Source organism: Pelmatolapia mariae, linkage group LG3_W (assembly GCF_036321145.2).
Source record: "Pelmatolapia mariae isolate MD_Pm_ZW linkage group LG3_W, Pm_UMD_F_2, whole genome shotgun sequence".
Lineage (NCBI taxonomy): Eukaryota > Metazoa > Chordata > Actinopteri > Cichliformes > Cichlidae > Pelmatolapia > Pelmatolapia mariae.
The window spans coordinates 5,077,269-5,199,164 of NC_086229.1; the positions used below are offsets into that span (position 1 = coordinate 5,077,269).

General features: G+C 42.1%; 4 protein-coding genes and 1 long non-coding RNA gene across 8 annotated transcripts; 2 read left to right on the top strand and 3 right to left on the bottom strand.

Moving 5' to 3' along the window:
• Positions 1-3,596: 3,596 nt before the first annotated feature.
• Positions 3,597-33,447, top strand: LOC134620228 (alpha-2-macroglobulin-like). The gene is made up of 36 exons (XM_063466276.1): positions 3,597-3,676; positions 3,756-3,936; positions 4,035-4,188; positions 5,859-5,911; positions 6,015-6,035; positions 6,714-6,879; positions 6,955-7,039; positions 7,138-7,288; positions 11,249-11,366; positions 11,453-11,562; positions 11,659-11,826; positions 12,065-12,292; positions 14,894-14,957; positions 15,052-15,197; positions 16,640-16,789; positions 17,674-17,817; positions 17,923-18,034; positions 18,116-18,263; positions 18,582-18,807; positions 19,252-19,378; positions 21,141-21,262; positions 21,360-21,411; positions 21,669-21,752; positions 23,371-23,547; positions 23,798-23,873; positions 24,778-24,934; positions 25,887-25,961; positions 30,081-30,243; positions 30,318-30,505; positions 31,713-31,925; positions 32,421-32,545; positions 32,656-32,746; positions 32,834-32,902; positions 32,983-33,088; positions 33,229-33,273; positions 33,386-33,447. The coding sequence occupies exons 1-35, from the start codon at positions 3,597-3,599 to the stop codon at positions 33,264-33,266; spliced, it is 4,368 nt and encodes a 1,455-aa protein (XP_063322346.1). The 3' UTR covers positions 33,267-33,273; positions 33,386-33,447.
• A 19,371-nt stretch (positions 33,448-52,818) lies between these two features.
• On the bottom strand, positions 52,819-62,354 carry LOC134624168 (sodium/potassium-transporting ATPase subunit beta-2-like). 2 transcript variants are annotated; one of them, XM_063469149.2, is made up of 10 exons: positions 62,124-62,354; positions 55,946-56,074; positions 55,741-55,845; positions 55,564-55,643; positions 55,333-55,458; positions 55,125-55,184; positions 54,996-55,022; positions 54,744-54,839; positions 54,214-54,649; positions 52,819-54,023 (listed from the first exon to the last, which is right to left on the bottom strand). In XM_063469149.2, exons 1-9 carry the CDS (start codon positions 62,227-62,229, stop codon positions 54,485-54,487), a joined length of 894 nt encoding a protein of 297 aa, XP_063325219.1. In that variant the 5' UTR covers positions 62,230-62,354; the 3' UTR covers positions 52,819-54,023; positions 54,214-54,484. The 2 variants fall into 2 exon arrangements, with proteins under 2 accessions (XP_063325219.1, XP_063325220.1); XM_063469150.1 differs by lacking the exon at positions 54,996-55,022.
• A 2,141-nt stretch (positions 62,355-64,495) lies between these two features.
• Positions 64,496-74,679, bottom strand: LOC134620239 (uncharacterized). Its single transcript, XM_063466288.1, has 10 exons — positions 74,647-74,679; positions 74,338-74,536; positions 73,197-73,431; positions 71,659-72,124; positions 69,263-69,479; positions 69,003-69,163; positions 68,524-68,917; positions 68,284-68,358; positions 68,104-68,178; positions 64,496-68,024 (listed from the first exon to the last, which is right to left on the bottom strand). The coding sequence occupies exons 1-10, from the start codon at positions 74,677-74,679 to the stop codon at positions 67,114-67,116; spliced, it is 2,766 nt and encodes a 921-aa protein (XP_063322358.1). The 3' UTR covers positions 64,496-67,113.
• A 10,828-nt stretch (positions 74,680-85,507) lies between these two features.
• LOC134624170 (uncharacterized) lies at positions 85,508-92,772 on the bottom strand. The gene is made up of 6 exons (XM_063469151.1): positions 92,600-92,772; positions 89,627-89,956; positions 88,964-89,077; positions 88,047-88,418; positions 87,656-87,743; positions 85,508-86,482 (listed from the first exon to the last, which is right to left on the bottom strand). The coding sequence occupies exons 1-6, from the start codon at positions 92,649-92,651 to the stop codon at positions 86,434-86,436; spliced, it is 1,005 nt and encodes a 334-aa protein (XP_063325221.1). The 5' UTR covers positions 92,652-92,772; the 3' UTR covers positions 85,508-86,433.
• Positions 92,773-93,307: 535 nt separating this feature from the next.
• LOC134615836 (uncharacterized) lies at positions 93,308-101,065 on the top strand. Of its 3 annotated transcripts, XR_010091359.1 has the most exons (4): positions 93,308-93,997; positions 94,261-94,349; positions 100,670-100,817; positions 100,933-101,065. It is a non-coding gene; the product is annotated as an uncharacterized LOC134615836 (long non-coding RNA). The 3 variants fall into 3 exon arrangements; XR_010091358.1 differs by lacking the exon at positions 100,670-100,817; XR_010091360.1 differs by lacking the exons at positions 100,670-100,817; positions 100,933-101,065 and adding an exon at positions 95,740-99,082.
• Positions 101,066-121,896: the final 20,831 nt, after the last annotated feature.

Sequence of the window (121,896 nt, forward strand, 5' to 3'; positions counted from 1 at the left end):
AACCAAGGACTAGTCTTAGATTTACATTTTCTTAGTCTCAAAGGGGCAACAACATCAAGCACAGATTTACAAGCAAAGTCAAAATATAAAAGTAGGTCATCTGCAGTTGGCAACTCAGGGGCATAAGACATTAATTTGTCAAACAGTATAGAAAACCGTTCGGCAGAATCAGAGCAAAAGGCAAGATAACATCGAACAGGTGCAGCCTGATTTGCAAGAGCGTTAGAAGGAGCAATATCAAATAAGATAGGCATATGATCAGAGAATACTGCATCTTCAACACAAACATTTCTAAACAGATAAACCATGAGATAAAACTAAGTCCAGTGTGTGACCATGTTCTTGAGTGGCACCACTAACAGATTGGACAAAATTAAAAGAGTTCACTAAAGCAAGGAAGTCCTTGGCCAGGGGCTTCCCCGGACAGCAAACGTGTACGTTAAAATCACCAAGCAGGAGGATCTGGTCATACCGTGATGCACAATCAGCAAGAAACTCTGAGAACTCTGATAAGAACACCTTGTTATATTTCGGTGGGCGATAAACAATCGCACATAACAACGAAGGCGAGTGGCCCAGTTTACATAAACAGAGTTCAAAACTGGTGTAGCGAGACGAAGGGAAAAGCTGCTTCAAGTCCAAGTGTGCCTTAAAAACAGCAGCAAGCCCTCCTCCGCGACCCAAAGCTTTAGGAACATTAAAAAAGGTACAGTCAGCGGGTACTAGTTCAATGAAAGCGCTTAACTCACCGGGAGAAATCCAGGTTTCAGTCAGGAAGAGAAAATCCAGAACATGAGAAAGAAAAAAATCCTTCAATATGAAGGTCTTGTTTGCCACTGACCTGGTATTTATTAGACCCAGCCTGAGAGAAACTGGGTCCAAAACTTCCGAGGCATTAGCAACCAGATCCACAGGTCGAAGATTTTTCTTGTCAACTCCGCGCCAGCGCATATGTCGTAGAGGAGAGAGTTTTGCAGGACCATTTTCGAAAGACCCAACAACAGAAACCAGTCAGGAGTCCACCGGATCCAAGGCACGCAATGGCACCAAGAGTCGTGGACAAAAACGGCGGATGCAGCAGAGCTCATGGGGAAAATTAGAAATCCAGGATTTCAGCTTCACAAGACGACCTCCACGGTTACCCCGTCTCCTGTGTCGCTTCCGCAGATCCGGTGACAGCGGTAGGGAACGCCAGTACGGTGGTATTGGTTCCAGATAGGGAGGAAAAAAGCCTTGGTTGTCATATTCAGGCCGGTCAGACATCCGGATGGATAAACCTATCTCCAATAATGTCTGGCGATCATAGGAAAAAGTACAACACAAATGTAACGCAAAGTTAACTAAAAACAATAAAACAAAACAAATAAAGGAGAGCGATAGACGGCGTGCCGAACACACAGGCGCCATCTTGAATGGTCTAAGTTTAAGAATTCAAAAGATTCAAATACAAAAAAACTTGTTGTATTAGTTTTAATCTTTTGACTTTATGCACACTGCATCAAGCAAAAATTAAAGTATATGCAGCTGTCTTTGACTACTACACTCACTCGTTCAAATGGATGCATTAATTAATGTGCTTAAATGTATTTTCACCTGTTTAGCAGGAGTGGGGCCAGTGGAGGTTTGCCCAGTGTTGCAGTCATGTCAGTGGGAGGATCCAGGGGTTTCTCTGTGAATGTCACATTCCTCTGGCAGCATGCTCCGTGCTTGCTCAAATTGAAATTTACTTTTTCGCTGTAGAAAGAAGTTTTCTTGAGTGTACAGTGGACTCCAATGTTTTGTCACTTTTTATAGAATCAAACTCAAAGTAATGTGAGTACTTACAATCTCTAAATGCTGCATGGTCGTACTCTCTCCCACTTGATATATTATCCGTTGTTGATCTGCACATGTCTGTTACCATGGATGTCACACTTGTACGTCATTGTCATGAGACACTCTCACAAACAAACAGGGTTTAGTAACGCAATATCGTAGCGTGCTTATGGGAAAGTAACAGTAATCTAATTGCTTTTTTGTAATAGCGATCCCTTACATTACTCGTTACTTGAAAAAAGTAATCGGATTACTTGTAACACGTTACTGCCTATCTCTGCACCTAAGTATGTCATTGTTTTAATCCAGAGTTACTCATATAAGGTTATGCATTTGTGCCTAAGAGATGCTCCAGCTCCTCATATAAGTGAGGTAATACAGGTGGATGTCAGTAATGTGGGTGCTGGAGCTGCTCTTCTACCTAGCAACACCCTTTGTGTTTTCATTAACTAACATGCACAAAATAAAACTTGGTATTTACTGTTTTAAAATTGATTTCAAAAAAGTATTTGACTGAATTTGGCGCAAAGGACTTCATTACAGAATTCTTTAGTGTAGTAAAATTTATAAGAGAACATTGTTGAGCTGTTAGAATTGGAGACAATCCAACTGAATGCTTCACCCAGATGTATGAAGATGAAGTTTGTCACGATTGAAATGAGCTGTTTAGGGTCCTTGGCCACATGTTCCAGCGCTTTAACCATGAGTGAGCTCATATCATAAATAAATGTATCATAATAAATATCTAATAATATCATAACAGCAGCAGATATTCAGTATATCAGTACAGACTTCAGTCTTTCATGGGTTCAGTGCTGTTAACTGTTTTTGAACAAACTTTATTTTCTGCATTTGTTAACAAGTATTAACAAACTGTATTAACATTTATAGATTAACACATCTGTATGTGTGTAAAGCATGCCCCACCACAGCCCCTTAGTGAGACAGAACAAACAAAAAACCTTTTCCCGTAAAGGCAAATCAAACAAGGCAAACAGAATCACATGGGGTAACACTGCTGGGTCCAGAGGGTCAGAGATAATGACTCATTCTCAGCAATGTTACAGTTTAAAAACCAGACCAGATATCCATCCACCCTCAGCAGTGTGACTGTCACTGCAGTTATTTCAGTGGCTGAAGTTTGATCTGTGTTGTTTACCAAAGTGCAACAAAAGCTGTTTAACATGATTCATTTTGAATTCTTACAGAAACATTGTGATTTTTGTCTTTAAAGTGTGTACAGCAGTCTGTGACATCACTGATGAATCCACCAGTTCTTTTTGAGCCTGTTATCACTACACAAACATTTGTTTAGTCTTTCCTGAGAAATAAGGTCAAAAACATGGCACAGTCAGACATCCCACGCTGGGTAAAAGGAGTTACACCTACTGTAGCTCCCAGTGATTTTAGAAAATATCAGTAGTTACAGACTACAGCGGTGTATCCCAGCACTGATGTTAAGTCAAACATGGGAACATTCAGAACAGAAATAACTTTTTGTAACAGCCGCATTAAACTTGGAGCTGATTTAGAAACATCACCTGGGAGCACTGTATGTTACTGTAATGTTTTACACTGAACGACAAACTTTACTGTTGTCTATAGTTTAGTGTTCAGTGCTGAAAGCAGGATTGGGATTTTGTAAATGTGTAAGTGATTGACTTTGTGGAGCTCAGAGTACATGAGTGCGTTTCAAACACGTGGTTGTTACAGTGTATGTGGGTGGGGACGATCAGCCAATATTTAGCAGAAGCTGACACTGAGGATTGTCACAACCAGTCATGGACCGTCTCTGGATCCTGAGCTGCACTCTGTGTGTCCTCCTGAGCTGGATACATGTGGATCAAGCGGTGGCTGAACCGTGAGTTTGTCTTCAGCGTGTTTTTGTCTGTGTGAGTTGTTCACTGCAGTAACTGCTGTATGTGCGATGCTGTATGCAGCCAGTACCTGGTGGCCATTCCTGCAGTTATTGAAGCTGGAGCTGAGGCCAAATTCTGTGCAACTCTCCGACAGCCCAGTGGGACTCTGGTCATGACTGTCACTTTGAAGTCCCGAGAGAAGAACACGACCTTATTCACACATACGTCAAATGAGCCCTTTCAAACCTGTGTTCAGTTTAAGGTTGGCAACCAGCACTTCCACGCACAAAATGCATTTGTTAGTTGTTATCGTAAGCATTATTGGCTTTAACGACTATCCACAATATCCCACTGTCTCAGGCTCCTTTGGTACAAAAGGAGGTGCAACATTTTAAGGTGGAGGTACGAGGAGACACATTTTACTCCAAACAAGTCAGAAAAGTGATGATCCGAATGTCTGATCCCTTCACATTCATCCAAACAGATAAACCCATCTACCTCCCTGGACAAAAAGGTAACAATGTGTTGTTTTGTTATATATGACATGTAGTTCATTCAAATTTCATCATCATGAGCCAACTGCTCCACCATCTCCAATTTGTGTAACAAGTTTTATGGTCCAAAATTTGGACACACATACAGTGATTGATGTGAAAGTTGTGCTTCATTTAGCAAACGCTTTTCAAGATATTTAATACGGTCCATCGACCGAGATGTTTGTTCGCACTTTGAAATCTGAGTCCATCTTTGAATATAACTATTTTAAAAATTCACAGTAATGCAAAATAAAACATGCAGAATACTCAGAGTGCACAACTCCCCCCAAAGGACAAAGGCCATATTATATTACTCAGACATGATTGATTTTTTTGTACCATCTGTCCCTGATAACAGTCAAATTCATTTTATGTTAAAGTTTAATGGTTTTATCTTATAATAGTTTTATTGTTCACAATTAAATTATGTTCAAACATGGAATTCAAAGCATCAAAAATCATGAGGGAAGGAAACACATTATTAAATGTCTTGTTAATTAAAATATAAATTAGTGATATCAATTAAATTTAAATAAATGTTATATATATATGTGTGTGTGTGTGTGTGTGTGTGTGTGTGTGTGTGTGTGTGTGTGTGTACAATACACATTAATTAAATATCAGTGATTTCATTTAAAAAATTTAACAAATTATTTGAATCTGAAAAAGTTTCTGTTCATCTGGATGTTTTCAGTGGGGAAACTATGAACCAGTGACTTTGTTTTGTCCCAGCCAGGGTATGATACCAGAGCTCTGCTTTGCACTTCTTCCATGTAGTGAACGGCACATTGTTCCTTCAGTGGGCTGGTTTCAGTCATTATGCAAATGTACTGTTTATAAGATTGGGGAAACCTGCAGTGAGCTGAGACTGAAGAAGTCACCTGGATCAGTGACACAACATTTATCCACTGAAAACGTCCAGATGAACAGAATCAACTTTTGGAGATTTACTTACCTGGATGATTGAGTGTGCACCAACACATATTTAGGTTTTTATTTCTGATTTCCAGTTTCCAAAACATATTTAATGACCTTGTTATATATTCAATTCATTATTTCTCATTTTGATTATTTACAAGGATATTTAGTTATTTCACTGTCCAATTATTGGTTATTAATTTAATTAATTATTTTGTGATTCCTCTTCTTCAGTGTTCATTAATCAGTTTTATCTGTGACCCATTAAACTCAGGGATAATGACAATTTAGACAAAGTCCAAAGTATTGCTTTGGCCTGGTGTCTGTTTATTTAGTGTGCCCTGCTTAATGCACACAGCCTGTAGTGCAACCTTCAAGCATTTGGTCGGTCTGTCCACATAACCACCAATTCATATCAGTCCATTATCTGAGATCTGCATTGACTTGCTGTGTAGGGTAAAAATCCGATGTTGTGTTTGTTGATAAGCTGCAGTGACAGATCACGATGCGCTGCAGCACAGCAACCATGAAATATTTAATTAAAAATTGAAAAACATACATAATAATAAAATTGTTTAGATATTTAATTAATTATTTTAATTTTAATTAGTTATGTAATTATGTGTTTATTTAGTTAATTTTAGCAATCATGGCCCAACCCTAATGCACCTTTGTTTTAAAGTATAAGGAGAGAAACAGAGAGATAATCTCTTTAAAATTTTTCTCACAGTGAATTTCAGAGTCGTTGCCATGGATAATAACATGCGACCGGCCAATCAGCTGGTGAGTTTTTGAACAGTGTTACTAATGATGCTGTTTAGAATTGACATGCAGTGATTTACACAACAACGTCTTAACTCCACCTGTCTTTGGTTCTTTCTTTCAGTATGATGTCATTGAACTTCAGGTAAGAGAATATCTCCAGAAAAGGTTTTTACTTCTTCTGTAAATGTATCAACACAATGCTGAACACATGGAGTTGGACTTGATTGTTTCCTGCTTATATACACACTGCTTCTGCAGTATTACTCCAAGTCACTGACAGTTTAAAACCTGAACAAATTGGGTTGCATATATACAAAGGTGGGTCAAGTATCCAAAAATGTTGTTGAAAAAGAAAAGAATCTAGTTGGTACAGTATTTACACACTGTGTATTTGACAAAATGGACACATAGTCAGAATGCTGTTTATTGACTTCAGCTCAGCATTTAATACAGTCATTCCCCAGGAGCTGGTGAAGAAGTTGGACTCACTAGAAATAAACAAGAAATAAACACCTCCCTCTGCAATTGGATCTTGGACTTCCTGATAGGCCCAGTCTGTGTTCATAGGAAATAAAACCTCCAAAGTCATCAGACTGAGCACAGGATTGCCGCAGGGCTGTGTGCTTAGCCCACTGCTGTTCACCCTGCTAACACATGACTGTACTGAGCAATACCAGCTCAAACCACATCATCAAGTTTGCAGATGACACAACAGTGATGGGTCTCATCACCACTGTATACTGTGTATACTACTGTATTTACAATAAAGCTCTTGAATCTGGAATGTTGAATTAGCTGTCACTGTCATTTGATTTAACAGGATGCTCACAGTAACAGGATTGGACAGTGGCTAAATGAAACATCCAATAGCAGAATACTGCAGCTTTCTTACTCCTTGGACACTGAGGCCTGTGAGGGACCGTACCAGATCATTGTGTCAATGGGTGAAAGGAAAATATCTCACAACTTCAAAGTGGAGAAGTATGGTAAGTCAGTCTTATTTATTTTTTAATTCTTTGTTGTTATGGAGTGAAAATGCTGACATTCAAATTTTCCCCCAGTTTTACCCAAATTTGATGTGACAGTAAATATATCTGAAGAAGTGAGTATTGGGCAGGAAGACATTGAAGCTGAAGTGTGTGCAAAGTAAGAAAAAGTTCTTCCAGGACAAATTATGTGTTGTTGAAAATCTGGAGTTTGGAGAGCAAATGACTCATAATGTTTATGTATTTTTCTTTAAACAGGTACACGTATGGACAGCCTGTACCAGGACGTGTTACAGTTAATGTGTGCAGACCTATTAATAAGTATAGCGGTTTAGCTATAGAGAAGCACGATAAGGATTCTTTGGCCCTATATCAAATGGGTGGCTCCTGCCACACAGAGACAAAGCAGGTACAGTTATGGCTTTATTTCTCTCTAACCTTTTTTCCCTGATACTTTGGGTACATTCAGGCCACTGCATTAGCTAAACTGGCGCCGTATGTTCTCTTCACTTTTTTTCCCTACATTTCATCATCTCGTACTTGTCTCATCCACGGATTTGAATTTTTAGTGATATCTCATCTTTCTTGGATGCATGTGTCAGCTCCAAAGGAGTGAAGTGGTTATTGTTGTGCCTAAAAGGCTGCATAGGTTGTGTTGGTGTTTCTAATATCTGCTAGATGATTAGCATTACTGGTAGGGCTAAGGCAAGTGGTGTGTCTCATTATGTCTGTCACACAAAAGAATTCAACTTCTGTGAGAAATCTAAGAACTTCAAAATACTCTGATCAGACTGCGACACCTAAACAAGCTGAATGAATATACACATATCCAATGTTCCCTCTAATTTTTCATGTGTCTAACTGAACACACAAACTCCCTGAGCGATCCCTTGGATCAGTGTGGTCAAGCCAGCATTGAATCCATCCAAGTTACATGGCCTATTAAGATAATCAAGTTACAGCATTTACATTCATGTTAGACTAATTTTAATTAACTGCTTTAGCCCACTTACAATGAAGATTTAGAAAAAAAATGTAGTCATTGACCTGTGTAGTATGTTAACAATATTGGAAGTAAAAATAACTTGAAATCCAATTTTGAAAACATAACTTTCTTTTTTTTCTTTTTTTTCTTTTTCTTTTTTTTTTTTTATAAAGCTCTGACTTGTATTATGAGTCTTTGTTCTGGGAGAGAGTCCTGCAACTGTCTGTCTGCAAAATATAGTATATAATGACCAATGCTGGGCAATTAATTATATAGTTACTTCTTCAAAAAAGTTACTGAGTGTTGCAAACACTCAGTAACTTGCAGCCAAGGCATTTTTAAATAAACATCTCAAACTATTTACAGAACAATCAGCTGTTCTGCATCAAATCTGCTAAAACTTCCCTCCGTTTCTTAACAACTTGCCATATCATTTTTTGATTGGTCGACATGGTACATTTTTCCACCAATAGGAAAGGGTCGGAGGGGTTTGGTTTTGTCTTTGCTCACAAGCGGAGAGTGCTTTCGATCGTTTTCCTTATAAAACGCCATTTTTACATTTTTTTCCCGCAGTAAATATAAACAACGATAGTATTCAGGAAGAAAACCAAACATTGCAGATATTTTTATCATAACTCTGGTTTTACATGGCCTATCAACACAATTTAAAAACTGGTATAAAGTCCACACTTTTTCCGTCAGTTGTTCCGTCTGTCCTGCTCACATCTCCAATGGTTGTACACGTTGTCATTAATGTGGCTTCACTCCACATCAGCCACGCCGCTTTGCTAGCTAAAACACCGGCACATAAGGACGCTGTCATAGCCTGTCAATGACGTTGATTAGCTGCGTATATATGAATGTAAATCGCATCATTGGCTGGACTATAGGATAAGGTGGCATCGTTCTAAACCCATACAGGAACAGCCAGTCACTTACTGACTAACACTGCAAAACAGAATTGTTAAAGTTTTAATTTGAATTTCAATTCAGGTTAGATGTTTTCTTTGTGCGCAACACAGATTTTCTGTGCGCAGAGACCGTGCGCACTGCTGGCAACTTAGAGGGAACATTGCACATATCCAAAGATTCAGCTTCTGTTAAAAGTTTTAACAATTTTGACTGATTTACTAAGTTTCTGGTACATACAGCTATATATACAGTATTTTAGTAGTTGGCAAGCCACATTATGGCATCATAATGCGGTACAGTTAAAAAATATTGAGCCACTCCTCATTTGTTTATATGTTGCATGTGCATGGAACATAGCTACAGTGGTTTAATGAAACATGCGAACACAAATGGAAATGCAGCCTGAACTCTCTCAGGCTGCATTTCATGAGTTGTTGTTGTTGGTGTTTGTTTTAGATTCAAAGGAGAAAATGGGAATAAGGGATGTGTTTTAGCTACAGGTTAACAATGTGCCCAGTGTTGGGAAGGTTACTTTTAAAATGTATTCCACTACAGATTACACAATACATGCCTCAAAATGTATTTTGTAACGTATTCCGTTACGTTACTCAATGAGAGTAACGTAACGGAATACTTTGGATTACTTAATATATTATCCTGCTTTTTACAACTACACGAATGTACTATTGCTGTGTGATTACTGAAGGCTACTCGTCATACCAATACAAACTAGATTTTTAAATCTTAATATAAAATGAGTAACAGTAGGTGGACATTAGGTAAGGCTGCACTTTTTGCAGCGATCTCGTATACAAAAACTATTCTGTGCGTATATAAAACAGGTCAGCGGCTCCGAACAGTAGTAAAGTGACCTCTGGATAATACGTCGGGCTAGTGTCGGGCTGGTAGCTGAAAACTAGCTTTATTTTGCTGTCTGGGTCAACTTTGCTAGCGAGAGACAGAGAGAGGTGTTGAAAGGCTGCTCCAACGGAGCTCATTGTTTCAGAGGAAAACACGAACACGGTGTTCAGTCGAGTCTTAATAGCTTACTTACAACTGGGCTCGTCAGGCACTCTTCTTGGCTGCAGTGGTTATTATTATATTTACATGTTTCCGTCTCTCATTTCTGCTCGCTGACAACTCGTACTTTTCCACAGACACAGGTACGGTAGTCCTTTCTCCCTGCGGCACGGACTACACTGCCCATGAGGCTACATTCTTTAGGGCGATGCCTGTAACACTCTGCCTGTTAACTTCATATTAAATTATCTTTTGAATAATAATTATTTTAAAAAATTTCTTCACGTCATTATGTGGGCCACAAATAGGGGTGACATGCGTTGTGAGATTGAGACCCAGCCATTAGACCCTCGTAATGCGTGTTTGTTTGGGTTTCCACCGGCGTGGAAGTAGGGTGGTTATGGCCTTTGAGAGGAAACTGTTTTTGAGTCTGTGGGTTTTTGTGCTGACGCACCTGTAGAACTTCCCTGAGGGAAACAGGCTGAACATGTTGAAACCAGGGTGGGAACTGTCCTTGGTGATGTTTGCTGCTCTGCTGAAGCAGTGGGAGGAATAAATGTCCATCAGGGAGGGGAGAGGGCTGTGCTGCCTTGACTACACTCTAAAGTCTCGCTCTGTCCAGGAGATGTCAGCAGAGATGAGGACACCAAGGAACCAGAAGATGTGGTCAGACTGGCCGAGGTTGGGGAGGGGTATATCTCTATATGCATGCTTGATGTTTGAGTAAACATGATCTAGAGCAGGGGTCGGCAACCTGTGGCTCCGGGGCCGCATGCAGCTCTCTAGTCCTTATAGTGCGGCTCCGCCTGGTTTGGGAAAATAAATTAGAAGTATTTAGTTGGAGTGTATTTTATTTATGTTAGTTCTTTTTTAACTTGTACTTCTATATTGGAAGACTATTGTGATATTGAAATATATATAAAAAAATTATATTCTATTATTTTATAAATAATTTTTTTTTATGAATAAAGTTACGTTGAAACCAAGCACACATTGTTTTTCTTGTGACATTACCAATAAGTTTGATGTGTCACATGGCCCTCTTCCTATTGAAAAAAAAAAAGTTGTATCCAAGATGGCCGACTTCTAAATGGCCACCATGGTCACCACCCATCTTGAGGAGTTTGCCCCCTCACATATACTAATGTGCCACAAACAGGACTTTAATATCACCAACCGTTCCCATGTTATTATGGTGTATCCATATAAACGGCCCACCCTGTAAAGCATTCTCTCCTATGGTCCTGTTGTTGCACCAGCTTTCATGCACGTAGAATTCATCAAATTCAAAATGAGCTCAAGTTTTTCATGACTCTATAAAATATCATAGTTTGAACATTTGATATATTTTATAGATTCGATTGTGAATGAGATTTGATTCTAATTTTGGTTTATTCTAGTAAGATTGTATCGCACACAGCAGTCATTTTCTTTCTTTATTGTTCTTTACAGGCAGACAAGACTGGCTGTGCAACATTTTCCTTCAACATGTCAATTTTTACTAAAAAGTACCAAAGGATGCTTCATGATGTTCTGAATATCAGGGCCAAAGTGGAAGAAGAGGGAACAGGCAAGTTGTGTTATTCCTTTAAAATCAATGTGTATTTAACCAAAAAGGCATTCACAGGATTGTAACATGAAAGTTTTTACATTCAGGTATTTCACTCCCTCAAGAGAAGAGAGTCACGATTTCTTATGTCCTTGGAAAAGTGTCTTTCATTAACATGCCCAAGGTTTGGGAACGGGGATCTAATGTGGAAGGAAAAGTAAGCCTAACATGTTGTTTTCAGCTCAGTTTATGGTACAAAGCACATTTATGTTATTTGTATTTTCCATTGATAGAGCATTGTGTGTTTCAACAGGTCAGAGCAGTGTACCACAATAATACACCAGTTTGTGACGCACCGGTCTACCTGTTCACGGGAGAAATGTGGCGAGCACGCTCACTGCAAAATCTGACAACTGACAGCAACGGTGTGGCCTCATTTTCTTTCAGCACTGATAACTTTGACCAGGATATCCAACTCCATGTGAGCTGACACACTGAAACAATGTGTAATTTAATGCAGCCATCACAGCAGCCTGAAGCCACAACTGGTTTCTGATAGGCTGCAAATGTCCAAATACCTCCCACAGTAATAAGCTGCAATCCTGAAACAGTTCATGACTCATCTTCCTCCACCTTTGCCTTGCTTATAAAGACTGCCTCATTGACCAATGTTATTTTTAGATAAAGTTTTTAAATTGTTGTTTCCTATCCCCAACTAGGCAAGCCTGACACCAACAGCGGGCAACCAACAACACAAAACTGCATACTATGACAGAGGATTTCACACCTTATCCATGTCCCAGCCGTCTTCTCCTTATATTAAAACAATCAGCTCTCTAGAGGTACAGAAGAAGGATAAACCAGTGGCCTGTGACGCAGAAGAAGACATATCAGTAAACTACACTATAGTGGGAGAGTCTCCAGGGTCTGTGGATGTCATTTATCTGGTGAGTTATCGCTCAGCTTGTCACTTTATGGCATAACTACAAAGTTCACCATGGCCAGACCTTTTGTGTGTTTGCTAAAAAGTACTGTTGTGATGCCCATCAGGACTGAAGAAGAAACTTTCAGTCCATCATGAGAATCCAGGAGCCTGGATCTATTTCAGCATGAATACCTGATCCAGCCCAAACTATATGCTTTAGCAAAAAGGTAAAAAGCCTAAACGTAAAACTAGGGAGGGCGTCTGTCTCCTGAATCCAAACTGGAAGCTGGTTTCACCGACTTCATGTCTGGTTCCTCTGTTCCACAGGTGTTTTCTCTCTGTTCTGTGTATTGTATATTTGGATATAGATATTTAAATTTGTGATTGACATGACATTGACCAATCGGCTGAAAGGAAGAAAAATTGGGTCAAAATTCATACTTGGACCTTGAAACTTGAGTGCAGAGTTTCACATGTATTTTTTGGTTATAAATACGTGTGAAATTTACAAATATACAAATCTTTTTTACAGACATACAAATTCTTTTTACACATACAAAACTGATTTACAAGTCCAAAATAATGACCAAAATTTGAGCCCATACATGTGCGCCTTGATTGAACATCCGTCCAAAGCACAATACTCACCTCTTCCAGTAGGCGGCAATAATACAACATGGAAGAACAGATTTATAGTACATCGTTCTCTCATTGGTAGAATTCCAAATGTTCAATTACCAGATAGTAGTCACACCCAAGTTAGTCAAGATAACAAACAAGATTGGCATGTTCAATAAATAATGCAGCAAGAAGCGATGATATGTAGCATTTGATAATAACATTTTTCCAGGACTCAACATAAATTTTTTCAGATTTTTAGCATATAATCACAGGAAATTAAAAATGAAAAAAGTAGAAAAAAATAATAACGTTGGTGTAAGTTGTGGGCACCCGCAGGATCTTTTAAAAACATATGAGACAAACTGCATGTTAAGAAAAGACCTTTTGGTTATTTTGCATTGTAATTTAACTGTATTATTAGGGGATGGGTGGAGTAAGCTAACTTAACATTGTTAAGTTAGTTTCCCAAAATACCAAAATACTTTTCAAAACCCTTCGAACAGCTATAAAAATTGGGCTTGTAACTTGTCTTTAAACAGTTTAATTACTAAGAGCTGTTATTTCACTCCTTTTCATTGGCTGCTTTTATCCTTTAGACATTAGGGTGCTTTTAAGGTCTGAAGACAATTTTCTACGAGCAACTTTTAAAATTCATAAGATATCAGAATTTCAGCCACAAAACTGCACCAATTTACAGTCAAAAGTTTGGACACCTACTTATTTTATGGTTTTTCCATATTTTCGTGACTACTTTTTATTTTTATTTTTTGCTAAGGCATATAGTTAGGGCTGGACCAGGTGACCCTGAATCCTCCCTTAGTTATGCTGCAATAGACGAAGGCTGCCGGGGATTCCCATGATGCATTGAGTTTTTCCTTTCCAGTCACCTTTCTCACTCACTATGTGTTAATAGACTCTCTGCATCGAATGATACCTGTTATTAATCTACCTTACAATATAAAGCACCTTGAGGTGACAGTTTTTTTAAATTTTGCGCTGTATAAATGAATTGAATTGAATTATTTCAATCGATTCTCACTGAAGGCATCAAAACTATGAATGAATATATATTTAATCATTTGGTGAACAATGCCGAGCACTTGTTGGCCTTTTTTGTGGTCCATCTCATCCCAAACCATCTCCTTTGAGTTTAAGTCAGGTGACTGGCATAGGTGAAACCAAAGATCTCAAATTTGGACTCATCAGACCAAAGCACAGATTTCCACTGGTCTAATGTCCATTCTTTGTGTTTCTTGGCCCAAACAAATCTCTTCTGCTTGTTGCTTTTCCTTAGTCGTGGTTTCTTAGCAGCTATTTGACCATAAAGGCCTGATTAGCACAGTCTCCTTTGAACCTGTAGAGATGTGTCTGCTACTGGAACTCTGTGTGGCATTTATCTGGACTCTAATCTGAGCTGCTGTTAACTTGTGATTTCTGAGGCTGGTGACTTGTATGAATTTATCCTCAGCAGAGGTGACTCTTGGCCTTCCTTTCCTCCATGGTCCTCATGTGATCCAGTTTCATCGCAGTGCTTGATGGTTTTTGTGACTGCGCCTGGGGACACATTCAAATATGAATTCTAACAGTTGTCAAACAGGGCTGTCAACTGTGTACCAACCTGACTTCTGCACAACACAACTGATGGTCCCAACACCATTAGGAAGGCAGGAGGTTCCACCAATTGACACTGATAAGGTTCACCTGTGAGGTGAAACCATGTCAGGTGACTACATCATGAAGCTCACTGAGAGAAGGCCGGGGGTTTGCAGTGCTGTCAACAAAGCAAAGGGCTGCTACTCTGAGGACTCTAAAACATAAAACATATTTAGAGTTATTTATAGATTTTTCTTTGCTTCAGTGTGCGTCTACATTGTAGAAAGTATTAAAATAAAAATTAAAAAAACACTGAATGAGGAGGTGTGTCAAAACTTTTCACTGGTAGTGATGTCCACAGATATCAGTGCTAGTTCATTCTTGTTTTTAAATGATTTCTGTCTTCCAGGTGTTGTCCAGAGGAGCTGTCACCATGCAAGGACAAAAACAGTTTCAAGTGCAAGACAGATCAGGTAAAATTTCCATATTTCCACATATGCCACAGCCAAGCATTGACGTTGGTCTGTTTTGTTGATCTGTGGATGTATGTTTGGACCTGTGTTTCAGTGAATGAGGGCCAGGTGTCCTTTAAAGTCAGAGTGTCTCCTGAGATGGCTCCAGAGTTCCAGGTTGTGGCTTATGCCGTCCTGCCAAGTGAGGATGTAATTGCCCACAGTGCTGACTTCTCTACTGACAAATGCTTCAGCAACAAGGTGAATGTAATTCTAGCGGTGTGCTGTGTGCTTGGTGTCATTTGTCTGCAGTCATGCTCTGGGCTGTTTCTCAATTGTCAAGTACGCGAGTACTCGCGTTCTCGGTGAGTACGTACCCGCCGAGAACGCGAGCACGGAATCGCGATATGTACAATTGGAACACCTGCGTATGTGATGATGTCACAGGTCCGGAGTTTTTACTGCCGTCCTCTCTTAATTTAACTGTGAGTAACATGTTATGAAGCTTAACTTCAATCACAGCCAAACCGGTTTACTCAGGAACAAATAAAACACTGAAATAAACCAAACATTAACATGTAGAAGTGATCTAGGTGATTTGTATATCATTGTTAACCTCAGTAGTGAAACCTCTAATAATAAAAATAGTGTACATGTACATACGTGTACATACCTTAATAAAAACAAGCAGGTGAGATGTTAGAACGCTTTTATTTTATATTTTAGTGGACACTCAATACGATAGACAGCTGCTGGAGTTTCTTTAACCTGAGTAGTGAGAGGACCGGGGGGGTTGGAAACGATGTGCCCGTAGTCAGCTGTTGAGTTTTGGACGAAATGCATTCTGGGATATTTAGCTGTACCAAGTCACCACCGATGCATGCTCGATAAAACGGGCTGAGCGAGAACACATCCGGGACTTTTTCGCGCTCTCGGCTTGATGCGTACTTCGAATTGGAACAGTACTTGGTCTCCGACTGATGACGTATCACGAGTACATGAGAACGCAAGTACGCACAAGTACGCATATTGAGAAACGCCCCTGGTGTTCAAATCAAAGTCATCTCCAGTTGGCTAAGTCACCTGAGGATTTCTAGCATCGGTACATGGACTGGTTGTTCCACAGCTGTTTCTACTCTACCTGAGGACTCAAAGTGCTTCTTTATCCTCCTAAGACCCGAACTCTTCCACGACATGCATTTTTAATTTCTCTTTGATATTTGGTCACATTGGGGCCCAATGAATGTTAAAAACAAAGAATTTCCAGATTTTTTTTTTTTACCTTATTTTTGTTTTTAAGAAAAATGAGAGCCACATATGAGGATATTCATTTAAAAATTTGATAGAACAGTAGCAGCATTATGTCCTTGTAAGTGGATATCAGGCCCATGTAGAGCAAAATTGAGTATTTTGCTCTAAATAACGCAAAATGTGATGTCCACATATGTGGACGGCAGGTCCTAGGAGGTTAAACGACCTCATGACCCGCTCACTCCCATTTATCCAAGCACCTTTGTCAATGATGATGCAAGTCCTACCTATCTAACACTGACACAGTGTTCATACAGTGTCCAATGTAGTGTACAGCCATCTCATGGGACTCATGGTTTGTCACTCACCACAGTGAAGCAGCACATTTAGCCAGCAGTGAGTGGGGAGTTATCACAGTCACTAAACATCTACGGGTGTTTTGTGTGTGTCAGGTGTCAGTGGAGTTTTCACCGTCTTCAGCCGTCCCAGGTGAAGAGACCAACATGCAGGTGACGGCCCTGCCACGTTCTCTGTGTGGTGTGAGCGCCATCGACAAGAGCGTTCTCATCAAGGAGCCTGGGAAGACTCTGGATGCAGATAAGGTAACTGCTGATATTAACACCAGTGAGATGGACACATCCCTTATTTCCAGAGCCCGTAGTGTCGTGAGTTACCAGCAGCTCACGCCTTCGCTCTGGTACTTGTGTCCTGATAAGTATTCTTTGGGCAGTCGTACATTGAACTGTTTTAAACAGTCAAATGCTGAGTTTGTCTTGAAGCATACTGGTATAAAAAATACAAGGTTACATATGCATGTGTCTGTGATGGCAGTCTTTCTAGCGAGTAAGTAAGTACCATGCTTGTTGCTCATGTCGTTGCAGACAACAATATTTTAATCTTATAAAAATTAATTCCTTTTGGGCAAATTAATATTTCAGCATGGAGATAAATCCAGGATATTGACTTTTTTTTTTTTTTTTTTTTAGCAAATAATTCAACGATTTGTAAGTGTATCACCTGCCAGTCAGTGTCTTCTTTACTTGAGAAGAATTTAACTTTACATTAAAACTGCTCACATACATGAGTATTTGTTGATGTTAAACATACAGCAAAGCCTGGAAAAAGTGAGACTTAAAGGAGGTAAAGGAGCTACAGAGACAGCTTCAAATGGAAAACACTTACTGTAGCCATAAAAGTCACAAAGAACGATGTGGTGTTTATAGTGAAATTGTAGACCTTCTTTAAGGTTTGGTAAACAGATACTTCAACTATAACGCCTCACATCTGCGGACACTTACTGCTAACTTGGTCATTTTTATTTATTTATTTTTACGAATTCTTCTTAGATAATCTAGCAATTCATTTGAGCCTAATTTGTACTCGTATTTACACCAGTACTACACATAAGACTTAATGGATCAAATGTTACCAGGCAGGCAGGCAATAAATGTTTGGATGTTTTGTTGAACTGCACTTTTCTTTTCAGATATTTGACTTGCTCCCACTCAAGAAATCCTCAGGTATCCCATATGAGGTTGAAGATGCTGCAAAATGCCTTAATGTGAGACCAAAAAGATATGTTTTGCCGTACCCCAGTCAAGAGCAAAATGATGCTTATGCAGTTTTCCAGGTAAAATACTTGTATACCTGTGAGTCAGTCAAACATAATGTAAATGCAATAGTTTTTGTTGTTACAAAATAGTTTTTGTTGTTTGTGTGTTGCTGAAATATCTAGAAAGTTGGACTGAAGATGGCAACAAACTTGCTTTTTCGATTGCCTTCATGCGTCAAGTTCAAAGGAAAAGTCTACCATGAAGGCCCTCGTGTCGCCGGTGAATCATTCACTTGTTTGTGTTTTGTCTAGCTATACATTTTGCTTTGTATTTACCAAAAAGAAAACAGGTAATTATTTTTCTTTTTTTATTTAGCTATGCTTCCCCGGCTTAGAGGTAAATCTATTCAACTAAGTAGTCCTCGTCTGGGATCTGCTGGGCAGCTTCCTCCTGAACCTGCCCCAATAGAGACAGTTCGCTCTTTCTTCCCTGAGACTTGGATCTGGGATCTGGTGGAAGTTGGGTAAGTATCTCTTGTGAAGAGATCTGATGCATATTACAAAAAGTATATACGATCACATTTAGAAACCCATGTGAACTTTCTGCTGTGTCTTTACACACACAAAAAACATGAAAATAGAATAACTGTCAGTTTTTTCTTAAGCATGTTTTGATGCTTCAGGCTGATGTTTTGTCATATTTAAAGTTGTGCTTTGTTTTTCTGATAAATATAATTTCACTTTCTTCAGCAACACGGAGCTCTTTTACTTTGTCAATGCAACATATACAAGTAATTCACACTGCAGTTATAGAATATGTTTGTGTGTATCTGCTACTTCAGAGACGATGGAAAAAGGGGCGTGTCCCTGACTGTCCCAGACACCATCACCACCTGGGAGACGGAGGCTTTCTGTTTGTCCTCTCAGGGTTTTGGTTTGGCTCCTCGTAAAGAAATGAAAGTCTTCCAACCTTTCTTCCTTGAACTCACCATGCCCTACTCCATCATCCGGGGGGAGCACTTTGAACTGAAGGCGACTGTCTTTAACTACCTGACCAGCTGCATCATGGTAATGAATGTTTAAAGTGTTTAAATACATTTCTGTTCATAGCCAAGGAAAACCATACTGAAAACATTACTTTCTAAGCTAAATTTATGTCATAGTTATTAAAATATAATAGAAAATATTTTTTTCTTTGGCAATATAACCATGCAGGATGCAGGCCGTTCTTGAACCAACCCTCCTCTAGCTTTCTTTGTGCGCTCATGCACCTTGTAGAACAGAGTTTAGTGTGGAAGCTGTAAGAAAACAGATGGAGGGAAACGATTAGGAAGGGAGTGATTAAAGTATCCAAGTAAAATGAAGGTCTACTTTGATCATGAGTTCATAAAAGCAAACTTGTGCATTGATTTAGATGCTTAAAAAATGTGTTCACATTTGAACTCAGTTTTAAATATTGTCGTGAAATTGTTGAGCTAGTTTAAAAATATAATGTCTGTGTTCCTCGTACAGGTTACTGTCACTCCTGGGCCGTCCTCAGATTACACCCTCACTCCTCTCTCTGGTGATCTGTACACATCCTGTTTGTGTGCCAACGAGCGCAAGACCCTCAGCTGGACCATGATCCCAACAGCCTTAGGTGAGAATCAGCCTTTGGTCCTCCACACTGCCAGGAAACCGCTGTGTGGCAGGCTGAGTACACATCCTGTTTGTGTGCCAGCGAGCACAGTTGAAAATCGAGGCAAAGCAAGACTATAAACCCCTGTGTTGGGAGTGGGGCAGAAAGAATTATTAACTGTGTCTCAATTCCTAGGTTGCATTCTTCGGAGGACCCGACCTTCGCGGTCTACGTGGGCCGTGTTTTTAAAGGTCGGGTAGACTAGAAGTGTGAGGTTGTGAAATTGGACGGTCTAGCCTTCAGATTCGCATCACTGCCGTCTCGGTGGAGTATACTCTGCCGTGTGCTCCTTGCTATTTAAAATATAACAGGACACCGGAATAAACTCTCGACCATCTCACTTTTCTGTTTAATCAGTTTTCTGTCTGACACTTATTCAGCTGTGTGAAAACTGTAACTTTAATCTGAGCCAAACCGATTTACTCAGGAACAAATAAAACACTAAAAAAAGCCAAACAATAACATTTTTAAGTTATCTAAGTGACTTACATGTTTAACCTGAGTAGCCAAAGACCGCGGTGATCTCTTACCAGGCTCTAGTGAGCCTCGACCTCCTGGTCAGCTATCGAGCTAGTGGGTAACAGACGTCTCCGAAAACGTCGAAGCACTTTTGCAAATATGTGATATCTTGATAAACAGAGCAGATATTTAAAGTTTACACAGCTACATTCTCGCCTGAAAATATGTTAAAAGTTTATTTTGTGAAAGAGTAATAAGAATAATATTTTTTAAAAAAAAAACGTAGTAGCAGCCGCCATTGTTGGAAACTGGAATTGGTTGGGTGGCGCTATGAATTCTGGGATAGGTTGGGCCACGAAGGACACACCCGACCCATCCTTCAAATCTGGGGAAATGAAGGATACATTTTTCGCCGCATTTGGAGCAGCCTTTGAATTTGGACAGCCTTCAGCGTGTAGCTGTGACGTAATCGGCCTTCAAATGTGGCCTCAGGAGGATGGGGCCCCTGAATTGGGACACAGCTTTTGGGTCTACAAGGCCTAGATTTCCCACTTCTATCCTTCCAGTCTGAGGGTAGAAGCTGCCTCCATCCTCATGGTTTACTCAATGCAGCTGTCTTAACTAATTATAAATAATTTTGTAACCTGCCTTTCAATTCTCATCATGCTTCCCTTGGACAGTATATATAATGATATATAATACAAAAGACTGCTTGCAGTTTCATTGCCATCCAAGTGATTTATATCTCAATCAGTTAGTGAAGTCAGACACAACATATTATGTATTATTGTAGGGTCTACCTTACAATATAAAGCACCTTGAGGCGAATGTTGTTGTGATATAGTGCAGTATGAATAATACTGAATTTGGTTACAGGCATGTTAAGGATGGCCTGCAGTTTTCTATTTCTAAATTCAGCCAAGTTGACATTATTGTATGTGGCCCTAAAAGTGTCAGAAGCATAGTCTCTGACGAGATACTTTTTATGATTTACATTACCTCAGCCTCTAGCAGGACCCTGAAATTATTTTGGACTATTTTTTTTAGCTCATGTTTCTCACACCTGATGCAGTAAATTTTTCAGTTAGACGTTATCTTTGATTTAGAACCAATATTAAATCTACAGATCTAGTTAAATCACAGTTAACTGATTTCTTTTGTCCCAGCACATTTCCTTCTAGTTTCTAGAAAATCTGTAAAATAACCTCAGTAACTTTTATTTTAATGGAGAGATAAAGAAGGTGACCTGTGCTGCTGTTTTTAGGGGCTGTGAATGTGACTGTGTCTGCTGAGGCCGTAGCGTCCCATGTGTCATGTGATAATGAGGTTGTGAGCGTACCAGACAGAGGTCGCATCGACGTGGTCACCAAATCTCTCATAGTGAAGGTCAGTACCATAAATACAAGACCAGAAAAACATTTTTACTCATAAAATTTAAATTGTTCCTCATTTTAAAGATAATTTTGCACGTCCTCTTCCTCAGGCTGAGGGAACTGAGATGACAAAGACGTACAACTGGCTTCTTTGTCCAAAAGGTCAGTGTGATGTCCATCAGCAACACCAGTTAAATTATGTAAATAAACAAATGACCTAAATAAGCAGTGGAGTGCATTGTGTAAATAAAATGTTATTTTTAAAGTAATAATGTTAATAAAAATGTGCCAAATTTTCACCTGTTACTTTCACAAAATGTAACGATATGTGCTGAAGATCAGGCCACCTGGTGACTTTGAACAGTAACTCTGTTGCAGTCGTGACTTCCTGATTGGACTTTTGTTGTGTGTGTACACAGGAAGCCCGCTGACAGAGGAAGCAGAGATACATCTGCCTGAGAATGTGATAGAAGGATCTGCCCGCACTTCTGTATCAGTCCTGGGTAAACCTCATGATTTCATCTCAATTTTCATTCAGCCAAATAAAAATATGTCAAGTTAAAGCTTTGTTAAAAAGGTAAATAGCAAATTACTAAAACAACAGAAAATAAAAGAGACCTCATGTTCAAGTAAAAGTAAAAACCGTATTCAGTTTTTAAAAGATGATTTCATTTATAAATAGAAACAAGCGACCCACATCTTCCTGGCCTTATGTGAAAAATAAAAGGACCCCAAAAATCAAAAGGCTGGTTGTGCCATTCTTTGCAGGAAGAACTGCAGTCTAGCTTTTGTCATAAGTGTCTTTTGAAACGCTGTGGAGGAGTTTTGGCCCAGTCACACCAGAGGGTTTTCCAGCGTAATCGTTCTGGTCATGCAGAATCATGTCAGTAGGATTTAAGTCCAGATTTTGACTCGGCCACTTTCTGGCGTTCTGGATCATTTTCCATCATAACCCTCTGTTGTCGACTATTCTGAGCGCACGTAAAAAAAAGTTTGCAGGTGCAAGTGTTGTATTCCATTTTGTCCAAAACTCAAACGAGGTAGTGGCGGAGGAACACAGAGTGGCGGAGTTTGAAATATTACTTTTTCTGGGTCACAAAATAAACTTTTAAGATATTTTCATGCGAGAATGGTGCTGTATAAACTTCAAATATAAAAACCTGTGCATAATTTTTAGAAATGTACAACTTCTATTTGCATTTCAAGTTATGAAAATGATTCGTTAAACATGTTTGTGGGTTTTACAGTAAAAAAATAACTTTTTTCCATTCGGATTTTGACATTTTTGTCTGAATTTAGATCAATTGTTCTAATATAGTATGCCAAAATGAAAAAATAACTCAAATTTCAGATATTTGAAGTTGTGCTGAAAGTAACGATACCAAACAAGGCAAGATAAACAGTTTTTAAAGGTGAGATATAGAGGTAAAATCAAATGTTGTCAAAAACGGCCAATTATATCCTGGACCCCAGAGGGTTAATTGCCCAAGTTTTAGATTTAAGGCTCAAACTGATAGCTGGACATTCTCCTGGTAGAGAGTTCTTCCCTCCAGGTCGTGGCGTGCTACTGAAACAGCAGAGCCATGATTTAACACTGGGCACCAGCTGCCTTAACCAGACTCCTCCGTCACTAACCACCTGAACCCAATTTCGGCCACATCTTTTCTAGTTTCCTCAGTTTGTGGATAATGGGTTCCAACATGCTGCACTGGCGTTCCAAAGCTGTAGAAATTGCTTTTTAACCCTGTCCAAACTGATAGATCTCAAGACTTCTCGCCTATTTTTGAATTTCTTTTGGTCATGGCAATGACGTGTTTCTTTTTGACATCTTTTAGCCTGCTTCCCTTTGTCAAACAGATTGTACTTGAGTGATTTCTTGATCCAGCAGGTCTGGCCTTAATCAGGTCTGGGTCTGGTTGGTGAAATGAAACTCAGTCTTCTCAGAAATATTTGGTTAATCACAGTCAATCTATGATTTTCAGTTTGGATGTTTTTTCGCTCAGCAAATGAAATCATCATTTAAAATTGCATATTGAAATTATTCAGGTTATCTTTGCCCAATAATACAAAGTTGTTTTACTCTAGTTTTGTTAGTTTTAGTGAATCAGTGTTTTTGATCAGGTGACATCCTCGGCCGGGCTCTGAAGAACCTGGATGGATTGCTGCAGATGCCGTATGGATGTGGGGAGCAGAACATGGCTCTCCTGGCCCCCAACATCTACATCCTCCACTACCTGAAAGGCACACAGCAGCTCACCACAGCCATCATGGAAAAAGCTACTAACTTCCTCACCAGTGGCAAGTTTTCATTGTTTCCTCTAAGAAGGAAATCATTTGAATCACTTCAACACACACGGTTCAAGAAACAAGCCGACATGAGGCAGAACATTAGCCACAGTTTTTGGTCAAATGTGTCATTTTCCTCATCTGTCAGCAAGAGTCGTAGAATTTCCCAAATCTTGATGTACACATGCAGATCCATAAACAAATGGAGTCCAATCATCACCATAGCAACAATGTCTCGATCATTGTGTCCCTGTTGTTACAGGATACCAAAGACAGCTCAACTACAAAAGTGCTGATGGTGCTTACACCACATTTGGAAGAGGACCAGGAAACACTTGGTGAGAACATCACTGATCAAACATGTCATAAACCAGAGAGGTTACACTAGTTTTTAAATATCCCACCAAACAGAAGACGTTTCTTGAAGTTTGACTACCATTAATAACATAAACATGTCTGCCTCTAATACTTAAAATAATTCTACATTTAATCCTTTGACTAAGCTAACATTACCAATAACTTTTGGTTAATACTGTGTAATTTAGTAGGTAGGAAGGAGCATTAGTCACATAAAAAATGTTATTGATCATTATTAGAATAAAGTCAAATTTTAAAGATTAAAGTTGTAATTCTACTTTAAGAAAAAGTCTAAATACTATTTCAATAATAAAGTCTTAATACTGTTTTGTGAAAAAAGTCACATTCAAATCTAAGAAAACAGTTAAAATGATTACAGTTTTGTTTCAAATGACTGCTATACCCTGTATAAAATGCTTTGTGTAGATGTAGTGAAATAAATCATTCTTCCTGTGATACAGCATAGATCCTCTTTATTCCACGAGCGTGTAACCATCGGTATCCTTGCATCTGCACATTAGCAGCTATTTCCTTTTATACAAATCTAACCACATGCAGATTTCTGCACCACTTTCTGGTTTTCAGTGTACTTATACTTACTGCCACACGGTTTTATTTGCTACAAGTGACATCAGTTCCTTCCTTGTTACTAAAACTGAGTCTGAAGTACGATTTCATTAATTCAGAGGGTAAAGCAACCGTGGCAGTTTGTCCTGAAACAACTCGCCCACATTTTGGCTTTTTTCTCAAAATACATTTTCGAATTTAATCTTGAAATTTCAACTTTATTTTCAAAATGATCAGTATTTATTTCTCTTAATGTGACCTCACAGCCAAACATTTCCATCGTTGTAAGACGTGTAAGTGTTGTTTTCTTTTTGTCAGGCTGACTGCGTTTGTGGTAAGAAGTTTTGCCAAAGCTCAGTCTTTCATCTTTATTGATCCCAGAAAGATCGAAGAGTCTAAGTCCTGGCTGCAACATAAACAACAAGAAAATGGCTGTTTTGAAAAGTCTGGGAAACTCTTCAACAACAGAATGAAGGTAACCTGCAGTTCTTCTTTGTTAGACTGTAGAAACAGCCTCCAGTGTGGACGCACTTTAACAAATTTTATTAATAATGTCATGCATACATGGATAAGATAAGATAAGATAAGATAAGATAGAACTTTATTAATCCCTCGGGTGGGTTCCTCTGGGAAATTCGGTTTCCAAAAAAGCACAACACCGACAGAAGTTACAGAGCGTGAGGAGAATATTATATATACACATATATACACATATAAATACAGAGACATATATAGATAAAGAATAAAGAATACGAAGGGGATAAATAGAATAAATAAGAATAAAGAATACAAGTGCAGAAAAAAAATAAAAAATAAAAATACAAGTGAATTGCACATTTCAAGTATTAAAGTGTATTGCACTGTTGACTATTTAACAAAGTATTGCACAAAAAGTATTGCACAGTGAAGTGAAGAGGCACTACAGCTTCGTTGTTCCCCCCTCCACTGTATTAAATACTGTAATAGCTCACACCAGTACATTCTATATTTTATTTAAGAAATAATTCCCATACATCTTGCTCCATTCACACTAGCACTGCTTTCTATGTAGCATTCACACATATTTATACAAAATACAAAGTATGCACCAGAGACCAACTTGGGATTAGTATCTTGCCCACAAATATTTGGCATGCAGGCTGGAGCAGCTGGGAATTAAACCATCAGCCTTCCGATTAGTAGATGACTACACAAACTGTTTATAAGTTTGGGGAAACCCGGGGTGAAGAAACATCTATCTCAATGGAAATACAATGTCCAGATGAACAAAATCAACTTCCTGTCCATCTCTTTAGCTGGATGTTTGAACATGCACGAAGACATTCATGATACTAAAACCACATGCAGCTAAAAATCATTTTCATGACTTCATTTCCCTGAATGTTGATGCATTGATGATAAGTGTCAATGATGTCTTCTGTTGACAGGGTGGTGTATCTGATGAAGTGACTCTCAGTGCGTACGTTACAGCTGCCTTCTTGGAAATGAATACATCCCAACATGTGAGTAGACTCAAAGAATATCAAGGTATTTAACAAAAAATGAGTACAGAGTAAGTAAGTAAGTAAAATTAATTTATAAAGCGCTTTTGACAGACAGACAGTCACAAAGCGCTCTACACAAATATTAAAATAAACAACAAAATCAATAGACATTATACACAATGTTAAAGATCAAATGTAAATAAATGCAAATAATGTAAAAAATATAAAATACATAGATCAACAAAAGGCTTGTTTGAACAGAAAAGTTTTTGACTGTTTTTTAAAAGAATCCACAGAGTCAAGCAAACGTAACTGTAGTGGTAAATTGTTCCACAGCCTTGGTGCAACAGACTGAAAGGCTCCGCCCCCTTTTGTCTTCAGTCGTGTACAGGGAACAACTAAGAGACTCTGAGTCTGTGAGCGGAGATGAAGAGAAGCAGTGTATTTTATAAGAAGCTTGGATAAATAATCTGGAGCCTGGCCATTTAGTGCTCTGTATGTTAAAACGAGAATTTTAAAGCGAATTCTAAACTTTATTGGGAGCAAATGTAAAGAAGATAAGATGGGAGTGATGTCAACACACTTGGTAGAATGAGTTAGTAGTCTGGCTGCTGCATTTTGTATGACGTGGAGGCGAGAGAGAGATGATTTATCCAAGCTAGTAAACAGGGAATTACAGTAGGAGGAGAAACAATACTGTTGATGGTATCAAATAGAATTCTTGAATTGTTTTTGTGACGATTTATAAGATTATTGAAGTAAGAGGATCTGGCCTCTTTGACTGACTCATTATATAGGTAAAGTAGTTCTTTAAAGTGCTCACGATGGACAATCAGATCAATGGACTTCCACAGACACTCTGCTTTTCGATAGGAGCATCGAAGACCACGAGTCTGATTATTTAACCATGGTGTGCGGGAACTAACAGAGCGATAACTGCTTTTGAAAGGAGCAATGTGATTTAGAATGGCAAGACAGTGTTCATTAAAATAATTAGTTAAAAGCTCAACTGCGTTAGAAGAACTTTTAATTAATAAGAGAGGAAAACTCAGAAATTATAGAGTCGTCAATAAAGCGCCTGCGCCTGATAGAACCTTGAGGATGGGACTCTGAATTAACAGATACAGTAAAAGAGACTGACTTATGGTCGCTAAAAACAACTTCATTTAAATTCATGTGGTCAAGGGAAACACCACAGGTGAAGACTAAGTACAGAGTGTGCCCAGCCGTATGAGTAGGCCCTGCTACATGCTGAACAAAGTTGAAAGATTCCATAATGCTCAGGAACTCCTTAGTGGTACTGTTTGTTGAGTCATCCACATGAATGTTGAAATCTCCAACAGTAATAACCATGCCCATTTCAATAGTGGAAGTTAAGATCAGAGTTAGTCCTGCTGATCCATGGAGTTAGGTTGAACCAGCAGTCCCTACACATAAGCAGGTCTCACTACCAGAGATGGGCAGTAACGCGTTACTTGTAAGTAATCCGATTACTTTTTTCAAGTAACGAGTAAAGTAAGGGATTACTATTGCCAAAATGGTAATTAGATTACCGTTACTTTCCCGTAAGAACGCTGCGTTACTAAAACTGTGCGACGTTCGTGGCAACAGCTGTGTGCAGATCAACAATGGATAATATATCGAGTGCGGGAGAGAGTATGAGCGTGCAGCGTTTAAAGCGTCGAAGTACTGACCTTACTTTGAGTTTGATTCCGTAAAAGGTGATGAAAACATTAGTGTCCGCTGTTCACTGCATGGGAGGAAAACTTCTTTTTACAGCGAAAAAAATCCCTAAACTTCCAAGCAAGCACCGAGTGCGCTACAACGTAATGGGAAATTCACAGAGAAATGATTCTCTGTGAAACGGGGCGTTGTTGGAATGCTACTACGCAAGTAACCCCGGCGGAAGGGGTTACATGAATAGGATGAGGGACCTATGGATTCTTCGATACTCAACATCCACAATGACGGCAAAACAACTAGTAGCTCAGTGTTCCAACATTCGAAAGAAGGGACTGCTGTCACAGCTAGAGATTTACGAGGCACAACATAAATGCTACAGCAAGGAGGAGTCAGGACGCCAGGTCAGGGGGGAGATATCATCACCCCCACCCGAGATTGGGTACATAGCCCCAAGTGTGATAGGAGAAGGATCGTTGAGTGCGAGAGGAACTGACCTGAAAGATAGGATCATGGCCAAGCTTGAAACCTGGATCCCCCGTAGCCGGTTACCAAGATTACGTGAAGTACCCTCAGAAGGTCTGCTAGATGATGTTAATGCAGCACTACGGATGATACCTACAACCACGATTACCGACACTAACAAGCTGATCTACACTACGGCAGCAGTGATCAGTGAGATGCTTGGCTACAAGTTGAACAGCCACAAGGGGCAGTACCCTCCATGGAGAAGGAGGCTAGAGGGCAAGATCAAAGTAGCACATAGGGAGTTTAGCCAACTAACGGAGTTGCAGAAAGGCGCGACAAAGAAGGTGCATAAGAAATACAGCAAGCTACAGCTCACTTGGCTAATACGTACCCAGCCCAATTTTACTCTTTAGGTGTGTGTGTGTGTGTGTGGGGGGGGCTGCTTTTAACCATGTAAAGCACTTTGTGCTACAGTTTGTTTTGTATGAAAAGTGCTTTAAATAAAGATTGATTGATTGAAAAGCCACTGACATAAAGACAAGAAAGCTCCTGACCATGCATGGAGGGTTTCACCCCAGCAAGTCCAGCACCCTGAGGCTGTACGCTAAGCGGAAGGAAGGGGGCCGGGGACCGGTGAGTGTCAGCATCACAGTCCAGGATGAGACAAGAAACATCCACGAATACATCACAAAGATGGCCCCAACTGACCGCATGCTCAGTGAATACCTCAGGCAACAGAAACCCAAGAAAGAGGAGGAAGTCGAGGAACCATCATGGAAGGACAGGCCCCTGCACGGTATGTACCACCGGCAGATAGAGGAGGTGGCTGATATCCAGAAATCCTACCAGTGGCTGGACAAAGCTGGACTGAAAGACAGCACAGAGGCACTAATCATGGCAGCACAAGAACAAGCTCTTAGTACAAGATCCATAGAGGCTGGGGCCTATCACACCAGGCAAGACCCCAGGTGCAGGCTGTGTAAAGATGCCCCAGAGTCAATCCAGCACATAACAGCAGGGTGCAAGATGCTAGCAGGCAAGGCATACATGGAACACCATAACCAAGTGGCCGGCATAGTGTACAGGAACATCTGTGCCGAGTATAACCTGGAAGTCCCGAGGTCAAAATGGGAGATGCCCCCAAGGGTGATGGAGAATGACCGAGCTAAGATCCTGTGGGACTTCCAGATACAGACGGACAAAATGGTGGTGACTAACCAACCGGACATAGTGGTGGTAGACAGACAGAAGGAGACGGCTGTAGTGATCGATGTAGCGGTTCCGAATGACAGCAATATCAGGAAGAAGGAACACGAGAAGCTGGAGAAATACCAAGGGCTCAGAGAAGAGCTCGAGAGGATGTGGAGGGTGAAGGTAACGGTGGTCCCCGTGGTAATCGGAGCACTAGGTGCGGTGACTCCCAAGCTAGGCGAGTGGTTCCAGCAGATCCCGGGAACAACATAGGAGACTCTGTCCAGAAGAGCGTGGCTACAGACGTAGCTTGCCTCCACCAGTGTGGGAATGTGAGCGTGAATGAATAATGTCATTGTAAAGCGCTTTGGGTGCCTTGAAAAGCGCTATATAAATCCAATGCATTGTTATTGTAACCTGACACTTTTCATATTCTCCCTGTTGAATTTGATGTGTCGGTCCACAGAGTTAATGTGATCCGTGAATTGTGGTATGTCCTGAGATTTGATTTTCACCCAGGTGTCATCAACATATCTGAACTCTCACCAGCAAGAACTTGTATCACCACCCAACCTGTACAGTGTTTTTTCAATATGTTCTTTATATTGTAAATACTACTAGAAGATTGATCTGTACTTTCCTCTAATTCCTGTTTTCCCACATCTGCCACTTTCTATTATCACGGTGATGTTTTGAGTGACTAAATCAGGAATACTGCCTCCTATTCTTCTCATACTGGGTTTAATGAAAGAAGATTTCTGTTTTTCCATTGAAGTTCTTTGTTTTGATCTTTTAAAGGATCCTGTGATGAACAAGAGCCTAGCTTGTCTCAAGGAGTCTCTCAGTGACCTGAGCAACACCTACACTACAGCTCTGCTGGCCTATGTGTTCACTCTGGCAGGAGACGTGGAGACCCGAGCTCACCTTCTGCAGCACTTAGACACAGTTGCAGTGAGGGAAGGTCAGTCATCCTTTAGCAGGACATCATTCAGGCTTTATTAGCATCACTGTGACTGTTATTGTGTGTGTTTGTAGGAGGTGTCCTCTACTGGTCTCAGACAGCAGCAGAAACATCAGCCTCCCTGTCAGTGGAGATCAGTTCTTATGTGCTGTTGGCCAAACTCAGCGCCTCCCCGACTGCTGAGGATCTGGGATATGCCTCTGGTATCATCAGGTGGCTGACTGGGCAGCAGAACTATTACGGAGGCTTCTCCTCCACTCAGGTACTACACCACCCGAACTGCATGAAGCTCAACTTCGAGTTAATATACAGTCTTAGATAGGGCTGTTCGATATAACGATATATATCGGATGACGATATAAAAATGTCTATCATTTCATTTTACGCTATCGTTTGTTTCGTGGTGTCGCAAAATAAACTGTTTACGGCAATGTTTTTCCATCATGTTGATGGTCACTGTAGTGGCTATATTAATTTCTTAAAGTTCTCTCTTTCTCTTATATTTAATATAACCACACTACGGATGGACAAGCGCTTGTTTTTTTATGCGTTGTCGTTAGCAACAAGGACGGTAAAACCACGGCGTGTCCGGTTGTTTAGTTTCCACATAAACCTTTCACAATAAAGCTCAAGATCCTGTTGAGACTTTTCAAAATAAACTGAGTCACGTGAAAGATGCAGAGTATTAACGGATGAGAAGCAAAAAAGAGCCGTCAGGTGCTAAAAAAGAAACCTTAGACTCAAACGTTAGAAGAGGCTTTTCCCCGCAGCACGCCGTGTAATAAATACTCACAAAGAAAACGGCGGCCGTTACAACCTATGTCTAAAAATGTATCGTTTCATGCATCAGTTAAAACACTCGACTCCAGGTACGCGACGCCCAGCTGGAAACACTTCACGCAAGTCGAGATGCCCGAGATTCACAGAATTTACAGAAAATGTTACATTTTTGTGATTTATATCATTATCGGACGATAGAATTCTTATATCGGGATATGAGATTTTGGTCATATGGCACAGCCCTAGTCTTAGACAGAATCAGAGACAGACGAAATAATACTGAAGCTTTCAGTTTTCTATCAGATATGTAAAACAGATTTGTTTTAGCCAGGCAGGGATGTTTTTATTCTTTAGTTAGAATATGACACTTAAGTTTTGTCTAAAAATTCATTGTTTTAACAAAATAGCAATGTCACCTCAGACTTCTGTACACTAACTACACGTAACAGCATGTAAATAACAGATCACCTGCAAGTTTATACCTGTAATTTCTATACTTTGATGATTCTCAGTTAAAGATATTTTAACCTGTTTAACGTGAAATTTGGAAAACTTGAGATCAAGGATCTCTTTTGTGAGAGGGTTTCAAAGTGACACGGGCAGTTTTAACTTAATGTCTATTCCACTTAAGCCCATGTAATATGGAGACATATGCTGTGTGTGTTAACCACAATGCATCCATCCTGTAGGACACGGTGGTGGCTCTTCAGGCTCTGGCTCTCTACTCCACTCTGGTGTTCAGTCCTGAAGGTTGGAGCACAGTGACAGTTCAGGCTCCCAGCAGTCAGCTGACATTTGATGTAAATCAGAGCAACAAACTGCTCTACCAGGAGGAGGCGCTGCAGGACGTGTCAGGAAAATACAGCCTGGAGGTGAAGGGCACTGCATGTGCTTCAGTGCAGGTCAGTGACAGCATCATGTGACAAGCTCCTGGTTGATGTCAGAGAAAGGGTTTCTTCTTTTTCTTTTTACTTATAAAACTTTAGAGAGCATTAGCATTTCCACATGTAATAAAGCTCATCTTGCACATTATTTTCATACACAATAAAGACATTAGACCTGGCAGTAATAACTGTAGAGAGTACAATGCTATTTCAAACTAAATTAGAGAACTGATCAAAAATAAATGAACTTTCTGTCTGTATCAGAATCAGGGAAACTATTAATCCCAGAGGGAAATTGAGTTGTCATAGCAGCAAATATACAACAAACATCAAGCACTCGTATAAAATGAGTGTAGATATAACAGAGATACTCATATTAAGATGAATATAGACATATAGGTATGAATATAAAAGTATGTGTGCAAATATGTGTCATGGTGTAGAGCAGTGACAGCAGGGTGCACTGAGGTGTGATTAGTTCTGTTCCACACGTGACCCAAGTGTGTTTCCCAGATTTCTGCCACCTACAACATCCCAACACCTGCTGATGTCACCACTCTCAGTGTGAAAGTCCAACTAGAGGTCGACACCACCAGTGAATCTGCTAGACCCAAATTCACTGTGCAAATACAATCGCTGTAAGTATGTGACAGGTTAGAGGAGTGCTCTTTACCCGTGTGGAGGAACTGCTGGTAGATGAAAAGCAAGTGTGCACACAGGTCAGTATAATCACACTGTTCAAACACAGGTACAGTGGAAAGGAGAAAACTACAAACATGGTGATCCTGGACATCAAAATGCTCTCTGGATTTTCCCCAGACCCCGAGTCTTTGAAGAGTGTGAGTAATTAGACAGATTCTACCAACGAGTGTGTCTCATGTGATAATTGTGATGATAATAATAAAGATGATGTCATCTCCTCACAGCTCAAACATGGCCTCCTGGTGAGTCGTGTTGAACAAAAGGAGGATCATGTTCTGGTGTACTTAGAGGAGGTAAGTGAAAGTCACCGTGGGGACACCAGATGATGATCTTTGGTACAAACTGTGTCTGCGATTGTTTCTGTCTCGTCCAGTTATCAAAGGACACGCCCATCAACCACAGCTTAGAGATCATCCAGGAGCTCCCAGTGGACAACCTGAAGCCAGCCGTGGTCAAGATCTATGACTACTACCAACCAGGTCCAAGTCTAGCTAAGCTTTACTCCAACAGCTTCACTTCAGAGGATTCATCAGACTGAACAGTTCATACAAGCTGATGTTTCCATCAGTGGGACACAGAGAAATGACACTTTCATGTTTTTCTACCATGTTTCTGTCAGGTGACCAGGCTGAGACCCAATACATGTTTGTCTCGTGAGCTGCAGGTAAGAAGCTGTAATAACACACAAATACACCTTTCACACACATTCATGTTCACAGCATCAATGAAAAGGACCAACTTTGAGCTTTTACTAACTTTTATTCTTCATCTCACAGTTTGAAGAAGGTGTGGCTGGTCCTGAGGTTTCAACCTGCATTTGAATAAAGATACTTTTTCTGCTCACATGTGTGTATGCGTGTGTGTTAACAGCTCCAGTATTATTAATGCTTCTTTAATAACATGCTTCATTATTAATAAAAGGCAGAATGGAAAATATAGTGCTGTGAATGCACCCTGAGACTGGCCTTATGCCACATTTCTGTCTTTGTGCAGGTTTAGGCAAAAACAAAATGGTGCAAGTGGGCAGAACATTAAAAAAGCAAAACGTGCTCTTGGGAGACATTCGGTGACAGCTGGCAAGTGACGTCCACAGAAATAAAAGAAAGAAACATAATGTGTGTGTGTGTGTGTTCTCCAACAAAGCAGCGGCTCTTTTGATTTTTTTCTCAAAAAAAAAATTTGCAGGTGCAAGAGTTGCATTTTGAGAAGAAATTTATTTTGAGCGAAGAAAAGCTAAATTTGAGTAAAGAAAATTCATTGCTGCGTGCAAAGAATTTATTTCAGTGTTTGCTATTATCCACACACATACAACAGCAGCCCCTCTCGCCCAGTTTTTGCATTTGCGCTGGCTCACAATGTGTTGCTTACACTCTCAACATTTCTGCCCGTGCGTGTTCAACTCTTTCTCTACACCGTTATATTTGTGCCACAAAACCAGCCAATCACAGACTTTGATGCAAAAAACATCTGGCTGGCTGTTTTGGTCTCCAATCAGCTTGAAATGACGAAATGCAATATCCCAGAATCCATTTCGTCCAAAACTTAAATATTACTCTTTCCCGGGCACAAAATAAACTTTTAAGATATTTGGATGGAGATTTTTCATTTTTATGTTTGTTTTGTTTGTGTTTGTAATGGTATACACAGTAAAAGGTGGTAGATTAGTCAATTGGTCATGATCAGCTCTGGGCTAGACCAATTGCAATGCATTTGTATTGAGAGGAAAAGGAACGCGATTCGTCCCGTACTTCAGCTGCAATGAAAAAAAAAAGACTGGAGTTAATCTGTCTTTACGCTGCACAGCTGAATCTTCTTCTCTCATTCTCTCCGTTTCTATATAGCTGGGTGGGTGCTATGATGTTAGTTGTTGTTGAACTTTATTTTATTCATACGGTTAATTATTAGAGTCGCCAACCGTCCTGTAAAAAACAGAATCCTCTCGAATTCAGAGAAAATATTTGGCGTTTGGTATTGAGGTGAAAAGGCACAGTTTGTCCCGGACTTCAGCTACAATGAAATAAACACAAAGCTGGAGTTATTCTGTGTTTATGCTGCACAGCTGCCTCTTCTTCTCATTCTCCCCCCTCCCTCTCCTGTTTCTACTTCAGTCATGAAACTGATCAATGATCAGCTGATCGGCTTTTCTCTCTTGTTTGTTTATCGCCCACTTTGCACCAGAACGGGGTAACCGGCGGATGTCGCGCTAAACAACAGCAGCACATTTAAGCTTGATCAGCTGTTGTTAGAATTTATTTAATATTACTTTCTAGTATCAGCTGATGTTTGCTGGAGCCACAGCTGTAAAGCTACTGGTCATGATATCCGTTTGGATATCTGGTGAGAGGGAAACATGAAGATGAAACCAGGAGATGTCCTTACTGAATCATCAGAGCTGAACAGGTGATGGAGAAACAGGTTTACCTGTTTAGGTGACATGAATGAGTTGAAGGGAAGTTATGAACTGTTTCTGAGAGACAAATAACACCAGGATCCTTTTCTATGTAGCTGACAGCTGGTAACAGTGCAGGGACGGGTCTAACAAAGTATTGCCAGGTAGTGCATTAACAGGGAAATCGTTCAACCAAAGTTTTTAATCTGATGTAAAATGTATAGAGACCATACATATACCAACAAGACAGCGTACACTGTCACAACAGTGTTTGTTTTCATTCAAAGGCTTTATGGCTTTAATACCTGGTGGGCCGGTCTTTAGTCAAACTGCCCGGGCAGATTTTTTGTCCCAGTCCAGCCCTGGGCTCGACACGCGGTGAATTAATCTGAGAAGGTGCATCAAAAAATAAATGGCCGGGCCAGCGGTGCACATTGCAAATTAGCTTGCGTAGACCCATTAGTTGCGCCGCTTCTTAATCTTAATATCTTAATATCTTAATATCTTAGATAACAACCCCGAAAAAATGTATCAACCACCTACCGGTGAGAGGGACATTGTTATCTTTTCACATTTCGACATTTCAAATGCTCCGCTCAGCGTAGCATCAGCACTGTGGAAATACACGGATACATCCGTAAACAGAATTGACAACGCGTTTTCCGGACTTTCAGGTGTATGGACCAATATTTTTCTTTTCTGATCAAATCAGAAAGCTTTAATGAGCATCACTACTAAGGATGGGTACCGGTGTCCGGTGCCATCATGGCACCGGTTCTGACATAAACGGTAGTAACCAGACCGAAAAGCAGCGCACATTTCGGTGCTTCTTTTTTTTCCTGAGCCAATTCTAGCCAATCATTTTACGTTTCCGAGGATAGTAGGCGGGTCCAGGTACGTACGTTCTTTTAGAACAGAGCTACAGATTAAAAATGCCCAAGGTGAAGCGGTCAAAAGTCTGGCTGTACTTCACAGCAAAAGATGCAAACTCAGCAGCCTGCAACAAGTGCTTTAAGCTGATACTGTGATACTGTCAAAGGAGGTAACACCTCAAATCCGATGAAACACCTGGCGACGCATAGCGTTGTTTTTTTAAAGCCGAGAAATGCGCCGTATTTGATAGCTTGCTGTGAGACCTCACACCGAGCACATCTACTGCGGGTGTGGTGCCTGTTATCGGACCCGGAGTTAGCAACATCCCCCAAGAACCCGAAGAGGAGAGTCCTGGCCCCTAGCCCTGCCAGTGTAGCAGAAATGATAACGGATGATGATGGCAGCAGCAGCCGTTCTTCTCTGCGTGAGTAGCTTAATGCTGTTCGTGTGTAATTTACGTTGAGTAGGCTAACCACATTATTACATTAATGGTGAACTAGCAAACACCGTAGTAGTTTGATGGCAGATACTTCCTTCACCCGGGCCAAAAAGGCTAAAATGACCGAAGAAAAAGTGTAAAACAGTTAAACATGAGAGGTTTTTGGACAAAGTTTGTGTTTTTTCCGTTGTTTAAGCACTGCTTCCAGCCAAGAGTGATACCATATATGCCCTATAGCTGCAGAAAAGGCTAACATTGTTATCTTTTTACAAAAAAAACAAAAAAAACAGCTGAACATGAGAGGTTTTTGGACCAATTTTGTGTTCTCCATTCTTTAAGCACCGGTTTGAGCACCGTTTAAGCACCGGCACCGTTTCAAAAGTACCGGTTTGGCACCGGTATCGGATAAAACCTAAACGATACCCATCCCTAATCACTACCATCACTACCTGACAAGGTTAACTGTCTTAACTGCCTGAACCATGTGCCACTTGGCCTGTCGGTACCTATCAGCTGCGTCTGAGGTTTCACAGGTTAACCAAAACTGATAGGACTCCTTTTTCAGTACCAAGCTGAAAAGTAAGTTTTTCTACTTTATTTCAATTTCTAATAGCATTATCTGCTTTGCAGTTAAACTCATCAAACTTAAATTATGTTATTTGTATGTCTATGGGGATATATTCTGTGTAGGTCTTTAGTGCTAATGTTTTAGCCGTTGGCTGTAATCTTAGCTAGTTCATGGCTATAGGAGTCTGGGTCAGTCGTAACAGCAACAGTCTGGGTTAGTTGTAACAATAATGCCGATGTTACAACTTACCACACTATTACTTTAACTTATATTAAACAAGTTGAGGCAACGACATCAGCAGAGAGAGGTTCACTGGTCACCTTTGTATATGCAGTTAATGCCATTGGCAACACAATTCAACCACTGTTTGTGTTCCCACACATACATTATGCAGACCACTGTGTCAGAGATGGACCAGTAGGAAGTATTGGTAGTGGAAATAAATCAGGATGGGTGCAAGAAACAGATTTCCTCATCTTTCTGAAGCACTTTGCAAACCACACCAAGGTAAGCCATGATAAAAAGTAATGGAATTGCGATGCTGGTGAACAGCTACATTTTGTCAGCTTCATTGTTATGTTCAAAATTGGTGCAAGAGTTGTAGGTTATAATGCCCACTGAGCAAATGAGGCCAAACTCAAGGAAGACCAACCAAAATTAATGAAATATTCAGTTGCAGAAAATTCCATCATTTGTCTTTTTTGGGGGGTTGGAATATGTTCAAAAGCTAGATTTCTGCATTCTGTCACACACACATAGCTACATAAATGGCTCAAAGTGCATTCATGTGTTGAATAAAAAAGATTATATGTTAATGTTTTGTCAGTACCCTTATTTCATTGTGTTACATTTCACCCCAGGATATGTTACAACTAACCCAGACTATGGGGTTAATTGTAACATTTCACTCTTTGTGTTTGAGACCATACCATGCAATGGGTAATTGTGCTGCAGAGAAAATAGCTGCACTATTTAATAGCAAAGACATGTAAATACTTTGCATTACATTTTGAATCCACTACCTTAAAAGAGCTCCAATTTAGAGACAGAAATGTCAAAAATGTTACAACTATCGCTGGTCTCCCCTACTCCAGTATCAACCATTTGATTTGGTGGTTACCAAAACGACAGCCATCAATGACCTTGTGGCCGGGGCTCAGCAAAGCAGCTTCAGCAATGGAGGTGCTGAACACGGTCTATTCAAATTCAATGTTCTCGGTCTCCCCCAGAATGCTGTTGAAGCTCTGCTGGAGTGTGAAGATCTCACGGACCATCTATTCCAAGAGCACCCTCACTATGTTTAGGTGTGCCACCTGATCCATTTCAGCACCAGGTGTTCATGAACACCGTGTCCAGTACATTAGGCTGCAGATCTGATGTTACGATTACAAAATTGATCATTGACCTGTGGCTTGGTTACATCAAACTCTTACACGTCTAGAAAAGGAGCTGTTGGACAGAAAGACATCAGCTGAGTGGGAAGTATTTTGGTCACAGTTTACTTCCCACAATATATTAGTAGCTGTCACATTTATATTAATCAGGCTGAACTTTAATCATACTTTAGATCAAACTGTTTTACTTGCTGTTTCCTTTATGCTTTGGTTTCCTGTCTTCTGTTATTAGACCTGAGATGTGACTGCTCTGTGCTGTTGCTGATGACTCCAGTTAATCCTACAACACATGCTGTGTAAGTAACAAACAACAACAGTTTGGTCTGCATTTCTTCAAAGATCATATCCCACAGACTTAGTTTAGAGGGTCCACACTGTCTGCACTGTATATAGTGAAGTCTGCAAGTTTTTGGAAAAATGAAATTAGTTTTGTGCCCAAATTATTCTGCAGATCATCAGAATAAGTTATTGGCCATGTTTGCAGAGCCCTTTTAAAAATAATATGCTTTCAAGACATTCATGGCATTATTGTGTGTTGGGTGGTGGTCAGGGCTATCCAGACTGACAAGTGGGACATTGAATGTCACCTCTCCAGTGGGGAGGGAGCCTGAGAGTCTAAAGTGGTGTCTGTTCTATAGGAAATTCAGAAAAAAAAGTTTTAAGAAAGGAAATAAGTTGTTGTTCTAAAATATATCATTGTTTGCTTCCAGGACACCAGGAGAAAGGAGTCATTCATCACAGAAGGTGTGGTCAGTGAAGATGGTCACCTGGAGCCATTGTTGTCTCTGGCTTCTGTAGTTCTTTGGACAAACCTGGATCTGACCTGTGAACTCTGACCCTTGTAGGAAGAAGCAGGAAGCGCAAATGTAGTCAACCTTTTAAGCGAGATCGATCAACTGCAGACCAGACAACAAACGACGGAGGCTCCAGAAAAGTGCAATCAAACGATGAGTTTATTAGCACCGGAGAAGACATATCAGGATATGTCCTCTGACAAAAATACATGTTGAGAACACTTTTAAAGCACTGGGGTATCCCCCCCCCCCCCCCCCCCCCCCCACCACCACCCATGGCGTCAACACAAGACAAAAGTTCATCGTGTACAGTCAATGGTATATCTTGTACATCTTCAATAGTTATAAACAGACATATAACAGACATATAACTTCCCCTTTCTGCAACACCTTCCATGCACAATCATAGTCTTAAGCCTTCAGGGTGTCTGAGGGCTGGTTATAGCCTCCAGTCATCTGTTACCAAGTAGGTAAAAGGGCAGCCAGTTACAAAAAGGTCAAAGACACTTGGGCCTGCGCTCAGGCCTGTTGCTAGATTTATATATTGTAAGCATGCATGCAATTAACCTGCTATGTTCTCATCTTCCCTCAACATGTATCACCTGGACACTCTCACCAGTGAAGCTTAAAACCCTTTTGGACGGAACATCAACTCTAAACAAGCACAGTTATGCATTGTGTATAGAATGAACTCAACCTGTGAATAGAATGAATGTGTTGACAAACATATTCAGTGCAATATGAACCCTGTAAGAAATATTACTCTTAAAGTAATACTATAAAACATGTTATCAATGCATTCATCATAAGGCAGATTACATGATAGCAATACAAGAATCTCTGAATCCCAGCACCTGACTCAAATCTGAATTTACTGCTCCAGAGATCCCACTGAGAGCTCCACAGCAGCTGGGTCCACAGCAGCTGGATCCACAGCAGCTGGGTCCTCAGGTTTGATCTGGTAGCTTTTCTGACCCGGCCCACTGAGGATCTGTGACTCCTCCCAGTCTCAGTGGTCAGGTGGATGCTGTGTAAACAGCACTGCACACTGACATGAACAGAGGAAATGTTTGTATCTGTATCTGCTGAATACACTCAGTGATGGAGCCTCAGAGGTCACACAGGTCAGATCGACAGTCAACCTTTAGGGATCTCCTTACCTGGATCACTGAGCGTGCATCAGGACATTTTTACATGGAAACATGTATGATTTTGGTTCAACACACAGCTGTGTTTATTTAGCAGTGACCATGCTGTTGGGTAAGAGAATATCCTGAAGTATCAGTGGGAGGGTTTACAGGTTTATGTTCATCGTCCAGACCTCAGTAACAAATTTAAAGACGATGAAGTTAGTTTTTCACCTCGTATGCTGAAGTAAACTTACTGACTGATAAAAATACTTTAAAAACACATCAGAGTTCCACAGTGTCGCGATCTGCAGCAACAGATTATGTGGAGAGAGGAGGAGCCAAATGTAGACAACTGAGGCGAGAGTGAGGTTAAACAGAAAGAGAGTCATTTATTGAGGCTGGAATGTTGACATACATAAAATGTGAAACCGAGACTAGACTCACTGACTAAACTGGGAAAACTAAAGCAAAAAACAAGACTGGAACATGAGATTGGGACGCGGGAACTGCACCATGACATGAGAGACACAGGAAATACAGACAACCTGACAGAGGAAAACAGACACAACATAAGCACACAAGGGTAATTAGGGAGAGTGGACCTGACAACACAAAGGAAGCAAAACTACACACACTGAACACACGACGTGACACTGTCAAAGTAAAACAGGAAACACTAATTCACGCAACATGACACAGGAGATGGTAGGGAAGAACTAGATGGACTTGGAAGACAACGGGAAGAGACGCACATGATGGACTGGAGAGAATGTACAGGAGGCACAATACAGACAGAGGAGACATACACAGAGGACAGACTTACACAGGAAACAGGGATGAAGTGATAAACTCAAACCTAACTAATCCATACTGACAGTAAACACTAGAACTTTTCTCCAACACAGCAAAAGAGGAACCAAGATACAGAAATACTGCAGATGCTGGTACGCTGACACACAGTCTGCAGCTCAGAAGGCATGCTCAGTGGTGACATCAGCAGTGACATCATCACCATCTTCAGCCAGTCCCTGACCTCCTCCATCACGCTGGCTCATCTCCATGGAGACGGCCGGTTTGTTTGGTGTCTTCCTGCTCCAAGAGATGGACAGCAGCAGACCAGTGGAGATGCAGTATGGACAGAAGACCACTAGATGGCAGAAGAGTCTGAGCACAGACTCACAGGGGAGAGGAGCTGAAAGAGGAGGACACAGAGGAGGAGTCAGGAGAAGGATACATAGGAGGAGCCAGGGGGAGGACACAGAGGAGGAGTCATTAGGAGGACACAGAGGAGGAGTCAGTCAGAGTCTGTTTTGTCTGTTTGTACTTGTTTCTCATGTTTGTCGACTCTAATCTGACATTCGAGTCATTGTTCAGAGTAATAGCAGTATTACTTCCAGTGTGGTTCCTGATGGTTTTAAACATGCAATTGTAAACCTTTTTTTTTTTTTTTAAATGGCCTTGATCCTTCAGCTTGCTCAAAATTTAGATCCATTTCAAAGCTTCCATTCCTTTCAAAGTTATTGGAAAAAATAGTTTTTACCCAACTGAATAAGCTTTTAGATACTAATGGTGTCATGGAGGGTTTTCAGTCTGGTTTTTTAACATCTACACTCCACTGAAACAGCACTTTTACGTGTTTTTAATTATATCTTTTTAGAAAATGATTGTGGAAGTTCCGTGATCCTTGTGCTTTTACATCTTACTGCAGTGTTTGATACTGTTGACCACAATATTCTTATCTCTTGTTTGGAACACCTGGTTGGCATCAAAGGTGCAGCACTGGATTGGCTTTGTTCATATTTGAGTTGCAGAACGTTTAGCGTTGAAGTTGAAAATTCTGAGTCCACCTCAGCCCTCCTTTCTTGTGGGGTGTCCCAGGGCTCAATCCTTGGCCCTGTTCTTTTTTTCATTATACCTGCTCCCTTTGGGGTCTATTTTTAGAAAACACAAAATACCCTACTTTTTGAGTTTCAATGAGAGTAAAACTGAGGCGACTGTATTTAGACCTAATAATATTTCATGCAACCCGCTTGGGAATTGTGAGTGACGTGCTGTTATGTTAAACAGTGTATGACAAATTTGGGAGTCATTATGGACTCAGATTTTAAATTGGACAAACATATTAGTTCTGTGTTGCAAAAAAGCTTTTTCCAGTTGAGACAAATAGCAAAGCTGAAGTCAGTTTTGGCATGGAGAAGGTAATACATGCCTTTATTTCAACTCGGCTTGACTACTGTAATGCACTTTATTATGTTGTAGTGAGCCAAGGATCTATTGCACGTCTTCAGCGCATTCAAAATGCTGCTGCCCGCCTCTTGGCTGGTACCCACATGACATGAACATGTAACACCTATCCTGTTCTCTCTTCATTGACTTCCTGTTCATGACAGAATCAATTTCAAAGTGCTAAAGCTGATTTATAAATGCCTTAATGGTCTTGCTCCCCCATACCTTTCCGTATATTTCTTCGCGGACCCTTAGATCAGCTGACCAGCTGCTTTTGGTTGTCCATTAATCTAGACCAAAAAGTAGAGGAGAACGAGCCTTTTCAATTATGGACCCCAAATTTTGGAATACGCTGCCTTTAAATATTAGACAGGCATCTTCATTTCCTGTTTTTAAGTCGTTTTGAAAACACACCTTTTTTTGATAGTGTTCAGCTTGGTGTGAGTTGATATGTTTATTATGTGTGTTATTATATTTATGTGTGAGTGTCAGTGGTTTTATCTTGTGTTTAACTCATTTGCTTCTGTACAGCACTTTGGGCAAACTTCTGTTTTTAAATGTGCTGTATAAATAAATTGGATTTGGATCTTCCCCACTGACCTTTGACCAACAGCTGTACATGGATCTTCTTCAGATCGTCTCCAGCCCTGCGGGTGGTGCAGGTGTAGTTACCACTGTCAGAGACTGTGGGGTTTCTTAGAGTGAGGCTGAGGTCTCCAGTCTGCAGAGCGTCGACTCTCATCGATGTTCGACTGAAGTAACGATGGTTCTGATCTTTAAGATCTACTCCGCTCTGCAGACGTACGTGGACTGTTGGGACCTTCAACTCATCACGATCCCACACTGCTGCTGTGGCACTCCTGGAAACATCAGCTGGTACCTGACAGGGCAGCAGGACAGACTCCGCCCTCTCAAACACCTCCACCCCTGGGGCATGCTGGGAGTCTGAGGATAGAAACATGAAGCACGTGTGATCGAGTGCAATGAAATGAAGCTGCAGGACAGAAGAACTCCAGAGGTGAACGAGGAGATGATACTGAAGGATAGATGTGTCGCATCTAAATCACACATGGTTTTAGGTCATTATGGGCGGAGTCTCAGAACTTTAACTGCAGTTTCAGACCTGCTGCTGGAAACACACGACTCATCATGCAGGACAAATTTCCAGCCTGTGACTAGAGAAGATCCCAACATCCATCCTTTTCTGTTAAAGATGATCAGAGTGCTAAAACAGCTTTTTCTATATGTGCTAGTAATAAATCATATTTACTCCTAATCAAAGATATAATTCATATATAAATCTGATCAATACGTTAAAGGAGAAATGTAGCTTTAGCAGTGAACATTATTTTGTGTCTTCCTCTGATCAGCTGATCCAAGTACACAGAACAGAGAAGCTTGGATGGAAAAATTGACATATTTGCTAAGAAACCAAAAGGCCAAATTCTACGAAATTTGGAACAAATGGATACAATTTATTACCCCCACCAGAGCTGACTTCACTTGATTCTCACTGTTGCCTGTTTTTTGTTTTTTTGTTTTTTGTACTATTATTATTTGTTTATTTATTTACTTGTTTACAATGACAGCAGCACGGACCTCCCCCCAATTTGTGCTTATAGTTCTATGTAATGTGTTCTAAGCATCTCCCTTTGGAGAGCAGGTGAACAACTCTCCCAGTAATGGCCAAAGGAGGGTAATATGTATTTGTTGATTATTGTTGTTTATCATCTGCTCTCCTAAACTAAATCTAAAAACCCAGAATGGACTCTGTTCATATGTTACTTGTATACTGCTATGCAGATGCTTTATGTTGTCCTATCTCTACTTGTCCAATCCAAATAAAGATATAATTTTTAAAAAAAGAACAGAGAAGCTTTATTTACCAGCCTATCAGCTTTAAACGGTGAGTCAGATAAAGGAGAGAAGAAAAAGGGAGTGAAGCACAAAAAAACTGGTCTCATGACTATACTCCGAGGATTGTAAGACATGATGATGGAGCAGTGACCACAGAGCACCTACATCACCTCAGAGTTCCTGTTACCTTCAACTCACCTGTAGAAACGGTCAGAGCAGACAGCAGCAGCACACACACACCTGTAACAGGACAGAGGTCACTAAAGGTCACCAAAGGTCAGAGGTCATGATGAGGACAGACAGGTGTAGGAACATCAGCTCACCTGCAGCAGTCAGCAGAAACAGGCCTGAAACTGAAGAACACACTGATCAGAGATCAAATGGTCACATGACCAAAGAGAAGCATTCAGACTGCAGTGATTGGTTACTGTTCACACACATCAATAACCCACAGCGCCCTCCAGTGGTGGAAACACAGATAATACATGAAACATGAAGGAGACTCACAGCAGAGGCAGACGCTCCGTCTCAGACAGCCGTCACCTCCACAGCTCCACAGGTCTGCTCCCCGACCTCCTACATCACACAGAGAAACATCAGCACAGGAAGAGCTCTCCATGGAATTTAAACTGCTCCAACAACACCACAGAAAAAAATATTTAATGTGGATTATTAAACATTAGGTGTCCCTCTTCCAACTCTCTATTTGTACATGACTTGATAATTGATCAACAAATTGATTTACTATGCCTTACAGAAACCTGGTTGCAGCAGGATGAATATGTTAAAGGAATCAACACCCCAGAATCACTCTAAGTTTCTGTCTGATTTCTCAGACTTTTTATCTGATTTAGTGTTCAGGGTGAGTGCAGGGAGAATGTGTGGGAGTGACACTCCTGTTATGTGTGTGAATGTCAAGGAGGGAGAAAGTATGAGCTAGTGAATTCCGGCTCTTTTTAGAAAGCCGGCTCTTTCGGCTCCCGACTGGCTCTTCAGGTTGTTTTGTTGCTTTAATTAATTTATTATTAACAACAACATAAAAGTATGCACAAAATGAACTACTAATGTAAAAAATGTGTTTTTTTTTATTTATAAATGTTTATCATATAATATTATTTTATTTATTCACAGAACACAAAATGTAAAAAAAAATAAATTATAAAGTACAAAAACAAACTATTTATAATTCAATTTTTAACTATTTAAAATTTCAGCTTTTTTCCTTTTAAACCAATTCAAAATGAAACAACACAAAACACTGCAAACCACAACAAAATAAAATATGGATTAAAATATGCAAAACAAAAAGAAAAAATGAACAACCAGACCTTTAATTAAGGGAAAGGTTGGCATTAAATACCAAGTGCCTCAGCTTTGAGGAGCTGATCCGGTTTCTTCTGTCAGTAACTATCTGTCCTGTTTTGGAGAAGATTCTATCAGAGGGGAATGATATTGCCACGTCTCCTTGTCATCTCCTGGGTAAGATGTGAATAAATTGAATTCCTGATCTACCACCAGCTCAATGAATCTGCACTTCTCTGCAAAGGGGCTCATCAATGTAGGATCTCACTTCCAGTATTGCATCTGCTGAGGGATTCCTTCTGGCAGTGTCTCTACTTGCTCGTTCTTCAAAGAACCTCCAAACAGCAGATGCTTGTTGCTTCTTTTGTTCATCCACTTCTGCCTCTTCTCCCTCTTAGTCCACTGACAGTGGAGTTGGTTGGCTGGATCTTGCTGCTGAAGTTAATTTCTGAAAAGCTTCATCCACCGCTCTGTTGTCATTAAAGACCAGCTTCTTAAATCTTGGATCAAGAATGGTAGTTTCAGAGAGAACAGCGTTATATTCCATTCTGTGGAATCTTTTGTCCATGGATGCACAAAGAGCATCCACCAACTCTATCACTTTTCCTGTAGTTACTCTGGTTTGGCATTCAGCTGTCACTCTCTGCAGACCCTTGCACAGGATTAACATTTTGGAGGCTGTGACACGTCTGGAAAAAAGTAAAGACCAAGTTTCAAAATAGTGCTTTTTTGAAATTCAGCAGTATATTATTATTCATGATGATGTCTAATCTGCTTTCCATACAATCAATGCAACCAGCAATGCAACAAACTACTACTACTACTATAATAATAATAATATTAATAATAATGCAGTAACATTTGCACACTCACCTGATTGCACTGATCTCCACGGTGACCTGCTCAAATGGCTCCAGAACTGTAGTACCTCCCATTCCTCGTGGCTCAGAGGGTCGACCGGTGCATTGATAACTGCCAAGGTAAAGATGACTGCATCCTTGGACTGCATATGAAAGGTTGAGTTCCATCTTGTGATACATTCTTGTTTGAGCTTTAGCTCAGGCATGCCCATCTGTTGTTGGGTAGATTTGAGCTTGTGTGTGGCTGTTGTGCTCCAGTGGAAAAATTCCACTATCGCCTTCACTTTGTCCACAGGTGGCTTCATCGCCTTCAAAGCATCTCTTACAACCAGATTAATTGTGTGCGCAAGACATGGGTGGTGGGTCCATTTCAGAATTTTAATTGCTTTTGTTTTGTTAGCTGCATTGTCAGTAACACAGCAAACTACTTTGTTTTCCACATCCCACTCTTTTGCCACTTTGAGCAGCTCTTCTGATAAGTTCTCAAAAGTGTGTCTGTTGCTGAAGTTTTCAATAAACTGACACGTAACTGACAAGAAGGATGTGGTGGTTTGGGATGTCCAGCTGTCAGTTGTTAGACACACTGCTGTGGCTTTTTTAACCTTCTCTTGGAAGGTTAAAAATGCACTGGGATTAAGTGCATGTATCAAAGTCCTGAATCCTTTATCATCCACAACAGAAATGGTTGGAAAACAAGTGCTATCATTTTTCCAGTTCTTTATCAATTGTGTTCTGTCGTGCTGGAGTCACAGACTTCTGCAAAAACTGTCTCATAGAGATCTTGGTTGGTTTAGGTGGTGTACTGCATGGCCAGATAACAAATATCTTACTTACTATTACTTACTATCCTACATATCACTGTGCAGGTTTCTCACCTTTAGGTTTCCCGCAGAAGGACAGAACTCCAACCAGAACCAAAACCAGGAGAACCACAGAGCCTAGACCTGCTACAACTGGGACCAGGATGGACGAGGGAGGAGGAGCATGAGGATGGGAGAAGGTTGGTGGGTGGATGGAGAGAGTAGATGTAAGAGGAGGAGATGAAACAGGAGGAGGATCTGCAGGAGAGATGATGCACATGACTCAGTCAGTTTATTATCATGTCAGCAGGTTAGTTCATGTCTATAAACAGGGAGTGATGTCATTGTCCTGACCTCTGACCCTCAGAAAGCTCTCTGGAGACTTTCCATCCTCGTTAGTAGAACAGGAATAGAAACCTTCATCAGCCTTCTGGACTTTAGTCAGGATGTGCTTTTGTTTAGGATTATTTTCCGGTGGACTCCCTTTAATGAAGAAATAAGCTGCAGCTGTTTTCCCATTGCTGCACTCCAGAGTGACATCACTTCCTGTCCACACAGGAAGTGCTGGGATCAGCAGAATCACACCTTTAACTGACAAACAGAGACAAACAGAGTTAATGAGAGCAGATAAACATCCAGATGTTGTAGCAGCAGCAGATGAAGCAGTTTGTGTACCAGTTACAGTGATGTTGATCGGATCACTCTGTCCAGAACTGGTTTCACACCAGTAAGCTGCAGAGTCTGACTCGGTGAGAGATAAGAGGATGCAGGAGGAACTATTAAACGGCCCAAAGCTTGAAGCTGCAGCTGCTCCACAGTCCTCAGTGGGTCCTCCTCTGGTCCTCTTCACTGTCCATCCATCAGCTGTCTCTCCATCATCAACACAACTGAGAGACACTGAAGATCCACTGAAGAACTGCTGAAGGTTTGGACTGACAGACAGAGACACTGGAGAAACACACACACACACACATACACACACACACACACACACACACACACACACACACACACACACACACACACACACACACACACACACACACAGTAAATGTATTTGTGTTCTTGTTGGAGTCTCACTGATTGTTTTCACGTCATCAACTCACCTGCAGAAACAGTCGGTGCAGGCAGCAGCAGCACACACACACCTGCAACACATACACAGCGTTATAACACACACCTATCCTTGTATTTGTTACATTGTAGGGACACATGACCAGAACATGCATCGTGGGAACCATAATTTCTGGTTGTTCTACAGCACTAAAAAAAAGTCAGACATTACCTGCAAAAGCATCTAAACCACATTTTCACTTTAAGTGATCAATCAGACAAAATAGACAATAGCAACAGCTGTCTGGGGACCTGACAGGTATTTAGTAACAGGTGGGGTCCAGGAAAACACATTGCCTGGTTTTTCTTATTTTGTGCCATTTAACACATTTCCAGATACAATTTACGTCATGGAACCAGTTAAAACCTGTGACTGGCAAGCTGTTTCTTGAACAACCAAAAGTTTGGTTAAGCAGTTTGTAACAGTCACAGTGGTGTGGTGTCTCTTTAATGTCGAGGGTTTATGATGTCATTAGTATGCGCCACTGCCCTCTCTGTGATTTATGGGAGCAACGTGCTTGCACGCGAATACATGGAGAGAGACAGACTTTATATGTTTTACCTCTCCAGAAACCTTTGCAACATTACAGAACACTGTCTGTCATGTTTGATAAGCAGCAGCCGTTCAACTGTGAAGATCTCAGTACCAGTGTGATCATGTATTCTTCCTACTATTCTGCTAAGGTTTCTACTGCCTCATCTCAACCACTGAACACAACCCAACGTTACAAGTTCTACGACAATAACTTTGTTATACAGTATAGGCTCAATGATTTTAATTCATGTCAGTTACTAATTTATTTATTTTCAGCATTGTGCAAAAGTATTTCTATAGTTTTTTTTTTAATGAAGCAGGACTTTTGTATAATTTTTAACGTGTTCTTGAACAACAGTTCTCTTTATGATCATCTTTCCAGGTTTTACTTTGGACATGCTCCATGGATCTTTCTCTCATTTCTATGTGAGTCCTTGTACGTGACCATTTTCAGAGTAGTCCTGGAACGAAGGTGAGGGGAGGCTGATCGCCTCAGTGGGACACACTTCAGAATAGGTTGTTGGATTGGAAGGAGACTGTGCTCATTAAGGAGGATGAAAGCCTCGGCACTGTGTGAAACACACACAGAGACATCAGCCAATGACTCACATCATCTTCACATGTCACAGAATCTGTTTCCATCCATGGAATCAGAGTACATGAAGGATTGTTTACTGTCAGCTGTGCTGTAACACAAAGTGACCACTGAAACCCTCCAACGGGACCTGCTCAGAGGTCAGCTGTGTTTCGTCTCACACTCTGATCCAATAATTGAGTGAAGGACTCACCGAGGAGGAGGAGCAGAGGAGCCGTCTTCATGGCGTCTGGATGTCAACTGAGGGTGTGCGGTCTTAGCGGACGCCTCAGGCTTTGGTTTTATCACTTCCTGTTGTCACGTCAGCTGTGTGTCCGGCTCACAGAGGTCCTTCCTAAAGTGTCCCAGCTGTCCCTCTCAGTCCATCACAGCTCCATGAAGCTCAGCGAGAACACGCTGACTCTGCAGCCATCCACACACTCATCCAGCTCTGGCTAACCCTTCCAATCCAGCTGATGGAGCTCCAGAGTTACTGATCTGGATCAAACACTTCATCATTGACAGGCTGATGCTCTCTGGCTGTTTCACACATCCGCAAAAAGCCAAAAATACCCCAAAAAGATGACGTTGTGGTCTGTACAGTTTGTGTCTTCTTCTGTAGCTCAGATCTATTGAAAGCAGAAGAGAAACTGCTGATAAGATCAGCTCAGCTCTTTGCCCAAGTTAAAAAAAACTGCTGCTGCTGTCTTTATGTCCAGAGCACGACTCAGTACTATGCTGGACTTGTTAATAATTGGTGGTGTACCAGGGGCTTCTGTTTAAGACTATGGTTGCTCTTCACCGTCACTGTTCGAGACAGTCTGTTGGGGGACAGCTAATAGGGCCTATGCCTTCGGCTGCACGGGCTACACCGGCCTGGCTATCAGGTTTTTAGGCCTGCAAAACCGAGTCTCCAGTTCAGTGATCCTGGCCTCCAGAGCTACAAATAGTCTACATGTCAGCTAAAAGCTAAGCTAAGCTAAATATAATTAAAGATAAAGATAAACTAAGATAAATATAATTATCAAGTGAGTAAACAGCAGGTTTGCGTCGGATGAAGCACATGAGGATTACACTACGAAACAAGAAGTTCTCTGTAAGTTTTTAATTAAATTGAAATGCAGGTAAGCTACAAAAAAACACCACTGTGTGTTGTAACAGGAACAGGAAGGGACACTCTAACGCAGAGAGAGCCAACACCAAGTGAGAGCCCCAGTGTTTCATGTGGTGTGACACCAACAGTCACAAAGTGGGAACCACCATCTGCTCACTATGGCTGCCCCTCCATGAGCATGAGTTTTCCTTCCCACTGTCTCCAAAGCACTTGCTCATAGGGGGTCATATGATTGTTTAGTTTTCTCTGTTTTCTTTGGATATTTACCTTACAATATCATTTAGGTCAAAACTTTCGTACATCAACATCACTGTACATTCTAGTAGTAATCATAATAATATGTTCTGTCCTGGATAATTTACAGTCTAAGTTTACACCCAGCAGCCTGGTCTCATGGACCAACAAGCACACGTTCAATAGAAACCTTGTAATTAGAACCAAATGTCATATGAGGATGAGACACATTCAAAATATCTGTAATGTCCATTTAACTACTGATTGCACCTGAGAATATAAAACTAAGATTCTAACATGTTTGTTAACAATAAATTGTCATCAGTTACATCCATCAGTACCACTCCAACCACCTGTACTTCTTAAACAGTCATCTGTCATTTGAGTTAAAGCTGTGTAATCCCATTAATCCCATTAATATTAATACCTTTAATACCAGAACCATGAATAATGTTCAGTCTCAAATGCAGAATCAACATGTTTCTCTCTATTTTACTTTTGTAATAGAAACCAGGAGTTCCACTACCCTTACTTGTATTTGTATTACAGGTACAGTTTGAGTGATTGGTATAAGAATTTTTGTGTTACCTCAGCTCAGGCACAGGTATCAGAAGGAAAAATACAAAAAATACAAAGAAAATACAAAGAAATAAAAGTAAATATATATAATACATAAATAAAGTGAGGTGATGCACTATATACAACGGTAGCATACACAGTATGTGATTATGGATATGGTTGTGGAAATATGCAGGACATAAACTATATAGCTTAACATAACTATTGTACCACTACTATTCCTATGTATAGACATGTAGACACTAAATATACATACCTGCACATGTCCATACACATGGAAGGTCCATTATGCATGAAGTGGTGACCGTGGATGTTCACAGTGTCCAGTGACTTATGACATCATGATTGAGGAGTTATAGAGTCTAACTGCTGTTGGGATGAATGATCTGCGAAAGCGCTCCTTCCTGCAGCGAGGGTGTTTCAGTTTCTGACTAAAGGAGCTGCTCAGCACACTCACAGACTCATGCAGTGGGTGATGTGGTTTGTTCATGATGGATGTCAGCTTTATTAACATCCTCCTCTCACCAACCACCTCCACAGACTCCAGAGGACATCCCATCATGGAGCTAGACCTCCAAACGAGTTTGTCAGTCCTGCTCCTGTCCCTGTATCCACTCCACCAGCAGGCCACTGCATAGAAAATAGCAGATGCTACCACAGTGTCATAGAATGTCCTTAACAGAGTCCTGCAGGTATTTAAGATTTATTCAAGAGCTAGAGAGATGGTACGTGTAGTTTTAGAAATTTGAACAGAAAAGAAGGAAGTCAAAATTATTGGATTTGTGAAGTTGAACTTAATAAACGGTTCTAAACGATCAGCTTGTTTCATTGATAACGGCTCGATGAGTTATTCTGTGTTTGATCCAAGCTTCAGATACTGTAGCTGTCCTGATGTCGTGGAGATGGACCCTCACTCCTCCAATTCTGGCTCACCTTTAATAACTCACTACAGGTAGTTGTTTGTGTAGCCTGTTTGACTACAGGATGTGTGGTTTCCCTGTCAACTTCAGGTTTAACTCACATCGTACCTGGCTACACAGTCATGGTAACCATGGATACACTACTGTCTTAAAAACATTATATCAAAGTGTTTGTTGTTTGTGAAGACGCAGTACTGCAGGGTTGTCAGCAGGTGGCAGTGTTGAATGGTCACAGTGACATGTAGTTATTATGGGCCGTCTGGTTGTGATGCATGGCTGTGACCAGCAGAGGGCTCACGGCGCACCTCTGTCTATAACTCATGCTCTTATATAACTGAGGCTCTTATGTAAAACACATGAAACAGTCTCAGCACTGACAGAAAACTCATCCATCCTCTGGGAAGATGCTTGTCTCCATGACAACATCCTCAGGAACACATCACTGCACAGGTCAAACCAGGAGACACCCCCCCCCCCCCCCCCCCCCAAATGAAATACACATAAATAGTTTTTTGTTGTTTAATTTCTTGCTTTTTTTAATGTGCTGTTTGAACACAAGGACATTTTCAGGCAGGAGAAATCAACCAGTTACAAGCAGGTAACAGTAGATGACACCATACAGCAGGAACCTCTGATTGGCCAGGCCCTTTCTTTAAAGGAAGACAATTGGTGGACAGGAGTACAGGTAAGTGGGGGTGTTTCCCCGACGGAGCTGAGGACACTGACTGTATGTGTGTGTGTGTTGTCATGCTCAGCCCCATGGTGGAAACAGAAACACACATACAAACAAATAAATAACAAACAAAAGCAAACATTAACGACTTCCTACCTCGTTAACTAACCTAACTCACCCAGGTGAGCACTAATTGATTTTCTAACTAAGGAGCCAATCAGCTGCAGCCACACAAAAAGGAAAAGAAGAAACGAGGTGACATCATCACACTAAAGCTGCGGGAATAGAAACTAAAGCTAGCTTCCGATTGGCTGTGAGTTCAGCTGTTTCCGTGGCAACAAACGAGGAGACATTTATCATGGCCGATAAGACAAACCAGTTAGTGAACTGGTTTGTGGTTTCTGGACTGGGAATGATGTAGAAGATGTGCTTCATTATCAGAAAATTGAGAACTGACTCCAGACTGGCTGATTGATCAGTGACTATGAGGTCATTAATTACTGTGATTGGTCCTGATCGTTTTTTCTGATGACACAGCCGTGAAAGAAGGTGACGTCAGACAGGGAATCAGAGTTGATGTCTGAGTGTTTCTGTGTTCACATGTCTCATCTCTGACTTATTTAAAGAATGTCAGTGTAAACAAACACGTTGTAAACAAAAAAATAAATAAACAATCAATAAAGTGTACATTAAGGGATCAATAATTCTCTCTTTGATTCATGCAGACTGATCCACCATGGAGGTGAACACTGGCCTGTCACCGGCCTCCAGTGGCAGTGACATCAGACTATGTGTGTGTGCTGATTGGTCGTTTTGAGGATGGGTGTGTCTGAGTTAAAGCTGCACCGAGGGGTCCAATCAGAGAAAGAAACTGGGTGTTTACAACTACAAGGGAATCCACACTTTAAACAGTCAGTGAACGCACTGTCATCATGGTCAGTAATTGCATCATGACCTGGTCAGTGATCATCATCACGATCATCATCATCATCATGGTCACTGAATGCTTCATAATCATGGTCAGTAAACGCATCATGACCCTGGTCAGTGAACGCATCGTCATCATGGTCAGTAACTGTATCATGGCCATGGTCAGCGAACGCATCGCGATCAGGTCAGTAAACGCATCGTGGCCATGGTCAGTGAAATCTTCATAATCATGGTCAGTAAACGCATCATGATCCTGGTCAGTGAACGCATTGTCATCATGGTCAGTAAATGCATCGTGACCTGGTCAGTGATCATCATCACGATCATCATCATCATGGTCACTGAATGCTTCATAATCATGGTCAGTAAACGCATCATGACCCTGGTCAGTGAACGCATCGTCATCATGGTCAGTGATTGCATCAAGACCTTGGTCAGTGAACACGACATGGAAATATAAAATACAGCTGGTCAGTGTGAGGCTGTGACAGGAAGTGGAAACATCTGGATGAGTGCAGCTTTCACGTGTTTGTGTGTGTTTCTGTGTGTGTGTCTGTGTCAGTGTGTGTGTCTATTTGTCGTTGATTCGGAGTTTGAAGGAGATGCGTCCGGCGAACTTGTCCCTGTCACTGCCGGCGGCGAGCGTGTTGGAGGTCACTTTACACTCCACGTTGATGTCAGTGTTCAGAGAGGCGTTCAGGAACTTCACGGCCACTAGAGGCTGAGTGTAGTTCACCTGAGACAGTAAACGCATCGCATGTCAGTATTAGTACAGTATTCTGTGTGTACTGAGCATGTACCTTAGTGTGTACTGAGTACTGAGTGAGTACCTGGGCCTTCTTGCCGTAATACGGGTAGTACATGAGGTTGAAGGTCCCATTAGGAGGATAATAAGCCAGAGGTCCGATCTTGTCGCTGTCCTCCCTCTGCACACAAACACACTGATCAATACTTCTGATTGGTCGTCAGTAAGCTTCAATAACCTGTAACTGGAGGTTACTAACACGTAACTCTGCTGTGATTCTGTGATGGAGGCACTAAGGGACTCTATCATGATCTACTTCCTGGTCTGCTGGTCTTACCCACTCATTTTCACCCACTCTGTACCTCTGAGGATGGAGACGACACAGGTGAGATGAAGACAGGTTCACAGACAGACAGACAGGTTTAATGGAAGACAGACAAGTTTACAGACAGACAGGTTTACAGACCTTTGCTGCACAGGTGACATAAGGAGACTGTCTGTCCTTCCCCGGTAACATCCCGATCACCTGCAGCAGGTAGAAGAACAGCTCGTGAGAATGTCATTGGAGGGTTTGAGGTCTCTTTTGATTGGCCGCTTCCTGAAACCTACAGACTGGAAGGACTTTGCAGTAACACTAGAGTGTAACGGCTTAACATGGGGGTCAGAGGTCATACCCGGTTCAGTTTGATGAGGATGCAGGGCTGTCCTTTGTCGTAACCATAGAAGCGATCCGAAACCCCCGAACACTCCTCCAACACCGTCCGATTGAACTGACAGGAACGTTTGGGATTGTTCCTCACCTGCAGAGAGAGCCAGGTGCAGGTCAAACAGGTGTGGGTCAGACAGGTGTAGGTGAGGCAGACAGGTGTAGGTCAAACAGACATGTGTAGGTCAGACAGGCATACCTCTCCGCTGTCCTCTTGGATGAAGTACTCGTCAGGTGTGCATTCATCGTTGGTCTGAACCTGATAGCTGTCGTTGTACACTGCAGACACATAGGTACAGACACAGGTGTGACAGGTAAGTGGGCAGGTAACCTTTCAGTTATATTGATAAGTTATTAAAAAAGGCGGGGCTCTTACGGGACAGGAAGGAGTTGAGATTGTGGACGAAGCCGTCCCAGCTCTCGGTGTCTGAGGTGGAGAACGTGATCTCCAGCTGGTTTCCCTTTGGGCGAATCATCATCCCTGAAACAGGAAGCAGGTCAGCGCTAACCAATCACAGCTGAGCCTCATTATCTCTGTTGATAAACCCCACCCCTCTCTGTTGTAGGTGTGGTGTCCTCACCTGGAGTGGCCAGCCGGTCCTGCCAGGTGGGCTTGTAGTCGTCGAGCGTGAGCAGCATGATATACATGGTGAAGGCGAACATGCCCGCCAGAAACAGGTAGAAGATCAGGTAGAAGAGCAGGATCAGCCCTGTGGAGGGAGGTGATACCATGGTTACTCAGAGCACAGCATGCCCCTCCCCCCGTTCCCTCCCCTCCTCTAATGTCATCTTTATAATCCTCTTGTGCTTAGCCCCTCCCCCACCCCTCCATTCATACTGAAGTAGGTCATCGGTGTAAGGGGGAGGAGGAGGTACTGTAATCTGCTCAGCCTCTGTTCCTCTTCATCCATCGTCTGATTCCAGCTGACCTCAGAGGGGCTATGATGGTCACATGACAATATCTATGGCAGACTCAGAGGCTCGCTGCCATCATCCAACACTAAGAGAACAAAGAGGTGAGAGACTCAAACGCTCACTGAGAGCCTTCATTTCCTCGTCAGACAAAACACCTGGGAACACTTGCAGGTGACCCTGATGCTACAGTGGCAGAGAGCTGGTGGAGAACAAACAGGTCCTCACTGTCCTGTATGTCCCCCATGACTGATTTCATCACAGTAGATGTCTTTCTGAAAGTGCAGTAGCTACGTTTAAGGATGCAATATACCCACTGTTGTCATCTTCAACACACTGTGCAGCTACGGGAACACTACTCCAACAGAGGTTTTACTTGTTCACTGTGACAGCCAGTGGGCTAGCCTTGCTTTCCTGTCGCCTGCCTCTTTCAGGTATCTAGTTGGTGGAGCTGACCCAGTTTCAGATGCAGCACACCTTAGTAGGCCAGTCCCCAGTGTGTTATAAAGAAACTCTGACAGAACATCCAGGTCTCCTTCTTGGCTCCTTATGCTTCCCTGGGTGATCGAGAACGTAAAGAAACATTTTTAAAAATGATTATTCAAAAAATGATTTAATATGGATGCAATATGAGCAGAGTTTTACAGGCATAGCGCAGAAGAATGTAGCCTCATAGGTAGTGTAATCTGTGCTGCAGGGAGAATGAGTGGCGCTGCCCCTTCCGTTATGTGTGTGTGAGTGCAAGGGAGGGAGAAAAAGGAGAGTAAAAAGTAAATATACACTGCAGACATTGAGTCTGTCCATCATAGTCTGGTATGGTGTCTCCCTCCTAAACAGTTGACCTGTCACACTGCTTCACATTGCTAGACTGCAATTGTACTTTATATACACTCTATCGTATTCATTTCCGTAATCCTGTATTTTATGTATATAGAATTATTATTTTGTTGGTGCCGTTTACATGTTGTTGTGTTTTACATTGTTGTGCTTCAGAGACACCATGGACCGGAACCAAATTCCTTGTATGTGTTTGCACATTAGGGCTGCCACGATTAGTCGACTAGTCACGATTACGTCGACTATCAAAATCGTCGACGACTGATTTAATAGTCGACGAGTCGTTTGAAGCTTTATAAGATCACAAAAGACGCAGGAATAAGTAGTAGGATTTAAGAGTGTAATAACGGACTGAAACAGAAGATGGCAGCACTGCAGGTACAAGGATGCCAGCTGCGGTTAAACCCCGAAGAAGAAGAAGTAGCTCTGTCCCAGAATTCATAGCGCAGCCCAGCTCAGTTTCCAACAATGGCGGCAGCTAGTTAGTTTTAATGTTACTCTTATTATTCTTTCTGGGTCACAAAATAAACTTTTAACATATTTTCAGGCGAGAATGTAACTGTGTAAACCTCAAATATCTGCTCAGTTTATCAAGACACCACATATTTTCAAAAGCGCTCCGACGTTTTCGGAGACGTCTGTTACCCACTAGCTCGATAGCTAGCCGGGGCAAGGCTCACTAGCGCCCGTGAGAACACCGGACTCCCGGCAAACTGTTTTCAAACCCACCGCCGTCTTTCGCTACTCAGGTTAAACATACATAAGTCAATTAGATAACTTAAAATGCTATTGTTTGGTTTTTTTAGTATTTTATTTGTTCCTGAGTAAATCGGTTTGGCTGAGATTAAAGTTATAGTTTTTACACAGCTGAATAAACGTCAAGCAGACAGCTGATTATTAGAAGTGTGAGATGCTCGAGAATATACTCAGGTGTCCTGTTATATTTTAGATAGCAAGGAGTTTATTAAACTTCACCAAAACAGTCTGAAAATTTCATTAAAATTTAATAAACTATCATCTTGTCTTTAGTTTAGCACATACCTTAAACACTTAAAGCTGTAAGCTAATGATAGTTATACAAGAGCAGATGCATGCTGGTGCAATAAACTGTACGTTTTACGTCCATTGGATGCATGATCTGATTAGTCGACTAATCGCAAAAATAATCGGTGACTAGTCGACTATCAAAATAATCGTTTGTGGCAGCCCTATTGCACATACACCAATAAACGCGATTCTGAAATATAATAAGAAACCACTGCAGCCAGTGCAGAGTACGAGACAAGCCCAGTTGTAAGTAAGCTATTAAAACTCGACTGTATGCTGTGTTCACTGCCTCCAAAACAGAAAAGTTAAGTTGGGACAGCCTTTCAACACCTCTAACTTTCCAACAGTAGATTTTGACTATACCACTCTACCACGATAGAGCATGTTGATGGTGTCATCTAGCTGCACCTGTTTTGGTTGAAAGCATTGCAGCGGCTGCAAGCAACATCATCTGCAAATTATGCCGGGTGACAGTAAAAGCAAAGAGACAAAACACGTTTCGGAACATGAGGAAAGCCAAAAACTGCGCTTCCTCCACTTCTGTACCGTTGATTCATTAATGCTGAATTCTCTCGCAGCTGCTCTGTTCCCATGTTGTTGCAGTATATTAATGACTAACTTTCTATTGTGGATGGATTATCTCAGTTGTTTGGTCAGGAACTCCCATCCTAACTTTTATTGAGTGGAAAAAGGTTAGCGTTCATCCTCCAGCTTCACTGTGTTATGCTAACATAGCTGTGTCCAGGGGTCGGCAACCCTAGGCACGCGTGCCACCGTTGGCACGCGAAGGGTTAACTGATGGCACGCACAACCATAGCTGGACTGACCATCAGGCATTTGCTCGGTGGCCCGATGATATATATATTTTTTTTTTTGTAACCGTATAAACAATGAGAGGTGGTGGTTTGGCCAGATGCTGGCTGGTGTGTAAAAGTAACTCAGTTGTTTGGTGGTGGCTATGGCGGAGCTTCCACAGATTCAGTAAAATTAACAAGTGGTGGAGGCCAGCAGGTGGATGAGGGAAGGGGAGGCAGGAGGAGCAGAGACCCGAGGCGGCTGCCAGTCCGAGTGTCAGGTGAACTGAACTTCAGGTAAGAAGTTATGACCTGCAGTCTATCTGGGTCAGATATAAACCAAGTTTAGGTGGAGTTTATTTTCGTTGTGCTGACTTTTTACTGTCAGTTACAATAATTCGTACTGCGTGCTAACTAGCATGACGGAGTTTCTATACAGCTGGGTGGGTGCTATGATGTTACTGATAGTGAACTTTATTTTATCCATAAGGTTAGTTAGTGGAGTTGCCAACCGTCCCATACAAACGGAATCGTCCTGCATTCAGAGAAATTATTACGCGTTTCGTGTTGAGCTGAGAAGGAACACAGTTTGTCCCGGACTTTAGCTAGAATGAAAAGAAAGCTGGATTTATTCTGTCGTTACGCTGCACATCTGCATCTTCTTCTCCTGTCATTCTCTCCTGCTTCTACTTCAATCATGAAACTGATCAATGATCAGCTGATCGGCTTTTCTCTCTTGTTTATTTATCGCCCACTTTGCGCCAGAAAGAGGAAACCGCCGGATGTCGCACTAAACAACAGCAGGTTGTTTAAGCTTGATCAGCTGTTGTTAGAATTTATTTAATATTAATTTCTAGTATCAGCTGATGTTTGCTGGAGCCACAGCTGTAAAGCTGCTGGTCATGATATTGGTTTGTATATCTGGTGAGAGGGAAACATGAAGATGAAACCAGGAGATGTCCTTACTGAATCATCAGAGCTGAACAGGTGATGGAGAAACAGGTTTACCTTTTAGGTGACATGAATGAGTTGAAGGGAAGTTATGAACTGTTTCTGAGAGACAAATAAAACCAGGATCCTTTTTCTATGTAGCTGACAGCTGGTAACTGTGCAGGGGCGGGTCTAGCAAAGTTTTGCCAGGGGGCCAGGTAGGGCATTAACAGGGAAAGGGGGGCACAAAGAAATACTTTCTTATTCTGATTTAAAATGTCTGGCTGTTATTAAATAATTATCTGAAGCTTAAAACCAAAGTTTTTAAATGACGTAAAATGAATAGAAATCATACATATAACAACAAGACTGTACATCACTGTCACTGTCACTTTCTAAACTTCCCTTCATGTCTAAAATTTTAGACATGAAGGGAAGTTTTATATACCAGCCAGCCCAACTTCAGTAACCCTACAAACCTTACTGCTGTTTAGTTTTCTGTCTTCATTTATGTTGGAAGTGATAGCAGAGCTGTGTGTACGTCTTGCAGACGTGTTTCTTCACTATGACCTCTGACCTCTGACAGGAGCTCAGAGAAACACTGTGTCACTGCTGTGAACCGGTACTGTGTGAATGAAGCTGAGGTGACTGGTCCTCACGCTGGGTTCCACCCAGAGCACTACCACCCCTCCATCCTTCCTACAGACCTTCCACAGAAACTCCATCAGCTCTGTCCAAACACACCTTGTTCCTTTTCAGAACAATCTAGAACCTTCTATAACACTGGTACCCCCTCAAGGACCAGCTGAAATCATTCATAACAAGAACGTCTCCAGCGACCTTCTGAAGTCTCCCGAGTCTAACTGCCTGATTCTGGATGTTTTGTCTCCACCCACTATGGTCATGTGACCAGTAGAGTGACTACAACCTCCATCTGAGTCAGTGACATGTTGTACTGTCCCTTTAAGAGTCCTCAGGAGCACACTAAAGCCAACATATCTGCCCGTGTGTGAGTCTGTGTGTGAGAGAGAGTGTGAGTGTGTCTTAATCTGGATTAAACAGACGAGTTTGATTGGATGGTAATCTGAACACAAACACACACACACACACACACACACACACACAGACACACACACATTAAAGAGTGACCTTCATACAGGACATGGCTGTCAGAGGGCGAGCGAGCATCACTCTCACTCAGAGAGAGAGAGGCAGTGCCGCCACCATCACTGCTTCAGTATTGGGCATCATGAGAGTCAGCTGATCAGAGCTGATCAGGGTTATCAGTTATCAGCCTTCACTGTAACAGAATCAGACAGACGTTCCTCCTGATGTTTGATCACATCGATTATCAGTAACTGAAGTCTCTGACTGTATTGATCTCTGAGTCCACCTGTGACACAGTGAGCTGATTGGACCGTGGAACAGATCACCTGAGGATGGAGCTCTGAGCTCACAGACACACCTGAAAACAGCTGGAAACAGCTGACTCAGTCTGGGACAAACCAGATTTAAACATGTAAGACAGCCGAGGTGCAGACCAACAGAGCTTTCATCCAATCAGAAACAGCCTGGGACGATCACCTGAATGCATCCAGGTAAGCAGACGCTCAGGCAGTGTAAACAATGAGATTCACAGCACCTCCTCCCCACGTGTGGAAAGACAAAGGGAGGCGAGGTGCAGAGTTCTGTGGTGCTATAAACATATAAACGGTCTCATCTTAAACACTATCACACACCAGAAAAATAAAGTACTCTGTGTACTCTGTGTGTGATCTCTGCTGTGAGTGAGACCAGGAGCAGACACTAGGACAAATCTAACAAGCCACGTCACCTGTGACAGGCAGGTACACCTGGACAGGTGGGAGCACCCTGCTGACATCAGGAGCTCAGGTGTGTTAGTCCCGTCCTCAGCAGGCGTTCACAGGTAAACCCAGTGCTAACAAAGCTCCAACAGTCATTGATTATAATCAATACAACACATCAGTTCAGAGCTAAAACATCATCACGTCTGCCCTGAGGGTCCCACGCCACAGTTTGGAAACCACACGCTTTAGTTATCGATTAACCGGCTGCCCTCTGCTCCGATAATCAATAATCAGAGTGTGGCTGATAAACGGACCGTTAGCAGGATCGATCCGTGTGATCACAGAGTCAATAATCAGATGTGCGCGTGCACAGATACCGTGAACACACGAAACCGATCCGCGGACACGCGCGCGGACTCCATGATACTGACCCCAGCTGGCGGCGGTCCGGCCCAGCAGCTCGTGCGTCCTCGGGTTCCAGAAGAATTCCCGCCACTCGCTCGAGCCCTTCCGGTCGTCCTCCTTAGAGCCGGACATGATGGAGCTGACGGAGGTGATGGAGGTGATGAAAGACGAGGTGATGATGGAGGCTCTCCAAGTCCCTGGTGACGAGGATGCGGCTGACGGAGCGCGCGGACACTCTGGGATAAACTCCTCCCCTTCAGCGCCCGCTGACGTCACCGCCCCGCTCGCCAATCGCGGCGCAAGGAGACCCCGCCCTCTGCGGGGACAGACCCTGACGTCATGGACCGGACCGTGAGGGGGAACGTGACCGTGACGTCACTCACGTGTACCATAACCAGCTGCCGATCGACTGAGCAGACGTCATCACGCACGGCCAATTTATTAGAAACACCTGAGGACTGTAATCAGAATATTTTAGTAATCCCTGAGGAAATGACGTGTCACAGTACAAATACTACACATACCACAGGTTAGTATATAATTTTACTGATATATTACCCACAGATATTTTACACAAACTGTGTGTACAAATACTACAGGTTCATAAATACATGTATGTGTTAGTTATGATGATGCTGACTACATATGTGTTTGTAGTCATAAATCATAGAGCAGCTGATTTCGTCAGAATCAATAAACTCAGATTCATCCAAACAAAAATTGTAGTTTTTCTTTTAAATACTACGACTTTACAGAAGTGTGATGTATTTAATGTAGTTACATTTTGACACTGGCTTTACTCAGTTTGTAGATGTTTGCCATAGACTGTATCCAGTGTTTAGCTTACAGTCAAAAAATGATTAAGTTTTCCCCACTCACAATACCAATTAGTTCCCTAAACTTACAAAAAGTGTTTTTAAAATGTTGTCTTATTTCTTTAAAGTTGTATCTGAGTAACAGTTCTTACAGTGTGATCCAGTGCAGTACGCCAGCTATGGGACCAAAATGTAACTGTGACGTATTTGAAGCAAAGACAATATATTTAACATTTAAAAAGGTAAAAACAAATCATAAACATAAATTAGCCAAACTGTAGTGGTATTTTAGCACCTGTTAAAAGACGTGCAGCAGCATTACTTTGGACTGACTGGAAGCGATGGAGAGACGGGTGTTGAAGGCCAGTCTAGATGTGGGACGGCATGTAGCTGCAGACGAAAGCTTTATCTTTAAAGCAAACGTGTTATTATCATATGACTGATAAAACAGCTGGATCTCCTTCTCCCAATGACTGCAGAGCCTTCAGCCTCCACCAGTATCACAGTAGTCTGTACAGTTTAAAAGCTCACGGCCAGCTGAGTGCTGTATCCCATCATGCACTCTGCTCAGTAAACATGACAGAGCTGAAACAGAGTATGTCTGAGGACACAGCCTGAGTGTTTATGAAACATCATGCTGGTTTTAATAGAGCAAGCAGCTCGATCCACATATCGATAGTATTGACACCACGCTGGTATTAGTGTCGGATCAATACCACTGCAATACAGTTGATACTTTGTTTCTATCCTCAAAGTTCAGCACGAAGACCAGTGAAATGTGTTAAATGTGTATATTAACAGCCTACAGCACCTTTAAACAACAGAAGCTGAACCAAAGCTTTTCAGAAACAGGAACATTCGTGGACTCCAAAAAAAACTTTCAAAATAAAAGCTGAAAGGTGTGTTTTGTTGTGTTAACTAGTTACTGTGGAAAGTTAAAGTCCCAGTTATCGAGTGATCATTAAAATGTGTACAGAAGTAGTGCACTAACTTTAAACCGTGTGACAGCTGAGAGGATGATGGAAGTCTGAGTCCAGACAGCCCGAGACTGTTTAAACACGACGGCTGTTCACCGCTCAGCCAATCACAAACCAGGAACATGTGCTTTGTGGTCTGTGTTCGGCCCTCCTGATTGGCGGTATCCTCTCTGTGAGTACCTCAGGTGTGTTTTAACCTTCAGGTAATCTGCAGATTGACTTCACAGTACAGCAGAGTCAGGTCCTCATGTTCTGGTTTATTAACACACACAGCTTATTTATGATGTGTTTATGATGCAGTGACTTAGACCCAACTTTCTTCTATTACAGTCGTGCTGAGGTCCAACCTCAGACCTCGTCTGTGTGGTAAACTTGGTTTTACCATGATTATTCTACATGTTTCTTAATGCCACATCATCATCATCTTCATCATAATGAATAATACAATTCCGTTTCCTGTGCATAAATAAAAGCCTGTGTCTCCATCTGCTCCGCACATCATCTTAACCTGTCCAAACATCTGACCTTTAACTCATGAAGAAAAACAGAAGCACAGGTACAGAGCTGCTGAAATCTCCTCCAGACTGAAGAACATGAGTCTGAACCTTCACAGAGCGGGGACTCGTTTATTGAAACAGATATAATGAAGTAAAAGGGCCGAGTGTGACAGGGCTCCATCACAGGATACAGACAGTTACAGACACTTTTATTACACATTAAACACACACAGAGCCTCCTGCTGCCATTCAGTGTCTGAGCTGATGTTCCTCCTGCAGGCCACCGCTGTGGATCGATCACCTGTGGATCAGTGACTCTACAGGACATCAGAAATGCGACATGTGGAGGAAAAAGCAGCAGCTCGCAGTCTGGACTGTAACATGTTCTTATCCTCTAACAGGGACCAGAAACAGAGACAGGTCTGCCATCTAGTGGTGATAAAGTGAACTTGCAGGGACACGAAGACGTGGAGAGGACAGCCGAAACACTGAGGGGTGGATGAACACAGATTAAAGGGAGACGAGCAGGAGACACAGAAACATCATAGATGATCTCTGCACATCATCCTGGAAGCATTCAGTGTTCCTCGTGTTGTCACGTTACAGCCTTATTCCAACATGACATTCATCTTCACCTCTGCACACAGTACAGTAAACAGTCTCTGCACACAGTCAGCTGGCATTCTTGTACATGCACTGAAAAAAAAAAACTGAAGTATAACATGGACAGAAGTACTCTCAGCGCAGACACTCACATGTTTGTTCAGCTGTGCACACTGTTCATCTGTCAGATATTTCTACAACACGCCTGGAGTCCACCTTTCACCTGACTGGTTGTTATTTGGAAAGGCACACACCTGTCTGTATAAGCTCCCATAACTGACAGAGCACAAAGTCAGAGGCAGGTCTGTAGGCAGGACTGTATAGAGCCACAGATCCATCTAGTACCTACTCGGCTGAGCTCAACCTAGTTTCTAGGGTTTTCCATCAGGCAGTAGTACCTGGTACCAGGTACTTTTTTAGTAAATGCTGGCCCGGCTTTCCAACCGAGCAGAGTCAGTCTAAAAATGTGACATCAAAAGCCCCCGACTGGCCAGCCAGAGGTGTCATTAGATGAATCACGAGTTAGATGAAACCTGGCATTCCTGAAACTCGGCAACAAGGGAAATGGTTACATACAAACTGACATCATGGCCCTCGAGTCTGACAAACACCCACAGACCAAGCAGCGGGTATACCATCGCCTCAATGTCCTCCATTGTGTTTGTGGCACATAGACACATGGGATTTTGGTTGTGTTCCTATGACAACCACACACATATTGAGGTGGAACTCAAATGTAATAGAACACGACACAAACAAAGGCGGGCTCAGGCGAGTAGGTGCTAAAGCAGGGGTCCCCAATCCCAGTCCACGAGGGCCAGTGTCCCTGCTGGTTTTAGATCTCACCCTGGGTCAACACACCTGAATCACATGATTAGCTTATTACCAGGCCCAAGGCATGTTGAAAATGTAATTCGCATTTAAATCAGCTGTGATGGATCAAGCGCACATCTGAAACCTGCAGGGACACCGGCCCTCGTGGACTGGGATTGGGGACCCCTGTAAGGAAACCAGGCTACGACAGCCCGCCTGGAGTTTGCCCAAAGGCCTCTGAAGGACTCTCTGAAGGAAAAGATGAATGTACAGAGACATCGGGCTGAGAATACCTGTGCATGTGTTGTATTTTTCTCTTTAATGTTTTAATAAAGCTTTTAAGAAGTTTAAGCAACCCTTTTTGGAGTACTGTGTGTAGAATACTGAGGTCAAAATGAATGTCATCCATTTTGGAATAAACCTGTGACATGACAACTTGTTATTTTTGAGGATACAGTGGTACCATCACAGGACCACCACAGAGCAGGACTCACAGGGACCTGCAGGAACCGTTTAGAACCACCTGGAGGAGTCTGTTTGGCCTCACTGTCAGGGGTTGTGCCCCAGTGCTCATCACACAGAGGAGTGTGAGGAGAACCACACGCTAAACATACAGAGAACTTTAAACACCTTTATGACTAAATGAGGGAAAAGGGCCTTGATCCCTTCATTAGCTCTTTCACACCAACACAGAGCTGGTTCTGCCTCAGTGCCTTCAGAGAACCAGCCCACAGTTCTACAGGTTTAAGACGTGGAGCTGTGGGCTGGTTCATATGAAAGAAATTCCGGTAAATTCCGATTGTGGAAGACAGTATCTGATGACTGACACTACCATCCGTAATCTTTCAGCAGGAGCTCCTCCCAGAACAGGTATCTTCAAACGCTCCAACACTGGACCACTAAGGTGCTGGTTTTGGTTTTTGGTAGCCGCCTTTTATAATAAGATCAGGCACTGGCACGTAGTCGGTATAACTCAGGTGCATCACAGCTGAACTGTTTCACCTATCTAACAGCACCTCAACCAGGATCCAGGTTTTATCTCCTGACTAGACTGACATATCAGAACCAGACCCATTGGACTTGCCAGAACATACAGGGGGGTATATAGTATGGGGTATATAGTCCTGTAGGAGGCAAATACTCATTTCACACAGGAAATTCAAGGACCTTCTAAGAAAGGTTTACATGTGTTATCATAAAAGCAGAAGGTCTTTTTACTACCAAATCTGATATGCACCCTTTGAGAAGGGCCGACCTATCATTAAGTCCTCTAGACCTGGACCAGGACCGTCCATCGCTCGTCCTGGTCGGTCAGAAGTGTACATGTCCCGACTGTGGGTCAGGGGGTGGTCCTCCTGGCGGCACATCCTGTAGCAGGTTCCTGCCCAGTGGCCTGCTGATAGGATAGTTCTGGGCTGCAGCATCCTCGGCCCAGTCTATTCTGGGCAGCAGCTGGTCCAAGTGAGGTCCTGGTGGTCTGTGCAGAACTGGGTAGGTTGTAATGTTGTGCTCCCGCTCAAGCAGCAAATGTCCAGGGGCTCGATTTGACCCATCAGGTCTGTAGGGTGCGATGGTTAGAAGAGACGTTTCCTGGTCCAGGGTCTGCAGGGGCTGGGCCTGCTGGTCCATCTGATACAGCTGCTTCTTATGCACCTGGCTGTGGTCCTGGTGGTCCACTCTAGGGGCACACAGCTGCTTCTTGTGGTTGTGTAGATAGTCCTGGTGATCCAGCTGGGTGTGCTCCTGTTGTTTCTTCTGGTTCTGGATGCTATCCTGGGCCTGGTGGTGTATGTTGATGTGGTATTGTGATCTCTTCTGATTCCGAGAAATATCCGGATCATGCTGATCCATCTGGGACTGGTATGGTGGTTTCTTCTGGTTCAGACGGTGGTCCTTTCCCTGTTCATCGACTGGAGCCTGGTACTGCTGCTGCTCTGGCTTTTTCTGGTTCTGGAGCGGGTCTTGGTGATCCTGGTTCTTCTCGAGTTCCATCTGAGCGTGGAACTGCTGCTTCTTTTGGCTCTGGATTTGGTTGTGGACCTGGTTCTTGATGTCCTTCCAGTGCCGCCCCCTGAGGACGGGTTCCAAGTCCAGACAGCGCTGACAGACCTCCTTACCTGGTACGGACTGGACCAGAACATGGACTCCTAACTGCCTCCAGATGGCCTCTTTCTCTGCAGAGGACCAGGGCCGCCGTCGGACCTTCCTGGGAGCCACAGGGACTGAAAAACCAACAGAATTGGAGCGCTGCACGATCAGACTAATCTGCTAAAGTAGTAACATGAATCCAGGTGGACTCACCTGAGACAGATGTCTGCATTCTGGCTTCAGGTGGAATCGCAGAGGTCACTGGTTTGTTAGAGCTCTTTGACAGAACTGTGAACAAATGTGGGAACAGACAGGTAAACAGCTCCAACAACTGGTTCAATAAAGTTAGAAGTTTGGGAACTGATCCTAACCTGCGGCGAGGTGTCGACTCACCTTCTTGTCTGAGGTCCTTGTCCAGTCTTATTTGGACAGGTCGTTTCTTTGGTTTAGTTCCTCCATCTGTAGCAGCTGGAAAAGGAGAAAAACTGGGTCAGTAACACAAACTTTGGTATCCAAACTTCTCCAGCTGAAAATCCAAAACTACAGTCACATCCTGGTTCTTCCTAACCCAAACTTTACTGGACGTTACTGAAGATGCTAAACTAAGCAAGATCGGCTGGACTGTGGTCTCACCTGGATCTGGGTTCTGCAGCCCCAGGTTGTCCCACTCCCGGCCCAGCATGTGGTAGAAGTCGGTGGTCTTGGCGGCAGCCTCCCAGTCTCCATCCTGCAGGCTCTCTCCAATAGCAATCTCACAGACTGTCTTTAGTGTTGTTTTCACTGCCAGTGGAGGGCGGCTCCACCTGTTTCCCGCTGCCTTCCTGGCTGCGGACAGCGCCAGGCTAAGGCGGCCTGGGGCCAGCAGGTCCTGCAGGCTCTGGACGCCGGAGTCAAGGGATTTAGCAGCCAGGAGCAACCTGCCAAGTTCCCGGAGCTTTTGGCTTACGTAGTCGTACCTCCTCTGACCACTATCCTGGTTCCCCATCAGCTTGTTGCCATACTTACAGATCAGCCAATCAGACTTCACCTGGAGGCAGAGAGGAGCCAGTTACCATAGAGAAAGGTCAGAGAGTGTAGTGTTAGGACAGGTGCACAGACACAGGTGAGCTGACCTCGTAAGACACATTATCTTGGTTCATGCGATGCAGGATTTCACTGCAGCTCTCAGACGCTCCACTGGAGATGGGCAGGAGCCGCGACGCTGCTGCCTGCACTCTGGTCCGTTTCCTGGCTCGGTTCACAGCGGGGTCAGAGGTCGTGTTCTGATCGACACCTGGGTCAGAGGTCATAAGCTGTTTGGTCCCGGTCTCTGCAGTCTCACCGAGGGAATCCTCAGGCATGTCCTCTCTGGTGACATCACAAGGCAACTTACTTGTGGAACCAGAGGTGGCGTCGTTGGCGGGGTCAGCGTTCGCTTCGGCTTTGGACGGGTTAATAGCGAGCTTCTTGCGACACGACACCTGATGCTTCCACAGGTCAGCACGAAGGAAAAATCCAAGACACAATGGGCATGGCAGGTAGTTCCTCGCATCCACATCCTCAGAGGGCTGACGCCATGGCACAATCTCACCAGTGCCCTGCCGGATCACCTGAGGACACACAGGGAGGCGGAGTAAATGTACCTGTGAGGAACAGAAAACCTCACCCGTAACAGACAGGTAAACACAGGTGTTATTGCAGCATCTTTAAGTTAAACTATAAAGGTTGAGGCAACTGTTTATGTGATTTGCTGCTATAAATACATCCAGTAATTCATTTTGTTCTGCTTATCTGGGGTCGAGTCTTGGGGGCAAACCCAGACCTCCCTCTCCCTGGCTACTTCCTCCAGCTTGCCCTGGGAAACACCAAGACATTCCCACGCCAGCTTAGAGATATAATCTCTCCACTGTGTCCTGGGTCTTCTGATGGGACATGCCCAGAACACCTCACCAGGAGGCGTCCAGGGCGCATCCTCGCCCCATCTCTAAGGGAGAGGAGAGCCACCTCTCAGAGAAAGCTTGTATTTCACCTTCAAATGTTTTTTTTGCCTTGTTTGGTATCATTCTCTTCAGCTCAATCTCACGTGTCTGAATTTACAGATATGTGTTGACTGACATACTGTAGTAACACAACTGACCTGAAATCACACAAAAACATAAAATCCTAGTAGTAGTTTCTTTTTAACTTTAAAAACCACACAGGTCTATAAAATTATTTTCAAAACTTGCAAATGCAAATACAACTTGTACATTTTGAAAACAAGCAAAGCATTGCTTTATTGCATTACACTCAGTGCATTTCAATCATTTATCCTGTGAGTTTGATAGCTAGCAAAATAATAATAATTTTAAAAATTAGTATTTTTAAAAATTAGCAATGTGAACAATCTGGAAAACTATTTACTGAGCACCCCAACCGGTCGCAGCAGATGGCCGCCCCTCCCTCAGCCTGGTTCTGCCGGAGGTTTCTTCCTGTTAAAAGGGAGTTTTTCCTTCCCACTGTCGCCAAAGTGCTTGCTCATAGGGGGTCATATGATTGTTGGGTTTTTCTCTGTATCCATTATTGTGCGATCTACTGTACAATATAAAGCACCTTGAGGGGGACAGGTGGATTTGGACCTTGTCATGACTGCAGTGACTTCAGTGAGTGTCACACACTGAAACAGATATGCAGCGGTGAAAGGAGGCAGAGGTGCAGAAATGTTGATTTTACACTTTTAGACTCATTTTGTTTCTCTGATAAGAAAAAGATTCAATCAGACAGTTATTTATGCTGAATGAAATACTGTTACAGTTTCAAGCTCTTTTAAGCACCTTGACAATATTAATATAGACTCTGCTTCCTTTACGGTGAATGTCCCAGTGGGATTCAGGAGGTCGTCGAAGTATTCCTTCCACTGTCTGATTATGTCCTCAGCTGAAGTCAGCAGCACTCAACCTAAACTATACACACTGCAGGTGGAGCACTGCTTTCTCCTCCTGAATCACAGTTTGTCCAAACCTCTTTGAGGTTTTTATCCACAGCCTCTCCAAACTGCTCAGACACCTGGGGTTTACCTTCAGCCACGTCTCATTTGGCCTGTACCTGTTAGCTGCCTCTGAGGCACCACAGACTAACAATCCCTGATACGCCTCCTTCAGCCTGATGGTCCCCTTCACCTCTGGTGTCCACCATCTGGTTTACTTACTTTACTTTATTGATTTATATTATTATTATTATTTATTATAAATATATATATATACATACACATGTCATTAATCAACATCTGAACATTACCTGATGCTGCTGAAGTGAAGCAGAGCGAAGTTACAGAGGTTTGATTACAGACTCAGTCAAGGGTTTTGTAATTTTGCAGAATTTTAAGAAGTTTACATTTCTTCAGTATTGAACAGCAGAAATGAGTCTTTCTTGTCGTAAGTCAGTTTTTTAGATGGGAAACTGTCCTTCAAGTACACTGAGAGAGAGCGAGATGTGCATGAAGTCTGATTTTATCGTGGTGGAAGCAAAACAGCCAAAGTCCCCAAAGAGGGAATTCATGACGATGTTTATGTGAAGTTTGGATCTTCTTTTGTCGATGGTTTAAGTCAATTTTGGTTGGAGAGAGACAAAACACAAAAAAAGACGTAGACACAAAGCGCGCACCCGCCAAAGGCAGTAGTCCATGGAGGGGCTATGAAAAATGTACATCTAATTTAGTTGCACAGACCGCCCCACAAACAACTAAAGGCACCTGAAAGAAACAGGTAAACTGACCTGTAGCAGACACACCAGTAAGACACACAAACTGACCTCGATGTTGTGTAGATAGTTGCCTCGGCAGCGCAGGTGCTCCAGCAGCAGGTGGCGTTCTTTGGAGCCTGTCGGCAGGGTGCTGGCAGCCAGAACTTCCTGTTCGTCGGCATGCTTCCTCAGCAGGTGGCGTGCGATCTTCACCTGTGGCCGTCGGCAGAACACGCAGTAATGCTTCTTGTCCCAACGGCGCTTCCCGCCGCTCCACGTCCTCTTCACCGTCACGCCCTCCTTCTTGTCCTCCTGGCCCCGCCTCTTCGATTTCTGACCCCGCTTCTTCTCTATATGACCCCGCCTCTTTGCTCTCTGGCCCCTCCTCCCTAATGTGCGGCGGTGTGGCTGACGCGCAGCGGGCTTCGCCTGCTCTTTGTCAGGAGAGGACGGTGCGTCAGAGGCCGGGACCTCTGTCTTGTTCTCCATGGCCACGTCAGCATGGTCGTCCATGGCAACAGACCTCGATGACACCCTGATGATAAAACAAAGAAGCAGTGAATCAGCTTTAGCTGTGAGCTCCACCTGCAGTGCCTCAGCAGGAGGCTGTAGTTCAGTGTGGGGCTTTTTACTCTTTGTAACTCTGTGTTTTTAATAGTGCTCAGGACTCTCACTACATCTTCATAATGGAGGCAGCCACACCTGCACACCACATCAGTATAGGTATTCCCTTTATGGCAGGGCAGTGTGTGAGTCACATGTTGTAGTGAGGACGACATCAATGCTCGACATTTTCTGTTTAAAGTGGAAGAAAGCGTGTTTCTAACATCTGCACTTCAGAGGCTCCACAGTGTGGAAACATCTGTATTCAGCTTCCATCCCTACTCTAACCATGGAGGAGGAGCAGCAGGTGTTCTGGATCCTTCACCTGAGCCACTGAGCATGATCAGAGACCTCTGAGGAACCATCGCAGGGTTCTGACACTGAACGCTCCTCACAGGGTTAAAGTGCAGACGTGTCTGCATCAGAGGTTCCTGCAGGGCCCTCAGGCTGTGCTGGAGTCAACATGAACATGAGGACTCCTCCACATTGAACATGACTGTGAGGAGAACACCTGGACCAATCAGAACCAGCTCCCCGCTGACACACACACTTCTACAGCTGGAGTCCACATGTGACAAACATCTGGATTATAGAGGCTCACACACTGATCTACCCCAACATCAGAAACACCTTGAGGAACCAACTCCTGATCTGGACCGGGACCAGAACAAACAGAGCCTCTCAGACTGACCTTGCCGGTCGTCGTCATCAGGCTGCAGGTGTGACAGGTGTTCTCACCTGTGCAGTGACCGGGCTGGAGTCACGCCACGCTCAGGTGTGACTGACAGGCGTCTCTGTCCGATAATGGAAGCTTATTTACGACAGCCTGATGCTAACAGCTAGCAGCACACAGGCTAACACAGCTGTTAGCACGAAGAGCTAACGAGCAGCTAGCTGCAGCTAACCAGAACCGGAACCGAGCGCTGCTGGGGACCGGACCGAACCGGAAACACGACCAGAACCGTCCAATGAGAGTACAGAACCGGGACAGAGAGACTTCTCACCTGCTAACTCCAGCCCTGCGTTCCTTTCTTCTTCTTTTACTCCACCACTTCTTCTTCGCTGTCGGAGGTGAAAGGGCGTGATACCGGTGCGTTAGCGCCATCTGCTGGTGTGGAGGACTGAGGCTACAGATTCCTGTTAAAGTCAGGCGGTCCAGCCTCGAGTCTGCTGATGTTCTTCTGTCAGATAAACACAGAGGAGTCTCCCTGTACCACTGTGTTATATGATTGGTCTGTACTGAAGCACCACAGCATTAAAATGATGACGCTCAGTTAACAGAGCGGCTGCTATAAACATGAACAAACACAAAGGTAAACACTGATAAATGTGAACTTTATCGTGGTTACACCTGCATGCACCTGTCTGCTTCACTTTGTGGCCTCTGAGGCTGTGATTAGAGATGCTGTATGAAATGTGACGTTGTTGAAGCTGCCTCTGTTATCTTCATAAACACTGTTCTTGTTGTCAGTGTGCATGAAGGACGTGGACCCTTATTTATCAGCTGCACACTTTCTTATGCTCATTTTTCTGTGGTCACTGCAGGCTCTGAATGAATGCGTTAACACATGATGTGTTCAGGGCCCTGTGTCATTTTCATTATTAGCACATTAAGATGAGATAAGATAAGATGAGATAAGATAAGATAAGATAAGATAACCTTTTTTAATACAAAATTGACTAATTATTAGCATCTTCAGAACATTTCATTAAATATTAGAGACAGATTGCTGTGCCATCAATTACATATTGTTATAATTACACAAAATGTGTTCTTTATACCTGACTGTTCGGACCTCCAAGCCTGTAGTTATATTCATTATCAGTTGGAGCCGCTCATTGCAAGTAGACATCTCAGGATCGTGGGGTGGTGTCTATTGTTGTTGTTGCTGTCTTTAGTAGCATGTAAAATGTAAACAGAATTCCAAAATTACACCGCTTTCCAAGTTATTATGCAAATTATATTTTTTTTTTCTGTTTTTCCTAAATAGTCGATTCAAATGACAGTCAGCATAATTTTCGAATCATCAACCATATAGATAATTACAATGTTACTGAAAAAACTGAAAGTTTCTTCTTGAATGTCTTTGCAGGATGTCAGAATAGCCTCCCAGAGCTGTTGTTTGGATGTTAACTGCCTCCCACCGTGATAATTGTTTTGCTTGAGGATGCTCCAAAGGTTCTCACTGGGATTGAGGTCAGCGAAGAATGGGGGCCACACCATGAGTTCCTCTCCTTTTAAGCCGATAGCAGCCAGTGATGCAGAGGTATTCCTTGTAGCATGAGATGGTGCATTGTCTTGCATGATGATGGCTTTGTTGCGGAAAGCACGGTTCTTCTTTTTCTACCATGGAAGAATGTGTTCAGTCAGAAACTCCACATACTTTGCAGAGGTCATTTTCACACCTTCAGGGAGCCTAAAGGGGCTGACCAGCCAAAACAAGACTACACCACCTCTCTGCTGATGTCGCAGCCTTGTTGGGACATGGTGGCCATCCACCACTGCATCCATCTGGACCATACAGGGTTGCTATGCACTCATCAGTGGCCAAGACAATTTGAAATCTGGTCCTTATGTAGTTCTGGGCCCACTGCAGCAGTTTCTGCTTGTGTGCATTGGTTAGGGGTGGCCCAATAGAAGGTTTATGCACAACAGCAAGTCTCTGGAAGATCCTTCACCTTGATATTTGCAGGGCTCCAGAAGCACCAGCAGCTTCAAATATGTTTGCTGCTTTGTAATGGCCTTATAGCAGCTGCTCTGTTAATCTGATGTATTTGTCTGCCAGAAACCTTCCTCTTTGTGCCCTTATCTGCACGAACCCGTGTGTGCTCTGACTCAACCACAAATCTCTTAACATTATGGTGATCACGCTTGGACAAGGTTTTCATTCCTTGTCCAAGGCATTCAATTATTTCATGCAGCAGAGAGATAATTTTTCTTTCCCACATGGCTTGAAAATGGTGGTGTGCTTAATAATGTGGAACATCCTTATTAGTAGTTTATCCTTTAATTGGGCTCGCCTGGCAAACTAATGATCACAGGTGCCTGAGATTGATGTCAGTGACCCAAAGAGTCCTGACACACAATGCCATCCATGGGTTTAACTGAAAAACAACATATGTAATCTGTGTAACACCTAAATACAATTTACATAATAATTTGGAACGTGGTGTAACCTCAGTGTGTGAAGAGGACTCTTCATTTACATCAACACATGAGAATCTGTTATATCTGCAGGACCAAAAGAGTCATTAAAACGAAAAATTCTGTGCTTAAATAATGGATTTTTTATAATTTAATTTATTTAGACGTTACTGTAAATGTAATACAGATACTTTGCAGTTATTATAGCTATAATAATCAGCTAGGTGTATATATAACAAGAATTTAACCCAAACAAAGGATAACAATAATGAAATTATAAACACTGAGCCATCAGACTCAGAACAATGTGTGTCTCTGACCTGTGGATACCTCGTGCTTGTTCCCGAGCACTCAGGTCTGCAGGTCAGAGGTCACTGTTGGTCCCACTGTTGGCTTTTCAGGCACTGAGGCTTTATTGTGGTTTTATTGTGAAGCACTTTGTGATTTTTATCTGTGAAAAGTGCCACATAAACACATTTTACTTATAATAAACAGCTCGATGGAGACACAGGGCTAAGAGACAGGGCCTTTACTCTGACATGTGACTGAAGTGACCAATCAGGAGCTGGGAGGTGTGAGGTCAGTGTGGAGAAACCACAGATATGTTTGTTAGTGACCTCACAGCCCTTTATGGATCAACAGAAGTGTTTTAAAGACGTGTGTGATGAACTCAGCTATGATTCCCTGTTAAACTGATGTTAAATATAATCATGTTTAATCCCTGACGTCTGTCACAGTCTGAAGAGGAACCAGGAGAGCCCACAGAGCCGAAACTCACAGTTAAAATAAGGACAGCTGTCCTCAGATCAGCAGGAAACCACAGAAAGAAGGAGTGGTGCAGAGGGGAGATGGGAGGCTAAAAATACTGCAGAGCTGATAGAGAGGAAGCTGATGAGGCTGATAAATGTTCTTAATGTCACCTGTAACCTGTCATGTTCTGATTAACAGCAGATGTCTCCACATGCACACAGAGACATTTCTGCCTCAGTCACACAAACAGTGGACCATATATTTGTGTTTGAATATTTCATCTTGAAACTATTAAGGGACCAGTGTATTTCCTGTTATGGAAAATTTAACAGTAACCTGCAACACACCCAGTGAGCTTGAAGTGGGTTTAAGAAACACACTGCAATGTGGAGAGAGCGTCCCAGTGAAACACCAGGACCATCTCAGGTCTGTTCAATGTCTCCCATTACAACAGCCTCACTGTGTTAACTGTCCACATGCATGTAAACTGGTGACAGGAGTGCTCTTACTATGGTAAAGTGAGAAAGTGATATTACTGTAACTAATGTGATATGATTAAATATGTGATTAATAAATGAGAAAAGAAACCTGCATCCACAAACACTCTGGTCCTCATGCACTGAACGGTTCTGCTGACATCACTGAGTCACCTGTCAGTCTCCTTCTGTCCTCTGAAAGTCTTAAACTCATTTGTCATTAAGATTACTTCCAGTCTGAGTTATTATCACATTACTGACAACTCAATGAATACAGGGAAGCAGAAATTCATTCATGTTACATTATTTATTCCATCAAAATAGAACAAGAAACATTAAACTGTGACTGCTGTTGGTTAGCATACAAAGTTAAAAACATTCAAATGAACAACAGCAGCATCTCTGACTGTGCTACTACAAACTTAAATATGTGAAGAAGGCAGGTAACTCTGATCCTTGAGTATTTGATTTATATTTACAAAGATTTAACTACAAACACTTCACTGTGGTAAAAAAAAAATATTGTAGATCAATACACATAGTGACTAGTAATGACCTAAAAACACAGCTCTGTGTCTGTGGGAAACACATTTAACATGGCTGACACTTTATTAGGCACACAGTGACCACTTTCTGAGGTACAGTAAACCTGTGGCCAGAGGCGAAAAGTAACAACGTTCGAATACTGTCACGGTTTGCCAGGGCAAGCAGTGGGGATGTTGGAGAAAGGGGCCAAACGCTGGACTTAGTGCAATGAGCAGTGCATTTATTTACAGTGGGGTAAAGGTACACCACACAATAAATCTCCAATGTGCTCCCTCAACTCCTGTGTAGTGCCTTCTCCCAAGTGCTGGTATCCCGTGCTCTCTGCCCCTGTGCCTACGCACACCCCGTGCGTCCTGCTGTCCTGTGTTCCGCTCTCCTCCTGAGGAAAAAACCATAGACGCAGCCGTTACGGCACCAACTCCAGCAGGCATACACTAAACAGTACTTGAGACACTGACATGGAGTCTAACTCAACGATCCTGTGCCGGAGGAAGCTCCATCGCTCTGTTAAGTAGCTCCCCTGACGAGCCTGATCAGAAGCATGTGTGTGAGAACCGAGGCGCGAGGTTTAACATGTGCTGTTGTCAGCTGCCGCAATAATTCCAGGAAATGGTAAAAAGTATTTGAAACATTTTGCCTTGAGCATCAATAACTGGGAGAGGCCTGCTGTGCCCAGTGCCCCTGCACTCTGTGCCATAGAGGGAGGATTGGAAACTAGCGTGGTAAGTATCAAAAACCCTCTGAAGAGAGTTTTTGTTTGTTCCTTTTATTTGATCAATAAAAAGCCCACAGAGCTTCATTTCATCTTGATGTAAACTCAAGTAAAAACATTAATGCAACCTTTGCAAACGTACCAACATTTTAAAAAAATTTTCATTTTAGAATGAAAACTAAAATCTACGACGATTTAATAAAACTGACAAATTTTGGGGGGAACATTTGATGTTGAGATTCATGAATTTGCAGGTGTGTGAGAGAGTGGAATAAGAAATTTTCCTTAAATATGTAATAAGCCAAGTGACACTTGACACTTTCTCTTATGCTAACATTTTATTTGAGTGTACATCTGATGATATTTTTGTGCAGTGGAACCTGCGGTCATCTTAGACCAGTCCAGCATCTCCACACAACCCCCTGAGCCACATCTGCACTCAGTCCACACACAGTGGAATGAATACTACATGACTGTGAGATGCTTTTACAGAAATCTGTGTTTCAGAGGGGAATCATACAGCCATTGTTATTCACACAATCTAGTCTAATATTTGGTTGCTGTTGCACCATGTGGACTAATCATGTTTGTGTCTGCAGCATATGGTGGTTGATGTAGTGACAAATTGATCACAATGGACTCTGGAATATTAACGTACCTAAAACCTGGTGATGAAGTCATGGCAGAGGTTTTACAATTAAAGACTTGTTCTTTGAGACAAAAGTTAGATCAGTATTGCCCTCCTTCAAAAAAACAACAACATGGAGTGATGAACAGGTAACATGCATGTGTCAGATTGCAAATATAACAATGCATGTATGAAGAGCAATCAGACCTACAAAACCCTATCACAAATTCTACCTATAAGCATGGCTCCTAAAATAGACGAGATTCTGAGGAAATGTGCTGCTAGAGAGGATTTGTTTAAATCTGTTTAATCTTGTTTAAAGGATCTCATCTGTGATAAAGATGTGATCTGTTTTCATGGATGCCTGGATGTTAAACTTCATAGTTACACCTGGTAAAGCAGCAACGCTGATCATTTTATTAAAGATGAAAGAATTTAGACAGTTTTTAACTCTCAGGGATGCTGCAACGCTCGTTTGACTTTGGGACCTGAGGGGGACGGAGTTTTGGACCCAGATTACTCCGTGAGGCTCCTGAGTACTGTAGCCGTAACGCTCCGACAATCTATCAAGCGGTGCGGCTTTGTAGCTTACCAAAGTCCTACTAAAACATTTTTGACAGATTTTTATGTACCACATAAAACCAGAATTCATACATAAGGTGCACTGTCGATTTTTGAGAAAATTAAAGGATTTTAAGTGTGCCTTGTAGTGTGGAAAATACAGTAAACATGTCATATTTTACATCTAAAAATATTTATTTCTGTGGGATTAGTGTCTCTGTATTTATATATGTGTATATATGGTATTCTGATCAGATGCCGTAACTTCTGTTGGTGCTATTGGGAAACTGAATTTCCCAGAGGAATCCACCCGAGGGATTAATAAAGTTTATCTTATCCTATCTTATCTCTTAAAACATCATATCTATCTGGAGAGCCAATATTTTTTCACTGTGATTGTGGAAAGATGTCTGATCTATGAAATTAAGTGCTTCACATCAACACACTCTTTATAAACAACTAAATCCAAGTATATAAAACACTCTACATGTTATGAAGGTAAACAAAGACAAAACTGTCCAAACTTGTGAAATGGACCAGTGTTGTGTCTGCACATAACAGACTGAGCAAAGAACCAGTCTGAAATGGTATTTGTAGGCTCTTACTTCCCAGCAGCCTGTCACGCAAACACTTCATCTGTTCCCTTTTCTCTAGTTGAATCTGTTAAGAAAACACAGTTTAACATAAAACAGTATTTTTGTCCCAACAAGCTGATTTTCCAAAGAGCCGCTAGCTGAAAACTGCATATCTCAGTGTTGTGTCAGAGTGTCCTTATAAACCTGAGGAAGCTGGACAGAAGTGTGAGGCCTAAAAACTCCACAGCAGGTGAACAGGATCTAAATGATCTGACACAACAGCTGAAAGCTGATACTGTTCACTGAAGCCTTATCAGAAGTGTCTCAAAGAAGGACGGCTGTCAGAAGACGTTCTTAATGAGGGGAGACGGGAGGAAAGGCTGAGGCTGACGTCTGAAAAGGACACAAGAACTGAAGATCAGAGGAGCAGGTCTGATGGCTCCACACTGAGACTTCTGGTCCATGTTCAGATGCTCATCCTGTTCGTGGGTTTGCTGCTCCCTGCAGATCTTCTCATCTCCACTGAGAACATCCTTCAGCCATCCTCTAAAACTGTCTCCACCTGTCTGTAGCAACATGATCCTGTACAACAAGTGCTGCTGTTAACCTTTGTGATACATTAACAAATAACACTGACACTTAGAACAAATACGTCTCATGGTCAGAATGATTTCAGGGAACTGTTTGGCTCTGACTTCATTTTTGGACTTTTAAAATAAACAAACATAAACCTGAATGTAACGACGGCTCCAGCATCAGGTCGGTAGAAAGCTGACAGATGTTTGGACTGATGCTGCAAACACACACAGGCGTTTTTGATAGTGAACATTTTACAGATGTGTATTCTCATGTAGTCTGTAGTTGCATTCACATGTCATACAGTATGATTCCACACTTTAACATCAAAGTAAAGCTGCTCTACATTTGAAATAATAACAATAATGGATGGTCTCTGTGACCTAAATGTTACTCTGTGATGATGAAGGTATCACAGAGTTCATCCTGGTAACAGATGATGCTGTGGTCATGTGACCTGTCCTCTGAGCAGCTCTCAGTCAGACTGAGTCAGTTTGTCAGGAGAACTCAGGAACATGGCTTCATCGACTGACCCTGTCCTGTCCCCACTCACCTCAACCGACCCTGCTCCAGTCCTGAGCACTCATGAGCTGAGGCGTGTGTTCCGCAGCATTAACACGAGGAAGGCGGCCGGACCAGATGGAGTGCTGGGCCGGGTGCTAAAAGACTGTGCTGCGGACCTGGCGGACATCTTCACCTCTATATATAACACCTCGCTGTCCTGTTCACTGGTACCATCCTGTTTCAAAGCAGCAACCATCGTTCCCATCCCCAAACAGTCAAATGTCACATGTCTGAACGATTTCAGACCTGTGGCACTCACCCCCATTCCCGCCAAATGCCTGGAGAGACTGGTCATTAAACACATCAGAGCTGCCCTTCCACCATCTCTGGACCCGCACCAGTTTGCATACAGGGAGAACCGGTCAACTGAGGACGCGATCGCCACAGTGCTGCACACACTACTGGAGCACCTGGAGCACAAGAACACCTATGCACGGCTCCTCTTTATAGACTACAGCTCGGCTTTTAATACCATCCGGCTATACAAACTCCGTCCCAAACTCCATCAACTGGGACTCAACTCCTCCCTGTGCAACTGGATTGTGGACTTCCTCACTAACCGTAGACAGAGCGTCAGAGTGGGTAAGAACACCTCTTCCACCCTTGTGGTCAACACCGGTGCCCCTCAGGGGTGTGTTCTGAGCCCTCTGCTATACACTCTCTTCACTCATGACTGTATTTCCTCCTGCGCGTCCAATCTCATTGTTAAGTTTGCCGACGACACCACAGTGCTCGGACTCATATCCAACAACGATGAGACAAACTACAGGACAGAGGTGCAACAACTAGAGTCATGGTGCCGCGACAATAACTTGGTCTTAAACACCAAAAAGACTAAGGAGATTATTGTAGATTTCCGGAGGAAAGGTCACAACAACCACCTGCCTCTCTTCATTGGCAGTGAGGCGGTGGAGAGCGTGAGCAGTTTTAAATTCTTGGGGGTAACTGTGACTGAGGACTTGTCCGGGGGCAACCACATCACCTCAGCTGTACAGAAGGCCCAACAGCGCCTCTACTACCTGAGGAGACTGCGGAGCGCACACATTCCCAGACCTCTGATGTTGAACTTCTACAACTGTGCCATCAGTAGTGTTCTGACGTATGGATTTCTAGTGTGGTTCCCCAGCTGCACCAAGGCCGACCAGCAAGCACTCCAGCGGGTGGTGAAAGAAGCTGGCAGAATTATTGGAACGATTCTGCCAGAGATTAGCAACATCTTCCCCACTCGCTGTCTGAGGAGGGTGCACAGTATCCTGCGGGACCAACATCACCCTGCGCACCACCTTTTCCACCTGCTGCCCTCAGGGAGAAGGTACAGGTCCATACAGGCCAGAACGTCCAGATTGGCCAACAGCCTGTATCCACAGGCTGTGAGGCTCCTGAACTCTGCCCCCCCCCCCCCCCTCTCTGCCCCCCCTCTCACGGACAATAACCATATCCAACTTATTAATAGCAGTGAACTGGTCTGAAAAATAGACAATTATCATATCTCACAGTACAATAATTGAACGGGTTGCACTGTTGCACTTTGTCATATTTCTCAGGTCTTTGTCTGAATGTCCCATGAACATTACCTGTCATATTCTCATGTTTTTGCTAAGGATCGTCTCATTGCACTGAAGTCACACTGGGTTAAATAGTCACACTTGGGTCTAAGGGGAATTTAGTATTTATTATTATCTGTTGTAGAAGCTCCAAACACAATTTCATTGTTCTTGACAATGACAATAAATACTTGAATTGAATTGAATTGAAAAAAATTTCATCCTTCGTCTGCCTCAGCCTCCTCTTCATCAGCCTCAGCACAGCAGGTACCACCAATACACTGATCAGTCTAATGACCAATCAACACACTGATCACTGATCCGTACAGTAAGCAATGATAGATACTGATCCTCTGATCAGTCCATGTGAGCTGACTCAGAGATAGACAGGAAGTCACCTCTGATGTCACCATTGAGGAGATGGCAAAGGTGACTGGTACTACCAGGCTCACTCCCACCTGGAGTACACACCCAGGTGAGTTGGGTCTAAGTGTGGAGCATCAGTCTTGACTAACTCTTACTCTGGATGGCATTACCTTGGCCTCCAGTAATGCTGTGAGGAACCTTGGAGTCATTTTTGACCAGGACATGTCCTTTAACGCTACTGTAATTCACTATTATCAGTATGTCCAAAAAAACTCCCTGAAAAGCCTTCAGCTAATCCAAAATGCTGCAGCAAGAGTCCTGAGAGGGACCAGAAAGAGAGAGCAGATTTCTCCTATACCCACATAGCAAAATTGATCTGGCCCACACAATGTCCTTACACATGGCCCACATACTGCAAAGAATGACGGCCCTTTGGTGGCCCAAATCTGGTTTGCCAGAGGTGGCCCACACAAAGCCAGTTGCAGACACACTGGTTGTCCTGTTCTGGCCCAGAACAGTTTCAGCTCTGGCCCCAGATGTCAGCCTACCTTAACCAAGCCATGTAATAAGAACATGTGCATAATAGTGCAAAAGTAACATGACAAAACTCTGTTCAGACAGTGAATGGACTGATTCTTATGCAGTGCTTTTTTTTTACACTCCTAGATTACTCAAAGTGCTCTGTATAACATGCCACATTCACCCAATTACACACTTTCTCTAAACTGAGTGCTGTCTAACTACATTTACACACCTGACATGCCGACTGGAGGAGCCAAGAATCGAACCACTAAGCTTCAGATCAGTAGGTGACCTGTTCTACCTCCTGAGCTACAGCGGCACAGTACAGTGGCAAACATGAGTAAACCCTCACTAGGTTTTGAATAAAGTGTACACTGACAAACCTGTCATATCTGCATTTCAAACGTTGGCTACCATAGCAGTATAGAATTGCAACTTCTAACTTAAATAGTAAGATAGGGACATAAATAGTGCTAACATTGCCAGATCTGGCCCACATCTGGCTGACATACACCCTGCCATGACACCAATCAGTCAGAAGTGCCAGCTTGTTGCTGGATTTGGGCCAGACTTGTTTTCTATGAGCCTGGGCATATTGCTCCTGTATTAGCTTCCCTTCATTGGCTCCCTGTTAAACCCAGGATTTAAAATCCTGCTCCTCGCATACAAGGTCTTAAATAATCAGGCCCGTTCTTATCTTAAAGACCTTGTAGTACCATATCACCCCATTAGAGCTCAGTGGCAGGGAGTTTTTCCTTCACACTGTCACCAAAGTGCTTGCTCATAGGGGGTCAAATGGTTGTTGGGGTTTTTCTCTGTATGTATTATTGTTGTAGTGTCTACTGTACAATATAAAGCACCTTGGGGCGACTGTTGTTGTGATTTGGTGCTGTGTAAATAAAACTGGGTTCAACCGAATCCTTATTTTTATCATTTTTATTTTTTACATGTATTTGATGTTAAAGTAGTGGTCCAGTTCTTAGAGTGTTGTAAGAGAATCACTGATATTTGTGTTGGGGAGAGAAGAAGATCTCCTGTATGTTGGAGAACAGCAGCCTGGAGACACCTCTGATCACTGACTGGGGTAAATACCTGTCTGTATCTACACACCTGTCTGACTTTCACCTGTGTGTCCTCAGACCCGTCCATACCTGAGTCAGAGAGAAACAATCTCTCCATTGGAGCCTCAGGACTGATCCTGGGTCTGATCTTACCTCTGGCTGGTTTCATCAACTACAGGAGGAAGGCCTGAGGTCAGAGCACGACACCAGTTCATACCTGAAACCAGTTCATTCCTGACTGAAACCAGTGTCTACGATGTGTTTTCAGAATTTGTGTAAAATTCTTGTGTGAGTTATGTCTGCTCTCGCTCCCTTTTATCTGCCTCTCCTCCACTCCTGTATCATGTTCCTCCGTTTCCTGTTTTATCGTGAAGGTCTCGTGTTTCCATGTCCACTGGTTTTATCCCCATTCAGGCTCTGCAGCCTTAAAGGTTGCATTTTAAGGCTGATTATGTCACAGCGATGCGACGAAGGCTGTCCCAATTCAAAGGCTGTTCAAAATGTGGCCCACAAATGCGTCCTTCATTTCCTGGGCAGTGCGACGGAGGCTAGACCGTCCCATTTCACAAGCCTACAAGCGTCTGTGAAGGTTCTCAGTCATCCAGGTCATCGTAGACTAAGGAGCTTGGAAAGAAAAGCGTCTGGACTTCTTGAGTTGCTTGAAGACGTTTCACCTCTCATCCGAGAAGCTTCTTCAGTTCTAAGGATCAGTGGTGGAGAGTCCAGTGGGAGCAATCAAACAGGTGTAGCTAATGAAGTCACCACTGAATATATGTCATGCTAATTTAAAACAGACAGTTACAGAATTTACAACAAATATTATCACAAACACTATTTGAATATTGAATTTTTGTTCTCGACCAAGTTGAAGTTTAATTATTAACACCACCTGTATCTGAGTAACCACACCCATCCCTTAGATGTCAACATCATGTGCTGTGTGTGTGTGGTAGCAAACTTCAAGGGACCGTTGATGGTGTGGCGAAGGCATATTCTGAACATTTGGTTTGGGATTAAATTAATGGTTCGTTACATTACATTAATGTTCAAATTTATAAGTTAAGCTTATAATTTTTTAAAAACAGCCATCAATAAAACACAAATAGCATTTCTTCAGTTGCCTCCAGCAACTGGACTTTATTAGTGTGCAGCAAAGGTGCACGAGCGCCACTTCACGATAGTCCAGTTTCTGAGGGCGGGCTGAGACGCTTTGTCAGCAGTGACGTCTCACTATGTGCGGCCCCAGGAGAGTCAGAGTAAATGTTTGCTCACATAAAAATACACATTCAGAGTCTGAGCAACAAAGTTTTTATTTTTATGTTTAAATGAAAAACAATGACACTGCTAAGTGTTACACGTGAGCTGCTGTGCACTTCTACACACTGGCAAAATTACATTAGCTCCTCAGCTGGGTTTGACTAAAACCTCTTACTTCCCAAACGATTTTCCAAAATAAAAGACCAAAAAAATAAATGAAACAAACAGAACGCAGTGCTTTCATTTTGCACGCAATAGCAATAATTGCCAAACATTCGTTTAAATAAGTCTCATCATATATTGCAGATAGAGTGGTCACTGTATGTGTGTGCGCGCCCTCCACTTGCATCTCTCATATGTATTTGACCTTTTCCCAGAGGGATGCTGGGAAAACCCACCTGATTGAGTCAGGCAGGTTGCCCAAACCTTGCAGTCCTGTTTGGAGACACGCAAACACACACAGTCTAAAGAAGCTTTATTTAAAAACACTGCAGCACAGGTGAACACCTCCACCCTCCCTGTGATCTCAGGTGGACGTGTGAGTGAAGTTAAAGGTTCCTCTGAGAGCGTCACACTGAGCAGATCCAGCTGACCTCTGAGGACATGTTACACACAGCTTTGAGCTGATCTGAGGTCAGTCTGCAGACACAGCCAAGATCTGAGCTCTGATTGGTCCTCTCTGACAGTGGGATGATGATGATGCTCAGTGTGAAGATCACAGAGGGGCTGCATGAACATGCATGATGCTGATCCACTAACATGCAGACAGCGGATGGATCATGTGATCAATGCAGAGTCTGCAGCAGACAGAAGAAGAAACTGAGAGGACAACGCTCCATCTTTAGTTCATACATGAGAGAGACAGCTTCAGCTTTTACACTGAGCTTCCTGTTTTACATCCATGGAGAAGAACGAGCTGACAGACAGCCTCCTCTTCATCATCTCCAGCTTCATCACATCAGACTGGCTGACTGCTCAGTGGATGAGATTCTCCAACGTTCTTCTTTCTGTGGACAGACAGACACAGACTGAGCTCTGGACTCTGAGTCTAAACAGCACCTGCAGGTCCTCTGGTGTCCAGTAGAGGCAGCAGTGAGTCAGTTCCTATCTGATCGTTGAGTCTGACGTCATTAGCTGCTTCAGGTTTCAAAGTCAAAGGAACACTGGCATCACTGAGAGTTACAAACTGTCTAAACTCTTTCTTTTTAAACTAAAACATCACTACTGCCACGTCTGTCTGTAATGGAGGCGGAGCAAACTGGATTCGCACTCCATGCCTAGTGAATGCTCACAACGCAGGGGGAGCACAGTTTGTCGGGGACGCCTACCTTGGCACAACACCTGGTTTGGCAGCACATAGCGAGGCTCCAGATGCTGCGAACTCCAGACCACCGACATGCACACAACAGCCGCTCTATCACGTGATGCACACTGCTCCAACATGCAAAGGTCACTATATTTAATGGATTGTGTTACGTTTTTTCAGTAATTTAGGTCAGGATTGGACCAATACTGATAGGTAATACCGGCTCGGTCCCTCTCTAGTTTATGTATATAGTGTATGTGTTTAGAGAAGCTAGTGTATGCCTAAGTCCTGCTCTGGTTCACCATGAAGAGGCCACCTGTATCCACAGGAAGCCAGCGGTAAGGTGTGTTCATGGTGTGATGTGTGTGGCACAGTCATGCTGCAGTCTGTAGGACCGTCCTGCTTTGAGTCAGCCACCATCGTTGCAGTGCCCAAGAAGAACACAGCTGCTTGAATGACTATCGTCCAGTTGCTTTGACACCATAATCACCAAATGTTTTGAGCAGCTCATCATTTATACTGGCAGACTTCAGAAGAAAGCCAGCATCATCATCAAGGACACCTCACTCCCTGGACACCCCCCTCCTCTGGTAAACGTTACAGGTCCATCAGGACGAAGACAAACAGACTCAACAGAAGTTTTTACCCACAGGCTGTCAAACACGCCCTACCTCCACCATGATTGGAGGATAACTATGCTCTTTAAACTCGTGGACATTGCATTTTATTTACACATCGTATCTCTATTTATACTATAATCCAACCAACATTTCTACCTCTTTAAACTGTGTTTATTACACTAGCACCCCCCCCCCTTTACTCACAGAGGTTGAATCAGTTATTCAGTCAAAAGCAGGGCCAAACTTGGACTTACTCTTTAGACACACGAAATGGAGGCAGAGGCTTGGAAGCCGCACTGTTGCCTCTCCCGAGTGAAGCTCTAATGGTCGTCATCAGAGGCTCTGCAGGAGAGAAACACAGCAGTGAAGCTAATGAAGCCTCAGACTGAAGCTCAGGTCACCCTGTTGTCATGTGTTGGTGGATCAGAGGTGCTCACTGCTGGATGACAGTTACCCAGCATGCCTCTGGGCTCACACTGTGTGTGCAGATGATGGTTGTGACTGTTTAAGCATGTTAAAGATGATCCCTGCAGTCAGTACTGTCACAGTAAATGGTATCAGTATGAAATTTCATGTAGAAACTGTTTAAATAAATATGTGTGAGCCATCAGCAGCTGCTGCCAGCTCACACTCTCTCACACTGACCTTTGACCAGGAGCGGCACTAGCTTGAGTTTCATGGTGTTCACAGCCTTGTCGTGGATGATGCAGAGGTAAACTCCTCCATCTGCACAGACGGGGTTCCTCAGGGTCAGACTGAGGTCAACTTCAGACCAATTCAGCTGGTCTGTCTTCTTCTCCTTGGGTGGGAATGACTCCATCTCTGCGCGCTCTCTGTAATCTCTATGTTGTTGGTCATGTTTGATCTGACCGTTCTCAAACACAAACACCTTCTTGTTTTCATCCGTCACAAAGATCCACTCCACTTTGACGACCTCACCCAGACAGCATGTGTGTGTGTAGGGCAGCAGGACAGACGGCGCCCCCTCCATCACCTCCAGTGGTGTCAGCTGAGCCTCTGTGGGACAGAGCACAGGGACAGACTGAACCACAGCACAGGTAACAGGTTAACCAGCTGTTAGATTCATTCAGCCTCCATCAGCTTCTCCACCTGTGACCATCAAATAATCAGCCTGTTACCATGGAAACACCTCAGCTCACCATCATGTCATCATTCATTAATTTCATATCATAATAGTAATAAACTGACAAATGATTTCAGTTTGTAATCTGATAAAAATAAATAATTTATAATAATTTAACTGAAACAATAATGCAGGTTTGGTTTTACTCCGGCTGTGCTTTTATTTTGAAACATCAGGGGTTGTGTCCATGGAAACAGTAGCTCATGCATCTGAACCACAGACTAATGCTGCTGTTGGTTGGACCTGACTACCACATCACCTCCACCTAACAGCCAATCAGCTACTGTTTGATGATGTCATTCAGGCTGATTGGACGTACAGGAGCTGACAGGTGTGTGTGTGTTCATGTGTGGAGGTCAAAGGTCACAGACTAGTTGCAGTCCACAGCAGAGTGAATGTCAGTCACACACAGACTCACCTGTCATGAGCTTCTCTCTTTGTGTCACACGATACAGGAGGAAAATAATGACAGCACCGAGGAGAAGGACAGGAACCAGGACAGCTGGGAGGACTTTGGGCCAGACAGGACGTTCTGTAAGGAACACAAAGAAGAACATCATCCTGTATGACCTCTGACCTCTGATCATGTTCTTCTATTTGACCTTCTAGCTGAGCACTGCTGAACCACAGACCTGTTTAATCAGTCAGTGACCAGCGTCTGTGCTGTTGATCAATAATGAGTCAGTGTGAGGTGATGGTTGGGATGGTGATGGTTCTTCATCACTAAACAGAACATGAAGCAGCACAAACGTCGTCTGTCTGTGACTCTGGACCTGACCTTTGACCTCATCAGGGTCAGATGCACAGCTGGAGTGAGGGGTCTGAAGCTCTGTGACTAACGAGGTCACACAGACTGTTCATAAGCATCCACCTTGTGTTACAGGCGGATGGTGATGTCACAGAGAGCTACAACAATGATACACTTGTTCAGGTTTCCATGGAAACACAAACTTGCTTAAGTCTCTTCTGTGTAACTGAACGTGTTTACATACGTGGAATATTTCATGTTACTGAACTTTATCTTTCTGAATGTGTGTGATATGATTCAGTGTGACCTTTGACCTGAACCTGCAGCACTGACCTTTGACCTTCAGTTGGACTTCAGTCCTCTCCTTGTCCACTCCATGGATGCGGGTGGCACAGGTGTAGGTCCCACTGTCGGTGAACGTGGGGTTCCTCAGAGTGAGGCTGAGGTCTCCAGTCTGCAGGGCTCTCATTGATGTTCGGTTGCCATAACGAGGGTTTTGGTTGATAAGATCATCTTTTCCCTCCACGATGGTGTGAACGATGAAAGAAGTCAGATCTTCACGTTTCCACACGACTGCATGATCCTCAGGAACAACAAGCTTACAGGGCAGCAGGACAGACTCCTCCCCCTCATACACCTCCACCCCTGATGCATGCTGGGACACTGAGGACACAAACACAAGTTTAATCAGTGTGGTTTCCATGGTAACCTGACAGTGTGATCAGGTGAACAGTTACCTGCAGCTCAGTGTGCGGCTGAGAGGAGGAGATGTGAGGAGAAACATGAGACTAAAAAAATGAATAAATGTGAGTTTATCAGCAAGACTGAGTGAACACGTCTGTGCTGATCAGCATCATCAATTAATATTTATTTATTATTTATATATTATTTTTATTATTATTTATTTTTTATTTAATTATTATTTTTATATTAATTTAAATGTTTAATAAAGTCTTCTGTGTGTGTGTGTGTGTGTGTGTGTGCTGGGATGGGAATTTGAAACATCTCCAGGACAGGAAGCTGTCTGTGTCGCTGTGTAGACTCAGTAAACTATGCACCCACATCTGTTACACCTGCAGATGTTCTGTCTGCTGGAACATCTGGAGTAGGGGTGGGTTTTAAAATCGATTAAAATGTAAAATGTAAAATCGATTCATTAAAATCCAGAATCGATTTTTTAATATAAATTTATTTTACCAGAAATGCCAAAATCTGTGAAACCTCACAAAATTTCAACAACCACCAAACAGCTAAGACAGTAAATGAGAGGAGGAACACGGATTCTGCACAAAGACGTAAACACACAGCGCGGATCAGAATCAGTGAGATGTCGGCGGGTCCGTGCTGTGTGTTCACGCCGTTTTTGTGCTGTTTCTAAAGCTGTTAGTTTGATCTCTCTCCAAACAATATTGACCGAAACAGCAGCAAAAGAAGATCCAAACTACGCTTCACATAAACATCGTCATGAATTCACTTGAATGAATTGACTTTTACGGTTTTGCCTCCAAAACGATGCATCTCTCTCTCTCTCTCTACCGTTGTTTACAGCGCCGTCGGCCGCTGTTTTTTTCCCTTTTACTTACTTCCGAAAAGAAAGCCTAATTTATGCCGTTCAATACTGAACAAATTTAAACTTTTTAAAATTATGCAAAATGCTCAGCCGTGTCTCCAATAAAACCACTAATGTCAGAGGAAATGTTCATATGTTGATTAATGAGTTTCTTTCGTTTTTGATGTACTGCAGAATATTTTTTATAAAATCCCAGGCCAGGAAAATCACCTTCATGTTTTTCTGTGTTTTAACTTCAGCTACTCTGACACTTTGCTGTGATGCACCTTTCATAAAGTCTTGCGTGTGTCAGCTTCCTTTTTATTGATACAATATGTAAATGTACTGATCTGAATTATAATATTTCTGACTGTCAAAATTTCCCAGATTCAAATCGAATTAAATCGAATCGTGGATCGAATCGATTCGGGACCTTGTGAATCGGAATTGAATCGATTCTAGAAATCAGTGACGATACCTAGATGCCCTAGTCTTAAAGGGTCAAATAGCAAATATATTAGTGTTGTCTTCTCACTATACATACTCTTAACAAGAGAAAATAAAGTATAAAAAATTATATTTTTCCACACTTTTTTGCACTACCTAGATAGTTAGATAGTTTTTGTTAATTTATGTTAGATCAGTCTGTCTTGTCACTAGTTAGCTAGTTTAGTATTTTCTGTTTATTTATGTTGCATGTAGCACCTTGGCCCTGGAGGAACGTTGTTTCGCTTCACTGTGTACAAACTGTATATGATTGAAGTGACAATAAAGCTTGACTTGACTTGAAAGAAACTGTCTTGTGGTTTTGCAACATGGTGCTGCTTTACATGCACCCGGATTTGCGACATGCTTTACAGCAACTCAAAACAAAGACTGCACCCTCTCCACTCGCTGTTTAAAGACTGCATACTTTCCAGATGACCACAGGTCAGGTGGTATATCGTGATATATATCGTTATCGTGATATAAAATGATTCATATCGTGATAAATATTTTTTCCATATCGCCCAGCACTAGGCAGGAGCTGCTGAGGTCAGCAGGTCAAACAGACACACACACACTAGCAGCTCCAGCAACTCCTTCAGCTTCCTGACACACAATCACACTGCAAGTTCCGCCCAAACATGGCGCCCACAGGACATAATGTAAATCACCAAGAGCAGCTTTGTGTGTTACACAGACAGCAGTGTGTGTATGTAAGCTAATGCGAGCCTCGCGCGTTGGTGACATGTGTGCAGATATGATCAGAGAAACAAGGCGCGGTCGCAATTGCGGCGCGTTAAAAATACTTGCTCGTTTACATTCGTATTTACGGCTCCCAGTGTGGACGCAAACGGGGAATTCATGGTGCGTATAAGTACAGCTCGTAAGTAAGTTTAGCAGGAAAGCGTCTCTTCCGACTGTAACTCTGGTAAAAGGACAACACTCACAAACATTTATGATAATACTAATAATTATAACCACTCTTTGTCCCACTCACAACTTTGATTAACTGGAAATTGTGCTGTAGCAGGTTAAGGTAAAGATATATGTTCTAAAATCATTAAACAGAAACAAAAAAAAAATCAACAACTACAGGTACTGTCAGTAAACCTCCACAGATGTCTAGGTTTACGGGGTGCACTTAAATGCGCCACAAAATCTCCCTTGTTTACCGTACTGTGCGACATAGATGCCCAAGAACTTTTTAAGCCTCGTTAGCTCCCAGCTCCTCTCCCGTGAGTGTCCGCGGTGACAAAGGACGGGAATCTTACCGACAGCGAGGATCACAAACAGCACACGTGTCTTCATATTCATCTTCATCATGAAGGAAATCCAGCTGATCGCCTTTAATCTCTCTGAACTAACTCTGCGGACACATCCTCCGACTCTCCGCTGACTCACAACAACGAAGTCTTTTTTCGATTTACACCGGAAGCGAATCTGAACCAACCGGGCCTCATATGACACTTTCAAAATAAAAGATTATTTTGAAAGTCTCTTTTAAAAAAAATAAAAAATTAGAGAGACGTCAGTGGCTTTAATTTTGAAGTAGTTGATCAGCAGGAAGAACATGATGAAGGTGATGATGCTTAAAAAGAAGCCTGGTTTCCAGAAAGGACAGAGAGGCGGGTGAAAATTAAGAAGAAGTCTACATAAAATTAACTGCTAGTTTACTCCATCTTTAACAGTAATATTGTGTCTGTGCTACTTTACCTAACATGTACTCAATGAACACGTGTACAAAATCCCTTACCTGCGACCTGCTGCCACCAGTGTTGCACAAGTTACTTTGAAAAAGTAATTAGTTATATCCCAAAAGGTTGATTGTGTGCATCTGGATGTAGCATTTTCAGTGGGAGAAACATTTCTGACCTCCCAGTCCATTGTTCATTCAGTGGGCTGGTTTCAGTTATTGTGCAAATGTCCTGTTTATAAGGTTAGAAACCTGCAGTAAGCTGATAATGAAGAAGTCCCTTGGTTGAGTAACCAAACGTTTCTCCCACTGAAAACGTCCAGATGAACAGGATCAACTTCAGTCTTCTGACTGAAACCAGCTCACTGGGTCAACAATGGTTTGTGAGGTTAGTTCCTTGATATGCAAATTATCATCACCATTGATCGATGGCCCTGAATACCATTCACGGAGTTTTTTATGGACTGGAGCACTTTCTTAACAGCTTCAGAACATCATCCTCATCATCACATCTACCGTGCAACCTTAACTTGCTCTAACAATAACCAAAACTTCCACTGAGAGAATATTGTGAAATCTGAATATTTGTTTCCTTTAACTTGTGATCAGTATTGAAATGGAAAAAAATGAGACCGTGTGGAGAGAATAATGTGGATCCAAATGCAGATAACTAGAGGTGGCCCGCTTGAAGCTGACGCTTTGGTGCGTGTGTCAGAAAAACCAACACACTGCTTCAGAAGCACTGTGTTGAGGCTTGATTAGTTTGGCCAGAGTCACGTGATCATTGACGTCCGGAGCTTCATTTAGAACATAAGTGATTAAGTGGTTTATAGGGAAGTGAATCATTCCCGGGATTTGTGGAGAGTTTTCATGGTGACAGATAGCAAACCACTGATCATTCTACTGGGAGCTATGGAGCCAGTGAGAAAAAGATTCTGTCGTGTGGGAGTATTTTGAGTTGACTTTGGTCAGTCAGGTGGGTTTGCCAGCTTTGTGTTCTTGTTGTTCGCTTTTATTTTGTGTGTTTGATTTATCTGAAAATGTGAAAAACCTAAAATGTCTGAACAAAACAAAAATCTGCTTTTGATAATATAAATATCATTAAATAACTTTAAAACATTTCTATTTGATTTGAGTTTAACAAAATGAAAAAAAAAAAAGTATTTTTTTAAATAATCTTAAAATGTTATTCTACAAAATGTGCAGCAATTCAATGTGTTTATTCTTTTTATCTGATAGTCTGTGGGACCCAGGAAGACCGTACACCTGCATCTCTACAGTTTCTGCACACCAGCGTCTTCTGTTCATGTGAGAGGATTTTCTCTGAGGTCGGTGAAATTATCTACAAGAAAAGACACTCAGCCATCGCACAGTGGAACAAATTCTTTTCTTAAATAAAAATGAAAAATGGTTACCTTAAATACATCATGTTATACTTTAGACGTTCAAAACCAGAAAGACGTCCCCTTTCTGGTTCACAAAAAGTTCGACACCCAGGCCAAAGTATGTAGAAGGACACTGGCCTAATATCCTATTTATAAACATACCAGCTGTCCAGTGATTAATTGCATAAGTAACTCACAGCAGAAGCATACTCCATAATGTGTTGTACATTATGTGTATATTATATGTGTTTTTTATCTATTGCATTTACCAACATCAAGAAGTCACAAGCAAAGAAAGACCACAGCATGGTGAACGTTTAAACAAGGAAAGTTTATTAATCAGATTTATTTATTAAACAAATAAACATAACAATTCGCACAACGGTGACCCGATATCAGGCAGAATTGTGAACTACACTCTGTAGAGTGGAGATCACAATGAAGCAGTTCCTTTTAATTTGTAGATTCAAGCTGCTCTCCATATTTTTGGCCACCAGATGTCACCAGAGAGGACTGTGCTGAAAAGCTTTGAGCAATAAATCGGTGTTCAGAACAAGCTTCAGTGCTTCAGAAAGCTTCATTTGGCCGTCACTACAGACAACAGAGAGACAGGTGCAGGTTTAACAAAATAAACTTTATTTGGGCTTCACAAAAACACTATAAACAAAAGACAGGAAAACTAGTTCATGCATTTATTACTTCCAGGCTGGACTACTGTAATTCATTACTATCAGGATGTCCTAAAAACTCGCTGAAAAGTCTTCAGTTAATCCAAAATGCTGCAGCAAGAGTCCTGACAGGGACTAGGAAGAGAGAGCATATTTCTCCTGTTTTGGCTTCCCTTCATTGGCTTCCTGTTAAATCCAGAATTGAATTCAAAATCCTGCTCCTCACTTACAAGGTCTTAAATAATCAGGCCCCATCTTATCTTAATGACCTTGTAGTACCATATCACCCTATTAGAGCACTTCGCTCTCGCTCTGCAGGCCTACTTGCTGTTCCTAGGGTATTTAAAAGTAGAATGGGAGGGAGAGCCTTCAGTTTTCAGGCCCCTCTTCTGTGGAACCAGCTTCCAGTTTGGATTCGGGAGACAGACACTATCTCTACTTTTAAGATTAGGCTTAAAACTTTCCTTTTTGCTAAAGCATATAGTTAGGGCTGGACCAGGTGACCCTGAATCCTCCCTTAGTTATGCTGCAATAGACGTAGGCTGCCGGGGATTCCCATGATGCATTGAGTTTTTCCTTTCCAGTCACCTTCTCACTCACTATGTGTTAATAGACCTCTCTGCATCGAATCATATCTGTTATTAATCTCTGTCTCTCTTCCACAGCATGTCTTTCATCCTGTTTTCCTTCTTCACCCCAACTGGTCGCAGCAGATGGCCGCCCCTCCCTGAGCCTGGTTCTGCCGGAGGTTTCTTCCTGTTAAAAGGGAGTTTTTCCTTCCCACTGTCGCCAAAGTGCTTGCTCATAGGGGGTCATATGATATGATTGTTGGCCTTTTCTCTGTATTTATTATTGTGCTATCTACTGTACAATATAAAGCGCCTTGAGGCGACTTTTGTTGTGATTTGGCGCTATATAAATAAAATTGAATTGAATTGAATTGAATACGATAAACTAACAAAGACGTAAACTTGAACAGCTAAACTTAACGGTGTGAAATACAAAGAAAACCAACAAAGAAACCAATAATACAAAACATCTGAAACTAGGAACCGGTGGCACTAAAACACCTGGGATGACATTCAGGACGATAATCAGACAATTGGGGAAGGAAAAGAGGGAAACACAGTAAAAATACACAAGCAGGGCAACGAGAGGATGGGGAACAGGTGGGAACATGGCTGGGATTAATCACATGTGACAAGGCGGGCAAGAGAGCAAAACTGAGGGCATTGACACAGAACACCGATTGTCAAAGTAAAACAGGAAGTACAAGACAGACACAGAGGCGCAGACACTGGGGCATGGAAACATGACTGGAGGAAAGGTGAGGCACAGGAACAGAACAGAAATCAGGAACACTAAGTATAGTACAACAGAAAACCATAATACAAAGAATGAAACTTCACCCAAAAACACAAAACACTGGGTAACAAACCCAGGACCGTGACAACTTCAGCTGATGTTGTGTTACAAATAATTTCTTCTTAACTCTGGGATATGTGCACATGGCCTTTCAGTCAGTCCATGAAAACCAAACTATGATGTCTAAAGTAAGCAGCAAGAGAATGTCTTCTGTTTGTCTCCTCGCTGGCAGGAGAATGGATAATAATGACTCAAAGGCTAAAACATCTAACACTGTCACAGTGGGGATTTTTAAACACACGAAACAAAATAAAATAAGAGATGAAATATTATCTTTCAGCAGACAACTCCACAGCATATTAACATTTAATATAAAAAGAACAAAGGCTTGTCACATAAAAGACTGTAATGTTATAGCTCATTCGGGTAAACACACCACCACTCTGAGGGGTCCAACACTTGGGTATTCATCTTTAGTGGTTCATGTGCTTTCTCTGGGTTTTGGAAAGGTGGACATACCCGTGTGGGAACCCTTGGTTTCTAGTGTACGAAAACACTGGAAACCAAACAAACCCCTTTGGGTGAAGGACACCAATGTTCACATTTAGGACAGAGAAGATGGTTTGAAAGAGGAGTGAAAGAAGCCATTTATGTGCACTGTGCACAAAGAGCACAGTGCACAAAACTGTAGGATTAACATGCCGTTTAATAGGGCTGATAAAAAGATATAAACAAGGGGCAAAGGCAAAACTAATGCAAAACCTAACATTGAGCTAAACTGGGTTTAGGTTAAAGTTTGACAAAACCCACAGCTCACAAACAACGTGGAGCAATCCCACACACACATAGATGGTTTGTTACACGCAGTGAGTAGGGCCAGCTTTACTCACACAGCCTCAGATTTTTAAAGTTAGATGTAACAGATGTAACTTCCACTTTTGATTAAGATCACTCCATCTGCATATTTCTTAAGTGTCTTTATTAAGCCCTTATTTATAAATGTCTACACAATAATAGACACTGTGTGCTCTGTGACATTATAGTCTTCTACTTCTGCTTCCATTAGTTTGCATTTTAAACTCCCACCGCCGTTATGGACGGCTTATATTTCTAACATTTTGTAATGTAAGTGAACCACGTGGCTTTTTTATTTTCTGTATGATGGAATGAGTTAAGACACAAGTTATTGAAACAATTCTAAATGACAGTGTGATGATTCTTTATGAGGGAAAAATATGTTAAGGATAATGTTTCTCAATGTAAAATTGCAAAGAACTTTTGGATAGGATACAACATTTTATAAACAGTTACCTCAGAACCTGCCGATATTCAAGCTGAAGAAAATTAAAAGTTTTTTTGTTGCTCTACAGATTAAAGAGAAATATGTTTAACGATTCAACAAGAGCCACACCTTCAACACATATACATTCAAATTTTGGATCAGGCTCAACATTGCTGTTGTTCAGTAGTTTTTAGCCGCTCTCAAAAGTCATTTTATGGCTTTAATATTTCCAGCTGATAAGGAGACTTACAGCATTTCAAAGGGTAAATGGACTGATTCTTATTTAGTGCTTTTCTCTCTTCCAGAGTACTCAAAGCGCTCTATACAACATGCCTCATTCATGCAAGCACTTCTAAACACAAGTGCAAACTAATCTACATTCACACACAGTCACACTCCGAGGAATGCATCGGATTTGGGGTTAGTATCTTGCCCAAGGACACTTAGCATGCAGACTGAGGAAGTCTAGGATCGAACCACCAAGCTTCTGATCAGTAGCTGATCTGCTCTACCACCTGAGCCACAGACGTCCAAGTGCTATAAACATCCACTTTGTCTGCAACGACAGTATCAAACTACAGAGTATTGTTTTTACTAAAATTGTACATTTTCAGGTGAAAATTTGGCTGCTCCCCCCCCCTCACTGTTACACCCCCTCACTGTTACACCCCCCCTCAATACCATTTCTTAGGATGATCTTCTTGGATATTCTTTTTTTTTAATATTTATCCTTTTGGAGTGAGGGTATCTAATACGCACATTGTCACTGTGTTTTGTACTACCAACTGCGAGGGCTCTGCTTTTACTTTGAGCAGTCTGTTTTTATTTTGTCTCGTGAGTGCGTGTTTTTCAAACCAGATCTTCATCAGTTTGATTTTGTCACCACAAACTTTGTGTGAACTTCACAACAGAGGTAAAGAGATTGAAACACACCAGTTTAAGGAGGCAGCGGTTGGACCAGCTGCACAGGACAGGTGAAGAAGAGAGTGTCAGGGGAGACGTGCAAAGAAGCAGAGGGAACATTTTACAAGATGATAAATGGCAGATTTAGATGACTAAGGTCTTTGTTGTCAAGATTAAAAGACACCTCACAATCACAATCATTTGACACCTCTCAGTCGACTGATTGTGTTAGTGAAAAAGCAGCTAAATACACTGAGATTGCGCCACGTTGTTTGTGAGCTGTGGGTTTTTGTCAAACTTGGAGTGAACAAAAGCAGAAAAACAGTAAAAGATTCGGACATTGAGATTCTGGTTTATTTCATGAATACAATGAAACATTTTACAGTCCACAGAGCAAAGTAGCATACATGATAAATAGATACATATAACACGGACCGTGAGAAGTTAAACTGTCATCATACCAGATATTCTGTAAACTTCTGTAAACTTAAAATAAACTCCTGAAGTCTTCTATTAAAAAACATGAGTCAACACTTCTTTCTCCCAGCAGCATTACTGAAGTGACACTTTGACGCTTCATATCATATGGCGTTATTTTTGTGCCACTATTCTGAGCGCACAGAAAAACAATTTGAGTGCACATTAAAAAAAATTTTTGCAGCTGCAAGTGTTGCATTCTGAGGAGAAATTCTTTTTGAGCAAAGAAAAGCTAAATTTGAGTGAACAAAATTCATTGCTGCGTGCAAAAAATGTATTTCAGTGTTTGTTATTATCCACACAGACGCAGCCCCTCTTGAGATTTTTCATTTTTATGTTTGTCTGTTTTTGTAGCGGTATAAACAATAAAAGGTGGTGGATTAGCCAATTGGTCATGATCAACTCTGGGCTGGACCAATTACAATACTTCTGTATTGAGGGGAAAAGGAACGCGATTCGTCCTGCACTTCAGCAACAATGAAAAAAAGACACACAGCTGGAGTTATTAGTAATTAGTAATTATTGAAGTTAACTCAGAAAGATCAATTGGAGAAAAAGAGTCTAAATGAATATGAATGATACTAAAAGCAGATAATATTACATCTGTGGGATGATTATTGGTAATTTTTTTCTCTAATGATTAAAATGATATTTGTGAAGAAGTTCATGAAGTCATTACTATTTAGCGTTAAAGGGATGGTTGGCTGACTTTTTGTCAGCCTGGCTACAGTGCTGAAGAGAAACCTGGGGTTGTTCTTATTTTCTACAATAAATGAATGAATGAATGAATAATGAATAATGAATAGTAAGATGTTCTGGTTTCACAGAGGGCTTTCAAACGATTTCTCCAGGCTAAATGATGATCTTCTAAATTTGTGACACGCCATTTCCTCTCCAGCTCATGAGTTATTATACCAAGTACTTTTAGGGTCTATTTTCCACAGGAGCTACAGTATTCAGTGTCATACGCTGTGAGGAGTGTGAGGGGAGGCCTTTAAACATATGTTATTCACTAGTGTAATAATAATAATAATGATAATAATAATGCATTGGATTTATATAGCGCTTTTCAAGGCACCCAAAGCACTTTACAATGAATGTAGTGTAGAGAATGTAGGGCATAGGGTGATTGGAAATAGTATAACAGGAAGGAGGCAGTGGAGCTTGCAGACTGAATGAAATGCCTTAACATGTTCATCTTATGAGCAGGGTTGTGTAAGAGTATTAAAGCCAAATATGGCATTTAATAGCTTTTCGTAATATAGGAGCCGTGCCTGAAGGCTGGTAGAAGGAAAACTTATAACCATATATATACATATATATCTAAGGAACAAACAACCTCTTTGATAAAAGGTGGCAAAAGTTACTGTAGGTGATGGGTAGACAAAGTAAGTATAATTACCATAGATGTTTTGTCAGTGTCAGGGTCCTGGGACTGGGTGACCCAGGACCCCTGGGCAGTCATGGACCTGTTATATTGTTATGTATTTTTGGTGTTGCTCCCCTTTCTCTATGCTTGTACATATGTGTGTGTGTGGGTGGCTGTGTGTCTGTGCATTCGTTTTTAGGCACCTTCAGGCCTGGTGGGTGTGGCCCTGCTAGGAGACTGGCCACACCCGAAGCCACACACCTGCCGCTGATCAGGGCTCGTCGGGGGAGCTACTTAGGAGAGTCTTGGAACTCCCACCGACGCGGGATCATTGCGTTAGACTCCATGTTAGTTTTCCAGTTTAGTTAGTGTGTCTGTGTGTGTGTGTGTGTGTGTGTGTGTGTGTGTGTGTATGCCCGCGGTTGTATGTGTCCTGACGGCTGCCTCTATTTGTGTCCCCAGGAGAAGTGTGGAGCGCCAGACAGCAGCCAGCATGCGGAGTGCTGAGACACGGGAGCGGAGAGCACTGAGACACGACACGGGAGTCAGGGGAAATCACAGGGGATTTATTGTCATTATTCCATTCACTGTAAATAAACGCACTGTTTATACACACCGCGACTGGGTCCTCCTCATTCCCCATATCCCCACGGTCCGCCATGCCGAACCGTGACAGTCAGTACTTCACCTTTGTACAAAAGATCAACCTTAATGGGCAATAGATTATAATTGTAACCGTTGCATTAGGATGTTTTTAGATCAGCTTTAGGATAGACTGCATGGGATGTAGTGTGTTGGTCTCCAAAGTGTGCGCTTTGCTTTGCCTTGTGATTGAAATAAAGGAACTGAACCTTTTACAGCCCTAAACTTAGTTACAGCACTTCTACTGTGATAAAGTCTACTCTCCACTGCTGTGTAATCAATCATTGTAAATGTAAATGTTATCAGGAAATGATCAGACAGCAGAGGGTTTTCAGGAAACACTGTTAAATGTTCAGTTTCTATGCCATATGTTAAAACAAGATCTAGAGTGTGATTAAAGTGGTGGGTGGGTTCTTTTACATTTTGAGAGAAGCCAATTGAGTCTAATAACAGATTAAATGCCATGTTGAGGCGTCAAGGTGAAGAGGTCATGCTACGAGCAAAGATAAGCTAGTGAAACAGTAAAGACACACTTAGTGAATATCAACAATATATATTTAATCTGTGTACTATACTGGGATATTGATAATTGAGCTATCTTGGTATATTCTGTAAATTTGCCATATATTGTATTATTTTATTCAGTTTAGTCAGTTACTTTTCTTGTCATTTTGAGCAACTATTACCACATAATTTCCCACTCACTCACCCACTCTATCAGCTCGTGTAGCTCTGCTTAACCCTATCATTGGAGCTGATGGAGCTCCAGAGTCACAGACAGGCTGATCAGATCAAGGACTGCCTCACTGACTGACTGACTTACTGATGCTCTCAGGCTGTTTACACATAAACTGCAGCTTTAAAAATTTCAACACATCACTCAAAGAGTTCAATGAGAAAATGTAAATGTTCATGTTGCTTAGTGCAGATATCAAACAGAGTGGCCCACAGTGTGTGTGGGAGTAAAGCAGCTTATAGTTCAGTAAATTCATGTGTTCAGCCATCTACACCCTCACCTACTCACCTAAAACAACACTCAGTGTTTCCTGTACACGTCTGACTGTTTCCTGCTATTTGCAACCTCTTCAAACCTTTTTCTGACTGGGTATGGGGGGTTGGGGTGCTGCATGGGATGCACACTCAATGCAACCCATGATGCGCTGAATGTATTTTCTTAATAATGTAATAATAATGTATACTTTATTGATCCCTCTGCATTTAACCCATTCACTCTGTGAAACACAAACTCACTATGTGTTTATACACCTCTCTGCATTTAAGTTTTAGTTATTATTATTAATCTCTCTTCCACAGCGTGTCTCTGTCCCGTCTTCATCCCCTCACCCAAACTGCTCCCGCATGGCCCTCCCTCCCTAAGCCTGGTGCTGCTGGAGGTTTCTTCCTGTTATTATTTTTACTTTGCACCTTCAAATAAAATAAGTGCTGTACAAGATTAAAACAAACAGCAATTTCAATAATTCATAATAATGAAGCTGAGGTGTGGTGGTGACCATCTGTCACAAGGTCAGAGGTCAGCAGGATGGTCAATACTGTGGGAACAGTTCATGCTGTGTTCTTCTGATGTGATGTAGATGTGGTCCACACACACATGTGGCCACATTTATGATGTAATTATGTTTATATAATAACTACTAGTCAAAGGTTGCAGAAAACCACAATTTTTCTAATTTTTATTGACATTCAAGCAGCCTAATGACTCACTGTACTCTGAAAGAACGCAACAATAAACAATTTCAATTGATAGATCATTCCTCTTCTCCAGAGGGACAAGAGGTGGGGTACAGTTTGCACAGGTCACCAACCTGTCCTAGAGGCAACACAGAGAGACAGAACCATTCTTAAATTCACAACTATGGACAATTTAAAAACACCGCTTAACCTAAACCGGCTAATCTTTTGGTGCATGCACAGTCACCCAGGTTAGTTAATCCCAAAAAGTTGATTCTTTTTCGTACAACTGATTCTGCAGCATTTTAAAGCAGATAACTCATAAGCTGGAGAAGAAATGATGTATAACAAATTTAGAGGATCATCATTTAGCCTGAAGAAATCATTTTCTACTTTATAGGAAAGCCCTCGTAATGCTTCATAATATTATTAGGCTGTATTAGTGTAGTTGTATCTTTGGTAATTTAGATATGATTTATTCTGCAGGGACTGAATCAGCTGTAATCATCAGTGTAAACTGAACATGTCAGTTACGGACAAATAACCATCAGATAAAAGAGGGCCATAGCTACAGCTGCTCTTTAACTTTAACTTTGGAGAGAGCCAAGTCTGCTTTTAGTTTTTATGCTAAGCTCAACCTCAGTATATGAAGCTTCTTATCTGTCTCCTACAGGGCCAAAACATTAGGAGAGAAAATAAGTGTTCCTCTACTAACTATTCCTGTAATGTGTATGAGTGACAGAATATAAGGTTGATAGTAAATGTCATATGACAGTGTGAAGTAACTCAAATTTTACAGTCTGCCTGTAACTCACAAACACGCCTTTATTGATGGAGTCCCAAAGATACAAAGCTAAACTTGGGAATTCAGGAAACTAAACTAACAAATGCAGCACACGGCCAGCCATGAGGGAAAAGACGACGTAGAACATTGGGAGACAAGGACACCAAAAGGGATTCTGCAATGAGACTGGAAGTTTCCGCCTGGTTTGTGAGTTTCACTGGTTTCCACCCCTGGGCAGGGCTGCCACATCTTCAGCAGCTTCATGCACCTGGACCTCATTCAGAGCAATCAGGCCGAGAGATTTAAGCTCCACGTTGACGCTCCTTCAATGACAGTTTGTTAATTACACCAAGTTGGTAATCGGCTCACGTGCTCTGTGTTTTTGTTGCTAAGTGCTTTACTTATCTTGTTTTCCTACCAGCTTTTGGCTGTTGTGACAGATTCAGGGCAGAGAGGAATCACCTGGGGAAAACGGCTGAACACAATCTTACAAGATGGGCCAGACACCCGATACACCTGAAATGCCTCCCACAGGACACTTAGAGGGAACCGGTCGAATGCTTTCTCCAAGTCAACAAAGTACATGTAGACTCGTTGGGCAAACTCCCAAGCACCCTCATGTATCCTAGAGAGAATAAAGAGACTTTAGAAACTCTGGACGAACCTCATCCACCCGATGGGCCCTGCCACCAAAGAGCCGGCATGTATGTAGCCGCTGTCCATGCTGACATCCACTCTTAAGAGGCTGGCATCAGCAGGGAAAAAGAGCCCTCGCAAACGGAAATAGATGGTAAAAGGCCATAAAAAGAAAAGCCATAGCGACCCTGCTGTAAAGCTACTGGCCGCCTACTAAGGCCCACACTTCCTGCAATACATAACGAGTGTTGACTATAAAAGAACAATAAAAGGCAGAGATCATAACAAAGCTGAATTACAGGTACGTAGCAATTAAACAGCGTCACGTGAGTCATTAACAGAGTGGCTCATAGGAGGCTTCTACAGCTACGACCTATAGACTACATTGGCTTAGCACTGAGTGAAATAATGTACGCACTGCACCGAATAAACACATACCAGCCACGATGGAAGCTTCAGGAAGGTAAATGGCCTGTATTTATATAGCGCCTTTCTGGTCCCTAAGGACCCCAAAGCGCTTTACATATCCAGTCATCCACCCATTCACACACTGGTGATGGCAAGCTACATTGTAGCCACAGCCACCCTGAGGCGCACTGACAGAGGCGAGGCTGCCAGACACTGGCGCCACCGGGCCCTCTGACCACCACCAGTAGGCAACGGGTGAAGTGTCTTGCTCAAGGACACAACGACCGAGACTGTCCAAGCCGGGGCTCAAACCGGCAACCTTCCGATTACAAGGCGAACTCCCAACTCTTGAGCCATGATCGCCCCGAGTGACCTCTGCAACACTAGGGGAATTCAGGTGACCGAAAGGAGATAACAGGTACACGATCCGGGGATGCTCAGATGGCCACTATTTCTACTAGCGCCCCCTAAAGTGCCTGACTATAAGTGGAATGATTTAATATTCATCCTGCCACACAAAGTTCTGCCAGGGGCCAGGTAGGGCATTAACAGGGAAAAGGGAGCACAAGAAATACTTTTCTTTCTTATTCTCATTTAAAATGTCTGGTTTTTATTAAATAATTATCTGAATCTTTCAATCAAAGTTTTTATCTAATGCAAAACTGTCTTCAGAACATTGCACAGGCCTTATTGACAGTATTTGGCCATCTGAATGCTAGTCACTCAGAGACCTGTGTCTCTGAGTGACTAGCATTCAGATGGCTACCTGAGGACACTCTTCGTGTGAAAGAAAATCTGCTCACACAGAGACCTGTGTCTCTAAGTGGGAGATGAGAGATTGCATTAACATGTGTATTAACTGTATTAACAATTGGCCCAGTTTATTTTTCTTATCACTATTTTGAGGAGACCATAAATAGCATTTGCATTTTCTGTTGTACAGTTCATTTGCTGTTATGGAGTTCTTGTAATGGATAAAAAGTGTCTTTTTTTGTTTCAAAGTAGCTGATAACTGTTTGCTGATAGCTGCAAACATCTGCAAACAAATATAATTCTATAAATTTGTGCTATAAAGTGTGTAACTGTTACTATAGAGCGTTATTAAATTTATTGCTAATGTAATCATATAGCAAACTGACTTCTGAGAACTTCAGAACGGTTGCCTACCTCTATCTCAGAGGCAGTGTTAAAGTTTTTTTCCATGGCCTCTCCAAACTCCCCACACACCTTCAGCCACTGCCTGAACCATGTACCACTTGGCCTGTCGGTACCTCACTCTAACGGTGCGCACACACCGAACGCGAAAGAGGCGGCCAGAGCGTCAGGTTCACATGTAAAGTCAATGGAAAGAGCACGATGACACGCGATTGCGCGTCCAGCGAAAATGCGGAGGCAGATTTGCGTTGGGAAAACGCCAAAACCCGTGAAACGCGCGTCAGTGTACCGCGTGGGGCGCGTGTGACTCGCGAAAGAAAACCACGCGCGTCAGGTTGTGTGTTGCATTTTGTGCACACGCTGAGTTGGAAAATATGAACTCCGGTGTCAAATCACGCCCCGACAACCAATCAGGAGCCTGGTGACGTGGCTGTAACTAGGTCAAAGGGGCAGATCCAGTCACTCCGTATGGAGGAAAAGCTCATCTGTGCCGTGGCTAATCATCCAGAGCTAAATGATGCTAGTTGCTGCTTCTACTGAGACAGGAATAAAACGGACCTAGCTTGGAGACACATTAGTGAGGAGATTGGGCAACCTGGTAAGTTCATTCATTCTGCTTTTTAATTTCCAGACTGACCCAATGAAACCGTGCAAAAGCTAGCAAGCCCGCCTACTGTCCCGATACTTTCCCACTGATGTACAAATACCTTTCTGCTAACAAGATAATGTGTTTATTCAGAGGACATCTGCAGCACAACACATCTGGCACAACTTCCTCCCACATTTCCGGTTCACGCGCGTGGAAAGATGCAATTTTGAGGCGCGGTGGATTTTCCCTGGACACGCGTTGAGGTGCAAATGTGCACGCGTGACATTAGGAGCGTTTGGGCGTTTTCGCTCGCCTCTTTTGCGTCCGGTGTGAACGCACCGTAAGTAATGATGACATTTAAATGAGGTGGGGGGTTTTTAAAACACATATCTTTTTAGGCCTAAACTGACAGTGCCAATACCACACATTCAGACACAGTAATAGGTGGTGTTTGTAGTACTATATGTACTAGTCTAATTTGTGTGTATGAGGTCTACATTGACCTTCTCTGTTGTTATAATGGTTATAATGTTATAATGGTTATAATGGTTGCACAGCCACCCGCTGTTCTTTGCCACCAGGTGGCTGTAGCTCAGGTGGTAGAGCAGTTAACCTACTGATCGTAAGGCTAGTGGTTCGATCCTTCAGTCTGCATGTCAACAGTATGAATGTAGTTAGGAAGCACTCAGTTTAGAGAAAGTGTGGTTGGGTTTTCGCCATGTTACTTTTGCACTATTATGTTCCACCACATAATGGTATTACATGGCTTGATTACGGTACACATTAGGCTGAGATCTGGGCCAGCACAGGGCCAGCAGTGTGTCTGCCACTGGCCCGTACCTGCACAAAACTTACACATGGCCCAGATACCCCGATGAATATTGGCGCCCAGATCAGGTTTACTAGAGGTAGTCCCCACACGGACCAGCACAGGACCACCAGTGTACCTGCAACTATCCTTGTGCAGGTTCATGTGTGGGCCACCTCTATGCCGTTATTGCTGTACCACTATTCTGAGCGCACGTAAAAAGATTGCAGATGCAAGTGTTGCATTTTAAAGTGAAATTCATTTTGAGTGAAGAAAAGCTGAATTTGAGTGAACAAAATTCATTGCTGCGTGCAAAAAATGTATTTCTGTGTTCGCTATTATCCACACACACACAATAACAGCCCCTCTCGCTCAGTTTTTGCATTTGCGCTCGCTCGCAATGTGTTGCTCGCGCTTTCAACATTTCTGCCCATGAGTGCTCAACTCTTTCTGTACACCGTTATATTTGTGCCACAAAACCAGCCAATCACAGACTTGGATGCAAAAAAATCTCATTGGCTGTTTTTGCTCTCCAATCAGCTCGAAATGACAAAATGCAATATCCCAGAATCCATTTCGTCCAAAACTCAAGTTGCGGAAGACCACAGAGTGGTGGAGTTTGAAATATTACTCTTTCTGGGTCACAAAATAAACTTTTAAGATATTTTCATGATAGAATGGTGCTGTGTAAACTTCTAATATCTGCTCGATATATCAAGACATCACATATTTGCATAACTGCTCTAATGTTTTCGGAGATGCCTGTTCAGCTTTTCTTCGCTCAAAATAAATTTCTTCTCAAAATGCAACACTTGCATCTGCAAAAATCTTTTTTACGTGCGCTCAGAATAGTGGCACAAAAATAACGGCATACACCTCTGGCAAACAAGATCTGGGCCACCAAAGAGCTGTCATTCTTTACGGTATGTGGGCCATGTGTAAGCACATTGTGTGGGCCAGATTGGGGCCACACTAATTTTGCTATGTGGGCAGTGACATTTATATTAATCAGGCTGAACTTTAATCATACTTTAGATCATAGTTTTGTACTTGCTGCTTCCTTTATGCTTTGGTTTCCTGTCTTCTGTTATTAGATCTGAGATGTGACTGCTCTGTGCTGTTGCTGATGACTCCAGTTAATCCTACAAGACAACAGTTTGGTCTGACTTTCCTAAAAGATCATATCCCACAGACTTAGTTTAGAGGGTCCACACTGTCTGCACTGTATATAGTGAAGTCTGCAAGTTTTTGAAAGGTATAATTAGTTTTGTGCCCAAATTATTCTGGAGATCATCAGAATAAGTTACTGGCCATGTTTGCAGAGCCCTTTTTATAAGTGTGCTTTCATGACATTATTGTGTGTTGGGTGGTGGTCAGAGCTATCCAGACTGATAAGTGGGACAGTGGATGTCACCTCTCTGGTGGGGAGGGAGCCTGAGAGCCTAAATTGAGGTCTGCTCTGTAGAAAATGCAGAACAAATGTTTTAAGAAATAAAATAAGTTGTTGTTCTAAAGAATCTGATTGTTTGCTTGCAGGACACCAGCAGACATGAGTCCTCCATCACAGATGGTTGGTCAGTGACCTGCAGGTCGAAGGTCATTGCATCTCCAGCCCACATCCACTGCCACTGTACTGAAGGGAAGTTAAAGACTTTCTGCTGCACTTACATTTGGATCAGCTCGATCCATGACAGTCATTCAGGCAGTGATGCCTGGACTGGAAACAAGCATCCTTAAAATATTACAACACACCAGCTCCTGTGTTTGAATGTAAAACAAATGTGTTGTTTGATCTGGAGACTGAACAATAAATACAATTTATTTTAATTATAGAAGTAATGTAACTACAAACAAACTTGTGGGAAGCCTAAACTTAGTTACTTAGTTAGTGTACAGTATGTTGGATGATATACTTTTTTATATTTCAAAACAAAAGCTGGGCTGATTTTAATACTATTAAAAGAAGTGTTGTTAATTATTCTGTTTTTTTAATTTAGTAGAACTGTAAATGTTTATCAATGTGTAAACAAACAGTATTGCACAGTCAGAAAAATCAAGTTATTCTTAGAACTGCATACTTGGAATGGATAAGTTGTCCTAACTTAATCATGTTAAGTAAGCTTTACTTAGTTTTTTTGAGGCAACGAGTTTCATTGAGTTCTGGGAACTAATTAGGTTTTACAGTGCCAGAAGGCCGGTACTCTGCACAAATCCTGTTTTTTCTCACTTTTTCTGGAATTTCCTGGTGACACTGTTAGGGGTTTATTCAAAACTGAAGGTACACTGAACCAGCATGGCTACCACAGCATACTGCAGCCACATCCCATCATTTATTATTCAACAGGACAATGACCCCAAACACACCTCCAGGCTGTGTACGGGCAATTTGACCAAGGAGAGTGATGGATTGCTGCTTGTTACCTCTGCTTGGGGTCAGAGGGAGTGACATAAAAGAGAGTCTCACTAAGGAAGATCAGAGTCAGAAAGGTTTTATTATAGAAAAACCTCATTAAAAATAATAGCAGCATTGACTACAAACAAAACCCAATGCGAAAAAACTTTAATAAAGCACATCGATTACCAACTACTTTAAAGAAAATAACCATACAGTCTTAATTAAACTGATTATCTCCACACAAACAAAGAACAGGGTGAGAAGCATCACCCAAACAACTTTCACTTAAGGTTTCACAACAGGGGAAATCAAAATTAACCTCACAGGCTGTAGCACAGCTAATATTGTACAAGTGACTCTCACAGTTGAGACACATGCTATGTCCAAATTCAGGGGACGGATGCTCCAAATGCCATCATTATTACCATACCTGGAAAGGCGGCCCTAACATCCTCGTTTTGTAAATGACAGAATCTCAAATGGAACTGTTCCTCATTGTTTTAAGCAAGTTGTTGTCCAGCCGCTTCTAACAAACACTGCTTCGGACCAGTACTAAGCAACTTTAGACCTCTTAGATCTCTAAGCTGCCGTTTTTGTCTAAGGTTCTTGAGAAAGTTGTCCTCCACCAATTATTCTCATTCTTACACACACATGATATTCTGGATAAATAGTCTGTTTTCAGAGCCTCCCACAGTACAGACTCTGTTCTACTGAGCATGTTCAATTATGTGCTTTTAGCTGCTGACTCTGAAACATGTACAGTTTAATTCTTCTAGACCTGAGTGCAGTATTTGACACTGTTGACCACACAATCCTATTAAACCATTTAAAGATGTGTCGGTATTCAAGGTTCTGCTCTAAAATGGTTTGCCTCTTATTTGGAGAGTGGAACACACTCTGTGATGCTGGGTAACAACCACTCGTCCCGTGGTAGATTCTAAGGGTTTAGATTCTAAGTAGGTTCTAAGGGTCCAATTGGTGGGGAGTCCCAGATTTAAACCCAGTGGGAGTTTCCCCCCAAAGAGGGACAAAGGACCCCCTGATGATCCTCTAATCACATGAGCCAAGGTGTGAAAGCGGGTGTGGGTCTCAATCAACCAGGGTTTGACCCTTAGAACTGAATAAGCTTCTCAGATGAGAGGTGAAACGTCTTCAAGCAACTCAAAGAAGTCCAGACGCTTTTCTTTGCCAGCTCTTTAGACTATGATGATCTGGATGACTGAGAACCTTCACAGACAAGAATATTTCAAATACACCAACAGTATTTAAAGAAGGAAAAACAATATTTACAGTTGTTCACACAGGATTAACCTAAGTGACCTGTTCCTGGACCGTTTCTTGAACAACTGTAATAGTTTACAGGAGGTCTCTGGCAGTGTTGCTGAAGCTGCCCGAGCAAGATCAGACGTGGATGGGCTGCTGCAACTGAGACCTGCGCTTTGTCTTTTCTGGTCGGCGAGTGGAGAATCACACAGGGTGATCTGCAAAGAGCTTTAGGATGCTTCCTCCCACTGTCCACTGTATCGTCCATCCACAGGGTTTGCAGGGCTGGCTCACTCGTGGCTGCCACACCACTAAGATGTTTTCAGAAATATGCAAGCAGGAGATGTTAGTAGTAATATAGTAATACTATGTTACTACTAGTATAATACTTGTAACTCTGTAGCAGACAACAGTTTGATGAAGTGCTATTAAAAAAGAAACCAAAAGATTAGATTCTATAACTTTCAAAGACATTTAGTTTATATATTTTATATAATACAGTAAATGTGTAAAAATGACCGGCAATCATTCAGTCACTGAAATTATCCATGAAACTTACTAAGTAACTAAGTAATTCCTAAATGCGTGTAGATTACGGAACATTATGTTACCTGGATTTGATTGTCCCTGATGAGCCTAAGGTACCAAACATGCTAGTGACGTTGATACCAGTTTTGCATCTCCTCTGAAATTAAACACTACACAGCACACTGAGCAACATTTCTTTGTCTATTTTTCAGTTTTCGCACTGTGGCCGGAAAATAATGGAAGCAAGGACAGACTTGAACGAGGGCTGTCCTATTTCACAATCGTTCACTTCAGGCCTACCCTGCCGTCGAAGGATCCTACCTACGTGGATCGGGTAGGTAGGATCCTTCGAAGCATCCGTCCCCTGATTTTGGAAACAGCACTTGTCACATCTGGATCTAGTCCTTTAAATTATCACGACCCCACACCCTCTAGCATATCATTAAATGAAGGAACCGGTCATAGAACCTGCCTTCTATGACCGTTCCTCTTTCCCGCTGTTTTTCTTTCTCTCTTTCTTTCCCCTTTTTCTTTTTCCCAGTCAAGTCTGTCCCGAATTTAGCAAGTAAAAATAAAATACAATAAAATAAACAATAAAAGATGTTTCACATGAAGCAATACGGCAAGGCTGGGATGGTCCATTTGGTAAAGTAAATCCGTTGGGCATCTTTCTTTGCCTTTAGACAATAATTCTGATTGCAAAAGAGCCAAACAGGACAGGACAAAAAAAAAAGGAAAAAAAAAGAAGAACATTTGTCAGCCCCATCAACCCCCACAGCCTCCTCTGTATCAGCCCTGCAGTATTTTTAGCCTCCCATCTCCCCTCTGCACCACTCCTTCTTTCTGTGGTTTTCTGCTGATCTAAGGACAGCTGCTCTTATTTTAACTGTGAGTTTCAGGTCTGTGGGCTCTGCCATTTCATCTTCATCACAGCGCAGGCAGTGACAAATGTCAGGGGTTAAACATCTCCTTCAGATTATATTTAACATCAGTGTGAATTTTAACAAGGTTCAAAGTTGAGTCAATCACGTTTACACACATCTCTAAAACACTTGAATTCATGAAGAGTTGTGCGGCCACTAACAAACATATCTGTGGCTTCTCCAGTCTGACCTCATACCTCCAACCTCCTGATTGGTCGGTTCAGTCAGAATAAGGAAGTTGTGTGGTTGAAGAGTAAACTACCATCACTGATGTGTTTCCTTCTGGCTTCTCATTATATGTATAATCATTTGAAGTGTTTGTGTCACCTTTACAGCTCATATTGTTCTAAAACACCTGGTCTGTACCTGCTGTCTTCAGATCAGATCTGTATGTGGAATACGTTTTTATAGGGTTCTATGTTTCCTCTGGTTCTCTTACAACACGTTCTCACACCCAAAGCGTAACATTTTACACTAGGTGACAAATCGTCAGGATGTTATGCCCCGGTAGTGAGAACAGGCTTCCTGTTATGTCAGCATGTTTTCACAGAAACAGATTTTCAATGCGCAGCCTCTTCCTGACAGCAGTGAACCATTGCCCAGCTATAAAGTTGAATAGTTCTGATTCTTGTTTTCAGATTTCAACAGTTCAAACAGTTTAAATGAGGTGACAGCTGCAGGTTGTTTTGTTATTTGCTTTTCTTTCTTTCAGTTTAAGACACAGTACGAAGACTTGTTCCTGTTTTTCCCTTTGGTCACTTCTCAGAGTCGGCAGGACAAACATGAGGAAACAGTGAAATTATTCACACTAAAAATATGAAAATCAAAAGTTGTCAGGGGTCTTTGATCTCATGCTTTGTGTTATTTTGTATTGTTTTCTTATGTTTTTATTGTTTTTAAGTTAAAGGTTTTAATTGAGTAATTTTGTAATTTTGGAGTATTTATGAAATAATGTTAAGTCTTAGTATTAATATTTATCCGGTTGTTCAGTGATGACGCGATGTAGCATTTGTCTAGGGCAGGGGTAGGCAACTCCAGGCCTCGAGTGCCGGCGTCCTGGAGGTTTTAGATGTGTCCATGATCCATCACAGCTGATTTAAAGGGCTAAATGACTCCTCAGCATTTCCTGAAGTTCTCCAGAGGGCTGGTAATGAACTAATCATTTGATTCAGGTGTGTTAACCCAGGGTGCGATCTAAAACCTGCAGGACACCGGCACTCGAGGCCTGGAGTTGCCTACCCCTGGTCTAGGGTGTTGATCATTTTCCTAAATCCCTCGTTTTGCACAGTGTTGATATATCTTTGGTCAGGTGATAAGTAATAGCCTCTGTAATTTCTGTGTGCCTGCGGGAGTTCGACGTGTATCCGGTTGTTCAGTGATGACACGACAAATTCTACTTCCGGGCCTAAAGTAGTCTGCGTTTAATATGGTTTTTGTGTTGTTAACATGTTTAATGCTTTGTATTTTCTTCTATTTAATCTCAAAAAGCTCCTAAAAACAGTCAGTGATCACCGTTGACCTCCCTCGGCTTTTATTACCGCTAATCATTTATTTAAGCTCAGTTTTTAAAACCTTAAGATGTAACTACAGCACAGCCCATGCAGCAGTATATGAATAACTAACCTCGTATTGTGGATGGATTATCTCAGTTGTTCTCCTGGCTGAAGTTTGGTCCGTTTACAGCATCCTGCCATGCGATTACATTTGTTCCTGACCACCGAGAACACTCACGTTAACTTTTATCGAGTGGAAAAAAAGTTAGCTTGTTTATATTATGCTAACATAGCTGTGTCGCTAGCGGTCACGTAGCACATCATTATATACCAGCTAGCCAAACTTCAGTAACCCTACAAACGTCACTGCTGTTTAGCTTTCTGTCTTCATTTATGTTGGAAGTGATAGCAGAGCTGTACGTTTGAATTTGTTTCTAAACCCCCGCAGTCAGGACATGCTATATTGTATTTAGGTGGAAGCTAGCGAGCTAACTTCCTGCTAACTTCTAACTTCGTTAAATGTCATAAATTCTTTTTTCATGGATGCCTGGATGTTAAACTCAATTGTTACACCTGGTAGAGCAGAACGCTGATCATTTTATTAAAGATGAAAGACTTTAGACGGTGTTTTAACTCTCAATAATGCCACAGTGATCATTTGATATATGGACCTGCAGCAGAGTTTAGGCCCAGACACGGCTAGTGGCGTCAGACTGAACAACAGGATTGCCTTGAGTTCTTATGAGACTCTTCATGTCACCTGGTGTACGTCTGTCCTGGTCTTTTGTGTCATGTATTGTCTGTCCGTTCTCATATTGTCTAGTCTGGTTCATGTCCTGTTCTCTTCAGGTTTATTTTGAAAGGTCTTGTGTTTCCCTTGTTGAGTGTGCTTAGTTTTACTCTTCCCCTGTGGTGTCATTATGCATTTGTGTCAGCTGTTTCCTCATGTGATTCCACTTCCCGATCCTACACGATAGGATCAGCTCTGTGTCTGTGATGTTTGTCTTTGTTCTGTTTGTTCCTGTTTCCATCACAGCTTATTGATGCTTACAATCTAAGGCTGTGGCTGAACTCAGACTGCTGTTAGCACTCTCAGGCTAACCTCATCAGCATACAATAAACCATGATAAATACATCATTCTCTCATCAGCCATAGTTCACACTCCTTAATCACTTCAATCCTGTTTCTGTGACTCTGATTCTCTGTGTCACTGTTCATGTCACTGAAGTATCTGCTCTGTAATGTTTGAATGTTTTATTAAAGCACGAATCAACACAGAAACAGAGGGGTCAGTTCTTACTCAGAGACTTTTTTATCCAATCACTGATCAGTTCAGCTTTTCATTCCCACTCTCACAAAGTGCCTGATCATACCAGTTGTCTGCTCTGATCTTTTCTCTGTATTTACTGTAAAGTCTTTACCTTACAGTATAGCACATCGCACATAGCACAGTATCAGCAGTAAACACTTGAAAGCATTAAACAATAAAAGCACAAGGTTAATGTTTGTATCCATCCAATCAACAGGTGAACAGTTCACTGATCAGCTGACTGACTCAAAGATCAGACTGAGGAGTCTGTACAGACCACAGGTTTGACTCTGGGTCAGAAACAGGAAACCAGCTGCTCCACCTCCTTCACTTCCTGTCAGCTCAGAGATCAGCTCCATCAGGTCAGAAGTGATGTTCAGTGGTGACATCAGCAGTGACATTATCCTGTACAGCAGGATGGCTCGTTTCCACGGAAACATAAGGTGTGTTACCTATGGACAGAGTTAAGACTCAAGGATGGAGCACTGAAGTGAGTGATCAGAGAGAGTTATTCATATCTACCTGAGCTGGTGGAGAAGATTGACAGCAGCAGAGCAGTACAGGCCATGTATGGACAGAAGACCACCAGGTGCAAGACAAGTCTGAGCACTGACATAGAGGGAGAGGGAAGAAGAGGAGTGATGGTGGGAGCAGAAGAACGAGGGGAGAAGTCTATTATAGATTTAATACCAAAGAATAAGAAAGCAGGAGATAAAGTTGTAGTGGGTGGAGGAGGAGGAGAGATAATGAAGATGGTTCAGTCAGTTTATTATCAGGTCACCAGGCTGATTTGTATCTATAAACAGGAAGTGATATCAGTGCCCTGACCTCTGACCCTCAGTCTGCTCTGAGGAGAAGGTGGATGAATCTCAGTATAACACGAGTAGAGACCTTCATCAGACCGCTGGACTTTAGAGAGAATCCACTTTCCTTCAGGTCCAGATCCAAGTGTAACATTATCTCGGATGAAGTAAGATTTTCGTTTTTCTCCCTCTTTGGGTGTACAGTACAAAGTGACATCACTTCCTGTCATGACAGGAAGTGCAGGAATCTCCAGGATCACACCTCCTTCTGTCCAGCAGAGACACAAACAGAGTGACACAGAGACAGACAGAAACAGAGACACAGCTGGAACATCTGTCTGTACCTGAGACACTGATGGAGACTTCATCACTCTGCTCTCCAGATGAGCTTACACACAGGAAATTTCCACCAGTGGAGAGACCGAAAACACAGAAGGAGCTGTTAAACCTACTAAACTCTGAACCAGCTGCTCCACAGTCCTCAGTGCGTCCTCCTCTGGTCCTCTTCACTGTCCATCCATCAGCTGTCTGTCCATCATCAACACAACTCAGAGACACTGGAGAAGATCCACTGAAGACCTGCTGAAGGTTTGGACTGACAGACAGAGACACTGGAGGACACACACACACACACACACACACACACACACACACACACACACACACACACACACACACAGTAAATGTATTTGTGTTCTTGTTGGAGTCTCACTGATTGTTTTCACTTCATCAACTCACCTGCAGAAACAGTCGGTGCAGACAGCAGCAGCACACACACACCTGCAACAGGAGGTCAGAGGTCACTGAAGCTCAGAGGACACAAGGTCAGAGGTCACTAAAGGTCAGAAACAGTTCAAAATGGAGATTTGCTCTCAGTTCAGCCAAATCTTGAGCCAAACACTCAATGTTGGGAAACGTCCCAGAACAGGTTGTGGACAGGAAATCATCAAGACAAATTACTTGCAATTAAATTCAATTTAATTCAATTTTATTTATATAGCGCCAAATCACAACAAAAGTCGCCTCAAGGCGCTTTATATTGTACAGTAGATAGCACAATAATAAATACAGAGAAAAACCCAACAATCATATGACCCCCTATGAGCAAGCACTTTGGCGACAGTGGGAAGGAAAAACTCCCTTTTAACAGGAAGAAACCTCCGGCAGAACCAGGCTCAGGGAGGGGCGGCCATCTGCTGCGGCCGGTTGGGGTGAAAGAAGGAAAACAGGATGAAAGACATGCTGTGGAAGAGAGACAGAGATTAATAACAGATATGATTCGATGCAGAGAGGTCTATTAACACATAGTGAGTGAGAAGGTGACTGGAAAGGAAACTGCATCATGGGAATCCCCGGCAGCCTACGTCTATTGCAGCATAACTAACCCTTTAAAACCGGTCGGAGCGGGCACGCTCCGTTTTGCGTAACTATTTTTAAATCCCGGTAGCTCTGCAACCACGTAAGCTAGAGCAATAATTTTTTTTACATATGAAACCGGAGAAGTTGTACTTACATCTTATGCCATCAGCTTGTCCTAGGTCACGGTTTTCTTCCGCATTTGGCTTTGCAAAAACTGCATAAAAAGTGCTTGCAGCAACAAAAACATAATATTCGAGAAACACGTTTTGCCGATCCGATCAGCTGTTCATAACACTTCCTACGTTGGAATAGACGTCAGGGCGAACTTTCGCATGCCCGCCATTACCTGCCCGAAACCGGAAGTGACGTCATTTTCGCAGAAATGTAGTTTTTTTTTTTACTATGAGGGCCTCAGAGCCTATACTGGTGTTTTTAAAAGTTATCTTTGACTTTATGACTTTCTGTATCGTTTCTGGGATGCTTAGAACTCGAATTGCACTGCTGGAAATAGTTTATTTTGATGCATATGCTGCTTTTTTTGCAAATTTGCACTGTAATATTTATTTTCGTTTTTCCTGCAGTATATAAAAATTGGTGTATTTCAAAAGTAAAACTATGAAGACACTTCAAATAAATTTCCTGTGGTGGGAAACTAGTTTGTGCAACTTTTTTGTATTTACAGTTTTGAGGGATAAGCCTCTTAAATTTCTCTAACTAGAAATATATGTTAAAAAAACAAAAACGATTTTCAATTTTTTTGTAGTTTATTGCACTTTTTTGCAATTTATGTAGTTATTATGGACTTAATGCATACATATTATTAAAATTTGGGCTATAGTGGTTGTATTGATGTATATCAACTTGAAATGCTCCCAAAATTGGCACTACAGCATGTAAAAATATAATATAAGCTCTGGCGGACTTGGTTCTATGGTAGGTCTTAAAGGGCTAAGGGAGGATTCAGGGTCAACTGGTCCAGCCCTAACTATATGCTTTAGCAAAAAGGAAAGTTTGAAGCCTAATCTTAAAAGTAGAGATAGTGTCTGTCTCCCGAATCCAAACTGGAAGCTGGTTCCACAGAAGAGGGGCCTGAAAACTGAAGGCTCTCCCTCCCATTCTACTTTTAAATACTCTAGGAACAACAAGTAGGCCTGCAGAGCGAGAGCGAAGTGCTCTAATAAGGTGATATGGTACTACAAGGTCATTAAGATAAGATGGGGCCTGATTATTTAAGACCTTGTAAGTGAGGAGCAGGATTTTGAATTCAATTCTGGATTTAACAGGAAGCCAATGAAGGGAAGCCAAAACAGGAGAAATATGCTCTCTCTTCCTAGTCCCTGTCAGTACTCTTGCTGCAGCATTTTGGATTAGCTGAAGACTTTTCAGTGAGTTTTTAGGACATCCTGATAATAATGAGTTACAGTAGTCCAGCCTGGAAGTAATAAATGCATGAACTAGTTTTTCAGCATCACTCGGAGACAGGATATTTCTAATTTTAGAGATGTTGCGCAAATGGAAGAAAGCAGTCTTACATATTTGTTTAATATGTGCGTTGAAGGACATGTCCTGGTCAAAAATGACTCCAAGGTTCCTCACAGCATTACTGGAGGCCAAGGTAATGCCATCCAGAGTAAGAATCTGCTTAGATACCATATTTCTAAGATTTTCAGGGCCGAGTACAATAACCTCAGTTTTATCTGAATTAAGAAGCAGGAAGTTAGCGGCCATCCAGGTCTTTATGTCTTTAAGACATTCCTGCAGTTTAACTAATTGCTGTGTGTTACCTGGCTTCATGGATAGATAGAACTGCGAGTCATCTGCATAGCAGTAAAAATTTATGCTATGTCTTCTAATGATGCTGCCTAGGGGAAGCATGTGTAATGTAAATAGAATTGGTCCTAGCACTGAGCCCTGAGGAACACCATAATAGACCTTAGTGTGTGAAGAGGACTCTCCATTTACTTGAACAAATTGGAGTCTATCAGATAGATATGATACAAGCCACTGCAGTGCAGTACCTGTAATACCTACAGCATGTTCTAATCGCTCTAATAGGATGTTATGATCAACAGTATCGAACGCTGCACTGAGGTCTAGCAGGACAAGCACAGAGATGAGTCCAATGTCAGAGGCCATAAGAAGATCATTTGTAACCTTCACTAAAGCTGTTTCTGTGCTGTGATGAGCTCTGAAACCTGACTGAAACTCTTCAAATAAGCCATTCCTCTGCAGATGATCTGTTAGCTGTTTGACAACTACTCTTTCAAGGATGTTTGATATGAAAGGAAGGTTGGAGATTGGCCTGTAATTAGCTAAGACAGCTGGGTCTAGAGATGGCTTTTTAAGTAAAGGTTTAACTACAGCCACCTTGAAGGCCTGTGGTACATAGCCGATTATTAGAGATAGGTTGATCATATTTAAGATTGAAGAATTAATTAATGGCAGGACTTCTTTGAGCAGTTTTGTAGGAATGGGGTCTAAAAGACACGTTGATGGTTTGGAGGAAGTAATTATTGAAATTAACTCAGAAAGATCAATTGAAGAAAAAGAGTCTAACTTAACATCAATGGTACTAAAAGTAGCTGTAGATAATATTACATCTGCGAGATTATTGGTATTTTTTTCTCTAGTGATAAAAATTTTATTTGTGAAGAAGTTCATGAAGTCATTACTAGTTAACGTTAAAGGGATGGTTGGCTCAGTAGAGCTCTGACTTTTTGTCAGCCTGGCTACAGTGCTGAAGAGAAACCTGGGGTTGTTCTTATTTTCTTCAATCAGTGACGAATAGTAAGATGTTCTGGCTTTGCGGAGGGCTTTCTTATAAAGCAACAAACTATCTCTCCAGGCTAAATGATGATCCTCTAAATTTGTGACACGCCATTTCCTCTCCAGCTTACGAGTTATCTGCTTTAGGCTACGTGTTTGAGAATTATACCACGGAGTCAGGTACTTCAGATTTGAGACCTTAGTTTTCACAGGAGCTACAGTATCCAGAGTCGTACGTAGTGAGGAGGTAAAATTATTAACAAGATAATCGACCTCTGTTGGAGTAGCGTTCAGATAGCTGCTCTGCTCTATGTTGGTACAGGGCATTGAAGATGATAACAGTGGGTGGATTATATTCTTAAACTTAGTTACAGCGCTTTCAGAAAGACATCTATTTTGATAAAGTCTACTCTCCACTGCTGTGTAATCAATCATTGTAAATGTAAATGTTATCAGGAAATGATCAGACAGCAGAGGGTTTTCAGGAAACACTGTTAAATGTTCAGTTTCTATGCCATATGTTAAAACAAGATCTAGAGTGTGATTAAAGTGGTGGGTGGGTTCTTTTACATTTTGAGAGAATCCAATTGAGTCTAATAACAGATTAAATGTGATGTTGAGGCTGTCATGTTTAGAATCTACATGGATGTTAAAATCCCCCACAATAATTATTTTATCTGAGCTGAGCACTAAATCAGATAAAAAGTCTGAGAAATCAGAGAGAAACTCTGTGTAAGGCCCAGGTGGACGATAGATGATAACAAGTAAGACTGGTTTCTGAGTTTTACAGAAAGTGTCTGATGAAAAGGTCTTTAGCATAAACTACGCTCTGACAGCAACCCTGAAGCTGGGCAAACATTTCCTCAGGAGACAATGTGAGTCTGCTGGGTCCATAAGGAGGTAAAGTTCTGCCATGGTGGCTGTGTGGCTGGCAGAGGAAAGACCCAAATATAAACTCAGAAACGGGAATGGTGAACTAATGGGTTTTTTTTTGTGCAGTTGTCTTACCACATGCTTAAGTGAGTAGTATGGGTGACTACTAAATAAATTTCTGGATCCTGGCAGTAGAAACGGGCTGGGGCAGCGGATGCAGTGGTCAATAATATTAATAATGAACTGAAGGATGAATTAATTATGCAGTTACAAATAACTGTTAATGACTTTGTGACTGGGTAGGACCCGGCCTACATAGACTTAGTCCTTCAAAGGTCCTGTAAACCAGAAGGGCAAGGCTGTTAAATTGAATGTTCTAGCCTATGACCCGTGGTTTCTGTTACCTAGTAACATAAGCACCTACAGCTGTTGTGTACGGCATGCTCTGTACTACCTGACACAGTAGACCCTCTACAATTTGCTGTGACAACTGTGTGTAACTGTGACAACTGATTGATTGATTGATTGATTGATATACCTTTATTAGTCCTACAGGGGGAAATTTCATCATGCCATAGCCCTGACACTACATACTGCCCTCTTGTACCTGCAGATGAGAGACACGTATGCGAGAATGCTGTTTGTAGATTACAGCTCTGCATTCTATAACATCGTTCCCTCCAAGCTGAAAAGGAAACTGCAGGATCTAGGATTGAGTTGCTCTCTCTGCAGCTGGATCTTTAACTTTCTATCTGACAGACACCAAGTGGTCAGTGCCAAGTGGGAACTTCTAGCAGTTGAACTCACTTTGGAAGTATGGAGGCACTGGCTGGAGGGCACAGTTCAACCTTTCATCGTCTGGACCATTAAACCATAAAAATGAAAAAAACAAAACATAGAAATCTAGGGTACCTACAAGCCCGACATTTGTCTGTCCTCGGGTACCACACTGCCCATTTCATCATGGTATCCACAAAACTATTATCTTTCTCCAATGTTATT

Coding starts and splice junctions, on each gene's coding strand:
- LOC134620228 (XM_063466276.1), top strand. CDS start 3,597: ATGGACCGTCTCTGGATCCTGAGCTGCACTCTGTGTGTCCTCCTGAGC. Junction 3,937..4,034: donor AAACCTGTGTTCAGTTTAAG/GTTGGCAACCAG, acceptor CCACTGTCTCAG/GCTCCTTTGGTACAAAAGGA. Junction 18,035..18,115: donor CGCCGGTGAATCATTCACTT/GTTTGTGTTTTG, acceptor TTTTTTATTTAG/CTATGCTTCCCCGGCTTAGA.
- LOC134624168 (XM_063469149.2), bottom strand. CDS start 62,229: ATGTCCGGCTCTAAGGAGGACGACCGGAAGGGCTCGAGCGAGTGGCGG. Junction 55,459..55,563: donor TCCAAGAGGACAGCGGAGAG/GTATGCCTGTCT, acceptor CTCTCTCTGCAG/GTGAGGAACAATCCCAAACG. Junction 54,650..54,743: donor ATTACGGCAAGAAGGCCCAG/GTACTCACTCAG, acceptor TTACTGTCTCAG/GTGAACTACACTCAGCCTCT.
- LOC134620239 (XM_063466288.1), bottom strand. CDS start 74,679: ATGTCCCAACAAGGCTGCGACATCAGCAGAGAG. Junction 69,164..69,262: donor CGCCACCTCTGGTTCCACAA/GTAAGTTGCCTT, acceptor CCTCTGACCCAG/GTGTCGATCAGAACACGACC. Junction 68,025..68,103: donor AATGCAGACATCTGTCTCAG/GTGAGTCCACCT, acceptor TTGGTTTTTCAG/TCCCTGTGGCTCCCAGGAAG.
- LOC134624170 (XM_063469151.1), bottom strand. CDS start 92,651: ATGATGAAGATGAATATGAAGACACGTGTGCTGTTTGTGATCCTCGCT. Junction 89,078..89,626: donor AGTCCAACTGAAGGTCAAAG/GTCAGTGCTGCA, acceptor TGTTCCTTACAG/AACGTCCTGTCTGGCCCAAA. Junction 86,483..87,655: donor CCATTTCGTGTGTCTAAAGA/GTAAGTCCAAGT, acceptor GTCTGTCCACAG/AAAGAAGAACGTTGGAGAAT.